General features: G+C 45.0%; 1 protein-coding gene across 3 annotated transcripts; it reads right to left on the reverse strand.

The window, feature by feature from the left end:
• Positions 1 to 8,298: 8,298 nt before the first annotated feature.
• On the reverse strand, positions 8,299 to 102,965 carry ccdc9 (coiled-coil domain containing 9). 3 transcript variants are annotated; one of them, XM_063063583.1, is made up of 15 exons: positions 102,864 to 102,965; positions 94,231 to 94,285; positions 92,344 to 92,454; positions 89,385 to 89,528; positions 85,377 to 85,685; positions 77,918 to 78,001; positions 64,688 to 64,858; positions 60,805 to 60,992; positions 55,543 to 55,589; positions 45,118 to 45,223; positions 40,857 to 40,908; positions 37,261 to 37,753; positions 32,602 to 32,829; positions 21,436 to 21,498; positions 8,299 to 8,695 (listed from the first exon to the last, which is right to left on the reverse strand). In XM_063063583.1, the coding sequence occupies exons 2-15, from the start codon at positions 94,231 to 94,233 to the stop codon at positions 8,691 to 8,693; spliced, it is 2,004 nt and encodes a 667-aa protein (XP_062919653.1). In that variant the 5' UTR covers positions 94,234 to 94,285; positions 102,864 to 102,965; the 3' UTR covers positions 8,299 to 8,690. The 3 variants fall into 3 exon arrangements, with proteins under 3 accessions (XP_062919653.1, XP_062919652.1, XP_062919651.1); XM_063063582.1 differs by lacking the exon at positions 102,864 to 102,965 and adding an exon at positions 102,517 to 102,678 and having other exon boundaries at positions 8,303 to 8,695; positions 32,602 to 32,832; XM_063063581.1 differs by having other exon boundaries at positions 8,305 to 8,695; positions 32,602 to 32,832.
• Positions 102,966 to 144,179: the final 41,214 nt, after the last annotated feature.

The raw sequence follows: 144,179 nt of genomic DNA on the forward strand, positions 1-144,179 counted from the left end.
AATTTCACTTGTCCCATCATTGAAATCTTCACACAATCTATGGACTCACTTTCAAAGACTCTTCATCTGATGTTCGAGGTATTTATTGCTTATTTATTTTCTTATTTTTTTTGTATTTGCAGAGTTTGTTTTTTCCCCACTAGTTATCTGTCTTGTTGTGCTTCTTTGTACTTACTGTGAATGCCCATAAGAAAATGAATCACGGGGTTGTATATGGTGTCAACTATGTACTTTGACAATAAATTTACTTTGAAGGTGACTGGAAGAGACTATAAGTGGATGTCAGAGGTAAGTTTTTAACAGAGAGTGATCGGTGTGAGGCTCTATGACACTCATTTGGGGGACACAGTAGAGTAATGGTTAGCATAATGCTGTTACAGTGCCAGCAATCCTGGTGGCTGCTGATGGAGTAACAGCTCTCTGCTGGTGCTCCTAACTTACTTACTTTTGTCTCCAACCTTTTGAAATACTACTGTTAGACGGGTTATTATATTACTATGACTACCAAAGCAGCTTTGGAAGCTATTCAAAAGCGTACTGAGGAGTTTCAACAGTTCAGAAAAGAAGTGTCGGCTGATTTGCAACAAATCAGCGCTGAAATTAAACAAATAGGTACGAAATTAGACGATATTCAAGCAACTCTAACCGAGCATGATAAGAAGAGAAAGGTACATGAAGATGTTATTACTATACTGGACGAGAGAATGGATGATTTGCAAAAGCTGTATGAAAAACAATCCAAGTCCAATGAAATAATGAGGCAGAAGATGATTGATTTGGAAAACAGAAGTAGGAGAAACAATTTACGAATCTTGGGACTTAAAGAGCAAACGAAAGGAGATAATCCTAAAGAATTCTTTGCAAACCTTTTAATGGAATTATTCCCTGATATTATAAAGTCTCTGCCTTTGATTGATCATGCTCACAGATCGCCTATCTACGGATCGACTTCCAAATCAAAACCAAGATCAGTCATTATATATTTCCATGAATTTCAAATAAAGGACCACCTGATTCATGATGCCCGTGGAAAAGGTATGATTGACTACCAAGATGAAAAGATTTGTGTTGTTGAAGACTTTCCATTAGAAGTTATGGCATAACATGTTAAGTTTAAAAAAACTATGGCGGAGCTATGCAGCCAAAACTTTAAATCCTCTCTTTGCTCTCCGGCTCGACTGAGAATTACAATGGAAGATGGATCATTTAAATGGTTTTATATGAAGGAGCAGGTGCAAGAATTTTTAGACTCAAAAAATGACTGTTCACATATATTGAATAGATTAAAAATCTTGCAAAAACAGAAATACTACATAATAAAAAATGACTGTTTAATATTTTTCAGTATGAATAATTGCTATTTCTGTTCGATAAACCTGTCTAAGCTTGCTTTTCACTGTACATTATTTAGTCTTGGTTGGAACAGTAAATAACCTTGAATTCTTTCGAGCAGTTCCAACAGGATTTCTAAGGGAATGTGTTTAGGGGAGGTAGATAGCGGTTGTTCTTTGACCGAGTTTCTCTCTTTGGGAGGAGAGAGGGGGATGGGGAGTTCTTTTCTTTTAAAGCTGATTTGGGAATCTAGCCAATTCTGTTGCTTAGCTAATATATCTCAAGGTATATTATTTGGGTTTAATATACATTTTTCTGATTGCTACTTTAACCTTATAAATAGTTTTAAAATGTACCAAAGTATTAATGTACTTAGTTTTTACATGAAAGGGCTAAATCACCCCGTGAAAAGCAAAAAGATTTTTGCCTATATTAAAAAACTTAAGGTACCAATTGCTTTTCTTCAAGAAACCCATGTATGTAAGTGTGACAATTCACGTCTTTTTAATCAATGGAGGGAATCTCATTTCCATTCCTTGTTTCAGGCCAAGTTAGAGAGGTTTCAATCCTTATAGATAATAAAGTTCCCTTTGCTCAACATAAAGTAATTTCATAAGCAGTATCCTATAAAACCAGATGCACTGGCAGCTGTCCAGGGTATAGTGGGGGAACTAAAACACTAGGGGATACTCAGAGAGACTAAGGCCACTACTAACTCACCTATATGGCCAGGAAAGAAACCCGACAGGTCATATCGGTTAACAACAGACTATGTCCTGGAGACAGGCCATTCAGGATTGTTGCAGGGCTCACCACGATGGGATGCAATCTGGGCATGGTCTTATTAAGGGCGGTACAGTATAACAGAATGGGCGTTTTGTTATAGTATCAGGGAAACTAAACAACAAATTAATTGTATTTGCCAATGTGTATGCTCTGAATATAGATGACCCAGGTTTCTTTGAGCGTTTTTTTTTCTTCCATTTTTGCCAGATCTAAGTCTGTACTCATTGGTGATGGGTGGAGACTTTAATTGTTGCTTAGATCCAGTTTTAGATCGTTCATCTTCTAAACCAAAGATACCAAATAAATCAACACACACAAAATGCTGGTGGAATGCAGCAGGTCAGGCAGCATCTGTAGGAAGAGGTACAGTTGACGTTTTGGGCCAAGACCCTTTGTCAAAGATTTGTCATAGATGTTGCCTGACTTGCTGCGTTCCACCAGCATTGTGCGTGTGTTGCTTGAATTTCCAGCATCTGCAGATTTCCAAGTGTTTACGTTACCAAATAAATCAGCTGTGTTTATTAATTTTTTTAATGAAATGTGGCATTGTTGATGCTTGGCGTTTTTTCATCCAGTGCATAAGGAATATTCATGTTTCTCTCATGTCCATCATACATATTCCAGGATTGATTGTTTTTTTATTGATAGCCAAATGATTTCATCAGTTTGATCCTGTGAATATAAAGAGATTGCTGTTTCAGATCATGCTCCTGTGTTTCTATCTTTAAATCTCCCTGGTCTTCTTCAAACAAATAGATTTTGGCAATTTAATCTAACTTTGTTATCTGATAAAAAAAAATTTTAAGTTTAATGGAGAGACAAATTACTTTTTTTTTGAAGAGAATAAAGAGGAAACTTCGAGTCTTATCAGATGGGATGCCTTTAAGGCCTAAATTATTTCTTATACTGCAAGTATTAAGAGAAAAGCTAATAAAGAGAGAAGTGATTTAGCCAATCAGCTGGAACAGTTAGACCAAGAGTATGCCTTGGCTCCAGAACCTGCCTTATATAAAAGACATGTTGAAACTAAAACTAAATATGATCTCCTTTTAACCTGTCCAATTGAAACCCAACTCCTAAAAGATAAAAGTCAATTTTATATTCATGGAGATAAAACAGGTAAATTATTGGCTGATCAAATTAAAACCTTTATAGCTAAACAGCAGATTAAAGCAATATGCAAAGCTAATGGTGATAGGATAACTGATTATTTAGAAATAAATGATACTTTTAGAGAATTTTACTCTAAACTCTATAGTTCTGAATCTTCTAAGGATAACATTGTAATGAACAATTTTTTTTAGATCAACTAAACATTCCTACAATTTCTGCCGACAACAGAAAGTTGTTGGACAACCTATTTCTTTTGAGGAAATTGTTGAGGCTATGCGCTCATTATGTTTGAGGAACGCTCCGGGTCCAGACGCAGTTTCTGGAGAATTTTACAAGATCTTTTCCTCACTGCTTATACCTCATTTATGTTCAGTTTTTTTGGATTCATTTAAGTCGGGCAGACTCCTTCTATCTTTTTATGAGGTTTCCATTTCGCATATTCTTGAAAAGAATAAGGATCCAACAGAATGCTCTTCTTATAGACCAATTTCTTTACTTAATGTTGATACTAAGATCCTATCTAAAGTTTTGGCCCATAGGATTGAAAATATTTTACCATCTATCATTTCCAATAACCAAACTGGGTTTATCAAAAATCGATATTCTCACTTTAATAAATGTTATTTATTCTCCTTCTAACATAGTATCGGAATGTATGATATCCCTAGATGCTGAGAAAGTTTTCAACCGAGTCGAATGGAATTATTTATTTAAAACTTTAGAAAAATTCAATTTTGGACCCGTTTTCATTCAGTGGATTAAATTACTTTATTTAGCTCCTTCTGCTAGGGAATTCTCATAATTCCAAACCAGTTAAGCTTCAACGTGGCACTAGTCAAGGCTGCCCGTTCAGCCCTTTGCTTTTTGATCTGGCCTTAGAACCTTTAGCCATTGCCTTTCGAGAATCTAATGATATCACCGGTATTCTAAGGAGAGACACTATTCACAAAGTCTTGCTGTACGCTGATGATCTGCTATTTATTTCCAATGTTGAGATTTTGTTACCCCATGCGCTTTCTTTGCTCTCCTGTTTTAGCCAGTTCTCAGGTTATAAATTAAACCTACATAAAACTGAACTTTTCCCTTTGAATAATTTGATACCAACAAATTCTAACCTTCCTTTTAAAATTGTAAGAAACCAATTTACTTGGGTGTAACAGTTACTGAAAACTATAAGCGTCTATTTAAAGATAATTTTCTTACCCTATTGAATCATGTAAAAAGGATACTATCAAATTGGTCGCCTCTTTCATTATCGCTGATCGGCCGAATTAACTCTATTAAAGTGAATATATTACCTAAATTTATATATCTTTTTCAGGCATTGTCTGTTTCTATTCCTAAATCTTTCTTTGATTCTCTTGACTCTATTATATCTTCTTATATATGGAAGAATAAGCATTCTAGATTAAATAAAATTCATCTTCAGAAAGATAAAAAGAATGGAGGATTAGCCTTACCAAACTTTAGATTTTATTACTGGGCAGTTAATGTAAGAAATCTTACATTTTGGTTATATTACATTTATCATGAGGATTGCCCGATGTGGGTTTTCTTAGAAGCTAATTCTGTTAATAAATTTTCTTTTATTTCTCTTCTTGGATCCTCACTTCCTTTGTCTCTGAGCAAGTTAACTGATAATCTGGTAGTTAAACATACTATGAGGATTTGGATACAATTCTGAAAATACTTTGGCTTATTGAGATTTTCTCTTTCAAGTCCCATTTTTTCTAATTTTTTAAAAAACTCTATGATTGATGTGGCTTTTAAAGAATGGGACAGATTAGGTATTAAATGCTTTCAGGACTTGTTTGTAGATGGAGGCCTCTTTTCGTTTGAACAACTGTCAACTAAATATAGTTCAACCAAAACTCATTTTTTTCTATACCTACAAATAAGAGTTTTTACAGTCTCAAATAGGTACATTTCCTAAAAGTCCTGATAAGAATCTACTAGATGCAATTTTAAATTTGAAACCTCTTTATAATGGATCTATATCTAATATTTATAATATGCTGTTGGGAATGAGAAGTGTTCCTTTAGATAAAATTAAAAATCTTTGGGAACAAGATTTAGAGACTTCAATTTCTGAGGAAACTTGGAACAAATTTTTTAATTGGTTTACACTTCATCATTATGTGCCCGCTACTCTCTCCTACATTTTAAAGTGGTCCATAGGGCCCATATGACCAAGGATAAGTTGTCTCATTTTTATTTAGATATATCTCCATATTGTGATAAATGTAATAATGGAGAAGCTTCACTCATTCATATGTTTTGGACATGTCCGAGTCTTGGAAAATATTGGAAAGAAGTATTTCAAACTTTCTCGATACTTTTCAAAGTAAACTTTAAGCCTAATCCTTTCACTGCTTTATTTGGTATTGTTGGAGGAAAGGATATTATTTTGGAGTTATCTGACTTGCACATTCGCTTTTATTTCTCTTATGGTCAGAAGGACGCTCTTGCTTAAATGGAAAGATGCGGCCCCTCCTATTCATGGTCAATGGTTACGTGATGTGATATCATGTTTAAATTTAGAGAAGATTCAATGTTCAATCTCTGAATCTAGCCAAGACTTTCAAACATTGTGGAGACCTTTTTGAATTATTTTCAAAACTTTTGATTTGCTGGTAAAGCACAGATGACGACTAATATTTTTTTTCCTTTTTTTCTTTACTAATCAGCTTCGGTCTTGGTTTGATTTTTTTATATAATAAAATTACTATATTTCAATGTTATGAATTAATTAATCTGCATGAATATAAGGTAAGGAGTCTTTATATGTGATTTAGTATAATGTATTGAAAGATCTTTTTTCTTGTACTCTGTATTCTTATATGTAAAATTAATAATAAAAATATTGGAAAAGACAATAAATTTACATTGAAGGTGACTGGAAGAAACTATAAGCGGATGTCAGAGGTAAGTTTTTAACAGAGAGTGATCGCTGTGAGGCTCTAGGACACTCATTTGGGGGACACAGTAGAGTAACGGTCTCAGTGCCAGCAATCCAGGTTCAATTCCTGTCGCTGTCTGTAAAGTGTTCATAAGACCATAAAAATATAGTAGCAGAATTACACTCATCGAGTGTACTCCGCCACTTCATCATGTTTGATCCATATTTCCTCTCAGCTCCAATTTCCTGCTTCTCCCCACATCCCTTCATACCTGAGCAATCAAGAATCCATCAATCTCTGCCTTAAACATATGTAAAGACAACCTCCACAGCTGCATCTGGCAATGAATTCTATGATTCACCACCCTCTGGCTAAAGAAATCCCTCATCTCCCTTTTAGAAGGACGCCCCTCTATTCTGAAGTTGTGTTCTCAGGTCTTAAGATTCCATCACCGTAGGAAACATCCTCCCCACATCCACCCTATCGAGCCCTTTCAACATTTGATAGATTTCAATGAGGTCACCTCTAATTCTTCTGAATTCCAGTGAATACAGGCCCAAAGTCTTCAAACACTCATCATATGACAAGTCGTTCAATCCTGGCATCACTTATATCTTCTCCCCGAGGCCGCGTGGGTTTCCTCCCATATTCCAAAAACGCGTGGATTAGTAGATTAGTAGGTCATATTGGTGTAATTGTGCGGTATGGACTCACTGAGCCAGAAGGGCTCATTCTGTGCTGTGTCTTGAAATCAATAAAAGACATTAAAAATAATTACAATACAGAGTAACCTACGGTTTATGAAAAAGTAAGGTATCTCAGAAGTATCTGTATGGAAAATCACATCACTGGTAAGTTGGAGACACAAGAGGTTCTGCAGATGTTAGAAATCTTGAGCACCACACACAAAATGTCGATGAAGGGTTTCAACTCAAAACATTCATTGGTTATCCCTCTTCATTGATCGGGGGTTCCCAACCTGGGCCCACAGATCCCTCGCTTAATGGCATAAACGTGGTTGGGGACCCCTACCATGGATTCTGCTTGACCTGATCTGATCAGTTCCTCCAGTGTAATTGTGTGTGTTGCTTGTTGGTAAAATGGCTCATTATAGTCTCATGTACTGAACTGCTGGGTGGTGGGGTGGAGATAAGTCTCTACCAAAGGAGGTGAAAGGCGCTGCTTCCCTCTGCTAGCCTGCAGGTTACCCTTGGGTAAGGTGTAGCATTGGCTTAGGCCAGCCCCGCCCCCCCCCAATGAAGGTCATGTGAAGTCGTGGGAGCAGGTGGTGGATGGTCGTATGCGCGGCCGGTGCAGATCACAAGTCCTGGTTGTGCGACCACTGACGTCGGGCAGACCATCTCTGAAGAGTATTGATAATGGCTAGGATCACCCATCTTGTAAAGACACTGCCCAGAAGAAGGTAATGCCTAACCACTTCTGTGGAAAAATTTGCCAAGAACAAACACGGTCACAAAAAGACCACGATCACCCATGTCACACGACACGGCACAAAATGATGATGATGATGAATTTCTAACAGTGACTTCCCAGACTAACTCAGTTCTTTCAATGTCAGACACAATAACAATGTTATGACAGAACCACAAATGCGGCTCACTGTTACAGTACTCCGCGACATCTTTGATGAATCTGCTCGTTTCAGTTGAATGAAAGTAATATTTCAGCAAAAGAACGTGAAAATAAATCAGAGGAGTGTGGACGTACTACATTTCAGAGACAGACAGGACAGGGTTACTGAGTGCCAATACCTCAGGGAAAGCTGGCAACGTCTTTGGGGGTATCAAATATTGAAAGGCCTGGATAGAGTGGATGTTTCCTATCGTGTTGGAGTCTAGCTCCAAAGAGCACAGCCTCAGAATAGAAGGATATCCCTTTAGAACAGAGATGAAGAGGAATTTCTTTAGACTGAGGGCAGTGAATCTCTCGAATTCATTGTCACAGTCAGCTGTGGACACCACAAATTCAAGGTTGACTTGATTAGTCAGGGTATCGAAAGTTGTGGCGAGAAGGTAGGGGAACAGGGTTGAGACGGATAATAAATCAGCCATGATGGAATGGTTGTGCAAACTCGATGGGCTGAATGGCCTAATTCTATTCCTATATCTTAGGGTATTACAAAGAAATGTGGTTTAAATCTCCACTAGCGTCTGTTCAACTCCACGTCACCATTTGATTCAAAGTATTTATTGCACCACAGCATTGCCCAGATTAGACACAAAAATATACAATTCTAACAGTTCCCTTCGCCTCACGACAAAGACACGCCTGTTTCTAGTTTGTTAAAACTTCTTGTGCCGGTGGTGAGGACAAAATGCAGAAAGAGGCTGCAGTTTAACTAGCAATTGGAAAAAGTGAAGAGAGCCCTCTGGTGTAAATAAAATAACTTCTGCTGATATTTTAAGAATCTCCGTTCCGAATCCACTAATTTCTCGCCTCAGTCCAACTAGTTTGGAGACATGATATAATACATTTCAACAAATCATTCCGTGCCTTTCCACACAGGGATTGAAGTAGATGTCCTCATCCACAAGTCAGTCAACCTGCAAACAACAACAATAATGTTGTTAGGAGAAAAGGCAAAAAACATAGAAGTTTTCATTCATTGCAAAGTAATCTTCAGTACCAATTGAAACAAGTCTCTATATCAGGGGCTTCCCGCCTTTTTCATGCCACAGACCAATACCATTAAGCAAGGGGTCCGTGGAGCCCAGGTTGGAAACCCCTGCTCTATATCAAATATCTACAGATGTATGGTGGGGCCACTGCAAGGGACTGAAAAAAGCTGCAGAGGGTTGTAAACTGTCAGCTTCATCACAGGCACTAGCCTCCCCACCATTGAAGACACCTTCAAAAGGCAATGGCTCAAGAAGGCAGCACCCATCATTAAGGGCCTCTGCCACCCAGAACATGCCCACTTCTCATTGCTACCATCAGGGAGGAAGTACAGAAGTCTGAAGACACACACTCAATGATTCAGGAACAGCTTTTTCCCCACCGTCATCCGATTTCTGCATGGACACTGAACCCATAAACACAACCTCAATATTTTTGCATTACTTATTTAATCTTCAATTTCTATTTCTTATTGTAAGAAATGTTGTGCCCACCCTTAAACTCTGCATCCCATATAACTCCCCACCTTAAATTCCTCCATATACCTGTCTAGTACATGTATATATATATAGTATATGTGAGTATTGTATAGTACAGGCGCTACAAAACAGATTACACAACGTATGCCTGGAATGTACTGCCTGGTATGTTGGTAGGGGCAAATGCATTAGAGGCTTTTAAAAGAAGTTTGGATAGACACATGGATGTAAGGAAGATGGAGGGATATGGACCTTGTGTAGGTAGAAGAGATTAGTGTTTGTGTGTTTTTGATTTGCTTCTTAGCTGGTTCGGCACAACACTGAGGGCCAAATGGCCTGTTCCTGTGATGTACTCTTCTATGTATGTATGCCTGTGATATTAAATACGATTCTGATTTGATGTCTGATTTCCTCAGCTGCTACCCAAAGCAGAAAAAAAGAATTCAGGAAACGTGAAGCAATCAATACACGAATATAGTCATAAACACAAGAGGTTCTGCAGATGCAGGAAGTTCAAAGTAACACACACAAAATGCTTAAGGAACTCAGCAGGTCAGGCAGCATCTATGGAGGAGAATCAACAGTTGGTGTTTCAGGCTGACACCCTTCTTCAGGACTGGGGGGGGGAGTAGCTCGAATAAGAAAGTGGGGGGAGGGGGAGAGAGAGGACTACAGGCTGACAGGTGATGGGGAAGATGGGTGGATGAAGTAAGAATATGGGAGGTGATAGGTGGAAAAGGTAAAGGGCTGAAGAATAGGGAATCTGATAGGAGGGGACAGTGGACTATGGGAAAAGGGAAGGGGGAGAGGAAACTAGGGGGAAGGTGATAGGGAGATCAGGTGAGGGGAAGGTGGGTGAGGGGGGATGAAGTAAGAAGCTGGCAGGTGATAGGTGAAGCTAGGCTGGTTGAGGAGGGGTAATGAAGTAAGAAGCTGGCAGGTGACAGGTGGAAGAGGTTAGGGGCTGAAGAAGGAGGAATCTGACAGGAGAGGAGAGTGGACTATGGGAGAACGGAAAGGAGAAGGGGCACCATTCTATTATTCTAGTTGCTTTTTTGGTTGGATCAGTTACTTGGGATTTACCTGCATCCACCACACTGTACAAAACTGCCCTCAGATTGGCATCTCTTTTACCATTTTGAAGTCACGTTACCAAGTAATGGGCACGATTTACTGCGTCCAAGTTTCTGGACCATTTTCCAACACACAGCTTGGGGTCACTCAGAACTCACGCACCCATTGGACTCAATAACCACCCCTGCTTGTGTTTTATCTTTTTCAATTCCGGAGCAGAGTTGCAGAGAACATTCTGGGCCACTGCTCAATGCTAGTCTTAATAATCCAGTTATAATCCATGTTCAGTATGGAGCAACATCTCACAAACTGTCCACACAAGACCAGCAGATTCAGGAATGATTTCACTTCTGACACTGGAGAAAATCTCGATTGCAACCCAATTTGGAGTCTACCACATTTGAAAGGGCTTAAACTTTTCATCAATAGCATCCAGCCAATCAGAATCAGGTTTAATATGTCTTGAAATTTGCTGTCTTTGTGGCAGCAGTACATGATAATAGAGAAACATTGTGAATTACAGTAAATATATATATAAATATGTAGTGCAAAAATAGAAATAAAAAAAGTAGTGAGATAGCGTTCATAGATTCAATGTCCATTCAGAAATTGACATTTCTGGCAGAGGGGAAGAAGCTGTTCCTTAATCATTGAGTGTGTGTCTTCAGGCTCCTGTACCTCCTCCCTGATGGTAGCAATAAGAACAAGGCATGACCTTGGTCCAAACTGATGATATGACAGACTTGAGGGGAAAAGTGGCTGCAAATTAAATATTAGCATTCATTTTGAGAGGACTAGAATATTGAAGTAATGATGTAATCATCATCGTCTTTATGTGCTGATGTGAGCGATCATGGTCTTTGATTGTGATTGATCCTGGCAAATTTTTCTACAGAAGTGGTTTGCCATTGCCTTCTTCTAGGCAGTGTCTTTACAAGATGGATGACCCCAGCCATTATTAATATTCTTCAGAGATTGTCTATTTGGAGTCAGTGGTCACATAACCAGGACTTGTGATATGCACTGTCTGCTCCTGTAATGCTGGGGCTTTAATAAGGCATTTGACAGACCACACTTGGAGCATTGTGGGCACCATATCTAAGAAAGGATGTGCTGGCATTGGAGAGGGTCCACAGAAGGTTCACGAGAATAATTTTGGGAATCAAAGGGTTAACATAAGCATTTGATGGCTGTGGGCCTGTACTCGCTTGAGTTTAAAAGAAAGGGTGGGGGAATCTCTTTGAGACCTATCAAATATTGAAAAGCCTAGATACAATGGGGCAGTCTAGGAACAGAGGGCACAGCCTCAGAAAACAATTTAGAAGAGAGATGAGGAGGAATTTCTTTAGGCAGAGGGTGGTGAATCTGTGGAATTCATTGCCACAGATGGCTGTGAAGACTAAAATACTGGGTATATTTAAAGCAGTGGTTGATAGGTTCTTGATTAGTAAAGGTGTCAAAGGTTGAGGAGAGAAGCAGGATAATGGGGTTGAGAGGGGTAATGAATCAGCCAAGATGGAATGGCAATGCAGATTAGATGGGCCGAATGGCCTACTTCTGCTCCTACGTTTTGTGGTATCCTGCTTGTATGATCACTATCCAGCACACTGTGGTCACCTTGTCCAGATGAAAAGCCAGAGACACTTGTCCAGTGACCATATTGACCCTTATATTTTGGGTTGGTGGGGCTACAATTAGAGGTCATGGGTTAAGAGTGAAAGGTGCAAAGTTTAAGGAGAAACATCTTCACTCAAAGGGTGGTGAGAGTGTGATGCATGCCAGCTCGATTTCAACATTTAAGCTAGGTTCAGATAGCTACATGGATGGTAAGGGTATGGAGGGCTATGGTCCTGTTTAGGTCAATGGGAGTAGACAGTTTAAATGGTTCAGCATAGACCAGATGGACCAAAGGGCCTGTTTCTGCACTGTACTTTTCTATGACTATTTGCTTTGCAATAAAAAAAAAGCCATTCAGCCCATCAGTTCTATGCCAGCCATCAGAGCAATTCCATCAGTCCCATTCACCCCACTTGTTTTCCTAAATCTATTCTCTCCCACTTTATACTTATACTTTATGGTCGCCAAACAATTGGTACTAGAACGTACAATCATCACAGTGATATTTGATTCTGCGCTTCCCATTCCCTGAATTACAAATATTAAATATTAAAAATAGTTAAAATTAGTAAATATTAAAAATTTAAATTATAAATCATAAATAGAAAATAGAAAAATGGAAAGTAAGGTAGTGCAAAAAAAAACTGAGAGGCAGGTCTGGATATTTGGAGGGTACGGCCCAAATCCGGGTCAGGATCCGTTCAGCAGTCTTATCACAGTTGGAAAGAAGCTGTTCCCAAATCTGGCCGTATGAGTCTTCAAGCTCCTGAGCCTTTTCCCGGAGAACTGCCCAACTGCCCAGATTCTCCTACCTGGGGTAACATGTCCAGTCAATCCTGTAACCAAGATTAGCTTCACATGTCACATGTCCATCAAAATATACCGTGAAATGTGCCTTTTGCATTCGACATCCAACGTAGTCCGAGCAGGTGCTGGCAGCCTGCCAGTGTTACCACACTTCTGACATAACGTGCCCACAACTCACTAACCTTAACCCATACTTCTTTGGAAAGGTGGAGGCAACTGGGGCACCTGGGGGAGACATACGTGGGCACAGGGAGAAAGTACAAATATCTTACAGACAGTGGCGGGAATTGCTATTTTGCTGCCCCCTAACCTCAACGCTCCTCCAGGAGCAGTGCAACCTTGTCCATAGGGTTTGGAGGCTGGAGAGCTACGGTGGCTGGAGCCAGGGCTTTCTTGGTAGGGTCACCCATGCCAAACAGGTCAAAGGTTAGAAGTCAGACTAAGAGTGGTCCACCGGCCCTTCAGGTTCGGGATTCCGCTCAGGGCAAACTACACTGACTGGTTAAAAAAGGAATACTGTTATGGAAACAGCAGTGAAGATTCCTTCTACATCTGAGTGCGATGGTATGGACAGAGAGAGATGGAGGACCAGCAGCGAACCGGGCAGTAGGTACATAACTTTTGCACTACCATACTATCCCTTTTAATATGGAAGCCCACCCGGTCCCAGAGAATACATGCACAAGGTTAGGACCCTTGAGCTACAAGGCCACAACTCTACCTGTTGTGCTATTGAGCCACCCAGCATTGGCTGAGAGAGTGAAAAAGCCATTTATAGATCCCATAAAGAGAATGAGAGTGCAGATGACATGACTGAAGACTTCTACAAGAAGTCGGAGATTTTTAGAACAAGCATATATTTAATATTCTTGTCCATTTGGTCAGAAAATACAAAAAAGAAAGTTGTGAAAGTGAAACAGATATCAGAAACTGCAGTGGTACAAATCAGTAAGTTTCTGTGACACAATGCAATATAAAGATGCTTGCAATCTGACGTTCCACATTTAACTACTGAGTGCATTAGTATTCAAACAGCAGACAGAGAAAATGCATTTACCATTAAGACAGAACACAGGTTATAGAAAAGCTTTAATAGAAAAAGTAACACACACAAAATGCTGGAGGAACTCAGCAGGCCAGGCAGCATCTATGGAAAAGAGTAAACAGTCGACATTTCTTCAGGACTGGAAAGAAAGAGGAGAAATCAGACTAAGAAGGTGGGAGGGGAGGAACAAGTACAAGGTGGCGGTGATAGGTCAAACCAGGAGAGGGGGAGGGGGGTGAGGTAAAGAGCTGGGAAGTTGATTGGTGGAAGAGATAAAAGGCAGGAGAAAGGGGAATTTGATAGGAGAGGACAGAAGACCATGGAAGAAAGGGAAGGGGGAGGAGCCCAGGGGGAGGTGATGGGCAGGCAAGGAGGTAAAGTGAGAGGGGAAATGGGGATGGAGAATGGTAAAGTAGGTGAGGGCAATTACTGGAAGTTTTTAGAAAAGGTACCTTTAACAAAAGGCCCAGAGTTTCCCTTATGACCTCTGCCACCACTGTGGTCTACGGCAGTGAAGAATTCTTTTAAAAAAAAGTTGCCACACAGATCCTTTGAGCATACAAATAACAGCAATAATAAACCTAGCAACTGGAATGTTTGACAAGGTCTTTTTAACAGTCACAAATACTTATAAAGTTCATGAACCTTGAACATTTTAATTCAAATGTGCATAATAGATTTGACCCAGAGCACCTGATCCCCTCTCCCAATACTGTAATGCATTCTCTGATTAAAAGTTTATCAAAAAACATATCCAAACTCTCATAAACAGGGCATAGATGGATGCTGGTAAGATTATGACAAAGTGCTGATCATACATCAATCACTTTAAGTCTACAAGGTGATTAATAATCCTACAATCTCTGACCCCCTATCATCAGCCAGGAAGGACCATAGCATCAGGACTGTTGGGATGGGAACGAGCTTCGTCCCCAAGCCACAAGACTGACTCCCTGTTACCATCCAGGTCTCATCAGGTATGAAACACCAGTAGAGTTACACTTCTCACTCTTTTAACTTCTGTCATAAATATACCTTATTATTTGTTAATTTATTTGTAGTAATATTACTTTACATGTTGTGTGTCTGAGTTACATGTACTGAGTTATGTGCTTTGGTCCGGACAAACATATGTATTGTACGAATTATATGTACTGTGTTGTGTACTTTCCTCCAAGAGGACCATAACGTTGTTGTAGGGTTTGGGGGTTTGTGTGCCTCAATGACCTGGAGAGCTATGCTGGCTGGAGTCAGGGCTTCATGTTTTGACTCTTGATAGGTCAAAGGGTAGAGGCCAGACTAAGAGTGGTCCATCAGTCCTCCAGGTTCGGGGGTTCAGCTCAGGACTAACAACCCTGACTGGTCAAACAAAACTGTTACGGAAACAGCAATGAAGAATCCTTCTCCATCTGAGTGTGACGGTACAGACAGAGATGGAGGATCTTCATTGCTGCCCTAAACACCACTGGTGCAATGGGTAGTGAGTAATTAAGTTCTGCAGCTAGGTCAGGAGGAGCGTGGCTTTGTTTGACGCTTTACCTGGGTACGGTTGAATGACAATAAAGGTGAACTAGAGCTTGTTTAGTAGCAGTGTTCAGTTTTACAAAGCACTTTTCCATTTAGCAACTGGTGTCAGAAAGAACATGCAACAGAAACTTCTGAGGGAACGGGATACAAGCTGAAAAAGCAAGCACTCGCAGGGTGTTGTCAGTGAGCTGGGAAGTGGGGCTGACACAATGAGTACTTATTACCGGCGAGGTTTCATTTAGAGTATCGTGAGCAGCTATGGGCCCCTTATCTGAGATAGGATGTGCTGACGTTGGACAGGATTCAAAGGAGGTTCACAAAAATGGTTCTGGGATTGAAAGGCCTAGCATATGAGGAACGTTTGATAGCTCTGGGCCTTTACCCACTGGAGTTTAGAAGAATGAGGAGGGATCTCACTGTATGTTGAAAGGCCTCAATAAAGTGGACATGAGGAGGATGTTTCCTATGGTGGGGAGGATTCTAGGACCAGAGGGCACTGCCTCAGAATAGAGGGATGCCCATTTAGAGTGGAGATGAGGAGGAGTTTCTTTCACTAGAATCTGTGGAATTCGTTGTCATAGGTGGCTGTGAAGGCCATGTCATTGGGTATATTTAAGGGGAGGTTGACAGGTCCTTGATTAGTCAGGGTGTGAAGGGTTACAAGGAGAAGGCAGGAAAACGTCTGCAGTTGAGAGGGAAATGGGTCATCTGTGATGAAATGGCAGAGTAGACTCATTGGGCAAATAGCCTAATTCTGCTCCATGGTCTTATTCAAAACTACACCAATCCTCTCTCACTCTACCAGTTCCCACCAGAATCGGTTCTCCAATTCTGTCAGGGTAGTATTTTGGGAACACTATCGAATAAATATGATACAATGATTGAAAAGGAGGAGGACAGGTCCATGATTTGTACTCCAAGCAGAGGGAGAATGTCTAGGCTGGTCAGTTCTGGAAAAAGGAGAGGCGATGTCAGTACCAGTGAGCTTTGAAAATCGTAGAACCCACAGTAACCACATGACCAGAAGACAAAGGAGCAGAATTAGACCATCTGGCCCATTGAATCTCCTCTGCCATTTCATCTTGGCTGATTTATTTTCCATCATCCCCATTCTCCTGCCTTCTCCCTGCTACTTTTGACACCCTTACTAATCAAGAACCTATCAAACCCCGCTTTAAATATACCCAACGACTTGGCCTCCACAGTCATCCATGGCAATGAATTGCACAGATTCACCACCCTCTGGCTACAGAAATTCTTCCTAATCTCTGTTCTAAAGGAACGTCCTTCTAGCCTGAAGTTGTGCCCTCTGGTCTGGGACTCCCCCACCATTGGAATAATCCTTTCCACATCCACTCTATCTAGGCCTTTCAATATTCAACAGTTTCCAATGTGATTTCCCCTCATCCTCCTGAACCCCAGCAAGTACAAACCCAGAGTCAGCAAGCACTACTCATACATTAACCCTTTCATTCCTGGGATCATTCTCCTGAGCCTCCTCTGGACCCTCACCAATGTCAGCACATCTTTTCTTACATAAGAGGCCCAAAACTGCTCAGAATACTCCAAGTGAGGCCTCACTGGTGCTTTCTAAGGCCTCAGCATTACATCCTTGCATTTATATTCTAGTCCTCTCGAAATGAATGTTGACATCACATTTACCTTCCTCACCACAGACTCAACCTGTAAACTAACCTTTCGGAAATCCTGCACGAGGACTCCCAAGTCCCTTTGCACCTCTGAATACTGAATTTTCTCCCTACTTAGAAACAATCTACACTTTTATTTCCTCTACCGAAGCGCATGACATACACTTCCTGACAGCATATTCCATCTGCCATTTCTTTGCCCATTCTCCTAATCTGTCCAATCAGTCAATCCTCTATCCATGCTAGTATCTTTCCTGTAACACCATTGAGCTCTTGTTAATCAGTCTCATGTGCCATACCTTGTCAAAGACCTTCTGAAAATCCAAGTACACAACATCCACCAATTCTCCTTTGTCTATCCTACTTGTTATTTCTTCAAAGAATTCCAACAGATTTGTCAGACAAGATTTTCCCTTAAGGAAACCATGCTGACTTCGGCCTATCTTATCACGTGCCTTCAAGTTTCCCGAAACCGCATCTTTAACAATCCACTCCAATGTTTTCCTAACCACTGAGGTCAGACTAACTGGCCTATAATTACTTTTCTTTTGCCTTTCCCCCCCTCTTGAAGAGTGGAGTGACATTTACAATTTTCCAGTCCTCCGGAACCATGCCAGAATCCAATGATCCTTGAAAGATCATTACTAATGCCTCTGCAATCTCTTCAGCCACCTCTTTCAGAATCCTGGGGTGTACATTATCTGGTGCAGGTGACTTATCTACCTTCAGACCTTTCCATTTCCCAAGCATCTTCTCCTCAGTAATGGCCTCCGACACTCTCGAACTTCCAGCATACTGATAGTGTCTTCCACAGTTTAGATTGATGCAAAATACTTATTCAGTTTGTCTGCCATTCCCTTGTCAACAATTACTATCTGTTCAGTGTAATTTTGCAGTGGTCCAGCATCCACTCTCACCTCTCTTTTACCCTTTATGTATTTGAAAAAACTTTTGGCTTCTTTGATATTATTGGCTAGCTTACCTTCATATTTCATCTTTTTCCTCCTTACCATTTTTTTTGGTGCCTTCTGTTAGTTTTTAAACATTTCCCAATCCTCTAATTTCCCACTAATTTTTGCACTATTATATGCCTTCTCTTTTGCTTTTATGGTGGCTTGGACTTTCCTTGTCTGCCACGGTTGCTTCATCCTCACATTGGATAATATTTTAGATAATATTTGTTCATCAACTAACACCATCTTAAAAACTATCTGCTCCTTTAATTTACTTCTTATTATGTAATCTGGTTTTCCCATTTCAGAAACCACCAGGGCTATGTGGGAGGAAAGGGTTAGATTGATCCTAGAGTAGGTTAAAAGGTCAGCACAACTTTGTGGGCCAAGGACCTGAACTGTACAGTAACATTCTGTTCCAAAAAGCCTGATTATACTTTAGTCAAAAGATTCAAAATTGATTCATTGGTTATGGATGCCTTACGAAAGTTCTATAAAGGATGTGAAAGTCACTAGTGAAATGCAAATGTGGTGTTTCACATTGGAACAAAAAGGGTTCAAGGGAAGTAGTGGTATTTCAGAATTCAAAGGAGTTAGGGCATTCTACAATTCAACGGAATTAGGAGTATTCTAGAATTCAGAGTCACGGGTGTTCTAGGAGTCGACGGAGTTTATGGGCTATCTAGAATTCAATAGGGTCATGTGTATTCTAGAATTCAACAGAGTTGTGGGCATTCTAGCACTCAGCAGGGCCGTGTGCATTCTAGAATTTAACACAGACACGGGTATTCTAGAGTTCAACTGGGTTATGTGTATTTTAGAATTCAACAGAGTTATGGATATTCTAGAACTCCATGGAGGTTGGGGTATTCTAGGATACATCATGGAACAAAAAACAGAGTAGAGTGTTAGGAGTGGAATGCCTCAAGCAGATATCATGTGAGCATTCAAATTCATGAGATTCTGCAGATGCTGGAAATCCAGAGTAAGACGTAAGAAAACACACACACGCACACAATGCTGGAGGAACTCAGCAGGTCAGGTAGCATCTATGGGGGGAAATGAACAGCTGATGTTTCAGACCACGACCCTTCATCAGGTCCCCTTTCCAGATTAGGGATTCCCAATCTGGGAACCACAGACCCCTTGCTTAATGGTATTGGTCCAGGCGTAAAAAAAAGTTGGGAACCCCTGCTTTAGTTGTTGCCTGACCTGCTGAGTTCCTCCAGCATTTTGTGGATAAATTTGGCACTAGTAGTAATGTCTGCACCATCACTGTACATTGAATTGTTCAAGCAGAATACTTAAACCATTGAAAATAGAATGCAAGCCAAAGCCGATAATTTCCTGGACATCCAAGACAATAACTGATTAAATTAAATGGCAAGTTCCAGCAATGCAGCCTCCAAGAGGACCACAATCTTATCCTGGCTTGGAGGCTTGCGTGCCTCAATAACCTGGAGAGCTCTGTTGTCTGGAGTTGGGGCTTTGTGCTTTGGCTCTTGCTAGGGTCAACCCATGCCCAAAAGGTCAAAGGGTAGAGGCTAGACTAAGAGCAGTCCACCTGTCCTCTGGGTTCGGGGGGCTGGGGTTCAGCTCAGGATTGACAACCCTGATTAGTAAAATTGTTATGGAAATACCAATGGAGAATCTTTCTACATCTGACTGTGACGGTATTCCTGAGTCTCCACCCGGGATTTGTACAACTGACAGCAGTGTGAGTTAATGACACAACGAAGTCACCGCCAGAGATTGAGCACCTTCATTGCTGCCCTAAATGGCAGCGGCATAACGGGCAGTAGAAAGACCAGCAATGCAGCAAACCAACAGCACAAGAGAACAAAAAAAAATCCGACATAACCAAGCCCAACCACACAGCGGGTATGAAGACACACCCCATTTATTTACCATCTCAGTTTTCTCTCCAACCTGGGAAATGGACTTATGGCTCTTCCACTTTCAATCCCAATATTCCCTGGGGCTTAGAAGCAAGAGAGGCCACCTCATCAAGACTAACAGGTTCTGAGAAGGACTGACAGCACAGATGATGCTGCCCAAAGTCTAGAACCACTGAGTCTTGGGGTGAAAGGATCATCTTAAAGAGAATTTCACCAAACTGAGAAAGTTACAAGTCTACAACTTTCTCCCTCCAAGGGCTGTGGACGTGGTTTTCCAGAATATTCCCTCTGGGATTGAGCAGGATGATAGAATGGCAAAGTAGACTTGACGGGCTGAATGGCTTTTCTGTCTTATGCTCTCATATTTTAGTTCAAGATTCAGCATGGCAACAGTCCCCGCACCGCCCAATTACACCCGTGATCAATTAACCTACTAATCTGCATATCTTAGGACTGTGGGAGGAAACTGGGGCACCCAGAGGAAACCCACATGGTCACGGGAATAATTACAAACTCCTTATAGAGAGCAGCAGAATTGAACACAGATCACTAGCACTGTATTAGCAATAAACTGACCAGGTTGCCCCGGATGGAATCAATACACTCTTGCACGTCGGTCATCAGGCTAGGATGTAGACACGATGTGGCCTTGAAAGGCCTCGTGCAGCTCCAACCTATTCCATTTTAAACGACTGACTTCAGGGCCCATGTTTGGTGTTTTACAGAATCCCAGACGGTGGCCCCACACACACACACACACACACACACACACACACACACACACACACACACACACACACTCACACTCTCACACAGACTAAGGACATGGAAAGGTAAAGGGAAGTTGGCACCACGGCGTAGCGATTAGTGCCAGTGAACCCAGGTTGCTGCCTGTAAGGAGTTTGTACGTTCTTCCTGCGACCGGGTGGGTTTCCTCCGGGTGCTCCGGTTTCCTCCCACATTCTGAAGATGTCCGGGTTAGTAGGTTAATTGGTCATGTGGATGTAATCGGGTGCTGCAGGCTCATTGGAAGGGCCTGTTACTCTGTTGTATCCCCAAGTAAAAATAAAGCAATGCTTCAAATCCACGTGTGCTTTTCTATGTCAATAACTAAAAGGAATCTACATTGTTGGTCAAATGGTAATGTCTACTTTAAAAAAAGTCAGATATCTGGTGCCCAGATGATATACACAAGATTTTCAGATGGTGTGCTGAGCTTTGAGGGTTTGTGGAGAAATCCTGTGTCTCAGTAGAGTATTCCACTCTCCAGTTAGAGAGAGCAGCAGAAAAGCCAGAAATCTCAGAGCCACGTGCGTTCAGTGAGACAGGGAGAGCAGAGAGACAGAAGAATCAGGAGCAGTTCGGACTAACAGTCATGGATTTTGTCACAGAGTCTTGTGCCTCACGCAGCAGAGACCAACATCGGCAACTTTGCACCAAACAGCCGTTAACGCCTGCTTTTTGTTGGGTTTGATGTTAGACATGCTGCCTTGATTGGTTAAGCAAGGATTTTTTTTTTTTTTTTGGAGTTAGTCAGGCTCAAGAGAGAGAGCTTAGCCCAGAGAGAGGGGAGTCTTACGAAAGCAAACCGTCTCAAAGCTGGTGATGCAAACTGCACCTGAGATAGGCTCATTTCCTTCCACACAGTCCGTCCTCTGCGACGTGTCGCTGGTAGCTTCGCCTTCAGAGAGCGGAAAAGAAAAGTTAGTGTGCACTCTAGAAACATTAGTGTTTAACAAAAGCAGACAACCAATGGCCCAGAAATTATTATACATCCAAAATGTCAACATGCAATTACATTTTCAGCCAAACATCTGTAGTAACACATCTGCTAAAGCAGAGCATAGAAATGATCTTGGATTGATCGTAGAGTAGGTTAAAAAGTCGGCACATCATGGGCCAAAGGTTCTGTACTGTGCTGTTCTATGAATGCTGTGGAAATAAATCTGTAACCCTGAAGTCTTTATGAATTTATAACTTTTGCATGAGGTAATGTGACAAAATGGAACCTGTGTGATTCCAGAGTGCTTTGCTGGTTTGCTGATTTGGGTGGATGGCAAGCTTGCAAGGGTATGTTATTTATAGCAGGGAGTGTTTTGACATTACATGATTGAAAGCAGAGAAAAATATGACACAGCTGTTGGACAGGAGAAGCCTCAAAGACAAATGGGCTCATTAAAGACAAATGTGAGATAAGACAGGAATGCTATTAAGGGATGGAACCACCTCAAAGACATGAAGTTGATGAATTACTGGACTCTGCAAACATATAAAAGTTAACTGTTTTGAGCTGTAAGATTGAAGCTACCTACCGATGACTTAACATACAGAGATAGTCTTCCCTTGCAAGTAATAAACTCGCATATAATTTGAACCACTCTGAGTTTGTTGTAGTCTGTTACTGTATATTCAGAATACCTACCTGAACGGGGAACAACCCCAATGTACAGGAGGAGATTGGGAGAAGAATCAAGCCCTTGGAGACTATATTTATTTATTGCGATACAGTGTGCAATAGACCCATCCGGCCTTCTAGCCGTGTGCCCAGCAATCCCGATTTAACCCTAGCCTAATCACTGAACAATTTTCAATGAACCGATTAATCTACCAACTGGCACATCGTTGGACTGAGAGGGAGAACTGGAGCACCCAGAGTCATGGGGAGAGCATACAAACTTCTTACAGGCAGCATTGCAGAATTGAACTCGAGTCGCTAGTACTGTAAAGTGCTGTGCTAACCACTACGTTACCATGCCAACCAAGAGGGTACCGTGCCTGCGGACAGGGTAGCGGGATAATGAGCAGGGCTCCTCAGTAGACAAAGGAAACTGTTTTAATTTCTATTCAGTGGCCACTTTATTAGGTATACTAACCAGCCAATCATCTGGCAGCAACTCAATGGCTAAAAGTAGGCAAACGTGGTCAAGAGGTTCAGTTGTTGTTCAGACCAAACATCAGAATGGGGAAGAAATGTGATCTCAGTGACTTTGACTGTGGAATGATTGTGGGTGTCAGATGGGGTGGTTTGAGTATCTCAGAAACTGCTAATCTCCTGGGTTTTCCACGCACAACAGTCTCTAGAGTTTACAGAGAATGGTGTGAAAAACAAAAAACACTCAGTGAGCAGCAGCTCAGTGGGTGAAAAAACCTTGCTAATAAGAGAGGTCAGAGGAGAATGGCCAGACTGCTTCAAGCTGACAAGGCAGTGACAGTAACTCAAATAGCTACGTTCTACAACAGTAGTGTGCAGGAGAGCATCTCTAAATGCACACCACATCGAACCTTAAAGTGGATGGACTTTAAGATCATACTGGTTACACTCCTGTACCTAATAAAGTGGCCACTGAGTGTACTTAGGAACTTTAATATATCAAATCGGGTGGAGATACGTCTCTACTAAAAGAGGTGTAAGGTGCTCCTTCCCTCTGCTAGCCTGCAGGTCACCCTTGGGCAAGGAGTAGCACCCGCTTAGCCCTTCCACCCCCCCACCCCTCCAAATCAGGGTCACTTGAAGTCACGGGAGCAGGTGGTGGATGGTTGTATGAGCAGCTGGTGCATATCCATCCAGGTTATGTGACCACTGACGCCAGGCAGACAGTCTCTGAAGAGTATTGATAATGACTGGGGTCACCCGTCTGGTAATGACACTGCCTACAAGAAGGCAATAGCAAACCTCTTCTGTAGAAATATTTGCCAAGAACAATCATTGTCATGGAAAGACCATGATGGCCCACATCATATGACACAGCACATAACAAATAACTATATCAAAAGGAAGGATGGTTCATGGGGGAGGGAGGGGCTGTCAAACACAAATTGCACAAACAGCTGTTAGGACAGGTGACCAACAGCTCAAAGAGGGGTAGATTGTAAGTAGGAGATTAAGCATGGGGAGGGGGGATTCTTGCTGCCAATGGTAAAATAAGATTGAACAAGCAGCCAGATTGGAGGTGGAGATAGAGATGGCAAGAAAAATCTCAGGGAGTTTTTATACAGCTGGTACAACTATGGAAGGATTTGAAAACAAAAGATGTGAATTTTAAAAACGCAGTCATTGTTTAACAGTGCTCAGTAGTGAGGGAAGGAACTGAGCCAAAATTCAAGATTGGTTATTTGTTCTTCAACATTTTTGGGCCGAGACCCTTCTTCAGGACTGGAAAGGAAAGGGGAGGATGCCAGAATAAAAAGTGGGGTTGATGTTCCAAGCCGAGCCAAGACCATGCATCAAGACTGGAAATGAAGGGGGAAAGAATCCATAATAGGGAGGCTGTGAGGGGTGGGGGGAAGGAGAACAAGCTGGCAGGTGATAGGTGAAGACACTTTTCAATGGTGGTCAATTCTGGTCACCCCACTAGAGGAAGGATGTTGAGGCTTTGGAGAGGGTGCAGAAGAGGTTCACCAGGATGCTGCCTGGTTTAGAGGGTGTGTGCTATCATGAGAGGCTGGACAAACTTGGGTTGTTTTCTCTGGAGTGTCAGAGGCTGAGTGAAGATCTGATAGAGGTTTATAAGATTATGAGAGGCACAGATAGAGTAGACAGGGAGTATCTGTTTCCCAGGGTTGAAATGTCTAATAACAGTGGCATGCATTGAAGGTGAAAGGGGGGAAGTTCAAGGAGGATGTGAGGGGTAAGTTTTTTTCACTCAGAGAGTGGTGGATGCCTGGAATGTGCTGCCTGGTATGGAGATAGAGGCAAATACATTAGAGGCTTTTAAAAGATATTTAAATAGGCACAGGAATATGAGGAAGACAGAGGGATATGTACATTTTGAGGAAGAGGGGATTAGTTTTTGTGTTTTCTGATTTACTTTTTAGCTGTTTCGGCACAACACTGTGGGCTGAAGGGCCTTGTTCCTGTGCTGAACTGTTCTATGTTCTGTGTGGTGGGCACTGTTCCCACTCAGCTGCATGGGTGCGCAGCCCCGCAGTACCTGAAGTGCTCCAGTGCATCTAGCCTTTTTGGCCGCGCTGCTGGAGTTGGACACAGCTAGAAAGAGTTTACGAAACATAAAAAGTTTTCTTTGCTGTACTATATTTCATTATAGCCTTCAATTAATAAATAAAACAACAACTGCTCCGCTTAGCTGTGAAAAAAAATTTAGAGCAGGGGTTCCCATGGACCAATACCATTAAGCAAGGGGTCCATGGAGCCCAGGTTGGGAGCCCTGAATTAGAGGGAACGTTGGTGGAAGGAGAATCTATCAAAAAATACGAACATGGGAAACAGATAATTATCTGACAATAAACATGTAATGCAGTTGAATCAGGGAGAGGGGCAGGAATGGGTTAACTGCTTTTCTTCTTTCAGAGAACCAGAACTCTGAAGAGGTGTGATATAAATTCAGTGACGTTCCTTACTGGATGGAGGGGAAGATCACGGGTTATCAAACCCTGAACCTGAAATAATAAATACTTTATTTAGAGAGACAGCACAGTAACATCCCTTCCAGCCCAACGAGCCCGCCCCATCAAATTATACCCAACTAGCTGATCAACCTGCACATCCTCGGACTGTGAGAGGAAACCAGCATATCTGGAGGAAAACCACAGGAGAACACACAAACCCCTTAAAGGCAGCGGCGGGAATTGAAGCCCAGGTCACTGGCACTGTAATAGCGCTGTGCTAACTCCTACACTACAGCAAATATTACCATAATTAAATCACTGCAACGCATACAAAATGCTGGAGGAACTCAGCAGGCCAGGCAGCATCTAGGAAAAGAGTACAGTCGACGTTTCAGGCCGAAACCTTTCGGCAGGACTGAGCTCCTCCAGCACTTTGCGTGTGTTGCTCCGATTTCCAGCATCGGCAGATTTTCTCATTTATAATTAAATCACTGACAGTATTGTGCAAAAGTCTTAGGCACATGTAAAAAAAATTCTGCAAAGCAAAGATGATTTCAAAAATAATGAAATGAAAAATTTCTAAATATCAAAAAATTTACTATATACAGCAGCAAACAGTAAAAAAAAACACAAAATCAAATCAATATTTGTTGCGACCAGCCTTTGCCTTTAAAACTGCATCAATTCTCTTGGGTACATTGCTGTGCAGGTTTGTAAGAAAATCAGCTGGTAGGTTGTTCCAAGCATCTTGGAGAACTGGCCACACACAGTTCTTCTGCAGACTTTAGCTGTCTCCCTTCTGTCTCTCCAGGTAATCCCAGACAGACTCAATCAGGGCCCTGTGAAGCCACACCATCTGTTGCAGAACTCGTTCTTCTTTTCGCTGAAGATAGTTCCTTATGACCTCAGCCATGTGTTTGAGGTCATTGTTCTGCTGCAGAATGAAGTTGGGACTGATCATAGAAACATAGAAACATAGAAAATAGGTGCAGGAGTAGGCCATTCGGCCCTTCGAGCCTGCACCGCCATTTATTATGATCATGGCTGATCATCCAACTCAGAACCCTGCCCCAGCCTTCCCTCCATACCCCCTGACCCCCGTAGCCACAAGGGCCATATCTAACTCCCTCTTAAACATAGCCAATGAACTGGCCTCAACTGTTTCCTGTGGCAGAGAATTCCACAGATTCACCACTCTCTGTGTGAAGAAGTTGTTCCTAATCTCGGTCCTAAAAGGCTTCCCCTCTATCCTCAAACTGTGACCCCTCGTTCTGGACTTCCCCAACATCGGGAACAATCTTCCTGCATCTAGCCTGTCCAATCCCTTTAGGATCTTATACGTTTCAATCAGATCCCCCCTCAATCTTCTAAATTCCAACGAGTACAAACCCAATTCATCCAGTCTTTCTTCATATGAAAGTCCTGCCATCCCAGGAATCAATCTGGTGAACCTTCTTTGTACTCCCTCTATGGCAAAGATGTCTTTCCTCAGATTAGGGGGCCATAACTGCACACAATACTCCAGGTGTGGTCTCACCAAGGCCTTGTACAACTGCAGTAGTACCTCCCTGCTCCTGTACTTGAATCCTCTCGCTATAAATGCCAGCATACCATTCGCCTTTTTCACCGCCTGCTGTACCTGCATGCCCACTTTCAATGACTGGTGTATAATGACACCCAGGTCTCATTGCACCTCCCCTTTTCCTAATCGGCCACCATTCAGATAATAATCTGTTTTCCTATTTTTGCCACCAAAGTGGATAACTTCACATTTATCCACATTAAATTGCATCTGCCATGAGTTTGCCCACTCACCCAACCTATCCAAGTCACCCTGCATCCTCTTAGCATCCTCCTCACTGCTAACACTGCCACCCAGCTTCGTGTCATCCGCAAACTTGGAGATGCTGCATTTAATTCCCTCATCCAAGTCATTAATATATATTGTAAACAACTGGGGTCCCAGCACTGAGCCTTGCGGTACCCCACTAGTCACCGCCTGCCATTCTGAAAAGGTCCCGTTTATTCCCACTCTTTGCTTCCTGTCTGCTAACCAATTCTCCACCCACACCAATACCTTACCCCCAATACCGTGTGCTTTAAGTTTGCACACTAATCTCCTGTGTGGGACCTTGTCAAAAGCCTTTTGAAAATCCAAATATACCACATCCACTGGTTCTCCCCTATCCACTCTACTAGTTACATCCTCAAAAAATTCTATGAGATCCGTCAGACATGATTTTCCTTTCACAAATCCATGCTGACTTTGTCCGATCATTTCTCCGCTTTCCAAATGTGCTGTTATCACATCCTTGATAACTGACTCCAGCGGTTTCCCCACCACTGACGTTAGGCTAACCGGTCTATAATTCCCCGGTTTCTCTCTCCCTCCTTTTTTAAAAATTGGGGTTACATTAGCCACCCTCCAATCCTCAGGAACTAGTCCAGAATCTAACGAGTTTTGAAAAATTATCACTGATGCATCCACTATTTCTTGGGCTACTTCCTTAAGCACTCTAGGATGATCAGACGCCTCCCTGATGGTAATGCGTGATGGATGAGAATTTGCTTGTACTTCTCAGCATTGAGGTTTCCATTAATTCTGACCAAAACATCAACTCCATTTGCAGAAACACAGCCCTAAACCTGCAGGGAACCTCTGCCGCACTCCACTGTTGGCTGCAGACACTTGTCCATGTAGTGCTCTCCAGCTTTTCTACGGACAGACAGCCTCCTGTTTGATCCAAAAATTTCAAATGTGGACTCGTCAGTCCAGAGCACTTGCTACTGTTATTCAGCATCTCAGTCCTTGTGTTTTCGTGCTTAGGCGAGTCTCTTGGCTGTTTCCACTTCAGAGGAACAGCTTTTTGGCAGCAACTCTTCCATGAAGACTACTTCTGACAAAACTTCTCCGGACTCTACTTCGGTTCCAGTGCAAGTTCAAAGCTGATAGCAGTGCTGGACTTTTTCCAATTTAGAAGGGACGTCAATTTGATGCATCTCTCATCTGCTGCACTTGGTTTCTGTGGCTGACCACTGGTTTCCGGTCCTCAACCTTGTCCATTTCTTTGTGCGTTTCAGCAGAACTTGGACAGCTCATCTTGAAACTCCTGTCAGCCACAAAATTTCTGCTTAGGAGACTGATACAGGATGACCACCTCGTGTTCTGTTGCTGTACTCACTCTTACCGTGGTGTAAGAATTGATGATCTGAAGATTAAACTGTCACATCGGCCACACCCTCACCTTTTAGCTTGGTTGTCCTTCGCCTAATTTGTTCCTTGTACACCCGTTTCTGTTTCAGTTAATCAGTTTAGCTCATTCAACTCATTATGTCATTGAACATCAGCATCCTGTTTGTTATCTTTGTTTAATCATGCACTGGGCTAGACACCTACAAAGTAGTCAAGTTTTTATTTGAGAGGTGGTTTGTTGTTTAAAGTTACTTTGCTTAACGAAATACAAACATTTCTGTAATGCTTAATTTTTTTTTGAGAAGTTGGGCTATGCACTTGGCTCTATTTTAAGTTCCTCTCTTCCTTTTGATTTGAAAAACGCCTCAAACTGGTCTCTAACCCGATAGTTAAGTATACCTTGCGTATTTGGTTTCAATTCAGAAAATTTTTTGATCTCAACCAATTTGCTAGCGATTCCTATTTTAGGTAACATATTTTTTCCTCCCTCTTTCACGGATCACGTGTTTCAAATTTGGAAGACTAAGGGTATTTCACGGTTTTTGGATTTATTTTTAGATGGTTCCCTTATGTCTTTTGAACAATTATCTAATAAATATAATTTACCAAGAATACATTTTTTTAGATATCTCCAAGTTAGAAATTTCCTAAGTACTATACTCTCTTCCTTTCCGACGCTACCTCCTACATACATTTTAGATACTATAATTAACCTTAATCCATGTCAGAAAGATGTAACGGCTAATATTTATAATATTATTATGAAACTTAGGAAAGCTCCATTTGATAAGATTAGGTCAGATTGGGAACAAGAATTGGGTTCTATTATTTCCGTGGATGACTGGGGGCAGATTTTACAATTAGTCAATACTTCCTCTATCTGTGCTAAACATTCCCTAATTCAATTTAAAGTTGTTCATAGAGCACATATGTCCAAAGATAAATTAGCTCGTTTCTATTCTCATATCAATCCTTTTTGTGATAGATGTCCGGGGCAGATAGCCTCTTTAACTCATATGTTTTGGTCTTGTCCTACTCTGGAAACTTTTTGGAGAGATATTTTTAATATTATCTCAAAGGTATTGAATATAGATATCTCTCCTCATCCTATTACTGCTATCTTTGGATTACCTAAAATTTCCAGTAATCTTTCCCTTTCAGCCCGTAGAATGATTGCATTTCTTACTTTAATGGCGAAAAGATGTATCTTACAACATTGGAAAGAGCCTAATGCTCCAACTACCTTTTTTTGGTTTTCCCAGACGATATTATGCTTAAATTTGGAGAAAATTAGAAGTAATCTTTGTGATTCCTCACTTAAATTTGAACAGACCTGGAGATCTTTTATTCAATATTTTCATTTAATGTAATTTTTTTTCTCTTTTGTTCCATATTTATATTCCCTTCTTGCCTTTTTTTAAACTGTTTTTAATGGAGGTCGGGTTTGAGGACGTGATTTTTAAGTTCTTTAACTCTACCTGTTTCCAAGTTAGCCCATTGCTTTTAGTTTAGTTGCATGGTGGGTTTTTTTTTGGGGGGGTCTTTTTTTGGGTTTTTTTTTTCCTTTTCTCTATTGATATATATATATAAAAATTAGTATACTATTATTTTACCATATTATTTTATGTTTAAATTGCACTGTTTGTATCAATTTTTTCTTCTGTATTAATATCTCCTGTAATTTCTAACAGTGTATTAGTGCCTTTATGGTTTACCCTTTGTATACTTATTCAATAAAAAGATTTAAAAAGAAAAGAAAGAGAAGTTAATGTCTGGAAATCTTTGGTCTATTGATCTGACACACTAATGCAGAGGACAAAAAAAAACATCTCAAACAAAATTTATATTAAAAAATTTAGGGTGCTCAAGACTGTAAACTTAAACTTAAATAGACTGCACAGTACTGTAAAGAGATGAAATATCATGGTATTGACAATACCTACAAGCAGCGTCTGGAAAAGAATTGGTCATGTTATCAAAGAAAGGCTACCACACAATATTGGAGTGAAGGAGGATGAGAGGTGACTTGATAGAGGTGTAGAAGACAGTAAAAGGCACAGATCTAGTGGACAACCAAAGACTCCTCCCCACCCCAGAGTGAAATTGACTAATATGGGGACATAATTTTAAGGAGATTGGAGGGAAGTATAGGAGGGAGGATGTCAAAGGTAATGTTTTTACACAGAGAGTGGTGGATGTCTGGAACACCCTGCAGGGGTGGTGGCAAAGAGTGATACATTAGAACATTTAAGACTCTTGGCTAAGCACGTGGATGATAGAAAAATGAAGGGCTACATAGGAAGGAAGGGTAAGATTGATCTTACATTAGGTTAAAGGGTTGGCACAACATTATGGGCTAAAGGGCCTGTATTGTGCAGTAATGTTCTGTGTATTAATAAGCAGCGAGTTACTAGTTCCATACAAGATGTGTATGATGTTTCATTACATTTCCAAGCGAATTAAAACCAATGAAATACATTTTGAAATGTGGCCACTCTTATTAGATCGGAAACATGACTAGTAATATGTGGAGAACAAACTCTCACTCCACTCTCCAGGGAGAAGACAGGAAATTATAAGCCAATTAGCCTGATCTGAGTGGTTGGGAGTTGATCATTAAGTATGTGGTTTCGGGGTACTTGGAGGCACATAACAAAATAGGAAATCTTGCCTGACAAATCTGTCGGAATTCTTTGAGGAAGTAACAAGCAGGATAGACAAAGGAAAAAAGGTGAGCTTGTGTACTTGGAACTTCAGAAGACCTTCAACAAGCCCATGCTATTACAGGAAAGATACTAGGCAAAGAGTGGGAATAAAGGGATCTTTTTTCTAGTCGTGATTAGGGTCCTGTGTTGGGACCGCTTCTTTTTACGTTATACATCAATGATTTGGTTGGTGGAACTGATACCTTTGTGGCCAAGTTTGTGAAAGATATGAAGATAGATGGAGGAGCTGGTAGTTTTGAGCAAGTAAAGAGGCTACAGAAGACTTGGACAGATTCGGAGAACAGGCAAAGAAGTGGCAGATGGAATATGGTATTGGGAAATGTACGGTCACACACTTTGGTAGAAGCATTGACTACCTTCTAAATGGAGAGAAAGTTCAAAAGTCTGAGGTGCAAAGGGCTTGGGAGACCTTGTGCAGAATTCCCTAAATGCTAATTTGTAGGTTGAGTCGGTGGTGAGGAAGGCGAATGCAATGTTAGCATTCATTTTGAGAGGATTAGAATATAAAAGCAAGGATGTAATGTTGGGCTTGATAAGGCACTACTGAGGCCTCACTTGGAGTATTGTGAGCAGCCTTGGGCCCCTTAACTAAGAAAAGATGTGCTGACATTTGAGAGGGCTCAATGGAGGTTCACAAAAATGATTCTGGGATTGGAAGACTTATCATATGAGGAGCGTTTGATGGCTCTGGGCCTTTACCTACTGGAGTTCAGAAGAATGAGTTTCTCATTGAAATCCATTGAATGTTGAAAGGCCTCAATGGAGTGGATGTGGAGAGGATGTTTTCTCCGGTGGGGAGTCTAAAACCAGACAACTCAGCCTCAGGATAGAGGGAATTCCTTTAGAACGGCGATGAGGAGGAACTTCTTGAGCCAGAAGGTGGAGAATCTGTGGAATCTGTTGCCAAAGGCAGCTGTGGAGGCCAAGCCACTGGTATATTTAAGGCAGAAGTTGATAGATTCTTGATTAGTCAGGGCATGAAGGGATACAGGGAGAAGGCAGAAGATTGGGACAGGGAAGGAAATAGATCAGCCATGATGAAATGGTGGAGCAAACCCGATGGGCTGAATGGCCTAATTCTGCTCCTATATCTTATAGTTCTATAATATGATAACAATCTAAATATCGGTCCCAGGACACACAGGGGAACTGGTTTGGTCTTTGTCGTGAGCAGAGGGGAGACTTGTTCAACGTCTGATCGAGCTAAAATATTTTCAGTACAGCATGTTCACTCAACGCTCTGAAAGTGAGTCACAACCTTTCCTTGAACTACCTCCCTCCAAACGAGTAATTTTGATGTCATGGTATAAACAAGGAGCTGAGACTGGAGGGACATGATGTGAGAAGTCACGGAGGTATTCTGACTGTTATGGGGAGATTGAATGTCTGGGCATCCCTTTTGTAGAAGAATCCAGGACCTCAGTGTGCTGCAGGAACTAACCCTGAGCTCCGTGTTACTGTGTGGCTGCCGTTTGTAACTTGGATCAGAGGTGTGGCTGTACTTCACAAAAGCACTAACCTGCATGTCCGCTGACCTCCGTCCTTGACCTTGCTTCTCCCTCCACTTCCACTGCTTCTATGGTGGCCGTGTTGTCAGCGGTGCGCTCAGTTTCCTGCTCTGGCCTCGCAGCGGGAAGATCTTGGCCTCCAATCTCACCAGGCTCAGTGGCAGCCATGGACCCCTGCCCAGCGTGTTCTCTGGAGGGGGGAGGATCACAGTCGGTAGGGGCGACCTGAGGCTCCAACTCTGCTGCCAAACAAAAGCATGACCATTAACTCAAGCTGTTGGACCAGAGGCTTCTAGCAGCACAGAACAAGAGGAGATAACACTGAAACATCATTCCTCTGGGACACAGAACAAAGGGAGATAACACTGAAACATCGTTCCTCTGGGATACAGAACAAGTGGAGATAACACTGAAACATCATTCCTCTGGGATACAGAACAAGGGGACAGAAGGCTGAAACATCGTTCCTCTGGGATACAGAACAAGGGGAGACAAGGCTAAAACAGCGTCCTTCTGGGACACAGAGCAAGGGGAGAGGAATGGCCCCAGAGGAATGGTGGTTTCGTTTAGCTGTATACATGTGTATGGTTGAATGGCTGTAGAGGCAGAATTAGGCCATCTTGCCCATCGAGGTGGAGGTGGAGGAACAACAGATTGAGCTTTCGTCTTGTCTCACCCACAGTTGATACAGTTTATTTATTTACTGAGACACGATGTGGAATACGTCCTTCCTTCCCTTCAAGCCAATCCTCCGATTTAACCCTTGCCTAATCATAGGACAATGCACAATTAACCTACCAACTGGTAAGTCTTTGGACTGCGGGAGGAAACCAGGGCACCTGGAGGAAACCCACGCTGTCACAAGGGGAGCGTAAAAAGACGCTGGAGTTTCTGTGAAAAATGAGGGAAGTGCAAGACGGATATATTCCAAATAAGAAGAAATTTTTGAATGGAAGGACACTACCGTGGCTGACAAGTGCAGTCAGAGCCAAAGTAAAATCAAAAGAGAGGGAATACAAGGCAGCCAAAGCTAGTGGGAAGATAGAGGATTGGAAAGCTTTTAAAACTTGCAAAAGGAAACTAAGAAGGTCATTAGGAAGGAAAAGATGAATTATGAAAGGAAGCTGGCGACTAATATCGAAGAAGATACTAGAAGTTTTTTTTAAAGTATATAAAGGGTAAAAGAGAGTTGAGGGTAGATATAGGACCAATAGAAAATGACGCTGGAGATATTGTAATGAGAGATACAGCGATGGCAGAGGAACTGAATGCGTATTTTGCATCAGTCTTCACAGTGGAAGACATCTGCTGTATACTGGACATTCAAGAGTGTCAGGGAACTGAAGTATGTGCAGTGAAAATTACAACTGAGAAGGTATTCAGGAAGCTTAATGGTCTGAGGGTGGATAATTCTCCTGGACCTGATGGAATGCACCCTTGGGTTCTGAAGGAAGTAGCTAGAGAGATTGTAGAGGCATTAACAATAAATTTTCAAGAATCAATAGATTCTGGCATTGTACCGGATGACTGGACAATTGCAGATGTTACTCTGCTATTTAAGAAGGGTGGGAGGCAGCAGAAAGGAACCTATAGACCTGTTAGCCTGACATCAGTAGTTGGGAAGTTTTTGGAATCGATTGTTAGGTATGAGATTACTGAATAGCTGGAGGCACATGACAAGATAGGCCAAAGCCAGCATGGTTTCCTGAAAGGAAAATCCTGCCTGACTAACCTTCTGTAATTTTCTGAGGAAATTACAAGCAGGGTAGACAAAGGAGATGTAGTAGATGTGGTGTACTTGGATTTTCAGAAGGCCTTTGACAAGGTGCTGCACATGAGGCTGCTTAACAAGATTAGAGCCCATGGAATTACAGGGGAGTTACTAGCATGGGTGGAGCATTGGCTGATCGGCAGAAAACAGAGAGTGGGAATAAAGGGATCCTATTCTGGCTGGCTGATGGTTACCAGTGGAGTTCCACAGGGGTTGGTGTTGGGACTGCTGCTTTTTACAATGTATGGCAATGATGTGGTCTATGGGATTAATGGATTTGTGGCTAAATTTGCCAATGATACAAAGATAAGTGGAGCTGCGGGAAGTGTTGAGGAAACAGAGAGGCTGCATAGAGTCTTAAGTAGTTGAGGGGAATGGGTAAAGAAGTGGCAAATGAAATACAATGTTGGAAAGTGTACGGTCATACTTTGGTGGAAGAAATTATTTAGATGGGGAGAGAATTCAAAATGCAGAGAGGCAAAGGGACTTGGAAGTCCTTATGCAGGATACCCTAAAGGTTAACCTCCAGGTTGAGTTGGTGGTGAGGAAGGCGAATGCAATGTTGGCATTCATTTCTAGAGGTTTAGAATATAAGAGCAGGGATGTGATCTTGAGGCTCTATAAGGCACTAGTGAGACCACACTTGAAGTACTGTGTGCAGTTTTGGGCTCCTTATTTTAGAAAGGATATACTGACATTGGAGAGAGTTCGGAGAAAATTCATGAGAATGATTCTAGGAATGAAAGGGTTACCATACGAGGAACATCTGGGAGCTCTTGGGCTGTATTCCCTGGAGTTCAGGAGGATGGGGGGGATATCATTGAAACATTCCGAATGTTGAAAGGCCTGAATGGCAAAGTTATTTCCCATGGTAGGGGAGTCTTGGACAAGCGGGTGCGACTTCAGAATTGAAGGACTTCCATTTAGAACAGAGATGCGGAAAAATTTACTTTAGTCAGAGGGTGGTAAATCTGTGGAAATTGTTGTCATGAGCAGCTGTGGAGGACAAGTCATTGGGTGCATTTAAGGCAGAGATAGATAGGTTCTTGATAGCTAGGGTATCAAAGGGTATGGGGAGAAGGCAGGGGAGTGGGGATGATTGGAAGAGTTAGATCAGCCCATGATTGATTGCAGACTCGATGGGCTGAATGGTCTACTTCTACTCCTATATCTTCTGGTCTTATGCTTTCCAGCAGCAGGGACTGGCAATCTGGTCAGGATTGATAGGAAGATGAATACTACTAAATACACAGAGATCCTGGATAAAAACCTGCTAGCCTCTGCCAAAAAGCTTAAATTGGGGAGGAAATTCATCTTTCAGCAGGACAACAACCTAAAGCACACTGTCAGAGCAACCATGGAGTGGCTTCAAATGAAGAAAACTGATGTCACTGAGTGGCCCAGTCAGAGTCCTGGCCATAACCCAACTGAACATCTCTGACAAGACCTCGAGACTACTGTCCACCACTGCTCCTTTAATAACCTCGCACTGCCTGGACGATTTTGCAAGGATGAATGTGCAAATCTTGTTCTATCATGTTGTGCAAAGCCAATAGAGACTTATCCAGAAAGACTACTGGCTGTATCAGCTGTGAGAGGGAGTTCAACTAAGTACTGAGCAAGAGGGATGAACACTTCTGAATTGCTGACATTTCAGTTTGTGATGGTTTAGTTTTTCAGGCTTCACAATTTTCCCTGTTTTTCGGGTTCTACTGTGAAAAAAGGAGCATGTGATTCACAAGTAAAAATTCTCAGTTAAATTGATCAAAATCCCTGGCTGTAATACTCATTTGTGTGAACAAAGGGCTGGGCGATGAATATTTTCACAAGACTCTGTTCTGAAATTTGTTGTTTTGTGGCAGCAGTACAGTGTAAGCCACAAAATAAACTATAAATGACAAAAAGAAAAAATCATTTATATCGTATTTAATAAATAATAGATATAATATGCACATATAAATGCATGTTATATATAAGCATCATATGTAAACATTTATATATAATTAATAAATAAATAAACAAAGGCATCCGTTAGTCTTGCGAGACCATGGATCTGCGCCTGGAAAGTCTTCACTCTCCAGGTTGCAGGCCTGGGCAAGGTCGTATGGAAGACCGGCAGTTGCCCATGCTGCAAGTCTCCCCTCTCCATGACACCAATGTTGTCCAAAGGAAAGGCATTAGGACCCATACAGCTTGGCACCAGTGTCGTCGCAGAGCAGTGTGTGGTTAAGTGCCTTGCTCAAGGACACAACATGCTGCCTCGGCTGGGGTTCAAACTCACGACCTTCAGATCGCTAGTCCAATGCCTTAACCACTTGGCCACGTGCCCAGACATAATAATAAATATATATATAAATAATATATCCGAGTGGCAGGATGGAGATACATTTGTACCAAAGAAGGTGTAAGGTGCTTCTTCCCTCCGCTAGCCTGCAGGTTACACTTGGGCAGGTGTAGTACCTGCTTAGCCCCCCCCCCCCGACCCCGAGCAGGGTCATGTGAAGCCACGGGAGCCGGTGGTGGATGGTCGTATGAGCAGCTGGTGCAGATCAAAACTCCTGGTTATGTGACCACTGACGCCAGGCAGACAATCTCTGAAGCGTATTGATAATGGCTGGGGTCACCCATCTTGTAAAGTCACTGCCCAGATGAAGGCAATGGCAAATCACTTCTGTGGAAAAATTTCCCAAGAACAATCACGGTCATGGAAAGACCATGATGGCCCATGTCATAGGATGTGTACACATTATGAACGAACATTATATACAAATTGAATAACTAGTGCACAAAAAGAACAAAAATAGTGAGAAAAGTGAATATAAAAAACAGGAATTAATATGAAAACAAATTCAAATGAAATCCACATTCTCTGTGGAAAGTTTCCATTCACTGATCTTACCATTAGCCCTGATGTCATCCTGGGAAGATTTGCCGGTGGAGGCAGACTGGAGGGGATTCTGTAACACATTGGTTCTGGGCGAAGCGATTTCTACTTCCTCTGCCCAGTCTTTGACCGGATGATATCCTTCAAGCGAGAACGGACTGAGGGGTTTGGATTCTGTATCTGCTGGGATCTCGGCATCATCTTTGATGTGTAGTCTGGGTGTCTCCCGGGACTTCCTGACTCGCTGGTCTTTGGCTTCAACCTCTGGACTTTGGTCATTGCTCTGCACCTCCTGCTTCTTTGCTCCTCCACCATCTTTCTTCTTTTCCTCATTCAAATCCTCTGCCTCCTCCTCGCCCTCTGACACATCCTCTCCAACAATCTCCTCTTCACTGTCGCTGGCGTCTTCCCATTGATCATCGTCATCATCAGCATCATCTGCAGGAGACTCATCCACATCGACCTTGCTCTCAGAGTGCTTGGGAGGTGGGGCTTTCAACTCCTTCTCCTGCAAGGACAAGAACATTTAACTGATACAACAATTGGCTGAAGGAACTCCGGGTCGAGCAGCATGTGGGGGAAGGCAAAGGAACTGTTGATGCTTTGGGTTAAAATCCTTGCAACAGGACAACATTAAACTGATGGTGCTTCACAGATGGGCAACCTGGTCACAAGTCCTCCAACTGCTCAGCTGTGTATCTAATGCAGATTAACATGGAGCTCTGAGCTCCAAGATAATCATTCAATGCTTCACTGGACGAAGAGAGCACATATTGATTCAGCCACCAGGGGAACACCGTCCTCAGACAAGAAAGAAAGTGGTCATAGAGTCATAAAACAGGTCTTTCGGCCCATCTAGTTCATGCTAAACTCTTATTCTGCCCAGTCCCATCAACCCACACCTGAGCCATAGGCCATCGCTGTCCATACTCCTCTTGCCTATAAGATCATAAGACACAGAAGCTGAATTAGGCTACTCAGCCCATTGGGTCTGCTCCACCATTTCATCATGACTGATGTATTTCCCTCTCAACCGCATCCTACTCCCTCCTCTTGTAACCTAACTAGTCAAGAACCTATCAACCTCCGCCTTAAATATACCCAATGACCTGTCCTCCATAGCCAAATGTGGCAACACATTCCACAGATTCACAATCCTTGGGCTAAAGAAATTCCTCACCTGTTCTAAATGGATGTCCCTCTATTCTGAGGCTGTGACTTCTGGTCCAAGACTCTCCAACCATACGAAACACCTTCTCCACATCCACTCTATCCAGGCTGATAGGTTTCATTAAGATTCCCCCACCCTCCCCCCCCACCACTCTTCTAAGTTCCAGCAAGTACGGGCCCAGAGCCATCAAATGCCTCTCACATGTTAACCCTTACATTCCCAGAATCATTCTCATGAACTTCCTCTGGACCCTCACCAATGTCAGCACATCCTTTCTTAAATAAGCAGCCCAAAACTGCTCACAATACTCCATGTGGAGCCTCAACAGTGCGTTATAAAGCCTCAATATTACATCCTTGCTTTTATATACTAGTCCTCTTGAAATAAATGCTAACATTGCATTTGTCTTCCTCACCACTGACTCAAGTTAACCTTTAAGGAATCCTACACATCTCCCAAGTCTCTTTGCACGTCAGACTTTTGAATTTTCTCTATATTTAAGAAAATTGTCTACGCTTTTATTTCTTCCACCAAAGTGCATTACCATACTTTCTAACACTGTAATCCATCTGCCATTTCTTCGCCCCTTCTCCCTGCTTCCTCAACACTACCTGCTCCTTCACCTATCTACGTATTGTGTGTTAACATGTACAATGCAATACATGATAAATATAGAAAAAAACTGAATCACAGTAAATATTTATATGTATATTAAATAGTTAAATGTACTGCAAAATAGAAATAAAAAGTAGTGAGGTAGTGTTCGTGGTTTCAATGCCCATTCAGAAATTGGATGACAGAGGGGAAGAAGCTGTTCCTGAATCATTGAGTGTGTGCCTTCAGGCTCCTGTACCTCAATCCCGATGGTAACAATAAGAGGGCATGCCCTGGGTAGGAGGGAAGGGTTTAGATTGAACAGGGTCAGCACAACATCGTTGTCCAAAGGATCAGTTGTATGCTCTACTGTTCCCACCCTACGTCTGTATTGACACCACCACCCCTTATCAAGTCCAAACTAACCTCACAAACTCTGCCTGTGTGTATTCCTGGTCACTTCTTTCCTTCCAATGCATTTCCCTCTCCCATTATGGTTGTTCTTTCCCGTTAATGTATCTCAGGTGTAACATTTACAACATTTACAGACATCTCCCTTTACAGGGGGGAGCACAATACAACCCAAGTGGCTGTTTCCCACCCCTATGTTTGACATGAAGTGGGTGGTGTTGTTGAAGATTGTCATAGGTTACAATGGCATACAGACAGGATGCAAAGCTGGGCTGAGAAGAGGCGGGTGGAGTTCAGTACAGAGAAGTGAGAGGTGATTCACTTTGGGAAGATCGAACTTGAAGGCAAAGTACAAGGTTAGTGGCAGGATACTTCGCAGTGTGGAGGAACAGAGGGATCCTCGGTCTGTGTCCACAGATCTCTCAAAGTTGTCGCACAAGTTGATACGATGGTTAAGAAAGGTTATGGTGTGTTGGCCATCTTTAGTCAGGGGATTGAGTTCAAGAGCCATGAGGTAATGCTGCAGCTCTATGAAACACTATTAGACCACACTCGGAGTACTGTGTTCAGTTCTGGTCACCTCACTATAGGAAGGATGTGGAAGCATTAGACAGGGTGTGGAGGAGATCTACCAGGATGCTGCCTGGATTCAACAGCATGTTTTATGAGGATAGGTTGGCTGAGCTAGCGCTTCGCCCTTTGAAGTGAAGCAGGATGAGAGGTGACTTGATAGAGGTGTACAAGATGGTAAGAGGCATAGATCGAGTGGACAGCCAGAGACCATCCCAGGCGGAGATGGCTAATATGAGGGATCATTTTAAGGTGCTCGGAGGAAAACATAGGGAGAATGTCAGTGGTAGGTATTTTACAGAGAGTGGCGGGTGCCTGAGAGTCAATCAAGAGTGCTGCTAGAACCAGAAATACTGGGGACATACAAGAGGCACGTAGATAGGCACATGGCTAGATTGAAAAGGTTGGGGTGTCGAGACCGGAGGCGAGATATGGGCCACTTCAGCTCGCTGCTCTGTGAGATTTACTCATCCCTGTACTGAACTGAGGCTGTGTCCTGCAACTAACGGGCTCCTGAATTGGCTGCACTGAAGGATTGGCTTCGTGGCTGTGCGTGCACTTCTGTGAACTTTAGTTCTGAATGCTACTTGCTCTTTTTTTAAAAAACACATCGGGCGTTTGACGGTTTTTTAAAAATGGGTTCCACTGGGTTTGTGGCTGCCTGTAAGGAGATGAATCTCAAGGTTGTAAAACATATACTTTGAACTTTAAACATGGATGAAGGAAAAATGAAGAACGATGTGGGAGGAAAAGGTTAAGTTGATCTTAGAGAAGGTTAAAAGGTCGTCACATCATGAGCCGAAAGAGCTGTACAGTGCTGGGCCTCCGGTACACCACTGCACTGAAGATCTGGCTGTTTACTTGCCTGTTTCTCCTCCACTTCAGCTTCAGGTGTTTCCCAGCGATCATCATGCATGCTACAGGAAAAAAAACAAAGTCCATTTCACCAGTGCAACCCTCCACACTCAGTTCCTGGCTATTAGGTCACTGGATAGGATCCAGATTCGGGAATGTTTCAGGACATCAGCACTGAAAAGCCATTTTTCTCCCCGCGCGCACCCCCCCCAAACCCACCCCCTTCTCTCATTCCCAGCCATACAAAAGCCTGAAGTCAAAGCTACTAGGTTCAGAAAAAGTTATTTTGGCAAGGTTCATTTGTTCATTCTGTGCCATATTGTATGACATGGGTGATCATGGTTTTTCCATGATTATTCTTGGCAAATTTCTCTACAGAAGTGTCTTTACAAGACGGGTGATCTCCCCCGCCATTATCAATACTCCTCAGAGATGGTCTGCCTGGCGTCAGCAGGACGTGTGACATGCACTGGCTGTCAGACTGTGGGGACAGTACGGTAGCGTAGCAGTCAGCGTAACACTATTACAGCACCATCTGTGAGGAGCTTGTATGCTTTCACTGTGGCTTTCCTCCGGGTGCTCTGCTTTCCTCCCAGGTTCCAAAGACGCACTGGTTAGGGTTGGTGGGTTAATTGGTCACATGGGTGGGCTTGTAATGCCGGAAAGGGCCTGTTACCATGCTGCATCTCTAAACAATGCCCGGCTTGCCCGTTATGCCACGGGCGTTTAGGGCAGCAACCAAGGTCCTACATCTCTGGCAGCGTTCAGGGCTTCCTTCATCGTGTCAGCGGCTCAGGTTTTCACTCCTGTCAGTCACGCAGGTCCCATGTGGAGACTCAGGGATACCGTCACACTCAGATGTAGAAGGATTCTTCATTGCTGTTTCCATAACAACGTTGTTTGACCAGTCAGGGTTGTCAGCCCTGAGCTGAACCCCAAAACCTGGAGGACTGGTGACCACTCTTAGTCTGGCCTCTACCCTTTGGCCTGTTTTGCATGCATGACCCTACCAACAGCCAAACCACAAAGCCCTGATTCCAGCCAACATACGAGGGGTGATTGATAAGTTTGTGGCCTAAGCTAGAAGGAGTCAATTTTAGAAAACCTAGCACATTTATTTTTCAACATAGTCCCCTCCTACAGGTACACACTTAGTCCAGCGGTCGTGGAGCATACGGATCCCTTCTTTGTAGAAGTGGTCCAAGCAAGGATGATTGATAAGTTCGTGGCCTAAGGTAGAAGGAGATTAGTTATACAGCTCTTGTTACATGCACGTGCAGTTCAACTCTGAGTGAAAATGCAGAAAGTTTGAAGTTAACAACTCAAGTCCTTCTACCTTAGGTCACGAACTTATCAATCACCCCTGCTGTGGACCACTTCTGGAGGTCTAAGATGCCGACTTTTACAAAGAAGGGATCCGTATGTTCCACAATTGCTGGACTAAGTGTGTAAATGTACGAAAAATAAATGTGCTAGGTTTTCTAAACTTGACTCCTTCTACCGTAGGCCACGAACTTATCAGTCGCCCCTCGTAGCTCTCCAGGTCATTGAGGCACACAAGATTCCAAACCTGCACGCCCCTGATCGCTACCCCAGTATAGCAATATTATGACCACTTAGCACTACAATGGACTGTTTGTTTCAATATGACTGTGTTCTTACTTGGATAATTTTGTACAATTCATGTCGTTGGTTTATATTTTTTGTGAACATTGTGTATATGATGCAACGTGACTGCCAGGCCACTGCAGAGGTGAATTTATTGTCGTTTCTACACATGCAATGAAAAACATACTTCCATCAGCCTCACAGGTTCATAGGGCATAGTGGTTAGCACAACACTTTAAAGTGCAGGTGACACGAGTTCAATTCCCTCCTCTGCCTGTAAGGAGTTTGAATGCTCTTCCCATGACAACGTAGATTTCCTTGTAGAACCCACTGGAAGGTTCATTGGTCATTGTAAATTCTCCCGTAATTAGGCCAGGATTCAATCATGTCATCCATGGATGGTGCAGCTCAAAGGGCCAGAAGGGCCTATAGTGTGCTGTATCTCAATAAATAATGCATCAGGTGTGCAGCACTCACGAGAAAAACACAAATTAAATGTAAATTATATAGTTTTTTACATCTGGAACAAGAAAAGACAATGTCGATTTTAGTGCAAAGTAATCACTGCGTTGTTGAACTGTTGGAGAACATAGACTAGTACAGCACAGAAACAGGCCATTCCGCCCACAATGTTGTGCCAAACCAGCTAAAAAGCAACTCAAAAACAACCAAACACTAATCCCTCCTACCTACACCGTTTCCATATCCCTCCATCTTCCTCACATCCACGTGCCTATCCAAACATCTCTTACCAGGCAGCATATTCCAGGCATCCACAACTCTCCCAGTGAAACGCTTACTCCACATCCCCTTTGAACCTCCCCCCTTTCACCTACAATGCATGCCCTCTGGTATTAAGACATTTCTACACCAAGAAACAAATACTCCCTGTCTACACAAACAAGAGGAAATCTGCAGATGCTGGAAACCTGAGCAAAACACACAAAATGCTGGAGAAACTCAGCAGGCCTGGCAGCATCTATGGAAAAGAGTACAGTCAACATTTTGGGCTGAGCCCCTTCATCAGGACATATTCCCCGTCTGCTCTACCCATGTCTCTCATAACCTTATAAACCTCTATCAGATCTCCCCTAAACCCCTACCGCTCCAGAGAAAACTACCCAAGTTTGTCCAGCCTCTCATGATAGGACATGACCACTAAACCAGGCAGCATTCGGATAAACCTCTCCAAAGACTCAACATCCTTCCTAGACAATGGAGCAACCGGAACTGCATGCAATACTCCAGACGTGGCCTTACCACATCAGGGTTTCGCTAGCTGGGTCAAGCCCGAATGAGCTGAGTTGGTGGTGAGGACGGCAAATGCAATGTTAGCATTCATTTCCAGAGGACTAGAATATAAAAGCAAGGATGTAATGTTGAGATTTTATGAAGCACTGGTGAGGCCTCACTTGGGAGTATTGAGAGCAGTTTTGGGCCCCTTATCTAAGAAAGGATGCGCTGACATTGGAGAGGGTTCAGAGGAGGTTCACAAAAATGAAAGGCTTGTCATATGAGAAGCCTTTGATGGCTCTGGGCCTGTGCTCACTGAAAGTCAGAAGAATGGGGGGGGGGGATTTCATTGAAACCTATCAAATGTTGAAAGGCCTCAACAGAGTGGATGTTTCCTATGGTGGGGAGTCTATGACCAGAGGGCACAGCCTCAGAATAGAGGGACAACCATTTAGAACTGAAATGAGGAGGAATTTCTTTAGCCAGAGAGTGGTAAATCTGTGGAATTTGTTTCCACTTGCGGCTGTGGAGGCCAAGTCATTGGGTATACTTAAGGCAGAGGTTGATAGATTCTTGATTGGTCAGGGCATGAAGGGATATGGGGAGAAGGCAGGAGGCTGGGGCTGAGCGGGAAATGGATGCGGCATGATGAAATGGCGGAGCAGACTCAATGGCCTAATTCTTCTCCTACATCTTTTGGAATGGTTGGAGGTTTTCTTTGCTCCTATGTGCGCACGTACACCTGCATTTGAGTACAAACTTGACTTTGAATTTGGGGTTGTTCAGAAGGACAGGGAAGAGAAGTAGCAGAGTTGGCAGCATGGTCGCGTAGCAGTTACAGCGCCAGCCATCCATGTTGGACCCCGCCACTGTCTGTAAGGAGTTTGCACTCTCCCCATGACAGCGTGGATTTCCTCACACATTCCAAAGACGGTTTGGGTTGGAGTCCTGAAGATGGGTCTCAGCCCGAAACGTTGACAGTTAACTCCTTGTCCCACAGATGCTGTCTGACCTGCTGAGTTCCTCCAGCGTTATGTGTGTGTTACTCTGGACTTCCAGTATCTGCAGATTTTCCCGTGTTTGTGGGTTGGAGTTAGCATATTTGGACTATGTTGGTCACTGATACCATCAACACATTTTGCTGTACATTTCAATGCACATGTCACAAATAAAGCTAATCCTTAACTTTAAGATGACTGAACGGCCCCTCTCCACACAGTTTCAGCTACCCACGTTGGCATTTCTCAACACTCTTTGGGTAGGAACAAGGAGGTGGCAGCCTCCCCCTGTATTGTTCATCAGCTCTGCACCCAAAAGTGGCGCCTTAAACACTAACCAAGAGATGCTCTCTCGTGGGTTTTGGAGACCAGACACCAGAGACCAGGCACAAATTGGCAGGGAGGTAGACAAGGCTGAAAGATATTGCCTACCTGTAGTTCTTCTCCCTGCGTTTGACTTTCCCCTTCTTGGAATCCTTACTTTTGGATTGAAAGATAAAGTCAGAAATTGTTGGAGGCTTGGGTGGTCTATGTTCATCTGAAAAAAAAATTGAACAGGTTACCAGCTACAGGACCTGGAGAATTAGCAAGGCCATCCAACTCACCTCCGAGAACAGCTTATTTTAACACAGCCTACAGTACTGTCCAAAAGTCTTAGGCACATATACACAGACAGAGTGACCAAGACTTTTGCACAGTACTGTAGTAGTTCTGCACTGTACTGCTGCCATACAAAAAAACACTACTTTCATGAATGATGATAAACCTGATTCTGATATGGGTCTCTATTGTGGACTGAGAGTGGGAAGGGGGCAGGGAGAGGGGAATCATGGTTGGGAAAAGGGGAAGGGAGAGGGGAGGGAGCAGGAAGCACCAGAGACATTCTGTAATGATCAATAAACCAATTGTTTGGAATGAAAGGACCTTGCCTGGTGTCTCAGGGCTGCGTGCGTCACCCCCACACCCAGGCATTCCTTCTCTGTCACCTGTCCCACATCTCTCCCACGATGCTCCACCTTTGCCATTCTCAACCTCGGTCTGCGCAAACGTCTTAGACATGCTAGCTATATATATGCGCCCCAGGCTTTTGCACAGCACTATAAGCCTACTCCAAAACAAAACAGATCTACATTCCTGCAGCACCTCTCAGACACAGCTCTGCTCTAGGCAGTGCAGTGGTGCAAGTCACAAAGATGTTGCCTTAAGGCCTCTGTTACCCAAGGTTGATCCTGATCCCTGAGGTGGAGTTTTCACTTTCACAGTGACTACACGGGTTTGCCCCTCAGTTAATACCAGGAATCACTTCCCCCCAGGAATGAAAGGGTTAACTTATCAGGAGTGTTTGATGGCTCCAGGTCTGTACTGGCTGGAGTTTATTAAAATGGGTGGGGGAGGCAGGGGGGAATCTCATTGAAGCCTATCAAAAGGCCTAGATAGAGTTCATGGGTTAAGGGTGAAAAGTGAAATGTTTAAGGGGAACCTGGGGGAAACTTCTTCACTCAGAGGGTGCTGAGATTGTGTAACAAGCTGCCAGCGGAGATGGTGGACGTGGGTTTGACGTTAACATGTAAGAGAGGTTTGGATAAGTACATGGATGAGAAGAGCATGGACCAGGTCAACGGGAAACGGCAGAGTAATTATTCGGCACACACTAGATGGGCCAAAGAGCCTGGTTGTATGCTGTTGTACTCTAAAAAAGAACATTGGCCAAGACAGAAGAAACTCCCCCGCTCAGGGTATCACATACATGGGGTAACTAGGAGTCCATGTAATGCCTGATCCATCTCTGCCCAGCCTCCTACACCGCTGCTTCGGGAGTTTATGACAGCATTTCAGTAGCAGGTCTTGGCCCAACAACCTGACTAGGGAGGCAGAGGTGTGTCCCACCAGGCCACCAAGCAAACACACAGCAAAGAGGCACTGGAATTCGCACCCACAAATGGAACACGCAGTGGAGTGAGTCAGTGGTGCCTGGCACTCAAATTTGATTTCTTAAAGCTCTTCGGACCTACGGGCAAACAGTCAGAAATAAGAGACAGAGATAGCAAGGTAAACAGGAAACAGGAAAGTATAAACAGACTGAAGCATTATCAAATCCACCACCATCATCATTATGTTCCGCGGCATATGACGTGAGCGATCAGGGTCTTTGACCAAGGTTGCTCTTGGTAAATGTTTCTACAGAAGTGGTTTGCCATTGCCTTGTTCAAATCCATGCAGTATTGACTGAAAAATTTAATTGATTGAGTTCCAGAGCCACAAGGTAATGTTGTAGCTCCATAAAACTCTGGTTAGACTTGGACTGCACATGGAATACTGCACATGTTCTGGTCACTTCATTACTGGAAGGATATGGAAACCTTTGAGAGCGCAGAGGAGATTCAGCAGGATGTGGCCTGCATTGGAGACCATGTCTTATGAGAACAGGTTGAGTGAGCTCAGGCTTTCTCTTTGGAGGGAAGAGAATGAGAGGCGACTTGATGGAGGTGTACAAGATGATAGGAGACACAGATCGAGTGGACAGCCAGACACTTTTTCCCAGGGCAGAAATGGCTAATACTAGGGAAGCACAATTTTAAGGTGCTGGGAGGAAAATTTTCAGGTGATTGGAGGGAAGTATAGGGGGCGGGGGTGTCAGAGGTAATTTTTTTTAAAATACATAGTGTGGTGAGTGTGTGGAAAGCACTGCCAGGAATGGTGGTGGAGGCAAAGAGGCAAATTCATTAGGGATCTCCAAGTGTGCTTTAGATAGGCACATCCTCCAAGAGGACCACAGCCTTGCCGTAGGGTTTGGAGGCTTGTGAGCCTCAATGAGCTGGAGAGCTAGGTTGGCTGGAGCCAGGGCCTTGTGCTTTGGTTCTTGGCAGGGCCACCCATGCCAAACATGTCAAAGGGTAGAGGCCAGACTAAGGGTGGTCCACTGGACCTCCAGGCTCGGGGGTTCAGCTCAGGGCTAACAACCCTGACTGGTCGAAACACAATCGTTACGGAAACAGCAATGAAGAATCTTTCCACACACTATGGACAGAGAGAGATGGAGGACCTTCATTGCTGCCCTAAACACCAGTGGCGTGACAGGCAGTAAGTAGGCAAATAGGCACATGAATGAAAAAATGGAGGGCTATGTGGGAGTGAAGGGTGAGATTGATCTTGGAGTGGGTTAAGAGGTCAGTACAGTATCATGGGCCGAAGGGTCTGTACTGTTTCTTTGTTCTGGAGTCAACGATCTACTTTCTAATTAGCAGCAAGTTACTTGTCCCATAAAAGATATACGCGATGTTTCATTCTTGTTCTAAGTGCGTTTTAACCAATGAAATGGGAGCATGGATCAGCTCATGGTAAAATGGCGGAGCAGACTCGATAGGCTGAATGGCCAACTTCTGCTCCTTTGTCTTATGGTCTAAATGTGGTCGTTCCTGTTGGTTGGGAAAGATGTGCAGAACAAGCCCTCACATAATGAGCTGAAGGATAAATATTAGTCCCAGGTCATAAGGGAACTGGCGTGATCTTTGATGTGAAAAAGGGGAGACCTGTTCCATGTCTCATCTGAAAGGTGATTCCTCTGACACCCGCTCAGCGCTCCACTGTGTGGGTGTTTACCTGTCACACCCTGTGTGTGATGTAAATAGAATGGTTTGTTTTCTGAACTGTGACTCCGTGGACACCGAAGTAAAAGAAACAGTAGTAAGTAATTCGGAAGATGTGTAGTTTCGGGGGGTGGGGGTTTGATGGTTGGGTTGAGTTGTTCTCTGATCTTAGCAATCTACTTGCAAACAACAAGAGAAGTCGAGTCTATTGTCATTTAACTATATACATGCATACCATCAAATGAAACGATGTTTCTCCAGACCAGGGTGTATAGCACAGTAGTACACATAACACACAGTAACTTAGGAAAGTAAGGATCAAATCTACGGATCGATTACGTATAAATACACATAAAGGGCATAAATGAAACAATATCGTAGGGTACGGAACAGATTAACCAGAGACACTTTGAATGCGATGTGGCAGGGAGCTCAGAAGCCTAACAGCCTAAACAAAGAAGCTGTTTCCCCTCCTGACCGTTCTTGTCTTTATGCATCGGAGTCTCCTGCCTGATGGTAGAAAGTCAAAGAAGATACTGGATGGATGGGTGGGATCCTTGATAATACTAAGGATATGCAGTGCTCCTGATAAATGTCCTCGATAGATGGCAGGGAGAGCCCTATGATCCCCTTGGCTGTTCACCCAGTCCTTTTATGCTGCTCCCGTACCAGATGGAGACGCTCTCAATGGTGCTCCAATGAGATGCAGTTAAGATGGGAGAGGGAACCTCACTTTCCTCAGTCCCCTTTTGTTCCGATGCAAGACGACAACATCAGCGTGCTATCTACACCACAACCAACAACACACTGTCAACGTCTCCTTGTATGGTGACGAAACACTTGCAAGTAAATTGCCTAGACTGGAGAGTAACTCCACACACCAAAAATAGTAGCATAGCGGGTAGTGTAACGCTTTACCATGCCAGCAACCTCTGATGAGGGTTCAATTCCCGCTGCTACTGTCTCTGTACATTCTCTCTGTGACTGTGGGTATCCTCCCACATTCCAAAGACAGATGGGTTAGGGTTAATAAGTTGTGGGTATGCTATGTTGGTACCAGAAATATGGCAACACTTGTGATGTAATTGTTTTAATTATGTAGCCTATTAACTAGTTTATCTCTATCTAAGGAAGTTCCTTCATCTTATCTATAAAAGTGATGGATTTTTCAGAAGTGCCATCATTTATTTCTTTGTCCTAAACCCCTTAGCATTATTCCCCTCTTAACATTGTTTCTCAGCTCTTTATTTAGTTTGCTTCGTATTTGTATGTTTGTTTGTACTCTAAATAAACTGAAATATTGGAATTAGGATTGCTCGTCAGTCTTGACTCCTGGAAGAACACCAAGGATCAGAAATTAAACAGAGATCTAACACAGAAAGAAGATAATCTTTAAATCTATATACTACTAAAACTCTTATGCTCTGTTTGTCTGTTTGTGACCTCCAATTAGCGCAGACAGTGCATTACAGCGGCACTATTTTTGGCTAAATCGACTTAAAATGCGCTAACTTACAGTATGCAGGCAAAGTTCAGGGTTATATATTCTTATAAAGTTGCTCACTCGCTAAAATCAACAGCCCCGCTTTCACCCGAGAGCCGAAGTCAGCCATGATGGAAACCGCGACGCCTCACCATGACCCATGCACATGGCCAACCTCAGAAATGACTCACAATGCTCACAGCAGCAACACCAACAGCAGCAAAAGGGCAGGGCAGCTCTATTTCGAGCGGTCACATTCTGCTAATCACCATCAGCATGTGCAGGATTGGGACAGATCAAACTGAGACCCATCAATAAGAGATAATTAAATCTTATTGTAATGACGTACTTTAAATCTTATTGTAATGACGTACTTTAAATCTTATTGTAATGACGTACTTTGAGACACCCATCAAACCCTTTACTGCAGTCAAAGGACAGAGGTGAGTATATCACGTCCATTTAGGAGAGTGCCAACCACATCATCAAGAATAATCAGCATCCTGGAGGCTTTGGTGTTACTGCTTGTATCTTCTATCCAGCATTAGGGTAAAAAAAAAATATGGTCAGCCTAATTATGCTGTGTGAAAAGAGAAGGGCAACTTTATGGTCAAGAAATGATGCCAAATGTTGTCAGGAAGCGGCAAGGAGAGGGAGAGAACAAGAATCGGATGAGGCCAGGGCTGCATGACTCCAGGATCGAAGAGTCAGGACAAAAAAAAATGAGAGAAAAAGAGACAGAGGAGGAGAGGCATGCACGTCTCCAAAATGACAACAACTGGCATAGAAGGAGAGATGAAGAGACAAAGGAGCTGAGAAATGCAAGTCTCCAGGATCAGAGACAAACAACAAATAGAAGAGATAAAGAGACAGGGGATGAAAGGGCTGCATGTCTCCAGAATGACAAAAACAGGCACAGGAGGAGGAGAGAGGAAGAGACAAAGGAGCAGAGAAATGTACATCTGCAAGATCAGAGACAAAGAATAAACAGCAGAAGAGATGAAGAAATGGTGGATGAAAAGACTGCATGTCTCCAGAATAACGAGAGGCACAAAGCTGGCAGATCAACCAGAAATGATGCCATCAAAAGTGTCCTTCGTTAAACGAGGAGCTATATTTGCCTTGCTACGCGTCGTTCTTCTTCAATAACCTGAGGTTTTCTTCTTCAATTTCCAAAGCAAAGTGATACCAATAGCATTCAGGAAAATTTAATGTTCATTCTGGTCACATCAGACTGCACTTCTCAAAGGGTGCCCCAACGGGTCACCCCGTTGTCTAGTCCTCCTTAATTTTGATTACTTAGTGTAGGAGAGAGAGTGAGGGTAAACTTCTGACTAAACACAGACACTAGTTACAAATGTGAAATAACTTTCTTTGAAGAATAATTAACTTTTCAGGCTGAATATCACTCAGCTTGGAGCTTAGCTTTAACGACACATCATGAAACAGCTTTTCAGCTTACACTCAGTGGCCGCTTTACTTGGTACACTTGTACACCTGCTCGTTAATGCAAATATTTAATCGGACAATCATGTGGCAGCAAATCAATGCATAAAAGCATGCAGGCACAGTCAAGAGGTTCATTTGTTTTTCAGACCAAACTTCATTATGGGGAAGAAATGTGATCTCAGTGACTTTGACTGTACAATGATTGCCGGTGCCAGATGGGGTGGCTTGAGTATCTCAAAGACTGCACAAATCCCAGATTTCCTGGGATTTTCATGCACAACAGGGGTTCCAGAGCAGGGGTTCCCAACCCGTGGCCCAAGAACCCTTCGGTTAATGATAGGGGTCCAAGACATAAAAAAAAGAATGGGAGCCTCTGATCTAGTGTTCACAGAGAATGATGTGAAGAACAAAAAAGCATCCAGTGAACAACAGTTTTGAGGGAGAAAATGCCTTGTTGATGAGAGGTTAGAGAAGAATGGTCAGACTGGTTCAAGCTGACAGGAGGGTGACAGTAACTCAAATAGCCATGCATTACAACAGTAGTGTGCAGAAGAGCATTTCCCCAAGGGAAAACATGTTGAACCTTGAAGTGGATGGGCTACAGCAGCAGAAGACCATGAGCACGCACTCAGTGGCCACTTTATCAGGTACAGGAGGCAGGTGATAAAGTAGCCATTGGGTATATTTCTCAGTTCCAGCTGACATTTTAAGGTCTTTCACACCTTTGTGACCTTCCCAATTCATTGGAAAAGTGTCTCTGGGAGAGTCACAATTCATTTGATAATGGCAGCGGTCTGGGGGGGGGGGCGGGGGGGAGAGAGGAAATGTGGCAGTGGGGGACAGATGGGAATTCCAAAAGTATTAGGCAGGAGCTGGGAAGAGTAGACCGGGAGCTGCTGTTGTTGGGCAAGTCCAGACCTGACATGGGGATTAACAGCTGGCTGGTCAGAATTCTGGATCAACCTGCGCCTGTGGGGAAGCATGAGAAAAAACTGTGGCTACACAAGTTGATAGGGTGGCTCAGAAGGCTTATAGCATGCTTGTTTTCATTAGGAAAGACATTGAGTTCAAAAGTCAGGAAGTTACGTTGCAGCTTTATAAAACTCTGGTTAGGCTGCATCTGGAGTATTGCACATTGTTCTGGTCGCCCCACTATAAGAACTTTGAGGCTTTGGAGAAGGTGCTGAGGAAGTTTACCAGGATACTGCCCGGATTTGAGGGCTTGTGCTATCATGAGAGGCTGGATAAACTTGGGTTGTTTTCTCTGGAGCGGCAGAGACTAAGGGTAAATCTGATAGAGGTTTATAAAATTATGAGAGGCATAGATACATTAGACATTTTTTTTTTGCAAGAGTCAAAATATCTAATGCCAGGAGGCAGAGGTTCCCAACATGGGGTCAACTGACCCCCCTCTACCCCGGTTAAAGGTAGAGGTTCATGACATAAAAAAGTTTGGGAACCTCCAGTTTAAGGTAAGAGGAGGCAATTTCAAAGGAGAGGCGAGGCACATTTTTTAAAAATACAAACACTGAGTGGTGGGTACCTGAATGCACTGCCTGGGGCGGTGGTAGAGACATAAACATTAGAGGCACTTAGATTAGCCAACCATGAATATGAGAAAAATGGAAGGCAGAAGAGATTGGTTTAGTTGGCCATTTGATGACTTTATTTAATTGGTTCAGCAACTGTGTGGGCATAAGGGTCCGTTCCTGTGTTGTACTGTTCCCTGTTCCAACAGGATGGCAAGGATGATAATGAGAGATGTGACAAATTTAGTTAGAGAGAAAGTGTAGGAAGCCGAGATCAGACAGGGTCTTTGAGGAATATAAAGGAAACAGGAAAGAACTTCAACAGCAAATCAAGGCGGCCAAGAAATTTTATTAATTTTATATTTAATTTAGAGGTATAGGTCAGTAACAGGCCCTTCCTGCCCAACCAGCCTGGTCCGCCAATTTACACCCTTGTGAACAATTAACCTACAGATCCAGACACCTTTGGAATGTGGGAGGAAACCGCAGCATTCAGGGGAAACACGTGCGGACACGGTGAGAACATTCAAACTCCTTACAGACAGCAGCGTGAACTGAACCCAGGTCACTGGCACTGTAATAGCATCACACCTACTGCCCCGACACTGTGCTGTTTGTGTTGAGTAGGATTAAAGAGAAATAAGAGGAATTTTACACATACATTTAAAACGAGAGGGTGGGGTCACTCAAGGACAAAGGCGGGGATTTATGCGTGGACCCAGAGGGAAGATATAATGAATGAGCACCTTACATTGGTGTCACCAATGAGAAGGACATGGAGGAAAGTGAGATTGGGGAGCTGACATAAGGAGATGGTGGTGCTGGATTTAAGAACACTAAGGTTAAGGGCCTGATGGGATGGATCTATAGCAGATTACGGAAGAGGCAAGGTCTTCAACAGAATCCAGCGCAGATGAGGTATAAAAAAAATGCCATTCAAATCCCATGGCGGATTTAAGAGCGAGATATTCTTTGGGAGAGATTTGCTGCACAGAATTAATAACCTTCAAACCACAGATCCTAAAATGGTAATGTGGTAACGATCTTCTGTTTAGTTTTATCATTCAGAAGTTACAGACAACAATTATTAACAATCCCAATCTATGTGGCTTAGGAAAACTGGTATGAATCAAGCATTTCTGGATCCATGTACTTGTAACCCACCCCCACCCCCCCCCACACCATCAAACTACATTTTGCCGCAAATATCAGACGTCTCTACTTAGAACATACAAGAGTTCAGCAGTGTACAGCCCTTTGGCCCACAATGTTGTGATGACCCTTTAGCCCACTCTAAAATCAATCTGACCCTTCCCTCCCACATTGCACCCCCCCCCCGTTTTTCTATTACCCATGTGCTGATCTAAGCTTCTCTTAAATGTCCCTCATGTATCTGCCTCTGTGTTTAAACAAATACTTCTGACACCCCGGTAGATTTTCCCCCAATCACCTTAAACTTACACCCCTTTGTAGGTCACTTCAGCCTGTACCTCTCCTCCAGCCTGACACCCCCAAACTTTCAATCGTGTAAGGGTTTTTTTTTAATACATCCTTAATGATCTGCCTCTACCAATACTCTTGGCATCGTGTTTCATGAGCCCATCACTCTCTGTAAAATACCTACCACTGACATTCTCCCCAAGTTTTCCTCCCAACACCTTAAAATGATCCCTCATATTAGCCATCTCCACCCTGGGAAAAAGTCTCTGGCTGTCCACTCAATCTATGCCTCTTATCATCTTGTACACCTCTATCAAGTTACCTCTCATCCTCCATCGCTGTAGAGACAAAAGCCCTAGTTTGCTCAACCTACCCCAAGACACGCTCTCCAAACCAGGCAGCATCCTGGCAAATCTCCTCTTCACCCTCTCTAATGCTTCCACATCCTTCCTATAGTGAGATAGCCAGAACTGAACACAAGAGTGGTCTAACCAGTTTTACAAAACTGCAATATTATTTCATGGCTCTTGAACTCAATCCCCCAGATATGAAGACCAACCTCCTTCTTAACCGCCTCAACTTGCACGGCAACGTTGAGGGATCTATGGACGTGAACCCGAAATATCCCTCTGATCCTCCATTAACCTTGCATTCTGCCTTCAAATTTGACCTGCCCAAGTGTATCACTTCACACTTCTCTGGATTGAACTCCATCTGCCACTTCTCAGCCCAGCTCTGCATCCTATCAATGTCCCACTGTAATCTATGACAACGTTCTACATCATCCAAAACACCACCAACCTTCCCGTCATCTGTAAACTTAGTAATCCATTCTTCCACTTCCCCATCCAAGCCATTTATAAAAGCAAAGAAAGAGCAGGGGTCCCAGGACAAATCCCTGTAGAACATCACTAGTTAAAGACTTCCAGACAGAATACACTCCATCTACTAACACTCTCTGCCTTCTGTTCATTCGTTCATCGTGTGCCGTATCATATGATGGTCTCGACTGTGATTGTTCTCAGCAAATGCTTCTGCAGAAATGATTTGCCACTGCCTTGTTCTGCTCCACAGCTTCACGTGACCCTGACTGGAGGGCTGGGCTAAGCAGGTGCTGCACCTTGCTGGAGAGTGACTTACAGGCTAGCAGAGGGAAAGAGCACGTTACACCTCTTTGGGAGAGACATAGCTCCACCCTGACACCCACTGTCTTTTGTGGGCAAGTCAATCCACATAGCCAATTTTTCCTGGATCCCATTTCTCCTGATATTCTGAATAAACCTACCATGGGAGACCTTACTAAAATTTATGCACACATCAACTGCTATAAATCCACCAAATTAGTTTGTAAATTCATTTCAGTACTCACCTCTAGTACTGCTTTTTTCAACAGGATGTGAACCTTGAACCTTGAACCTGGAGATATGCAAAAACAAAAAAAAATTAGACTAAACTCTCATTAAGGGAAGAATTCATCTTCAGTTGCCGAAGTTAATGAGGCGACACGTTAGCGTGATGGTCAGCACAACGTTTTACAGTACAGATGACCCGAGTTCAATTCTCACCACTACCTACAAGCAGTTGGTACGTTCTCCCCGTAATTACGTGGGTTTCCTCTGGGTGCTCCAGTTTCTTTCCACAGTCCAGACATCTACCAGTTGGTAGGTTAATTGGTTATTGTAAATTATCCCATGATTAGGCTAGGGTTAAATTGTGGGATTGCTGGGTGGCATGACTCAAAGGGCTAATTCTGCTCAATCATCTATCTATCAAACGCCTGTCTTTCCGAATGCCTGTCTATCCATGAAAAAACATCCACCTATCCAGATAACTAAGTAAATAATAAATAACTACAACTACTGGTTAGAGCCACCCCACCCCAATCACAGTTAGTAGGGGTTTCTTCTTACATAAGTTTGGCTCTAAGTGACTAGAGGCAAATTTCTTTCCACACTCCCTGCTCCCAGTCCATCACAGGCAAAGCCCTACCCACCACTAAGCACACATCTACATGCAGCACTGCCACCAGAAAGCAGCATCTATCATCAAGGACCCCGACCTTCCAGTTCATGCTCTCTTCTCACTACCACCATTGGACTGGAGTTACAAGAGTTATTACCCCACAACCATCAGGCTCCTGAACCAGTGTGGATAACTTCACTCCCCACAATGAGCCTCAGGTCCCACACCACCAGGTTCAGGAACAGTTATTACCCCACAACCATCAGGCTCCTGAACCAGTGTGGATAACTTCACTCACCACAATGAGCCTCAGGTCCCACACCACCAGGTTCAGGAACAGTTATTACCCCACAACCATCAGGCTCCTGAACCAGTGTGGATAACTTCACTCACCACAATGAGCCTCAGGTCCCACACCACCAGGTTCAGGAACAGTTATTACCCCTCAACCATCAGACTCCTGAACCAGTGTGGATAACTTCACTCCCCACAATGAGCCTCAGGTCCCACACCACCAGGTTCAGGAACAGTTATTACCCCACAACCATCAGGCTCCTGAACCAGTGTGGATAACTTCACTCACCACAATGAGCCTCAGGTCCCACACCACCAGGTTCAGGAACAGCTATTACCCCACAACCATCAGACTCTTGAACCAGTGTGGATAACTTCACTCACCACAATGAGCCTCAGGTCCCACACCACCAGGTTCAGGAACAGTTATTACCCCACAACCATCAGGCTCCTGAACCAGTGTGGATAACTTCACTCCCCACAATGAGCCTCAGGTCCCACACCACCAGGTTCAGGAACAGTTATTACCCCACAACCATCAGGCTCCTGAACCAGTGTGGATAACTTCACTCACCACAATGAGCCTCAGGTCCCACACCACCAGGTTCAGGAACAGCTATTACCCCACAACCATCAGACTCTTGAACCAGTGTGGATAACTTCACTCACCACAATGAGCCTCAGGTCCCACACCACCAGGTTCAGGAACAGTTATTACCCCACAACCATCAGGCTCCTGAACCAGTGTGGATAACTTCACTCACCACAATGAGCCTCAGGTCCCACACCACCAGGTTCAGGAACAGTTATTACCCCACAACCATCAGGCTCCTGAACCAGTGTGGATAACTTCACTCCCCACAATGAGCCTCAGGTCCCACACCACCAGGTTCAGGAACAGTTATTACCCCACAACCATCAGGCTCCTGAACCAGTGTGGATAACTTCACTCACCACTAATCTGATTCAATAACCTATGGACTCACTTTCAAGAACTCTACAACTTATGGTCTCAGTATTATTTATTTGTTTATAATTTTACTTTTATTTATTGTTACTTTAGTTCACGTTACGATGAGTTCCTGATTGCTCCTTTTTTTTGTTGCTATTTTGGGCGATTCTGAGTTGGGGCGGACTGCAGATAAGGAACACTGAGCTGAACTGAATATGGCTGGACTCCTTTTAATTTTGTGTTTTATATTTTGTGTTTCTGGCTTTTTTTGGGTAGCTGTATGTACAATTTTTTTTGTGCGGGGGGGAGGTTTGATGTTTTCCTTTGAATGTACGCCATGATGTTTCGTTGTTTCGTGGCTGTCTGTGGGGAAGATGAATTTCAGGATTCTATACTGAGCACATACTTTAATAATAAACGTACTTTGAATCTTTTGTCTTTTGTCATTGGTTGTTTGTCAATCTTTGTGAGTAGCTTTACACTGATCCTATTGTACTTTTTGTCCTAGTATGAATGCCTGCAAGAAAATGAACCTCAAGGTAGCATATGGTGAGACATACGGACTTTGATAATAAATTTACTTTGAAGGTGAGAGGGGAGAAATTTAAAGTTCTTTTTCACCCCCACACAGAGGGTGATGAATGTCTGAAACGAGCTGCCTGAGGAGGTGGTAGAGGCAAATTCAATGTTTAAAAGGCTTTAGGATAGGAAATGAGTTGAGGTGTATGGGCTTACTGCGGGCAAATGGGATTCAGGTAATTAGCATTACGGTCAGCAGACAGAGATTACAGGGAACATGAACTTCATGCACAAACTTTAATGTCTACTCAGCACTGCTCCAAAACTAATGTTGACTTTGGTTTGGCCACATCTGTAGTATTGCATACAGTCCTGGTTGCCCCACTATAGGAAGGATGTTGAGGCTTTGGAGAGGGTGCAGGAGAGGTTCACCAGGATGCTGCCTGGTTTAGAGAGCATGTGCCATCATGAGAGGCCGGATAAACTTGGGTTGTTTTCTCTGGAGCACCAGAGACTAAGGGGAGATCCAATAGAGGTTTATACGATTATGAGAAGCATAGACAGAGTGGACAGAGAGTATCCAGAGCGTTGAAATGTCTAATACCAGAGGGCATGCATTGAAGGTGAGGGGGGGAGGTTCAAAGGGGATGTGAGGGGTAAGCGTTTTACTCAGAGAGTGGAATGCCTGGAATGCCCTGCCTGGTATAGTGGTAGAAACAAATACATTAGAGGCTTTTAAGAGACGTTTGGAACATAGATATAAGGAGGATGGAGGGATATGGATATGGTGTATGTAGGAGGGATTAGTGTTTGGGTGCTTTGATTTACTTTTTAGCTAGGTTTGCAAAATGTTGTGGGCTGGCTGTACCGTTCTATGCCCTATGTTAAGCATAATGACAGCCCCTTATAACAGCCAAGTAATTAACCAGACCGCTCACTGGTGCTGAAGGAGAAACGGTCAAACAGCAATAAACTGCACTGTTGATTTTTGGCTGAATCAGTTGGAGAGGAGGAAGTTTGCTGGCAAATAACTGGAGGGCAGGATATTAACCATGGCTTGCTCACACCATATCCACCATCCTGACACTGAGACTTCAGCACCTGGTGTTGGTATCCTCTTCAGCTGAAGAGGATACCAACACCAGGCGCCTCTCATCGGGGCTGCGGGAGCAGTACAAAGCCCTTCCAACTTGCGCACCACCCTGACTTTGCAATGAACATCCACTTCTTCATTATCATTGGGTCTTTAAAAACCTGAGCTCCATCCCCAGCCAAAGCTGAAGACCTAACATTTGGGAATCCACTGCAGCAGGAGGCCAAGGAGACAGCCTGTTCTCGGGCTAGAGGACTGTGTACGTGCACGGGTGGGTGGGAGGGTGGGAGGGAGGGAGGGAGGGAGGGAGGGAGGGAGAACTGGGATTTGTTTTGCTGTTGGAAACCACTGGTTTTCACACTCACTGGCAGAAAACAATATAGAGGCTAAACTAATAGTTTAATCACCTTGCTCACTTAGCTCCACCCCGCCACCTTATCTTGATTAGTCAGGGTGTCAAAAGTTACAAGGAGAATGGGGTTGGGAGGAATAATAAATCAGCCATGATGGAATGGCGGAGCAGACTCAATGGGCCGAATGGCCTAATTCTGCTCCTTTGTCTTACGGTCTAACACAACGCATCCCCACTCCCCCTCCTGCTTAGCATGTACCTGGGTCTTGACAACTGGTGTTAGAATCCTATCTGGTATAAAGCCGAGGAGCTAGAAACTGGGGAAAATAAACTATTCCAAATTTTATTTTATTTTAATATTTGGGGATAGGCAAAATAAAAATGTTTGCAATGCGACAGCCGAGAACTGGAGAGCACGGCAGAGTACAACAGCTGTCGCTCCTGGAAGGTGTGAATAAAATGTCTGAGGGATTAAGATGGTGTGAAAATTCATGCTGGTTTGACACCAAAAAGTTAATACATATTGGCACCCACTCGCACCTCAGACTCAGCTGCTTAGCAGCTTTGTGTCACAAGGAAAATTTTCTCCTCCAAAGTATCCAAGACAGTTTCAAGGAGCGATGCCTCAAAAAGGTGGCGTCTATCATTAAGGACCCCCCCATCACCCAGGACATGCCCTCTTCTCATTGCTACCATCAGGGAGGAGGTACAGGAGCCTGAAGGCACACACTCAACAATATATATATATTTGTTGAGTGTGTGCCTTCAGGCTCCTGTACCTCCTCCCTGATGGTAGCAATGAGAAGAGGGCATGTCATATATATATATATATACATACCAGTGACATTAAACCTGATTTTGATGATTTTGATTCTGATTTCACCCCCGGAACTCCTATTTCTAACCTGCTCTGCCTCACCCAGTAGCATGATTTCTGCACCGAATGTCCTCCCCTTGCTTCTCCAGGAACAGAGGGATTAGCCGAACCTATTCAGGATCATAGGAGCGTAACAGATAGAAGCAGAATTATGGCATTTGTCCCATTGAGTCTGATCCACCATTCAATCGTTCCTGATTGTTTCCCCCACTCAATCCCATTCTCCCCTTAACCAATCCTATTGATCGCCACCTCAGAAACTCCCAATGACTTGGCCTCCACAGGTGTGGTAACAACTTTCACAGATTCATCACCCTCTGTCTAAAAGTTCCTCTTCATCTCTGTTCCCTTTATCCTGAGGCTGTGTTCTCTGGTCCTACACTCTCCCACTACTGGAATCATCCATTCCATATCCACTCTATCTACACCTTTCAATATTTGGTAGGTTTCTATCAGACTCCCTCCTCATTCTTCTAAACTCCACTGCCAGGCCCAGAGTCATGGATCATTCTCATGAATCTCCTCTGGACCCTCGAAAGTATGGGCACTCACCACCCCACCACAAAGCAAAAACAAACATACATAGATTCTGTCTTCTCAGCGTCCCACTCGCGTCTCCACTGCCCCGTAGCGTTGCGATGCCGAGCCAACCTCTCCTGGTCAATCTGTTCTCGTTCCTTCTTCCAGCGCATATACTCCGCTCTCTCCCGTCCGGTCATGGAGAGGGTCATGTCCACCCTGCTATGGTCCTTGGCACCAGAGTGCCTGCCCTGAGAAGGGAACATCACACCACAGTTCAAACCAAAATTAGCTTTCTTTGTCACATGCACAGCATATTGAAACCTCCAGCGAAATGCGTCATTTGTGCCATCACTACATCACGGGTAAAGCCCTCCCAACCACTGAGCACATCTACATGAAACCCTGTCGTAAGAAAGCAGCATCCATCACCAGAGATCCCCACCACCCAGGCCATGCTCTCTTCTCACTGCTGCCATCAGGTAGAAGGTACAAGAGCCTCAGGACTCACACCACCAGGATCAAGAACAGTTACTACCCCTCAAACGTCAGGCTCTTGAATAAAAGGTGATAACTACACTCACTTGCCCCATCATTGAGATATTCCCACAACCAATGATCTCACTTTAAGGATTCTTTATCTCATTATCTCATGTTCTCATTACTTATTGCTATTTATTTATATTTGCATTTGCACAATTTGTTGTCTTCTGCACTCTGCTAGATCTTTCATTCATCCTGTTATAGTTACTATTCTATAGATTTGTTGAGTATGCCTGCAGGAAAATGAATCCCAGGGTTGGATATGGTGATATCCATGAACATTTACAAACGGTTTGTGGAATGAATCTTACTTTGAACTCTGTAGACTACCATTAGAACATAGCAGAATGAGCAGAAATTTGACAGAAGTACACAAAATTATGATGCGTTTCGACAGGTAAATGGAAGGTTCCCCCCCTCCCCACCGCCACACAGAGGTTAGGTGAAACTAGAAATAAAGGTCATGTGTTAAGATGAAATGTGAAACGTTTAAGGGAAACATGAGAGGGGTAATTCTTCACTCCAATGAACAAAGTTCTAAGCTGCCCTACATCTCCCTATAGACTAGACTAGATGGGCCGAAGGACCTGTTTCTGAGCTGGATATTTCTATGACATCTATTGCTTAGGCCTTTAAGCCTGGCTGGTTAGTGGAGTAAACTGTACTTTACTGAACCTTCCTCATAATCAGATCTTTCTTGAGAACGGTGCCTTTTATTGAAAAATTGCTCTTTATGAATCTCAAAGTATTATTATGGAAGTATTTACATATAATATAGACTTGAGATTTGTCTGCTTACAGGCAGCCACAAAACAAGGAAACCCGAAAGAACTCACTCAAAAAAAAACAAGATCCAATGTGCAGAGAAAGAAAAAACACACAAATCATGCAATCAATAAAAGCGAGCAAACAGCCTTCAGAACGAATGCTGGTTGTCCATAAGACACGAAGCCATAATAGGCCCACAGCCTCAGCTCATCTTCTCAGTTCATTTTCTTTGACAAACATACAGCACCCTGATCACAGTGTATTCCAGTACCATCTCCAAGATACCAAACACCTAGTTCACAGTGTACCCCGATACCATCCCAGAAACACCAAACACCCAGATCACAGTGTACCCCAATACATTCCTGGAAACACCATAACACCATACACCTAGATCACAGTGTACCCCGATACTACCCCAGAAATACCGAACATCCAGATCAGTGTACTCCCATACCATCTCCGAAACACCAAACAGAGTTAATTGCACACCAGACAATGCTGATTAACATTCATACTGGGTGTCTGGAATGTGAAAGCATATGTAATTCAAAGGAAGCATTGTAGATACATTGTGACTCTGGAATTGTCCTGCTGTTAGCTTTAATCTAGAGCACATAAAAATGTCATATAATATTGGGTCAGGAGGCCTTTTCTTCCAAGAGTGTCTCAATATGATGCCTGTTGCTCGTTTTTGTTGAATAAAACACTTGTATATCCATTAGCTTCAGTGTCTCTCCAGTGACTTTGTTATAGTGCCGGTAACATACATAAACGTGCACCTCACAATGTATGTCAACCAGTCAGTCTCCAGGCCATACTACTCAGGGGACTTGTGCAAATATTATTTTGTGACTGTCGGAGCCAAGTATCTGTTCTCTCTTTGCATTGCATTCTGTGATGTGCGTTTATTATTGTAAATAGTCACGAGTGGGACTTGGTCATAGCGAAGGGAATAAGTTACGTATTCGTGCTTGGCTTTGTGCAGTTTGCAGCTGGGGACTGACGGATGTTGCATCTTTTGTTGGCCACTCAATTGCACGTAACGTTTACTAATTGCTAATAAAGGATCGAATACATATCTCCGACTTTTAGAACAATCATTACTGGAGTCGAGGGCACGTCTGACAAGTATAAGAAATCTATGGGGGGTCAACAGCATCTCCGGTTGGTTAGAACTGGCTGCTGCAGTGACTATGTGCTAGATCATAACTGTGTGACTTTTACGTGCTGTTCTGCACCTTGGCCCCAATGGAACAATACATGTCAATGGTTTAATGACAATAAACTTGAACTAAAAGTCCCTAATGTATCAGCCTCAAGTTGAAAGACACGCTACTCTAGAAAAGAATCTCATTTGGATTCTGGGCATGGGCGTACAGAAGCAAGATATATCAGCTAGTTGAGTGGTGTCCCAACAACAACCTTGCACTCAATGTCAGTAAGGCTAAAGAACTGATTGTGGACTTCAGAAGGGTAAGATGAGGGAACACTCACAAGTGCTCAGAAGGATCAGAAGTGGAAAGAGTGAGCAATTTCAAGTTCCTGGGTGTCAAGATCTCTGAGGATCAACCTGGACCCAACATACTATGCAGCTACAAAGAAAGCATAACCATGGCTATATTTCATTGGGAGTTCGAGGAGACTTGGTTTGTCACCAAAGACACTCGCAAATTTCTGCAGATGTACCGTGGAGAGCATTCTGACTGACTGCATCACCGTCAGGTATGGGAAGTGGGGCCACTGCACAGGATCGAAGTAAGCTGCAGAGAATTGTGAACTTAGTCATCTCCATCAAGTGCACCAGCCTCCGTGGTATCCAGGTCATCTTTAAGGAGCGATGCCTGAAAAAGGCAGCATCTATCACTAAGGACCTACATCACCCAGGACACAGCCTCTCCGATTGCCACCGTCAGGAAGGAGGTACAGGAGCCTGAAATCACACACGCAACAACTCAGGAACAGCTTCTTCCCCTCTGCTATCTGATTTCTGAATAGATATTGAGCCCATGACACTACCTCACTACTTTTATTTCTATTTTTGCACTACTTATTTAATGTAACTATTCAATGTACAGTAATTCACAGTTTTTTCCTGTTATGTATTGCAATGTACTGCTGCCACAAAGACAACAAATTTCATGATATATGCTGGTGATATTAAACCTGATCCTGATTCTGAAACATAACTATGAAAGCAAACATTCCTTTATTTAATGCTGTGAGATTTTCTACAACAAATGCACTCAGCCAGTGCTCCCAACCTGTGGTCCACAGATCCCTCGGTTGATGGTAAGGCTCCGAGGCATAAAAAAGGTTGGGAACCCCTGCTTCTAGGCCCTATTTCAGAAATCTGTGAATTTTAGTATTTTTTTTTCATTCCAGATCTTAGCATTTCACATCCTCCCGCCTCACAGACCTCTTTAAATCCACCCAGTATATTGAAGGTGCTCTGACTTATCTACAGCAAAAGGGCAGTACTTCTCATGAGGGATGGGACAACACGGAGCTGTGCTCAGAACGGTTCTTCCCACCTGTTGGGCATAACTGGGAACTTATATTCCAAATTTATAAATTCATGCCTGCATTTCAAAGCCACGGACGGTGGACAGGCCAAGTCAACCCCAAGCCTTACCCGTTGGTCCTTGCCACGGTCAAGCCCGGTCTTCACTTTGTCGAAGTCGGGCCCGCCCCAGTTGCGCACGTGTCGGCGGCTGCCGTCCTTCCTGTCGCCGTCGGGAAGGGAGCCCAGACGTCGCGGGTCATCCAGGAAGTTCCGCATGGGGTTTCTCTCCCCAGTGCCATCCTTGAAAACAAGAATTTGGGTCCATTTTTTAGTTCATTGAAATAGAGCCATCCAATAACCTAGAAAATTCAAAACATTAGAAAAAGGTCCTACAATCCAACTCATCCATATCGACTCTAATGCCCAGTGAAGTAATCCTCTCTGCCCATGTTTGGCCCATCCTATCCTATCCCACCCCACTAAGCCTCTCCTGTTCATGTACTTCTCTGAATGGCTTTGAAATAGAGGCATGACTTTATTAATTTGGAATATAAATTTACGATCAGGTAATGGTCAGAAACAGAAGCAGGGTTAGTATTGCTGACCTACAGAGCTGTGCAAAAGTCTTAGGCACATATACCTAGCCCAAGACTTTTGCACAGTACTGTAGCAATTTTAGTTATTGCACTGTACTGCTGCTGCTACAAAAATGGGTCTCTATTGTCGACAGATAGTGGGAAGGGGGCAGGGAGAGGAGAATCACGGTCGAGAAAAGGAGAAGGGATGGGGAGAGAGTGGGAAGCACCAGAGAGATATTCTGTAACGATCAATAAACCAATTATTTGGGATCAAATGACTTTGCGTGGCATCTCAGGGCTGGGTGTGTCTGCACTCGTGCCATCCTCCTCCTCTGCCCCTGCACTATGTTTCATTAGGAGTTTCAGGAGGTTTGATATCTTACCAAAAACACTCGAAAATTTCTAGATGTACCATGGAGAGCGTTCTAACTGGCTGCATCACTGTCTAGTATGGGGATTGGGGATACACAGGATCAAAATAAGCTACAGACAGCTGTAAGCTCAGTCAGCTCCATCGTGGGTACTAGCCTCTGTTGTATCCAATAACATCTTCAAGCAGCGATGCCTCAAAAAGGCGCCATCCATCATTAAGGACCCCCATCACCCAGGACATGCCCTCTTCTCATTGCTACCATCAGGAAGGAAGTACAGAAGCCTGAAGACACACACTCAATGATTCAGGAACAGCTTCTTCCCCTCTGCCAAGCAATTACAGAAACACAAGTTCCTCAACTCTAACCATTAAGAAGATAACTGTATCTCTGATGGGGGAGAACTAGCTCTGGTCTACTGCTGCAAGATTATTTTCTCTTCAGATAATAACAGAAAAAACAAGACAGGAGATAATTAAATCTAAAAAAGGGCCGTTGACAATCTGACAGAAATACTGCACAGCAACGCAGAGTCGGGAACACCTCCACAGCAGGAGGGCTTATTAAACACAGCTGTGTGTCGGTTAATAAAGACACTCACTCTCTCTCTGGAGACACCAATCACAGTCCTTCAGGAAGTGATAGGCAGTATCCGAGCATCCCCATCCCCTGATCACTTCCCAAGTTCCCATGAAAGGGTTAACGAACGGAGAGCATTTGATGGCTCTGAGCCTGTGCCTGCTGGAGGGGAGGGGGAGTGGAGGATCTCACTGGAACCAATCGAATATTGAACGGCTTAGATAGGGTAGATGTGGATAGGATGTTTCCTTTAGTGTGAGAGTCTAGGATCAGAGGGAACTACCTCAAGGTAGAGTGACGTCCATTTCATAGTCATAGTCATACTTTATTAATCCCGGGGGAAATTGGTTTTCGTTACAGTTGCTCCATAAATAATAAATAGTAATAGAACCATAAATAATTAAAATAGCAATATGTAAATTATGCCAGTAAATTATGAAATAAGTCCAGGACCAGCCTATCGGCTCAGGGTGTCTGACCCTCCAAGGGAGGAGTTGTAAGGTTTGATGGCCACAGGCAGGAATGACTTCCCATGACGCTCTGTGTTGCATCTCGATGAAATGAGTCTCTGGCTGAATGTACTCCTGTGCCCACCCAGTACATTATATAGTGGATGGGAGACATTGTCCAAGATGGCATGCAACTTGGACAGCATCCCCTTTTCAGACACCACCGTGAGAGAGTCCAGTTCCATCCCCACAACATCACTGGCCTTACGAATGAGTTTGTTGATTCTGTTGGTGTCTGCTACCCTCAGCCTGCTGCCCCAGCACACAACAGCAAACATGATCGCACTGGCCACCACAGACTCGTAGAACATCCTCAGCATCGTCCAGCAGATGCTAAAGGACCCCATTTGGAACAGGAATGAGGAGGAATTTCTTTAGCCAGAAAGTAGAGATCTACAGAACTCACTGTCACAGATGGTTTTGGAGGCCAAATGATTGGGTATATTTAAAGTGGACATTGTTAGATTCTTGATTAGTCAGGGTGTCAAAGGGAGAAGAATGGAGTTGGGGGGGGGAGGTAATAAAATCAGACGGCCTGCAGATAGTGAACACCAAGCTGAACTGAAATATGTCTTCTGTATTTTATATCCTGATTCAATTCTTCCAGTCATCCCAACTCCCCTGCCTTCCCCCATACCCTTTAATGACCTGGCTAATCAAGAACCTATCTATCTCTGCCTTAAATACACCCAATGACTTGACCTCCACAGCCGCTCATGGTAACAAATTCTACAGATTTACCACCCTCTGACTAAAGTAATTTCTCCGCATCTCAGTTCTAAATGGAAGTCCTTCAATCCTGAAGTCATGCCCTCTTGCCCTAGACTCCCCTATCATGGGAATCAACTTTGCCATATCTAATCTGTTCAGGCCTTTTAACATTCAGAATGTTTCTATGAGATCCCCCCCTCATTCTCCTGAACTCCAGGGAATACAGCCCAAGAGCTGCCAGGCATTCCTCATACGCTAACCCTTTCATTCCTGGAATCATTCTTGTGAATCTTCTCTGAACCCTCTCCAATGTCAGTATATCCTTTCTAAAATAAGGAACCCAAAACTGCACACTATACTCCAACTGTGGTCTCACGAGTGCCTTATAGAGCTTCAACATCGCATCTCTGCTCTTATATTCTATACCTCTAGAACTGAATACCAACATTGCATTCGCCTTCTTTACCACTGACTCAACCTGGAGATTAACCTTTAGGGTATTCTGCATAAGGACTCCCAAGTCCCTTTGCATCCCTGCATTTTGAATCTCAGTTCAAATCTTTGGTCTGCTTTGCTAAGAAATAATATTCTTGGGATATTAGGTTGAAATGTTATGTTGATAAGACATTGGTGAGGTCTAATTTGGAGTATTGTGAGTAGTTTTGTTCACCTACCTACAGGAAAGATGTAAATATGATTGAAAGAGTACAGAGAAAATTCACAAGGATGTTGCCAGGTCTGGAGGATCTGAGCTATAAGGAAAGATTGAATAGATTAAGACTTTATTCCTTGGAATGTAGAAGATGGAAAAGGAGGCTTGATTGAGGTATACAAATTATGAGAGGTATAGACAGGCTAAATGCAAACAGACTTTTTCCACTGTGGTTTGGGTGGGACTACAACCAGAGGTCATAGGTTAAGGATGAAAGGTGAAAAGTTTATGGGAAACATGAGGGGAAACTTCTTCACTCAGAGGGTCATGAGAGTGTGGAACGAGCTGCCAGTGTAAGTGGTACATTCAGTCTCGATTTCAGCGTCCAGCACAAGTTTGGATTGGTATATGGATGGTAGAGATATGGAGAGGTATGGTCCTGGTGTACTTCGATGGGAGTGGGCACTTTAAGTGGCTTGGCACAGACTGGATGGGCCTCCAGGTGTTGCCATAAAGGAACAGAGACGACGGGCTTTCTGTATTAGAGGTTGAGCAGAGCGGGATTTATAATCTTTGGAAGTTAGGAGAGAAATCTGACAAGGAGACCTCACTGAAATCCACAGAATTCTTACAGGATGGACGTAGAAGGGACACTTCCTACGGCTGAGGGGTTTAGGACTAGGAACGGGGCCAGAGCAAGACATTTAGGGCAGAGGTGAGGAAACATCTCTTCGCTCAGATTGGTGAACCTTTGGAGTTTTGACCCCCCCCCCCCCGCCACCAAAAAGGGCTGCAGAGACCCAGTCATGGTTTCCATTATAGGTTCGGAGACTTCAGGACATACCGCGCCCCAACAAATCCCCACCATTCAGAATTGGCTATCAATTTAAAAGTGATAATTGAGTTGGCATGCAAATGGAATTTATTCACCTGAGGGGCAGACTTCAAATGAAGATGGTTTTAAAAAAAAAGATTATATATAAAAAAAACACAAAATGAACTCTGAGCAACGCACACAAAATGCTGGAGCAATTCAGCAGGCCAGGCATCTATGGAAAAGAGTACAGTCGATATTTCGGACTGAGACCTTTCAACACAGTTACGACCCCGGTGACCACAGGTTCAATTCTTGCCACTGTCAGTGAGGAGTTTGTACATTCTCCCTGTGGCCGCATGGATTTCCTCCAGGTGCTCCGGTTTCCTCCCACATTCCAAAGATATACAGGTTAGGAGGATAATTGGTCACATGGGTGTATTTAGGCAGCGCAGGCTTGGGCCAGCAGGGCCTGTTACCATCACCACAAAACAAAGTGAACTGCACGCTCAGCAATGTGGGAAGAGGAATGGTCCGGTTTGACTTCACACGGAGAATGACTGAGCTCAGGAGGAAGTGCAAAACCTTTCTCAAAAAGAGACAGGGTTGAGTTCCAACAGCGTCCCCAAGGGCCCCCTCTCTACCATCCAGAAGAAAAAGGAAGGGGTGCCTCTCCAGGTTACACACCCCAATCTGGGAATATAATTGTCCCTTCCTGCCCAAGGGTGGTAGATGTAGGCTTCATTTTCTACATCTCCTCACTTTCTCCCTCCCTCCATCTTGACTGCATGTTACAGGAGCACCATTCAGAGCGCCCTGACAGGTTGCATCTCCATCTGGTCTGGGAGCAGCAGAACATCAGACCGGAAGTCCCTACAAAGGCCTGTAAGAATGGCCAAGAGGATCATAAGGGTCTCCCTAGTATCCGCTGGGGACATTTATCAGGAGTGCTGTGTACACAGGGCCCTTAGTATTATCAAGGATCCCACCCACCCATCCAGCATTCTCGTTGACTTTCTACCATCAGGCAGGAGACTACGATGCATAAAGACAAGAACAGTTAGGATGGGAAACAGCTTCTTTCCTCAGGTCATTAGGCTTCTGAACTCCCTGCCGCATCGCATTCAAAGTGTCACTGGATAATCTGTTCTGTACCTGACAATATTTAATATTAATGCACTTCAGTTTGTTATTTATGCAGGATTCATTTAAGTAATTGTGTTATGTGTACTACTTTGCTTTACACCCTGGTTTGAAGAAACATTGTCTTGTTTCTACAAACCCCATTTCCAGAAAAGTTGGGATATTTTCCAAAATGCAATAAAAACAAAAACCTGTGATATGTTAATTCACGTGAACCTTTATTTAACTGACAAAAGTACAAAGAAAAGATTTTCAATAGTTTTACTGACCAACTTAATTGTATTTTGTCACAAATTTAGAATTTGATGGTTGCAACACACTCAACAAAAGTTGGGACAGAGTTAAAATAAGATTGAAAAGTGCACAGAATATTCAAGTAACACCGGTCTGGAAGATTCCACATTAAGCAGGCTAATTGGTAGCAGGTGAGGTATCATGACTGGGTATAAAAGTAGCGTCCATCAAAGGCTCAGTCTTTGCAAGCAAGGATGGGTCATGGCTCACCCCTTTGTGCCAAAATTCGTGAGAGAATTGTTAGTCAGTTCAAAAGGAACATTTCTCAATGCAAGATTGCAAAGAATTTAGGTCTTTCAACATCTACAGTACATAATATTGTGAAAAGATTCAGAGAATTCAGAGACATCTCAGTGCGTAAAGGGCAAGGTCGGAAACCACTGTTGAATGTGCGTGATCTTCGAGCCCTCAGGCAGCACTACCTAAGAAACCATCATGCTACTGTGACAACTATAGCCACCTGGGCTCGGGAGTACTTCGGAAAACCATTGTCACTCAACACAGTCCGTCGCTGCATCCAGAAATGCAACTTGAAACTGTATTACGCAAGGAGGAAGCCATACATGAACACTATGCAGAAATGCCGGCGAGTTCTCTGGGCCCGAGCTCATCTCAGATGGACCGAAAGACTGTGGAACCGTGTGCTGTGGTCAGATGAGTCCACATTTCAGCTAGTTTTCGGAAAAAACGGGCGTCGAGTTCTCCATGCCAAAGATGAAAACGACCATCCAGATTGTTATCAGTGAAAGGTGTAAAAGCCAGCATCTGTGATGGTATGGGGGTGCATCAGTGCCCACGGCATGGGTGAGTTTCATGTATGTGAAGGTACCATTGACTCTGAGGCATATATTAGGATTTTAGAGACATATGTTGCCACCAAGGCGACGTCTCTTCCTGGGACGTCCATGCTTATTTCAGCAGGACAATGCCAGACCACATTCTGCAGGGGCTACAACAGCGTGGCTTTGTAGACACAGAGTGCGTGTGCTTGACTGGCCTGCTGCCAGTCCAGATCTATCTCCTATCGAAAATGTATGGCGCATCATGAAGAGGAGAATCAGACAACAGAGACCACGGACTGTTGAGCAGCTGAAGTCTTATATCAAGCAAGAATGAACAAAATTTCTAATTGCAAATCTACTACAACTAGTATCCTCAGTTCCAAAACGATTAAAAAGTGTTATTAAAAGGAAAGGTGATGTAACACAATGGTAAACATGCCTCTGTCCCAACTTTTGTTGAGTGTGTTGCAGCCATCAAATTCTAAATTTGTGTATGTTTACAAAATACAATTAAGTTGGTCAGTAAAACTATAGAAAATCTTTTCTTTGTACTTTTGTCAGTTAAATAAAGGTTCACATGAATTAACATATCACAGATTTTTGTTTTTATTGCATTTTGGAAAATATCCCAACTTTTCTGGAAATGGGGTTTGTATATACATTATATGGTTATATATGTTACATGCATGTATATAGTGAAATGACAATAAACTTGACTTGGCATGACTTGGTTAAGGATGGCTGCTGTGTAAAGTTGGACTGGAGGGCATCCAGGAAGAGCTAGAGCTAATTGGATGTACATTGGCTTGTTGGCAAGAGGCAGAGGCTGATGGAGGAAGCTTGAGTTTTTTTGGATTGGGAAACTGCGATTTGTAGTGTTCCCCAGGAGTTGGCGCCAAGAACATTGCTATGTGTCACCTACGTCAGTGAGAACGTACAAGGCATCGGGGTGGCGGGGTGGAGGTGTGAGGTGCTCCTTCCCTCCGCTAGCCTGCAGGTCACCCTTGGGCAAGGTGTAGCACCTGCTTAGCCCCCTATTCAGGGTAACGTGAACCCATGGGAGCAAGTCGTATGAGCAGCTGGTGCATATCACAACTCCTGGTATGTGAAACCAGGCAGGCAGTCTCTGAAGAATATTGATAAGGCTGCAGTCACCTGCCTTGTAAAGACACTGCCCAGAAGGCGGCAATGGCAAACCACTTCTGTAGAAAAGTTTGCCATGAGCAATCATGGTCATGGAAAGTTGTCACATAACAATAAGGCATGGTCAGTAAATTTGCAGGGGCCATTAAAAGAGATGGTTTCATGGACAGTGAAGGTGGCTATCAGGGATTAATTAGAGGTCTTGATCTGCTGGGAAAGTGGGCCAAAGAATGGGAGATGCAGTTTAATTCAGGTAAGTGTAAGATGCAACTTTGATGTATGTTGCTTGAATTTCCAGCATCTGCAGAATTCCCGTTGTTTGCGTTTAAATTCACTACTGCGAAGCCTCTTCCGGTGATGCCTACACCGAAGAAGTTTAGATCCTCTCTTCGACGGGAGTTCAGTGAAACCATCTCTCACTGCTCCCCATCTCTTTCAAATCCCTTACTCACTCTTCCTTCAGTTAGTCCTGACGAAGGGTCTCGGCCTGAAACGTCGACTGCGCTTCTTCCTATAGATGCTGCCTGGCCTGCTGCATTCACCAGCAACTTTGATGTATGTTGCTTGAATTTCCAGCATCTGCAGAATTCCTGTTGTTAAGTGTAAGATGTTGCATTTTGGGAAGAGAAATCTGGGTAGGATTATCACAATGGGGAGCGTTGCAGAACAGAGAGACCTTGAAATACAAGTACACAGTTCCCTGAACATGATGTCACATGTGGACAGGGTGGTGAAGAACTTTGACCTCTAACCATGATCTTTCAGGACGTTAACCGAGATGTCAGATTGCAGTTGTACACAGTTTCGTTCCACGGTGTTTTTGTTTCGCGGCTGCCTGCAGAAGGCTGAATCAGAGGTGTATTCTGCATACCTGCTTAGATAATAAATGTACTTTGAATCGCTGAAGACGATGGTGAGGCCACGTTTGGGACTCGACATTCAGCTTTAGTCACCCTGCTCAGAGAAAGATGCCGCTCAGCTTGAAAGAGTGTGGAGGAGATTTACGAAGATGTTGCCGGGGCTCGAAAGACTGGATGATGCAGAGAGGTTGGGATTTAATTCATGGGAAGATAGGAAAATGAGGGGAATATTGCATACAGTTCTGGTCGCCTCACTTTAGGAAAGATGTTGGGGCTTTAGAGAGGGTGGAGAAGAGGTTTACCAGGATGCTGCCTAGCTTCGAGGGTATATGCTATAATGAGAGGCTGGAAAAATTTGGGTTGTTTTCTCTGGAGCAGCTGAGACTGAGGGATGATCTGATAGAGGTTTACAAGGTTATGAGAGGCACAGATAGAGCAGATATGGAATATCTTTTTCCCAGAGTAGAAATGTCTAATAGCAGAGGGCACACATTGCAAATGAGAGAGGGTAGGTTCAAAGAGGATGTGAGGGGCAAGTTTTTTCACTCAGAGTGTGGTGGATGCCTGGAATGTGCTGCCTGGGGTGGTGGTAGAGGCAAATTAGAGGTTTTTAAGAGACATTTAGATAGGCACATGGATACAAGGAAGATGGAGGGATACAGACATGGTGTAGGTAGAAGGGATTAGTTTATGGCATCCTAAAAATGTTTAGCTGGTTCAGCACAACATTGTGGGCCGAAGGGACAGTTCCTTTGCTGTTCTCTTCTATGATCCATGTGATATCATGGAGGCATAGGTCAATGGTTAGGAAAAGTTTAGACTCTAAACCTCTAAAGAGGGATCTGGGCCAAACACTGGCAAATGAGACCACAAGACTATAAGATAAAGGAAAGAGTAGATTTAGGCTATTTGACTCTGCCATTTCATCGTGGCTGATCCATTTCCCCCTCTTTGTCCCAATCTCCTGCTTTCTCCCCGTATGCCTTCATGCCCTGACTAACCAAGAATCTATCAACCTTTGCCTTAAATATATCCAATGACTTGGCCAACACAGCCGCCTTTGGCAATGAGTTCCATAGATTCACTGCTCTCCGGCTAAAGAAATTCCTTCTCATCTCCGTTCCAAAAGGACGTCCCTCCATTATGAGGCTGTGGTCCTAGACTACACCACCACAGCAAATATTCTCTCCACATCCACCTTATAGAGGCCTTTCAATATTTGATAGGCTTCATTGAGGTCACCCCTCATTCTTCTGAATTCCAGAGACTAGAGGCCCAGAGCCATCAAACGCTCCTCATAGGACAAGCCTTATTTTCATGAACCTCCTTTGAACCCCATCCCATATCAATCAGCACATCTTTTCTTAGATAAGGGGCTCAAAACTGCTTGCAATACTCCAAGTGAGGCCTCACCAGTGTTTTTATAAAGTCTCAACATTACATCCTTGCTTTTACATTCCAGTCATCTTGAAATGAATGCTAACATGACATTTACCTTTCTCACACTGACTCAACCTGCAAATTAACCTTTAGGGAATCCTGTATGAGGGCTCCCAAGTCCCTCTACACCCCAAGTTTCTGAATTTTCTCCCTATTCCAAAGTGCTTTTATTTCTTCTACCAAAGTGCATGACCACACAATTACTGACGCTGTATTCCATCGTGGGCACGTGGTCAAGTGGTTAAGGCATTCGACTAGCGGTCGACTGAAGGTCGTGAGCTTGAACCCCAGCCGAGGCAGCGTGTTGTGTCCTTGAGCAAGGCACTTAACCACACAGTGCTCTGCGACGACACTGGTGTCAAGCTGTATGGGTCCTAATGCCCTTCCCTTGGACAACATCGGTGTCGTGGAGAGGGGAGACTTGCAACATGGGCAACTGCTGGTCTTCCATACAACCTTGTCCAGGCCTGCGCCCTGGAGAGTGAAGACTTTCCAGGCACAGACCCAAGGTCTCGCAAGACTAACGGATGCCTTTATTGTTCCATCTGCCGGTATGGGACTAGCTTAGATAGGAATCTTGGTCAGCATAGATGAGTTGGGATGAATGGCCTGTTACTGTGCTGTACAACACTAGGTACAAATCTTGGAACTCCCTCCCCAGCAGCAGTTGAGAGTTTTGGACAGCAGCAACCTTCAGCCTTGCCACCCATGCCCAACGTCCAAGTAAAATAGCAGCATCTGCTGTTTATATGCTTTAGACCGCTGCTGATCACGATTTATCTGATGCTAACAGTGGCAGCTTATCTCATCAAGGAAGCTTAAGACCCAAGAGACTCAATGTGTTTGCATGAAGAGTTAATTGCAATCCTGATTTGAAGCCACTTCGGGTGCAGTGAGTCAGAGTGGATGGGGAATCCAGGACCGATCAGAGGCTCCAGGGAGGAAACCTTAATTCACCTACTCACCTCCACAGACAAGCTGCAGCCAGGCCCACGCACCACACCTCTGCTTACCCTTTGACGGGTCGTTCATTTATTTATTGACGTACAGCGTGGAATAGGCTCTTTGAGTCACGTCGCCCAGCAATTCCCCAATTTAATCCTAGCCTAATTGCAGGACAATTTTCAATGGCCAATCAACCTACCGACCGGACTGTGGGAGGAAACCCATGCGGTCACGGGGAGAATGTACACACTCTTCACAGACAGCAGCAGGAATTGAACCCAGGTTGCTGGAACTGTAAAGTATTGTGCCACCCAGTACGTTACTGTGCCACCTGATGCTTACACAGGTTCCTTAATGTTGTTAAAGTCAGGGGTGGTTGTGTGGATAAGCTCCAATGCTCCCAATGGCACGAGTCTCAAGTAGCCTCTGACAGTCAAGTCCAGCTACTGGCCCTCACTTGTGACTACTAAACCTGTTTCTACTGACAGGAGCAGGGACAAAGGCGGGTTACTGGCACCTTAAAACCAGTCGCTTCAGGCGGATGGGGCTTGTCAGCCACGGTTGGCAGATTATTTAGGAGAAAGAATACTCTGACCTCAAACCTCCACTGCCTTGAGGAAGCCTTCGGGTTAAACCCCAAGGAAAAATCTGGAGTTAGGGTCCCCAAGGCAGTCCTATGTCAAGATCAACACTGACAGGCAACTGCTGCGATGCTGCTAGTGCCAGACTGTATCGGTCTCTGCCATTTCTTTGGATTCATTAGCTGCGTGGAGAGGAGGAAACTACATGGGCAACAGCTTCTTCTCCATATTGTAATCCTCTGGCTGTGTATCTAGACTGCTAGGACACAACATCCACGGTCGACGCTGACCAATGGAGGGCCTCATCGTTTACATGGATGAAACTGTTCTGCAGACATTTTACAACTGGGACCTTTCCTTTAAAAGATTCTGCATGGATCTTCCCCCATTCAAATCTCAGCCCTAGCGCGAGTAGTTGGCTCATCACTGAATTTCCACATCCAAGCACAGTCCTCAACACCTCCCCACAGATCCATCACCCTACCCCAACCTCGGATCCTGAAAACTCATCATCCCAAGTGCCTCAAAGTAAGGGTCTGTCTGCTGCCACACCTGATCTCCATAAATCCCCGAGACACCTCCTACCTTTCCAACCAGCTACCTGATCCCCATAAATCCCCGAGACACCTCCTCCTTTCCAACCAGGTACCTGATCCCCATAAATCCCGAGACACCTCCTACCTTTCCAACCAGGTATCTGATCCCCAAAAATCCCCGAGACACCTCCTCCTTTCCAACCAGGTACCTGATCCCCAAAAATCCTGAGACACCTCCTCCTTTCCAACCAGGTACCTGATCCCCATAAATCCCCGAGACACCTCCTCCTTTCCAACCAGGTACCTGATCCCCAAAAATCCTGAGACACCTCCTCCCTTTCCAACCAGGTACCTGATCCCCATAAATCCCCGAGACACCTCCTCCTTTCCAACCAGGTACCTGATCCCCATAAATCCCGAGACACCTCCTACCTTTCCAACCAGGTATCTGATCCCCAAAAATCCTGAGACACCTCCTCCTTTCCAACCAGGTACCTGATCACCAAACTGGTTGGTCTCTCCCCACCCCCCCCCCAAAACCTTGGACTGGCCTCTGACTTCCAATCTCCCACCTAACCCCCTCCCCCAACTTCCTCCAACCAAGGAAACGCTGTGGCTCCAGAAGAGCTTTCCGCTACACATTAGCAACAACGCCGTGACAAAACTGTGCGCCAAGAGGGTGTCAACGCTTCAACTCCAAACAGATAACCTCTGATACATCATTTAACCTCCAAGAGGACCATAACCTTGTCACAGGAATTGGAGGCTTGTGTACCTCAATGACCCAGAGTCAGGGCTTTATGCTTTGGCTCTTGGTTGGGTCACCCATGGCAAACAGGTCAAAGGGTAGAGGCCAGACTAAGAGTGGTTCACCGGTCCTCCAGGTTCGGGGTTTCAGCTCAGGGTTAACAACCCTGACTGGTCAAAGAAAACTTACAGAAACAGGCAATGAAGAATCCTTCTACATCTGAGTGTGACAGCATTCCTGAGTCTCCACCCGGGACTTGTGTGACTGACTGTGAAAGGCTAGGGGAAGCTACAGACACTATGAAAGAAGCCCTGAACACAACAGCTGGAGGTTCTTCCTTGATATCCTAGACACCAGTGGCGGAATGGGCATGAAAAATATCATTTAAGATTTGAGATGTTGAAGAGCATGGACAACTAATAACAAACAAATTGTAGTAATGGGGAAAATTGCCCCTTTACCTCCATCATGTAATGATATGATGGACGTAACTAATCAATGTGGATCAGTAACCCTCCACCTCACTTCCTTCCCATGCAATCGACCCCCATCTCCTCACTTGTGGGAAAAGTCGAGGTTCTCCGCACCAAAGTGACGTTCATTAGAGACGAATGGGCTTTGAAAGTTCACTGGTACCTTGGGGAGAGCAGTGGGATTAGCTGTGTGTCCTCACCATTTGACCCCTCTCGTACTCCGCGATCTTCTCCATCTCTTCGTTCATTTTCTCGATGTTCTGCCGTCGCTTTTCTTCCCACTCCTGTCAGGAGAGATTAATTGGAAAGCTTTTCACTCACTGATCTAAGATCTCAAGCTCAGGACTGTAGGGTTGGAGGCATGACTTTATAAATCTGGAATATAAACTCAAAATCTGTAATGGTTAGAATCAGAATCAGCTTTATTATGTGCCTAAGAGTTTTGCACTGTGCAAAAGTTTATGCACATATATATATATATATATATATATATATATATAAGTAAACTCAGGTGCCCAAGACTTTTGCAGTGCTGTAGTGATTTTATGTATTGCACTGTACTGCTGCCGCAAAAATAAAGCAAATTTCATGACGTATGTGGGGCATGATAAACCTGATTCTGATATGGGCGTCTGTTGTGGACTGAGAGTGGGAAGGGGAAAGGAGAGGGGAGGGAGTGGGAAGAACCAGTAGGCACTCTGAAATGATCAATAAACCAATTGTTCAGAATCAAATGACCTTGCCTGGTGCCTCAGAGCTGGGTATGTCTGCACCCACACCACCCCCCACCCCGGCACTCCTTCTCTGCCACCCGTCCCACACCCCTCCCCTGGTGCTCCACCCTCGCCGTTCCCAACTTTCTTTGCTGCCACCAGATTTACAAACTCGTCCTGCGTTCCACGTTGACAAATACAGCACTGTGCAAAGCTCTCAGGCACCCTAGCCATACATATGCACCTAAGATTTTTGCATAGTACTGTAAGTTGTGAAAAGTGAAATACAAAAAAAAAGACTAAAAGTTACAAGGTCATAAGTTAAGGGTGAAAGGTGAAATGTTTAAGGGGAACTTTGTCACTCAGGGTGGTTGGAGTTCAGGCACGTTGAAATTTAGAGGTAACAGAATGAGACTACTCCAACCAGGAACGCGGAGCTTGTGCAACTGGAGATAATGGGACGGGCAGAAGTACCTTGCGGGCATAAGAGGCCATAAGACACGAGCAGAATTAGGCCATTCGGCCCACTATCATTCCATCATGGCAGATTTACTACCTCTCTGAACCCCGTTCTCCTGTCTTCTCTCTGTAACCTTTGACACCCTGACCAATCAAGAACCCGTGCTTTCCACAGATTCACCACTCTCTGATGAAAGAAATTCCTCCACAGCTCTGTTCTAAATGACTGTCCCTCTGGTGCTAGACTCCCCCACTATTGAAAATATCCTCTCCACATCCACTCTTTCGAGGCCTTTCTGTATTCGATAGGTTTCACTGAGGTCCCTTCCTCATCCTTCAAATTCCAGTGAGTACAGCTCCAGAGCCTTTAATCGCTGCTCCTATGAAACTTTCAACCCCAAAATCATTCTCGTGAACCTCCTCTGCACCCTTTCCAATGCCTGCACATCCTTTCTTAAAAAGAGGCCCAAAACTGCTCATAGTACTCCAAAAGCAGTCTATCCAGGCCTTTCAATATTCAATAGGTTACAATGAGATCCCTCCTTCGATCTTCTAATCCCCCCTCATTCTAATCCTCACTCTGACCCAGTGCATCCTCGGACTGCGTTGGCGTTGGTGCAGACAGTGCATTTCACTGTATGTTTCGACGTACATGTGACGAACAAAGCCAATCATCCATCTGTTCGTCACTAGTACAGATATGGCGGGACCTCATCTTGGCTGAAATGCCACTAAAGCCAGTGTCCAGAGAGATTCTGGCCAGAGGGGTGGTCAGAGGCTGGGACAACAATAGAGGCTAAAGATGATGGTTTTGGTAATCCTGATGTTTATACAGAAAACTGCTTTGCTCGTGTGGTGCTGAGCTTGAAGTATCAGCCAACTTCAAATGACATTTGGTGATAGAAATTTCGCTTTCCAGAGGCAACACACCCAATGGGAATTAACCTACAACCGGCACATCTTTGGACTGTGGGAGGAAACCGGAGCACCCGGAGGAAACCCACGCAGTCATGGGGTAGAACGTACAAACTCCTTACAGGCAGTGGCAGGAATTGGACCCTGGTCACCTGCACTGTAAAGTGTGGTTCTACCAATACGCCACCAAGTTAAAAGCAAGTTAACATCTTGCTTTTAGTATTCAACACACTGATGGCCTTATGCAAATGAGAACTTTGAGAGGCAGCAGTGGATCCCAAGGTTCTGGCTGCCGAGTCATGGAACTCTCCCCTGGGCCCAATCACTAAAGCACGCAGTCATTCCTCATCAGGAAGCTGCTCTTCGCCCAGCGTGACTAAGCCTTCAGGAACTCCCCGATAACACAAAGGAAGAGAAGTTAATCGATGGCCAAGAGGAAATATTTCAAGCACTGGCTTGCAGCAAATCTCTGCAACTGATCCCAACCTAGAAACTCAGATGTCATTACCAAGACCACAGGATGCAAAATTTTCCATTGGGCCTCAGGACCAAAAGAATGCAGGTGAGCCAACTGGAAGAAGACTCCGAGGATTAAGGTCACCTGCAGCCTTCATCCTCCAAAAGGACAGTGTGGCAGTTTTCAGAGAACCTTTCCATAGGATAGAGGAGCAGAATTAGGCCACTCAACCCATCAAGTCTGCTCCCCTATCGGATCATACTGATTTATTTTCCCTCACAGCCCCATTCTCCTGCCTTCTTTCTGTAACTTTTGATTAATCTTGCTTTTGTTGTTTCGTTGAAGCAGTTGATTGAAAAGGTCAGGGTGGCAGGGCTGGAGGTGAGGCACAGGCCAGTTCAGATCACTGCTCCATGAGGTTTGCTCGTCTCTGTCAATCGGCTGTGGACTCACTTTTGTGTACTTCAGTACAGAAAGTTATTTGTTTACTTTTATTGTTTGCACCATTTGTTTTTTTCTCTCTGCACATTGAGTGTTTGACAGTAAGCAGGCTGGATGCTGTTTTCCTGCGACAGCATTTCATGTAGATATGCTCAATGGTGGAGAGGGCTTTACCACTATGTATCTGGGAGAAGCTACAAAAACTACACTGACAGCATCGAAAGTTGGCACTGAACCCAGTTCTCTTGAGCTGCACTCTCCGAGGTTGGGATGTTTTGAAATCTTGGGTTAACAGGAAGAGACAACTCCAGTCAGGAACATGGAGTTTTGCAACCGGAGATAATGATATGTTTGTGTTAACACCCAATGCAATCTAAGGTTAGCCCACATGGGTTGCCACATAGCTGCCTGTGAAAAAGAATTCCACAGATTCACCTCTCTCTGGTTAAAGAAATTCCTCCTCATCTCTGTCCCACTATTCTGAGGCTGTATCCTCTTGTCTTAGACTCTCCCAGCATAGGAAACATCCTCTCGAATATATTTCTACAACAGCGATGAGAAGAGAGCACGTCCTGGTTGGTGGGCCATATGTCATCAATTGTGAGGGGTGGAGGTGGTCTTCTCCTTGCAAATAATAAACACACTCTTGAACAGATCCACTCTGCCTTTGGTTCTTTGTAATCAGATCAAGCGAAAGGTATATGACACCGCCATCAGGAGGAAGGTACAGGAGCCTCAGGATTCACACCACCAGCTTCAGAAACAGTGACAACCCCTCGAGCATCAGGCTCTTGAACTAGAGGGGATAATTACACTCAACTTCACTTGCCCCATCAGCGAGGTGCTTACACAGCCAATGGACTCATTTTCAAAGACTCATCTCACATTCTCAATATTTATTGCTTATTAATTTACCACTTTCTTTTTGTGCTTGCTCAGTTTGGTGTTTTCTGCACTCTGGTCAAACGCCCAGTTGGGTGTCCTTTCATTGATTCTATTATGGGGTTATTACTCTATTATGGATTTATTGAGAATGTCTACAAGAAAGTGAATCTTGGGGTTGTATATTGCGAGATATGTACTTTGATAATATATGTACTTGGAACTTTTGAACTTAGTACTTTCCCTATGTTTTGATGTATACATGACAAATAAATGAATATAAATCAGAATTTGATGTCCTCGATGGTGGAGAGCAATGGAACCAAAGAGTTGTGAGTTTTTTTTTTGTTTTACACTTAAATCTGTTTCACACATTTGACATTTTCTTTCTTCACAGTCTTATATAACACTGGACAATGAAGATTTTGCTTCCTGAATACATTTGTGTGTATCTTATGGATTTTGGGCTGTTGAACATTAAAATCACCATGGAATTTCCCGATCACACACTACGTTTTTGAAATTGCCTATATTTGTTATTTCAAAGGGCTGGCTCAGCATCGTGGGCTGAAGGGCCAGCACTGTGCTCTAATGTTCTGTGTTCTATAACATTTGATGGTTTGATTCTGGTGAAGGTTATTGAAACTGAAAAGTTTTATCTGTTTCTTTTCCCACAGATGTTGCTGGGATTTGAGGACTTTAGTTATCAGGAAAGATTGAATAGGTTAGGACTTTATTCCTTGGAACGTAGAAGACTGAGAGGAGATTTGATAGAGGTATACAAAATTATGAAGGTTCATGCAAACAAGCTTTTTCCACTGAGGTTGGGTGAGACTAGAAGTAGACATCGGGAGTTAAGGGTGAAAGGTGAAATGTTTAAGGGGAACTTCTTCACTCAGAGGGTCGTGGGAGTATGGGATGAGATGCCAGCAGAAGTGGTAGAAGTTGGTTCAATTGTAACATTTAAGAGAGGGTTGGATAGGTATGTGGATGAGAGGGATATGGTCCAGGACGAGGCAGAAGACCAGGTCGGCATGGACTAGATGGGCCAAAGGACCTGTTTCTGTGCTGTAGTGCTCTATGACTCTCTGCTGCCCCCTGATGGTCACCTCCGGCATTTTCTCTTTTTGTTTGAGATTCCCAGCAACTACAGTTCTTGTTTCACTCTTTGGTTTCATCTGTGGAATCCACTGTCACGGACTTTTGTGGAGGCCAAGTCATTGGGTAGGTTTAAAGGGGAGGTTGAAAGGTTTTTGATTAGTCAGGGTGAGAAAGGTTATGGGGAGAGGGGAGGAGAAAGGGGTGGAGAGGGAAAATACATCAGCCACAATGGAATGGCGGTACAGACTCGATGGCCAAATTCTTCTCCTGTGTATTGTGGTCCGTGGTCTCATTACCAAAGCTGTTCCTGGCAATGCTGACAGGCTGTCACTGCTGGGACAACTTGGTTGAATTTACCTCCCTCCACCCCGAGTGCCCTGAATTTCACAACCGTGGAGTCTGGGCTCTCTTACAGGCGGGCAGCTGAGAGACAGCGATCAAACATGTGAGAATGCACACAATCCGGCTGAAGAGAGCTTCCTTGTAATTATTTTTAACTCCCTTCCTTTTGGTTCCGTCTTGTGAAGTCTTGATGGAAGCACAGCAGCAACAATGCTCCCTGCTTACCTTAGTCCATGCTCCGGGAATGAAAAATATTGATTTAGATAGACGCTGTGTTATTATTTGGTTCTAGGATACTGCTCTTGATTTGCAGTGTTGGCATTAGTTTTTAGTTAGTTTAGTTAGCAACTTAATTGACCTGGAGTCACTGGACAAAGATTTACTTCCTGAATACCTTTGGGTGTATCTTATTGATTTTGGGCTGCTGATCATGAAAATCGCCATGAATTTTCCCTATCATGTACCAGTTTTAAAATCGCCTATATTTGTTATTTCAATTCTTAATTCAAGTCAGAGTATTTGATGCCATGTTTAAGGAAGGCATTTTTGTTGGTCCACAAATCAAACAGGTCTTCAAAGACAGGCAATTCGAAGAACTTCTACTGGGACCAGAGAAAAATCGCATGGAAGGCATTCAAAGATTTTGCTGAAAAATTTCTTAGCAATTGCAGAGCATCAAGCTACATGCAGCTGGTTAACAACAAGCTTCAAGCATACAAAACCATCAAGTGCAACATGTCACTAAACAGTCATTTTCTGCATTCCTGTTTAGACTTCTTCCCTGCAAATCTTAGCGCTGTCAGTAATGAGCATGGTGAAAGGTTTCACCAAGACATTGCGGTCATAGAGAAACGGTATCAGGGCAACTGGACTCCATCAGTGCTGGCTGATTATTGTTAGGGATTTAAGCCCAAACTCTCAGACACTGAGTACAAATGAACATAGTCAACAAAACATTTTTAGCTTAGTTGAACTATTGCAAAGGGTCAGCACCGTTATGTAATTAAACATACTATATTCAGTAAGTTAATTTCTTGTCTCGCCAAATTCCTGCATGAAACTATAAACAAGAAAAAGATCTGTAGATGCCGGAAATTAAAGTAATACACAGGAAATGCCGGAGGTACTCAGCAGGCCAGGCAGCATCTATGGAAAAGAGTAATAGTTGACATTTTGGGCCGAGGGCCCCATCGGGAATGGAAAAAGGAGTTAGACTAAGGTGGTGAGGGGAGGGGAGAAAATAGTACATGGTAGTGAGTGATAGGTGGAACTGGGGAAGGGGGGAAGGGAGGAGGGGGGAAGAGCTGGGAAGTCAACTGGTGAAAATCCTCCTCCTTCCCTTTCTTCCATGGTCTTCCGTCCTTTCCTTTCAAATTCCCCCTTCTCCAGCCCTGTACCTCTTCCACCAGTCGATTTCCCAACTCTTTACTTCACCCCTCCCCCTCTCCTGGTTTCACCGATCACCTACTACCTTGTACTTCTTCCTCGCCTCCCCTCAACTTCTTCTCTTTTTATCTGGTCCTGATGAAGGGTCTCTGCCCGAAATGTCGACTGTTTACTCTTTTCCATAGATGCTGCCCAGCCTGCCGAGTTCCTCCAGTATCTTGTGCGTCCTAAGTCTGAAATTATATTTGTGCTCAGCTTTAAGCGGTCTATCATAAACACAACAAAAATTCTGAGGAAGCAACACATTGGAAAAAATGTTTTGCCCAGTATAATCTATATCCTGCATGTTGTCTGTACCATCATGCCATGATGCTGGTGTTCACGTACCTGTACCTCACTAACCATCAGTGTTGAGTGTTCGCTCAGTGGAAGAGACAAGCTGACAACTGTGGCTGCACAAGTGCATGATGAAGAACTCCTGTGAACACAGCTCTAGTACAATCATCAATCTACAGCAGGGGTTCACAACCTGGAGTCGATGGACCCATCCTGTAGTGGTAAAACATGTTGGAATCCCTGACCTATAGGACATGACACTCAGGCGCTTGGGCTATGTTATTTTTTAAAAATATAACTGTATGCTCTACTGCAATTGTAATTAAGTGTGCTTTATGTGCTTTGTTCTGTGTGTAACCTTTTGTACTATGTTTTGTACCTTGGTCCCAGAGGAATTCCGTTTTGTTTGGCTATATACATGCATATGGTTGAATGAGAAGTTTAGATAGGTACATGGATGGCAGTGGTATGGAGGGCTATAGGCCCAGTGCTGGTGAATAAGCAGTTTAAATGGTTCGGCACAGACTAGATGGGCCAAAGGGCCTGTTTCTGTGCGTACTTTCCAAGACTCTACGACAATTGAACTTGAATTTGTACTGATGCACAGAACGATGCACCCCACCTTACCTTTACTCTTCTGTCCTGCAGTGAAACTCCAGTGGGAACTCCTCCGTCCATCCCACCCCCTCCTCGGCCTCCACGGCCCCTCCTGCCTCGACCTCTCCGCTCCCCCTCGGGGCCGGCGAAACCTCGCGAGTTCGGCGTGGAACGGTCAGTGCGCAGCGTCCTGTCAGGCCGGCCGCTGGGAGAGCTGTAGTGGGCGGTCTGGTCTACTGAGGGTCTGGGGCCGGGGGACGTGGGGCTCCCCACCCAACCCCCTCGGCCGGGTGAACCCAGACTGCTGCGAGCTTTCCTGTCATTCGTCATCCACTTCTCCTGTGGTGAATAAACAGGAATGTTTCAAACACAAAGTGGCAAAGAACCCTCAAAGGCAGCCTCCACTGTAAGACACACAATGACACAGGAGCAAAATTATACCATTCCACCATTCCATCATGGCTGATTTATTTCCCCTCTCAACCCCATTCTCCTGTCTTCTCCCCATAACCTTTGACACCCTGATTAACCAAGAACCCATTAGCACGATGAGGCCACTCTCAGGTTGGAGGAGCAACACCTCATATTCCATCTGGGTAGCCTCCAACCTGATGGCATGAACATTGATTTCTCCAACTTTCAGTAATTCCTCCACCCCCCCCGCCTTTTTTCATTTCCCATTCTGGCTCCCCTCTTACCCTTTCTCTTCTCATTATCTTTCTATCACCACCCTCTGATGCCCCTCCTCCTTCCCTTTCTCCCACTCACCTCTCCGATCAGAAAACACCTTCTTCAGCCTTTTACCTCAAACCCATCACCTTCCAGCTTCTTACTTCAGCCCCCACCCAGCTTCACTTATCACCTGCCAGCTTGTACTCCTTCCCCTCCCTCCCTTATTCTGGCTTCCCCTCCCTTCATTCCCAATGAAAAATCTCGTCCCGAAATGTCAATTGTTTATTCCCCTCCAACGATGCTGCCTGACCTGCTGAGTTCCTCCAGCATTTTGTGTATGTTATTCCGGATACCTAGATTCTGCAGAATTCCTTGAGTTTAAGAATTATCAACCTCTGCTTTAAATGTACCCAATGACCTGGCCTCCACAGCCCTCTGTGGTGATGAGTTCCAGAGATTTGCCAGCCTCTGACTAAAGGAATCCCTCCTCTTCTCTGTTCTAAAAGGACCTTTCTCCTACTCTGAGGTTGTGTCCTCTGGTCCTGGACTTCCCTACTAGGAACCATCCTCTCCACATCTACTCTATCGAAGCCTTTCGATATTCAACAGGTTTCTGAGAGATTACCCCCTCAATCTTCTAAACTCCAGTGAGTACAGGCCCAAAGCCATTAAATGCTCCTCATATGATAATCCTTTCATTCCTGGGATCTTTCTAGAAACCTTCTCTGGACCCTCTCCACCACCAGCACGTTCCTTCTTAGATAAGAGGCCCAAAACTACTCACAATAGTCCAAATGTGTCTGACCAATGCCTTACAAAACCTCAACATTACATCCTTGTTCTTATATTCCAGTCTTGTTGAAATGAATGCTAACATTGCATCTGCCTTCCCCACTAATGATTCAAGCTGCAAATTAACCTTTACACCTCCAGTTTCTGAATTTGCTCCCCAGCTATGCCTTTATTCCTTCTACCAAAGTGCATGGCCACACACATCTGTACTCTACGTTCCATCGGGCAAGATGTGTGCCCAGGATGGTGGAATGTATAGCCACAACCCGCTGGAGGAACTCAGCCAGTGGAGACGTCTCAGTGGAGGGAAGAGGCCAGCAGACATTTCGTGTTGAGACCTTTCCTGTAGGCTGAAATATAGAGGGGATAGAGCACTACTTGTTCAGAGGGAGGCAGGAACTGTGACGTCCCTGGAATGTAAGAGAACAAGGGAAGATTTGATAGAGGAAGCCAAAATCATGAGGGGTCTATGTAGACAGGATAAATACAAGCAGGCTTTTCTCCCCTCTGAGGTTGGGTGAGACTCGAGCTAGAGGTCATAGGTCAAGGGTGAAAGGTGAAGTTTTAAGGGGAACCCGAGGGGAGTTTCTTCGCTCAGAGGGTGGTGAGAGTGTGGAACGAGCTGTCAGAGAGAAAGTGATTCAATTCCAACGTTTAAGAGCTATTAGGACAAGTACATGGATGGGAGGAATATTGAGAACTCTGGCTCAACCGTTTGTTTATTGAGATACAGCATGGATACACCCCTTCCAGCCCTTTGAGCCACACCGTCTAGTAATCCCCGATTTCATCCCTGCCTAGTCACGGGACAACTTACAACAACCAATTGACCTACCAACCGGTACGCCTTTGAATGGTGAGAGGAAACCTGGGCACCCAGGGAAAACCCACGCGGACATGAGGAGAACGTACAGGCAGCAGCAGGGATTGAACCCGGGTCTCCTGTACTGTAAAGTGTCATGCTAACCACTACGCTACCATGCAGATCAACAGGACTAGGCAGAATAATGGGGTCAGCACAGACTCGATGGTCCAAAGTGCCTCTTCCTGTGCTCTAAGGCCCTATGACCCTACGAGCTGCTCACCTCACTAGGGAAGAGCACGACCTAAAACACCTCCTTCCAGATCAGCACGAGGCCGTGGCCTGCTGCCCAACGAGGAACCTTTCCATTGGACACAGAGTGCTGGAGGAACTCGGCAGGTCAGACAGCATTTCCAATTGAGATTCTAGAAGTTCCTCTCCATTTTTATAGTCATAGAAAACAACAGCACAGAAACAGGCCATTCAGCCCATCTAGTCAGTGCTGAACCATTTAAACTGCCTACTTCCATTGACCAGTGCCCACCATGCCCCTCCCATCCATGTATCTATCCAAACTTGTCTTAAACGTTGATATTGAATTCGCACCCATCACTTGATAAAAAAAATTAACATTTCAAGATAGTTTAACGTCACTTCCAGTACACAAGTAGAAGGGAGAAAGAAATAACCATCATTCTGGATCTGATGCAGCACAAGTAAAAACACAGCAAGATAAAGAACACAATAATTTTTTTAAAACTTATATAAATACATGAGATAGCTGGAAACGGAACAGAAGGTTGGCAGTTCAGGTTGGCTGCATGTTTGTGGAATTATTTGCTGAGACTGGAGGTCAGGTCACAAACATTTCACCACCATTCGAGGTGACATCATCAGCGCGCAATTGAGTGTTGTTTCTGCCGAGTGCTTGAGTTTATATTGGTCCGACTCGTTCTTCTGATTGGTAGGCTGTCACACTGGTCACTGGCCTCCGCCGGGATAGCTGAGTGACCTCTGCTGGCCCGTATCCCTGGTTATCGCTCGATATGAGCGCTGGTTCCGCGGGTGTCCGCAGCTCATCCCTCAGTCCCGATCCTGCAGACACAGCCGTTCATAAATTGCATCCAGGTCAATATGTTTGTTAATAGAATCTTCTGTTGAGAACCAAGCTCCTAAGAATTCTCTTGATTTCCTGTTTTGTGCTTCAGCCAGGATTTTCGTAGTTTCCCTAGATGAACTTGTGTCCTTCTTGCGCTTCCTGAGTGACAAGAGGTCTACAAAACGACAAAAATCCTGACCGAAGCACAAAACATGAAAACAAGAGAATTTTTTTTTTTTTTTCTTTTAAAAAAAGCTTGGTTCTTAACAGAAGACTCTATTAACAAGCATATTGAACTGGACACAATTCACGAACCGATGCGTCTGCTGGGATCAGGGCAGAGGGGTGAGCCGTGGGCACCCGTGGAACCAATGCTCACAACGAGCGATAACCAGGGGTACGGGGCCAGCAGAGACAACTTAGCTATCTGGTTGGCCAGGACCCAGCAGAGACTAGCAGCCAGCACAACAGCTAACAAACCAGAACAAAAAGTCTGAACGATATAAGCTCGAGCACTTGGCAGAAACAACATTCAACTGGGCACTGATAATGTCACTCTGACTGGTTACAAAACGTTTGGGACATGACCTTCAGGCTCAGTGAGCAAACATAAGGTAGTTTATAAACATAGAATTATTGATCTGCAACAGAGAGCAAGGAGACGTTTACTCACAGGGAGGGGTCGACTGAGATCACCAGCCACCACCGGGACTCCTTTCCCATTCTGCCTACGGTCATACTCCGCCTCATATTTGGGTCTCCGGGTGGTCACAGAGATGCCGTCTTCTTCTGCCTTCTTCCGGTCTTCTTCAATTTCCTATCGCAACAACGGTAGCATTGTGGTTAGCACGACACTATACAGCTCGGGGCATTCGAGTCCGGGGTTCCTATCTGACATCGTTCCATAGGGAGTCTCTGTTCGTCCTCCCCGTGGAACGTGTGGGGTTACCTCCCACAGTCCAAAGATATACCAGGTAAGTTAACTGTCATTGTAAACTGCCCCCTGATTAGGTTAGGGTTAATTGGGGTTGCTGGGGGAGCATGAATCTAAGGGCCAGAAGGGCCTACTCCAGATGAATCACTAAATAATAGAAATATAGTATGCTTGGGTGGTGGAGTGGAGATTGGTGGGCCGAGTGGAGATATGTCTCTACCAAAGGAGGTGTAAGGTGCTCTTTCCTTTGGCTAGTCTGCAGGTCATCCTTGGGCAAGGTGTAGCACCTGCTTAGCACCCCCTCCCCACCACCACTATCGGGATCATGTGAAGCCACTGTTGTAGGTGGTGGATGGTCGTATGAGCAGTTGGTGCATATCACAAGCCCTGGTTATGTGACCACTGAGGCCAGGCAGATAATCGCTGAAGAGTATTGATCATGGCTGGGGATCACCTGTCTTGTAGAGACACTGCCCAGAAGAAGGCAATGGCAAACCACTGCTACAGAAATATTTGCCAAGAACAACCATGGTCATGGAAAGACCATGACGCGGCACATAATGACGATGTCATACGACACTGCGCACAATGATGACCATGATAGCATGCCATATCAGGGATTAACTCCACCATGGACATTCCTAAGCCTGACCGAGAAAGGAGAAGGGTTGGGCATAGGCTAGCAAAGCCATCCCGTAAAAAACCCAGAGCCACAGGAATGGCAACAGAAACTCCCAAGGTCTCATTCCTGGCAGAGGAAGGATCTTCACCAAGAAGAAATATGATGGGCTACACCTGAGGGCAACATGTAAGACTGGATGAAGACAGAAGACCCTGGGTGAGCTGCCGTCGGCAACCTATGCCCCAGTAGGAGTGCTGGGCGTAAGTAGTATCATAGGTCAACTTAATTTCCCATATGCAAAGGTTCATTTCAAAGTTTCAAAGGTTAACTTTATTGTAAAAGTATGCATGTACAATAGAACTCTGATATTTGTCTTCTCCAGGTAGCCAAGACATACAAAAACTATGGGAGTTGTTGAAAAGCCATCACTACACCCCCTACAAACTCACATACCCCAAAACACCCCACCCCCTCTCTCACACTAAAAACTAAACAGATTGCCCACACCCCACCCCAAAAACCCGGCCCCCTCCCTCACAACAAAAAACAGCGATGATAACGTTTACATCTTTTAGGAATTAGCTGCGGTGTGTTGGACATGCAATAAAAAACAACATTCGACAAATATAACAAACAACGAAATAAATTAAAATAGCCAAGAGGTTAAAGTACGAATATGGAATAAAATGTATGTAAATACCAGCCTGAAGAAATTCAATATTACATTTAAAAACTGGGAAGGAAGTGCGCTCAGTAGATACACCTGGAGGAAATCTGTTCCAGAGGGAGCTGTGTTACATGAGAGCGACCTCCACTGTACCGCAGAGGACAAGCGGCAGCTGTGAAGTGAACAACCAAAAGCCCCAACCGCTGACTGAAGCCACCACTTACTCTTGCCTACACTGCACCAGAATGTGTAGATCCCAGATCAACCTCCACAGCCACCTGAGGACCCACCAATAGACAACCCCTTGGTCCCAAGATTGTTCTCCTAAGCCTTAGGAGATCATACTCGACTCAGGTGATCGCACTACTAATAATAAGTAGAAGCTTTGGCAAAGAAGAGCAGGCTGGTTCTCAAACACAAAAGACCTTGCAGATGCTGGAAACCCAGAGTAACACACACACAAAAATGTTGGAGGAACTCAGCAGGTCAGGCTGCATCTATGGAGGGGACTAAAGAGCCAACTTTTCAGGCCGAGACCCAAGTCCTGATAGAGGGTCTCGACCCGAAACATAGGCTCCTTACTCCTCTCCTGGATGCTGCCTGACCTGTGGAATTCCCCCAATATTTGTTATGCAGGTGTGTGTTATCCAAGCAGGTTTTCTCTCCGGAGTGGGGGGGGGAGGTGTGGGCCCCACTCAAATGAAATTAGGTTAAAAGATAGATAATTTGATTTGCATATTAGTATTAATGGCAGCTTGCACGCAGAGTGCCTGCTACATTTTCAACACTACCCGTCAGCTGCCAGATGTGCTGGGATATCCGGGAGCTTGCGCCGGCTTCCCTTCCCACTGCCGGCGCACAACAGCAAGCACCACAGTTGCTTCATCACCAAGTAAGCACTCTGGGTGGAGCCCTGCTCCCGGGGTTAGGTGACGAGCCAGGCACAACTCGGCCCTCGTCCCACTCACCCTTGTTGGACGTTAAGATCTTAATTCCAAGCTTTTAGTTTATTTTAGAACACAAACATACAAATACTAAGCAAACTAAATAGAGGGCTGAGAACCAACACTAAGGGGTGTATGGCTGCAAAGGCAAAGGAATAAAGAAGCCAAGATGGTACCCCTGAAAAATCCATCACTTTTATAGGTAAGGGAAATTCCTTAGATAGGAATAAACTCGTTAATAAGTTACATAATTACAAGAAATGGGTAATGTGCTGATACTTAACCAATGAAAAATGAGAAAGGTGATAAACCGTTAGTTTAGCTGCTATACCGCTTTCTGACAGTGAGTGTGAAAAATACACGAGTTTGTTAAAAAGTACAAATCTTATAAAATGTATTATTTTAAAAAAACAGTGGTTGCCTACACTGCTGAGGGCTGTAAGACGGCTGCCAGCTCTGCCTCACCTGATGTCTCCTCATCAGGGCCTCGTTCTTCTTCCTCAGAGCTTCAATCCTCCGGTCCAGCTCTGCATCCTGCTCCTCGCGGCTCTTTAGGTTGGGGTCCACAGCGGCCGACTGAGGGGAGGAAGGGGAAAAGTATCAAGGATCGTGTGAGAGCGTGGAGCAGGGAATTGGGACTCAGGAACATGATACAGATATGATCAAAGTTCAAACTAAATTTTATTATCAAAGTACTTACCCTAATGCCACCATATACAACCCTGAGATTCAATTTCGTGTGGGCATACTCAATAAATCTATAGAAAAATAACCATAACAGACTGCCCAACTAGGGCATTCAACTATGTGCAGTGTGATGGAATTAAAGGTAGTTTTCTTCGCGAAAAAAAAACAACAAACAATTACACATCCCTCCAGAAGTTCCAGGAGTCACCCTCATACCCAACTTTATCATGCACAGAAGTACAACATCCCTCATTGTTGGAAACTTAGATTAAGTTACCCCAAGGCCTACTTTGGAGTATTGTGTGCAGTTCTGGCCACCTATCTGCAGGAAAGATACCAATAAGATTGAAAAAGCACAAGAGAATAAACTATAATGATGTAGCTAACATGTGAGGACCTAAGCTATAGGGAAAAGTTGAACAGGTTTGGACTGGAGCGTAGGAGAACGAGGGGAGATTTGATGATCTCACTTTAAGGACTCTTTATCTCATTACCTCATGTACTCATTATTTATTGCTATTTACTTATTCACACAGTTTGTTGTCTTCTGCACTCTGGTTGATCTTTCATTGATCCTGCTATAGTTACTATTCTATAGATTTACTGAGTATGCCCACAGAAAAATGAATCTCAGGGTTGTATATGGTGACATCTGTGTACTTTGATAATAAATTTGCTTTGAACTTTTTGAAGGTTAATGTTTGACTACCATATCAAATTGAAAGGCACTGACTAGAAGTGAACTTCAATTGATGCAAAAAAAGAAAAACTTAAAACATTACATAGCATAATGATGAGTTGCAGTACAGGAAGCAGACAAAGAATTTAGTGACATGGTGTCCTGACAACAACCTTTCTCTCAATGCCAACGAAACCAATGATCTGGTCATTGAGTTCGGAAAGGGAGGTGGTGCACATGCTCCTGTCTACATCGGTGGTGCTGAGGTCGAGAGCTTCAAGTAGCCAGCATTACCAACAGCCCGTCCTGGTCCAACCACCCTGATATCAAAGCAAGAAAACTCAAACACCTCTACTTCCTCAAGAGGCTAAAGAAATTTGGCAAGACCTCGTCGACCTTTACTGATTCTTATCACTATGCCATAGAAAGCATTCTGGCTAGATGCGTAATGGCTTGGTATAGCAACTTCCTCCATTCGTGACTACAAGACACTGCAGAGTTGTGAACACAGCTCAGTAGCCTCGTCTCCATGGACTCTGTCCACGCTTAACCAGCCTCTCGTCCATGGACTCTGTCTGTACTTCTTGCTGCCTCAGTAAAGCAGCCAGCATAAAGACCCCAGCCACCCCAGACTTTCTCTCTTCTCCCTTCTGCCATCTGTCAGAAGTACAAAATCCTGAAAACACAGTCCACCAGGATCAAGGACAGCTCCTACCCCCCGTTATCAGGATGCGGAAAGGACCTCTTGGATAAGATGGACCCTTGGCCTCACAATCTACCTCATTATGATCTTGCATTTTACCGATTACCTGCACTGCACTTTCTTTGTAGCTTTTACTTTATATTGCTTTATCTTGTTCTACCTCAATGCACTGTGTAATGATCTGGTCTGTGTTAACAGTGTGCAAGACAAGCTTTTCACTGTATCTTGGTAGGTGTATTAACGATAAGCCATACTCAATACAAAAGAGTTTTTGTGCACTTACCATCCTGGTCAGCTGGGCAAGATCAACTTACAGCGAGCTATCTTCTCTGTAACTCCTGCAGGAAAGGTGAAGCACAACATGGTCACACAAGCTAGATCTGCACTGTTGAGGAAGACAGATTGCCAAGCACCGTGTGGCATGGCTACTCCTGGCTGAGAAGGTTATTAAAGAGTCCACCTTCCTCACCTCAACTGGAGAGCAAGGGCTGTCATCTTAACGTGTCACCGCATCCCTTCCCCCTTCAACATCAACCCCCCACCCACCAATATCCTGTGCCTCTCCTGGGTCTACCCAGTCACTGGTATAAGCAGAACAAGCAGCAAGTCCAGCTTGGATCTCCTGCATTAGCTGAGAGGAGCATTCAGAACCAACGTCTGATGGGAGCGCGCCTGCATATGGGATGTCATATTGAAGTATGTATGGGACATTGGTGAGGTCTAATTTGGAGCATTGTGCACAGTTTTGGTCACCTACCTACAGGAAAGACGTAAATAAAGTTGAAAGAGTACAGAGAAATTTTATAAGGATGTTACTAGGTCTGGAGGATCTGAGTTGTATGGACAGATAGAATAGACTGGAATTTTATTCCTTGGAACGTAGAAGATTGAGAGGAGATTTGATAGAGGCATTCAAAATTATGAGGGTATAGGTAGGGTAAACACAAGCAGGCTTTTTCCACTGAGGGTGGGTGACACTACAACCAGAGTTAAGGTTGAAAGGTGAAAGGGGAAACTCCTTCACACAGAGGGTGGTGAGAGTGCTGAACGAGCTGTCAGCACAAGTGGTGTATGCAAGCCCGATCCCAACATTTAAGCAAAGTTTGGATAGGTACATAGATAGTCGGAGTAGGGAGGGCTATGGTCCCAGTGCAGGTTGATGGGAGAAGGCGGCTTAAATGGGTTTGAAATTGACTAGATGGGTCGAAGGGCCTGTTTCTGTGCTGTACTTTTCTATGACTCTATATGGTCTAGACAGATGTTAACTGAAACACTCCAGGCAAATATGGCATCTACATCAAAAAATTCTCTCTGGAGGAGTTGGAACTCGTAGAACTCTACCCACACCAGGGAACACCCCTGAGAAATGCCTCCAGAATCTCAGCCCAATGGTCTGAGGGCAATTTGGAATTCGACCCCCAGAAACTCAACCCTCGCCCATCACTCATTATAAGCTCAAAAGGGAATCTGCCAAGCACCCAACAACTCAGTGAGGAACTAGTAGTCTTGAGAAAGAATCATAGAGATGAGTGGTTCCTTAAGTTTGTTATAGTAATGGTAATGGGGACAAGCTCCCACTACCTATTAAATGCTCCCAATGGTGTGTCTCTCAAAAAGCCTCTGACAACCAAGTCCAGCTCCTGACCTTCACGTCTGGCTTAGCTACTAAACCCGGCTGAACCACTTCTACTGACAGGAGAAGCGGCAAAGATGGGTTACTGTTATCTTAAAACCAGTCGCTTTGGGCAGATAAGGCTCATCAGCTGTGACCGGCAGCTCATCTAGGAGAAGAAAAACTTTTATCTCAAGCCTCAGCTGCCTTGCAGCTATATCCACTCATGGCGAAGGGTTCAGAAATTAACTCTGAGGGAAAAATCTGGAGCTCGAGTCCCTAAAGTAGTCCTACATTGAGTTCAACGCTGACCAGCAACTCTTGTGACGCCACTCGTGCCAAACTGTATCAGTCTCTACCATTCCTTTGGATTCATCAGCTGTGTGGAGACGGGTAGCTTGCTACATGGGCAACAGCTTGCTCTTCATATTGTACTGCACTGGCTTGCACATCACGTAGACAACTGGGATGCAACATCCATGGTTGACCCAACCAATGGAGGGTCTCAACAGATAGGGGTGAGTGGCCCTTGCTGGGCTGTCTGTGTGTTACACTCAGCCATGGAATGTCATTAAACAATTACAGGTGAAACCGTCGTCATGGCTACCCCTCGAGGTCGAGGATGATGGTCTTCGTTCTGTTGATCTACTTATGGGCTCTCAAGTGGCTTATGAGTCCAACCTTGGCTTTGAAAGTTCTTCCGCATTCAGGACAGATAGCTCCAGATGGCAGATCGGGCTTCTGCCTCTCTTTCCATTTTCTTCTCTTTTCTTCTAATTCTGCACATCTGTTGGCTTCGAAAGTTGCTGTTCCTTCTCGGATGATGGCTTGCCAGAGTTTCCTGTCCTTGGCATTGGTTTCCCAATTGCTGATGTTGATGTTACATTTCTTCATGTTGGCTTTTAAGACGTCTTTGAATCTCTTCTGTTGTCCACCTCTTTTACATTTGCCTTCTTTAAGCTGGGAGTAGAAGATTTGTCTCGGCAGACATTCGTCTTTCATCCAAACAACATGACCGCTCCATCTTAGTTGGTTCTTGATGACGTAGGCTTCAATGCTTGTCGTTTTTGCTTCATTTAGTAGACTGACATTGGTTCTTCTATCTTCTCAGCTGATACTTAAGATGTTTCGAAGACAACATTGATGGAACTTTGCAAGTGCCTTCAGATGTCGTCAGTATGTTGTCCAGGTTTCTGATTCATACAGGAGCGCTGGGATTACCACTGCTTCGTACACTAACATTTTGGCGTCTGTTCAGGTGTCATGATCATGAAAGACCTTTGTTCGGAGACATCCAAAAGCTGTTCTAGCACATTTAAGACGATGTGAAACCACAGAATATAAAAACATAAAACCGAGAGTCCAATCCATAAACTAAAGGCCCAGAACTTTGGTACCATCCCAAATCTCATAGAGGCAGTCATGTACACGCACACACAAGCCGTGATGTTACCAAAGACCCTCGGACCCCGGACTCCATTCCATGGAAGAAACCAGCTTGACAGAATTCAGCTTCTTTGAGACCATGCACCAAGGAAAGGCCAGGCATTTGAGGAGATGAATGAATTCACACAAGGCTCAGAATAGAGGGATTAGAGCTGAGTGTTTTTTTTAAAAAGGAGATATAGTGCGGTAACAGAACCTTCCAGCCCAAACAAACTCGCGTCACCCAATTTATTTTAGAGATACAGCATGGAACAGACTCTTCTGCTGCACCGAACCGCAACACCCAGCAACCCACCGGTTTAATCACGGGACAATTTACAAAACCAATGCCTTTGGACTGTACAAGGAAACTGGAGCACCCAGAGGAAACTCACGCAGTCACAGACAGAACGTACAAACTCCTTACAGGCAGCAGAGGGAACTGAACCCGGGTCACTAGACACATGAGAGAGAATATTTTACAAGGGAAATAATGGGATTTCCCTGAAAATGGATGGGCCAAAATAGTCTCAGTTGCGGCAAGAAATACAGGGGCAAGAACAGCAACCAACAGATTTTATGTCATTAAAATGTCACTTCTGCTTTCTGTATATCTGGATTCAATTTGATCAAAGGATGCTGTTGGAGTATTTTCAGCCAAGAACTGAGAAAGGGTCAAAGCTTGTTTTGATTTGAATTGAATGGAATGGAATGGAATGGAAAGATCTTTATCGTCATTATACATAGGTAAAATGAAACTCTGTTTGGCTTCCTCTCAGGCAATTAAATAAAGCGGTAGATAAAAACAAGACAGTAATAGAAAATCAGTATTAAATAGATAAGTAACAGAAAATAAGTTGCAGAAATGCACAAAGTGCCGTTAGTGCAAATATTTGAGTCCTTGTGCACATGTGTGCTCACAGTTTCAGTCATTGTTCTGTGGGAGTGGTGTGATGGAGGCCACAGCTCTGGGATAGAAGCGGTTCCTCAGTCTATTTGTTCTGGCTTTTAGTGTCCTGAACCTTTTGCTGGACGGCAGCGGGTCAAACAGGGAGTGGCCGGGGTGTGTGGTGTCTCTGGTTATGCTGATTGCTTTCCTCCTGAGTCTGCTGGAATAGATGGTGTCCAGTCCTGGGAGCTCCATCCTGACAATTCGCTGGGCCGCCTTCACCACGCGATGCAGGTCGTGTCGCTCAGCAGCCGTGCAGCTGGCATACCACACTGTGGCACTGTTGGTCAGGAAGGTTTCAATTGTGCTTCTGTAGAAGTTAAGCAACAGCTTTTGTGGAAGTTTGGCCTGTTTCAGCTTTCTGAGAAAGATGAGTCTTTGTTGTGCCTTTTTTACAAGCAGCGAGGAGTTAGTGATCCAAGAACAGAGAGGAGGAAGATTTTCTTTAGTCAGAAGGAGGCAGATCTGTGGAATTCACTGCCAGATGCTTGCAGAGGTCAAGTCATTGGGTATACTTAAAGTGGAGGTTGTTAGGGTCTTGATTAGCAAGGGGTGGAGATATGTCTCTACTAAAGGAGGTGCAAGGACCTCCTTCCCTCTGCTAGCCTGTAGGTCACCCTTGGGCAAGGTGTAGCACCTGCCTAGACCCACAATCAGGGTTGCATGAACCCATGGGAGCAGGCGGTGGATGGTCGTATGAGCAGCTGGTGCACATCACAAGATCTGGTTATGAGACCACGAATGTCAGGCAGTCAATCTGTGAAGAGTACTGATAATGGTTGGGATCATCCGTCTTGTAAAGGCACTGCCCAGAAGATGGCAATGGCAAACCACTTCCATAGGAAAATTTGCCAAGAACAATCATGGTCACGATCGCCCACGTCATATGACATGGCATATAACAAATGGACGAAAAGGAGGGGACCTAGAAGGAAAAGTTAACCTGAATGTTTCCTCAGCAACACAATCCCATCTCAGGAGATTAGCTGCTTGGCCTGACAGAGTGCAGCAGACAGCGGAAACACTAAACCTAGGCAGGATTATCCAGTCAGCAGATCCTCGGCTACGTGACCTCCAACACTTACAGATACCTTCAAATAAATCGACTCAGCTCATGCGGTGTCCGAAGGTACTGATGAGTTATTTTATTTTATTCGAGCCACACTGCCCAGCAACCTCCTGACAAACCTAATCATGGGACAATTTGCAATGACGTATTAACCAGTCCCTGGACATCAGGAAGAAATCACAGGCACTGGGGAAAACCCATGCATTCCACAGGCAGGGCACACAGACTCCTTACACAACTGCACCAGAATTAAACTCCAAATTCCAGAATGCCCTGAGCTAACCACTACGCTACCGTGGTGTCTAGGATTCTAATCAGGGCTGGCTTCTCTGTTCATGGGATTCACAGCGGAACAGAGGCCATTCAGCCCATCTGATCTCTCAGGTGGACTTGGAAGATCCCGCAAGTGGAATCCAGTATCTGGGGCCTTGTGGTCATCCCCCAGTTTATAGTCACGTGTTAGTGGACTCTTGCTGTGCTCAGGTCAGTAGCTGCCTTGTATGAGACCAAGAGACAGCAGATGCTGGAATATAAAACACAGTACAGGCTCTTCAATCTATGATGTTGTGCCGACTTTCATCAGCCATGAAGGGATCAGACTCGAGGGTCAACTGGCCTCATTAGCTCCTATGTCTTATAGTCTTGTGGAGCACTCCAAGATCAATCTAATCCCTTCCCTCCTACATAGCCCTCCATTTTTCTATCATCCACATGCCTGTCAAAGAGTTTCTTAAATGTCCCGAATGTATCTGCCTCTACCACACCCCTGACAAGTTCCACGCACTCACCACTGTGTGGGAAAAAAAAAATACAATTTGCCTCTGAATCCCCCATATACTTTCCAACAATCACCTTAAAATTACACTCCTCATATTAGCCATTTCCATGCTGGGAAAATGTCTCTGGCCAGTTACTTGATCTAGCTCTCCTATAATCTTGTACACCTCTATTAAATCAATTCTCATCTCCCTTCACTCCAAACAGAAAAGCCCTTGCCTATCCTCATAAGATATGCTCACTAATCCAAGCAGCATCTCCTCTGTATCCTCTCCAAAACTTCTACGTCCTTCCTATAATGAGGTGACCAGAACAGAACACAATATTGTAAGGGTGGTCTAACCAGGGTTTTATAAGGTTGCAACATTACCTCACGGCTCCTGAACTTAATGAAGGACAACACACCATACACAGCTGTAGGAAGACATCTGTTGTCCTGATGGCCCATAATATTGACTATTTCTTTCCTCCCACTGATTGTGTGTTTCTGCAGATTCCAGGATCTGTAGTATCTTGTCTTTTCCTTGCAGGAAACTATTTCTTACTTCTCTCTCTTCTCCTTTATAACCCTTCTCAGCTCTTCCCTTCACCCCCTTCTTCTGCAAGGAGAAGAAACTTCTCCCAAATCCCTGACTAGATTTATGCGTGACTGCCTATCACCTGCGTTTGTCTGTGTTCCATTCAGAGCGGTTGTGCTGGGAAGGCCAGCATTTATCACACATCCTTAAATGCCCACTCCCTGGGGAACTCGGGAGGCTTGGTTTTCCAGCTGCTCCGTTTTCACCCACATCCAAAAGATGTCCAGTGAGTTGTGGGCACGCTGTGTTGGTACTGGAACCAGGGTGACACTTGGCAGTGTCCCAGCTCCTCAGACTGTGTTGGTCATTGACGCAAACGACGTACTTCACTGTACGTTTCCAAGCACATGTGACAAATAAAGCTCATCTTGGTCAGTGAATCCAGAGATGCCAAAGTCCAAGCCATTGTGAGAGGTGGAAACAGGCAAGGACAGCGAACAGGGCTGTGGTGAAGCCATATCAGCCGATACCCTGCATAGTGCATTACAGAAACATTGATGAATTCCAACCATACCATTGACTTTGGACAATGGAGACGGGAGATCGTTAGTGGCCCCTGCTCCAGCAGGAGCTAAGGACCCCAAGAAATTTAACATCAAAATGCACTCAGTCAAACACCTAACTCTCCCCCATTGACAATAAATTGGACTGGTCAAAGAACACTGAGGCTGTCTACAAGAAGGGTCGGAGCCGTCTCTATTTCCTGAGGAGACTGAGGTCCTTTAACATCTGCCAGACGATGCCGAGGATGTTCTACGAGTCTGTGGTGGCCAGTGCTATCATGTTTGCTGTTCTGTGCTGGGGCAGCAGGCTGAGGGTGGCAGACACCAACAGAATCAACAAACTCATTTGTAAGGCCAGTGATGCTGTGGGGATGGAACTGGACAATCTCACGGTGGTGTCTGAAAAGGGGATGCTGTCTAAGTTGCATGCCATCTTGGTCAATGCCTCCCATCCACTACATAATGTACTGGGTGGGCACAGGAGTACATTCAGCCAGAGACTCATTCCACCGAGATGCAACACTGAGCGTCATAGGAAGTCATTCCTGCCTGTGGCCATCAAACTTTACAACTCCTCCCTTGGAGGGTCAGACACCCTGAGCCAATAGGCTGGTCCTGGACTTATTTCATAATTTACTGGCATAATTTACATATTACTATTTAACTATTTATGGTTTTATTACTATTACTATTTATTATTTATGGTGCAACTGTAACAAAAACCAATTTCCCCCGGGATCAATAAAGTATGACTATGACTAAACCCACAAGCACCAGTTACACATACAGAGGCTCCAGCTTCTAAGGGTCTCCAACCCACCTCGCTCCCTAGCAGACACCCACCACAACAACTCAACCTGCATATTGTCCCCCACCCCACCAGCCCTAGTTCCTCAGAGCCTGGACTCCAAGCGTGTCGCTGAACCCAAGCTGAACAGAAGACAAGAGTTCAACCTTCTCAAGGGTCTGGACAGACCATGCACTCCCGGCCGGGCTCAGACCACAGGGCATCAAACAAGAAAGGTGGGAGAACCCAGCAAATCAGGCAGCATCTGTGGAAAAGGGTAAACTGTTCAAGCCGAGACCCTTCTTCAGGACTGGAAAGAAAGGGGGAAGAAGGCAGAGTAAGGAGGTAGGGGGAGGGGAGGAAGACATACAAGGTGATAGGTGAAATCAGGAAGGGGGAGAGGGGGTGAAGTAAAATCTGGGAAGTAGATTGGTGTAAGAGATAAAGGGCTGGAGAAGGAGGAATCTGATAGAACAGGACAGGAGGCAATGGAAGAAAGGGAAGGGGGGGCACAAGAGGGAGGTGATGGGCAGGTAAGAAGGTAAAGTGAGAGAGGGAAACAGGCGAAAGAGGGGGGAGGCATGACCGGGTGAAAGTTAAGAGGGGAGATCAAGGAATCTCGGCCTGAAATGCCAACTGTCCACTTCCCTTCCCAGACGCTGCTCGACCTGCTGAGTTCTTCCAGCAGATTGTGATACTCCGGATTCCAGAACTACACTCTCCGATGTGGTCCCAGCCTTGCCTTACCTAATTCCCCTTCCTATACTCCCGCGGACCACAAGGAGCAGAGTCAAGGCTTTAAACAGGTTCTGGGTGGGAGTTATCAGAGGCAGGGATACTCCAGTCTCGTCTCCCCTCTCCTGCCTTACCCCGGGCCCCGGCCTTCTCCAGTCACCAGCCCCGGCGCGGTGGCTTCCCAGGTCGGACTCACGGCGGCAGCACTGCCCTCACGTCGCCGGCTCGGCGAGCCGCCCTCCGGCCGCTGCCTCCCTCTGCCCCCCACTGCCCGGGGGTCTCGCCGCCCGCACATTCCCCGCCCGTGCCCCCACCACCACCACCCTGCCAAATCCCGCTCCGCACACGCTGGCTTCCTGCGGGGCGACGGCGCACGTCTCCCACCGAAAGCCCTCCCCGAGCCCTGCGCTTCCCCCTGACCCGACCCACGCCACGGCAGCTAAAGAGCCCCTCCGCAGAGGGGAAGAGAGGCCCCGCTCACCCTGGGACGCCGGGCCGGCCCATTCACCCTCGGCGCGGCCGACACCGATTCGGCAGCGTTCGCAAGCAGCGTTAAAGGGAAAACTCCCTTAAAGGCAATGCACTTGTGATGAATTTGTGTCTGCACATAGAATAATGATGAGGAAGTCAACTTGGGGCTCCCTTGGGCCATACTTGGTTATAATGTCTATCACCTCATTCCAGAAAAGGTTAATAATCCGATTCAGGTTTATTATCACTGACGTACGTCGTGAAATTTATTGTTTTGTGGAAGCTGTACAGTGCAATGCATGAAATGCTTATAACTTTGTATATCAGAATCGAGTCTAATATAACCGGCATGCATCGTGGGATTTGCTAACTTTACGGCAGCAGTACAATGCAATACATAATAATAGAGAAAAAACTGTGAATTACAGCAAGTATATATACTTAATGTAAAATAAATAAGTAATGCGAAAAATAGAAATTTTTTTTAAAAAGTATTGAGGTAGTGTTCATGGGTTCAAAGTCCATTCAGAAATCAGATGGCAGAGGGGAAGATGCTGTTCCCGAATCTTTGAGTGTGTGTCTTCAGGCTTCTGTACCTCCTTCCTAATGGTAGCAATGAGAAGAGGGCATGTCCTGGGTGGTGTGGATCCTTAATGCCTTTTTGAGGCATCTCTGCTTGGAGATATCCTGGCGGCTATGAAGTTAGTGCCCATGATGGAGCTGACTGCGTTTACAACTCTCTGCAGCTTACTTTGATACTGTGTAGTAGACTGCCCTGCCATACCGGACTGATTACTGACAGATGTCACGAAAATTGTTATTTTGTGGCAGCAGTACAACACAATACAAAATTATATATAGTTTTTACGTATTAAGAACTAAACTAAAATTAATACTAAATAAAATCATATTGCAATAGAAATTATAGAAACAATTAAAAGGTTGCTGAAGGTTGTTATAGCCAGAGGTGGTAATGGGGCAAGTTCCCACTGGTACGGTAGCATAGTGGTTAGAACAACACTATACAGTACAGGCAATCCAGATTCAATTCCTGCCACTGCCTGTAAGGAATTTATATGTTCTCCCTGTGACCAAGTAGGTTTCCTTGCACAATCCAAAGATGTACCAGTCAGTAGGTTAATTGGTCATTATAAATTGTTTTGTGATTAGGCTTAGATTAAATCGGGGGGTTGCTGGGTGGCGTGGGTTGTAGGCCCGATTCCGGTGCTGTATCTCAATAAATAAATGAATAAATACCAATTAAATGCTCCCAATGGCGTGCACTTCATATAGCCTCTGACAACCAAGTGCAGCTCCTGGCCTTCACATCTGGCTTAGCTACTAAGCCCAGCGAAACTGTTTCTACTGATAGAAGAAGGGGTAAAGGTGGGCTACTGGTGACTTAAAACCAGTCGCTTTGGACAGAAGGGGCTCACCAGCCATGGTTGGCAGCTCATCTAGGAGAAGAAAAGTTCTTGATTTCAAACCTCCACTGCCTTGCGGCTATACCCACTCGTAGGGAAGGCTTCGGGAGTAAATCCCAAGGGAAAAATCTGGAGCTGGAGTCCCTAAGGCAGTCCTACAATGAGTTCAACACTGACTGGCAACTCCTGCTGGTGCCAAACTGTATCGGTCTCTGCTGTTCCTTTGGGTTCATCAGCTGCTCGGGCAGACATCCCACCCTGCAAAAACTCATTTCAGGGAGGTAGCACCATCAATCTGCAGGAGACTTCCGGGAGAGTTGGGATGTCTGCAATAGAGTAGCTCCTTAGCAGCTAGCCAGCTAGTTTAAATAACGTTAGCTATGCTAATGAACGAATGGCACCTGTTAAACTCACCTCAACATGTCTTTTACAGTCTTTACCCACCATGGGCAACAGAAAAGTCACTGTTGCAAACAGTGCAGCGAGCAACACTGTCATTATTTTTGACCCCTATTAGGCAGGGGTACAGTTTAGTGTCGTCTGGGGTGAGGTACATTTTATATTTTTTTTGGATCACTCTGCCATGGCGTGCTCTCTCTCTCTCTCTCGTGGTCGTTTGCGCGCTCTAAAGCGCTCTCACTTGCTTTCCCTCTCGCTCGCTTGCTTGCTCTCTCTCTCTCTCGTGGTCGCTCTTGCGTTTTCTCTTGCTTTCTCTCGCTCGCTCTCAAAAAAATCAATTTCCGAGACATTGTATGTAATTTGCGGGCATCAGGGAGCCACTATTAATATGCGGGAGACTCCCGGAACTTCCGGGAGAGGTGGGATGTCTGCCTGGGGAGGGGGAGCCTGCTTGCTCTCCACATCGTACTGATCATGTTCAGTGCCTGTTCCTGGGCTGTGCAGTTTGGCGGCTGTAACGCTAATTCTTGAAAATATTGGTACTGTGAAGATGGGCTGAATGCAAGTGAATGATGTGGTGTCACGGTATAGCATAGAGGTTAACGCAACGCTTTACAGTACAGGTGACCCGGGTTCATTTTCAAATCTTTTTATAATCAATCCAAAATTAACAAGAGTATATCAAAGTAAACATCACTTACAATGCCTCAAAGAGAAGAGGAAAAACAAGACATTCATATTAAAAGATTGAAAACTTTTTTTGTGAAAAAAAGAAAAAACCCTACTAAAGGAAAAAATGTGAGAAAAAGAAACCATTTGGTGTTCAACCCCAGAGCCATGTGTCATACAAAAAGCTTCTAAAAAAAAAGATAAACATCAAACCGCCAGCAAAAAAAAATTTACAATTAGATCGTGAAGGAAATCTATCAATTAACTCAAAAAATAACAGCAAGCAAATGAACCCCATCTTTTCTTGAAATCAGGTGACCCGGGTTCAATTCCCACCCTTCTGTAAGGAGTGTGTATGTTCTCCCCGGTGACCATGTAGGTTTCCTCCGGGTGCTCTGGTTTCTTCCCACAGTCCAAAGACCTTCCAGTTGGCAGGTTAATTGGTCATTGTAAATAATCCTGTGATTAGGCTAGGGTTAAATCGGGGGATCGCTGGCTGGCACGGCTGTATCTCAATAGAATTAAAAAGTGAACCTGTGACCAAGTGGGCAGTGTTTACTGCTCTCTGCAGGATCTGACGGTCCAGAGCAGAGCAGATGTTATACCAGGGCTGAGGTACAACCCGTCAGGACGCTTACCATGGCGTTCTGCAGAAGTTCGAGAGAATCCTCGAGGGGCAAGCCCAATCTTCTCCAAAGCCTGACAAAGTAAATGTGCACCACGTCAGTGTTAAGGGACCAGGATGGGTTGCCGGTGATGTGGCTACCAAGGATCTTGAAGCTGTCGACCTTTCCCTCAGCAGGGTCAATGAAAGAGTCATGCTGACATTAAGGACTAACCATTTAAGCTCTGCCTATTGGATCCGGTGTAAAAATCCAGAATTGTTATCATTGCCTGTATACTGCTGGTGTCAGTAATGCAAGTCCAGGTGGAGACTCAGGAATACCATCGCACTCAGATATAGAAGGATTCTTCATTGCTGTTTCCATAACAGTTTTGTTTGACCAGTCAGGGTTGTTAGCCCTGAGCTGAACCCCCGAACCTGGAGGACCGGTGGACCACTCTTAGTCTGACCTCTACCCTTTGACCTGTTTGGCATGGGTGACCCTACCAAGAGCCAAAGCATAAAGCCCTGACTCCAGACAACATAGATCTCCGGGTCATTGACACTCGCAAATCTCCAAACCCTACGACAAGGTAGTTGTCCTCTTGGAGGAGGCAGCATCTATCGAAAGGAATAAACTGTCGATGATTCATGCTGAGACCCTTCATCAGGACTGAGAGAGAAAAAGCCGGAATAAGAAGGTGGAGGAAGGGGGAGGAGTAGAAGCTGGCAGGTGATAGGTGAGACCAGGTGAGGGGGAAGGTGGGTGGGGGAGGGGAGATGAAGTAAGAAGCTGGAAGGTGATAGGTGGAAGAGGTAATGGGCTGAAGAAGAAGGAATTTGATAGGAGAGGAGAGTGGACCATGGGAGAAAGGGAAGGAAGAGGGATACCAAAGGGAGGTGATGGGCAGGTGAGGAGAAGAGAAGGGAACCAGAATGTAGTCATCTCTTTGCTGTTCTCCACGGTGGCCAGCGAGCCACTCGGTTCAAGTGCAGCCAAGCGTCAGTGTCACCTGGAACGAATAGGACCAGTCAGCTGCCTAACGGTTTGCATGTGGAGCGAATTGGCAGGTGAGTTTAGCTCAGGATCTACTCACCATCTCGAGAAGGATGTGCAGAAGCTGGTGGAAAAGATAACACTGGACAACAATTTTTTTTCAGAAGTGTTACTTGCTCAGAATTTTGTTTATGATAGACTGCTTCAATCTGATTGTAGACTTTAGGAGAGGAAAACCAGATGTCCATGAGCCAGTAATCATTGGAGGATCAGAGGTGAAGAGGGTCAGTAATTTTAAATTCCTAGGTGTCACTATCTTAGAGGACCCGTCCTGGACACTTCATATAAATATAATTGCAAAGAAAGTATGACAGTGCCTCTACTTCCTCAGGAATCTGTGGAGGTTTGGCATGTCATCAAAATCTTTGGCTAACTTCTATAGATGTGTGGTGGAAAGTGTGGTGACTAGCTGCATTACGGCCTGGTATGGGAACACCAAAGCCTTAGAGCAGAAAATCCTGTAGAAGGTGGTGGGTTCGGCCCAGTAGATTGTGGGTAAAACTCTCCCAACCATTGAGCACGTTGCTGTAGAAAAGTGGCATCCATCATCAGAGACCCTCACCACCCAGGCCGTTCTGTCTTTTCGCTGCTGCTATCAGGTAGAAGGTACAAGAGCCTCAGGACTCGCACCTCCAGGTTCCAGAACAGTTACTACCCCTCAACCAGCAGGCTCTTGAACAAAAGAGGATAATTACACTCATTCTATTTCTGGTGTTCCCACAACAGATAGTCTCACTTTGAGGACCCTTTATCCTGTTATTTCATACCCATTATTTGTTGTTATTTATTTATATTTGCATTTGCACTGTTTGATGTCCGTTGATCCTGTTTACAGTTACTGTTCTATAGATTTGCTAAGTATGCCTGCAGAAAAAGAATCTCAGGGTTGTACGTGGTGGCATGTATGTACTCTGATAATAAATTTTACTTCGAACTTTGAACAAATATAATTTCAGACTACTTGTATCACGTAGAAATTTGGAGAAACAAGAAATCAGCTTTTATTGAATATAATACATTTAATTGTATAACAGTGCTGATGCTTTGCAATATTTCAACTAAGCTAAAAATGTTTTCTTGATGATTTTCATTTGCTCTCAGTGTCTGAGGCTTCTCACTTAAGTGTCCAACAATAATCAGCCAGCATTGACGGATTCCAGTTGCCCTGATACCGTTTCTCCATGACCACAATGTCCTGGTGAAACCTTTCACCATGCTCATCACTGACAGCACCAATATTTGCAGGGAAGAAGTCTAAATGGGAATGCAGAAAATGAATCTTTAGTGACATGTTGCACTTCATGGTTTTGTATGCCTGAAGCTTGCTGTCAACCAGCTGCACATAGTTTGGTGTCTGTAGTTGCCAAGAAAATTTTCAACAACAACCTTGAATGCCTTCAATGCAATTTTCTCCGGTCCCACTAGAAGTTCTTCGAATTGCCTGACAATGATGACGTGTTTGGCTTGTGGACCAACAAAAAATGCCTTTCTTAATCTTGGTATCAGTTATTCTGACATGAGTTATGAATTGAAATAAGAAATCCGGGCGATTTAAAAGAAAAAATGGTGCATAATAGGGTAATTTCTTGCTGATTTTCATGATCAGCAGCCCAGAATCCATCAGATACACTCAAAAGTATTCAGGAAGCAAAATCTTTGTTGTCCAAGTGTAGTCCGTACAGGTGGAGCAGGTCTCTGTTTCGGCATGGGTAGAAGTAATGCACACAGTTCAGTATCCCCTCAGCTTCGTGTGGGGAGAGTGGGCACAGCAGGATACCATTCAGTAACAGCGTAGCGAGGAGTGGGTGAGGTGCGAGGAACCTTTAAGGGTTGTATAGAGCAGGGGTCTCCAACCTTCTTTGCACTGCTGACTGGTTTAATATTGACAGTATTCTTGCAGACTAGCCAACGCGGGGGGGAGTTCGACTTCAGCAGGGAGTGACAGGGAATGAGGAAAGGTGCAGCTGACTCATATCGTTTCATATCGCCAAACCGTACCGTTTCCTCGTGGCCCGGTAGCACATGCTTTGACGCCCGGTGGTTGGGGACCACTGGTATAGAGGGATCTTTGATACTTTATTAGAACGTGGTAGCAGACCCTCCTGGCCCAACGACTCCATGCTGCCCAATTAACCCCCTGAACCATACATCTTCGGAATGTGGGAGGAATCGGGGCACCTAGAGGAAACCCACACGGTCACGGGGAGAACGTACAAGCTTTCTTACAGACAGCGGCGGGAATTGAACCTGGGTCCCTGGCACTGTAATAGTGTTACTCCAATCGCTACACAGATGTGCTGTCTCTGACGTACAGAGAAATCTTTGATATACAGAGGGATCTTGAGGTCTGAGTTCACAGCTCCCTGAAAGTGGCCACACTGATTGACAGGGTGTTTAAGAAGGCATGTGGCATGCTTGCCTTTAATAGTCAAGGCACTGAGTTCAAAGGTCAGGGGGTTATGTTGCAACTTTATAAAACTCTAATTAGGCCACCTCTGGAGTATTGCATACAGTTCTGGTTGGAAGGACGTTGAGGCTTCAGTGAGGGTACAAAAGCGGTTTACCAGGATGCTGTCTGGTTTAGAGGACATGTGCTATCACGAGAGGCTGGATAAACTTGGGTTGTTTTGTCTGGAGCAGCGGAGGCTGAGGAGAGATCTGATAGAGGCTTGTAAGATTATGAGAGTCACAGACAGAATAGACAGACTGTATCTTTTTCCCAAGGTTGAAATATCTACGTGATACCAGAGGGCATGCACTTAAGGTGAGGGGGCAAGTTTTTTTACACAGAGAGTAGTGGGTGCCTGGTGTGTTGGTAGAGGCAGAAATATTCGGGACATATAAGAGACATTTAGATAGGCACATATATGGATCTGGGCATTGTGTTGGCAGAGAGATCAGTTTGGGTTAGATGAGGAGAGATTGGACAGCGAGATTTGTTTTGTCTGGATTGGTGGAAAGTGATAGGAATTCCGAGAGGCAGATGGAGTGTGAGCATTATTAAAAGTAATTTAATACTGATTAGGATTATGGGGGGGGTTTTACTTCTGTTCTTTTACTTCCAGTGTGTTTTGTATATAGTGTCCCTGCCATGCTGTACGGGTTGTAAAAAGCCTCTGTATATACATAACGGTTTTGAGGTTCGAGATAAAGTTGTTTCTTCGGCATGAAGTTGTCGAGTGTGCCTTTTTCAAAGTGGAAGTTACTACAGAGTGGGCAGTTGGTATCCTCGGGTCAATGTGCCAAAGGCATCTTGTTTTAAGGTGGGGGTTAAAGTTCGAAGGGGAAGTGTTTTTACACACAGAGTGGTTGGTGCCTGGAACACCCTGCCTGGGGCGCTGGCGGAGGCAGGTACGACAGGATCACACAAACAGCAAAAAAAAACAAGAAAAACACAGAATATAAGAGTGCCTCAGGCAGACACCTTCTCCGGCAGCAGTGAGCAAGAGGCTGTAGACAGTGCTGAACACCAGCTTGCCTCGAAGATTTCAGTCTTCCTTGATGCATTAATCGGTGAGATCGAGAAGAGATGGTTACAGGGGTGAGGTGGGCACATGAATATGCAGAGAAAGGAGGGGTACGGTCTACATACAGGCAGAAAAGGTTAGTTCAATGAGATATTACCTTAATTAGTTTGGTGCAATTCTGTGGGCCGGAAGTTCTGTTCTTGTGCAGTCCCGTTCTATGTTCTTAGGTGAGGTAGAAGGGGACGAGATCAGATTATTCCAACATTGTTACAAGTGTTAATGTAACAAATTTTCCCAAGGTTTTGCCACTGAGGTAAAACCCATTGGATCCTCCGTTTCCTGGCTTGCAGATCCCAGTCCGTTCAGATTGGCGACAACATCTCCTCCACAACCTCAATCAGTACAGGTGACCACAGGGCTGTGTGCTTAACCCCCCGCTCTACTCGCTTTACACTTATGAATGCTCTGGCACAGGCTGCGGTGGAGGCCAAGTCCATGGGTATATTTAAAGTGGGTATATCTATAGTTTCCTGATCGGTCAGGGCATCAAAGGAGATGGCGAGAAGGCAGGTGTGTGGGGTTGAGTGGCTCCATGGTGGAATGGCAGAGCAGACTCGATGGGCTGAATGGCTTAATTCCGCTCCTATGTCTAATGATTGTGTAGAATACAGTATGTGGCTAAGCACAGTTCCAACACCATGTTAAAGTTTGCTGATGTCACCAAAGATGGCGATGAGTCAGCATATAGGAGGGAGATTGAAAATCTGGCTGCGTGGAGCCATAACAACAACCTGTCAACCTGTCACTCAGTGTCAGCAAGCTGAAGGAGCTGATTATAGACCGGGAGAAGGAAACCAGAGGTCCCCGAGCCAGTCCTCATCAGAGGATCAGAGGTAGAAAAGGTCAGCAACTTTAAATTCCTCGTTATTATTACTTCGGAGGACCTGTCCTGGGTCCAACACATAATTGCAATGTCAAAGAAAGCAAGGCAGCACTTCGACTTCCTTAGGAGTTTGTGAAAATTCGGCGTAATATCTAAAACCTCTATAGATGTGTGGTGGAGAGTATATAGACTGGCTGTATCACAGCCTGGTGTGGAAAGACAATGCCCTTGAACAGGAAATCCAACAAAAAGTAGTGGATATGCCCCAGTCCATGACGGGTAAAGCCCTCCCCACCATTGAGCACATCTACACTGTGCAGAACAGGTCCTTCCAGAACTTCAATCCACGCCACCTAGCAACCCCCAATTTTACCCTAGCCCAATCACAGGAAAATCTACACTTACCAATTAACTAATCAACCAGCACACATCAAATTTGCTGGTGAACGCAGCAGGCCAGGCAGCATCTCTAGGAAGAGGTACAGTCGACATTTCAGGCCGAGACCCTTCGCAGTCCTGAGAAAGGGTCTTGGCCTGAAACGTCGACTGTACCTCTTCCTAGAGATGCTGCCTGGCCTGCTGCGTTCACCAGCAAATTTGATGTGTGTTGCTTGAATTTCCAGCATCTGCAGAATTCCTCGTGTTAACCAATCAACCAGTATGTCTTTGGACTGTGGGAGGAAACCAGAGCACCCAGAGGAAACCGCCACAGTTACAGGGAGAATTTACAGACTCCTTATAAGAGGTGGCAGGAATTGAACCTGACCCGCTGGTACTGTAAAGCGTTGTGTTAACCAGCAGACTGCCATACCATCCTTAATAACAACTGTCCATAACAAAGGAAAATAACACTGGACAACAAATTTTTTCGGAAGTGTTGCTTCCTCAGATTTTTTTTTTGTAATGATAGACCACTGGAAGCTGACTACGGATATAATTTCAGTCTACTCGTATCACCAAGGAATTTGGAGAAAGAGGAAATTAACTTCTTTGAATATAATGTGTTTAATGGTGCTGATGCTTTGCAATAGCTCAACTAAGCTAAAAATGTTTTGTCGATTTTTTTTGTACTCTGACACAGTGGTGTCAAGAAAACAACCTCTCCCTCAATGTCGCAAAAACAAATGAGCTGGTTGTGGACTACAGGAGGAATGGAGATGGGCTAGCCCCTATTGACATCAATGGATCTGGGGTTGAGAGGGTGAACAGCTTTAAGTTCCTAGGCATAAACATCACTGAGGACCTCACGTGGTCTGTACACACCAGCTGTGTGGTGAAAAAGGCACAACAGCGCCTCTTTCACCTCAGAGGTTGAGGAAGTTTGGTATGGGCCCCCAAATCCTAACAACTTTCTATAGGGGCATAATTGAGAGCGTCCTGACTGGCTGCATCACTGTCTGGTATGGGAACTGTACTTCCCTCAATCTCAGGACTCTGCAGAGAGTGGTGCAGACAGCCCAGCACATCTGTAGTTGTGAACTTCCCATGATTCAGGACATTCACAAAGACAGGTGTGAGAAAAGGGCCTGAAGGTTCATTGGGGACCCAAGTCACCCCAACCACAAACTGTTCCAGCACCTACCATCCGGGAAATGATACTGCAGCATAAAAGCCAGGAACAACAGGCTGTGGAACATCTTCTTCCACCAGGCCATCAGAGTGATTAATTCACGCTGATACAATTGTATTTCTATGTTATATTGACTGTCGTGTTGTACAGAGACATAACATAAAGATTTTTACTCTTCATGTCTATGAAGGATGTAAGTACTGTAATAAAGTCAATTCAATTCAATACTCAGTGTCTGAGGCTTCTCACTTTAAGTGTCCAACAATTATCAGCCAGCACTGATGGATTCCAGTTGCCCTGACACCGTTTCTCCATGACCGCAATGTCCTGGTGAAACCTTTCACCATGTTCGTTACTGACAGCGCCAAGATTTGCAGGGAGGGAGTCTAAATGGGAATGCAGAAAACTAATGTTTAGTGACATGTTTTTTTATGCTTGAAACATGTTGTCAACCAGCTGCATGTAGTTTGATGCTCTGTAGTTGCCAAGAAAATTTTCAACAAAATCCTTCAATGCCTTCCATGTGATTTTCTCTGGCCCCACTAGAAGTTCTTCGAATTGCCTGTCATTGATGACCTGTTTGGTTAGTGGACCAACAAAAAATGCCTTCCTTAATCTTGGCATCAGTTATTCTGACTTGAATTATGAATTGAAAGAACTAATATAGGCAGTTTTAAAAACTGGTGCATGATAGTGAAAATTCATGGTGATTTTCATGATCAGCGGCCCAAAATCCATAAGATACACCCAAAAGTATTCAGGAAGTAATTCTTTGTTTCCAGTGTAATAAACTCCAGGTCAATAAAGTTGCTAACTAAACTAACTAAAAACTAATGCCAACACTGCAAATCAAGAGCAGTATCCTAGAACCAAATAATAACACAGCGTCTATCTAAATCAATATTTTTCATTCCCGGAGCATGGACTAAGGTAAGCAGGGAGCATTGTTGCTGCTGTGCTTCCATCAAGACTTCACAAGACGGAACCAAAAGGAAGGGAGTTAAAAATAATTACAAGGAAGCTCTCTTCAGCCGGATTGTGTGCATTCTCACCTGTTTGATCGCTGTCTCTCAGCTGCCCGCCTGTAAGAGAGCCCAGACTCCACGGTTGTGAAATTCAGGGCACTCGGGGTGGAGGGAGGTAAATTCAACCAAGTTGTCCCAGCAGTGACAGCCTGTCAGCATTGCCAGGAACAGCTTTGGTAATGAGACCACGGACCACAATACACAGGAGAAGAATTTGGCCATCGAGTCTGTACCGCCATTCCATTGTGGCTGATGTATTTTCCCTCTCCACCCCTTTCTCCTCCCCTCTCCCCATCACCTTTCTCACCCTGACTAATCAAAAACCTTTCAACCTCCCCTTTAAACCTACCCATTGACTTGGCCTCCACAAAAGTCCGTGACAGTGGATTCCACAGATGAAACCAAAGAGTGAAACAAGAACTGTAGTTGCTGGGAATAGTCATAGTCACAGTCATACATTTTTGATACCAGGGGAAAGTGGTTTTCATTACAGTTGCACCATAAATAATTAAATAGTAATAAAACCATAAATAGTTAAATAGTAATATGTAAATTATGCCAGGAAATAAGTCCAGGACCAGCCTATTGGCTCAGGGTGTCTGACCCTCCAAGAGAGGAGTTGTAAAGTTTGATGGCCACAGGCAGGAATGACTTCCTATGACGCTCTGTGTTGCATCTCAGTGGAATGAGTCTGGCTGAATGTACTCCTGTGCCCAACCAGTACATTATGTAGTGGATGGGAGACATTGTCCAAGATGGCATGCAACTTGGACAGCATCCTCTTTTCAGACACCACCATCAGAGAGTCCAGTTCCATCCCCACAACATCACTGGCCTTACGGATGAGTTTGTTGATTCTATTGGTGTCTGCTACCCTCAGCCTGCTGCCCCAGCACACAACAGCAAACATGATAGCACTGGCCACCACAGACTCATAGAACATCCTCAGCATCGTCCAGCAGATGTTAAAGGACCTCAGTCTCCTCAGGAAATAGAGACGGCTCTGACCCTTCTTGTAGACAGCCTCAGTGTTCCTTGACCAGTCCACTTTATTGTCAATTCATATCCCCAGGTATTTGTAATCCTCCACCATGTCCACACTGACCCCCTGGATGGAAACAGGGGTCACTGGTACCTTAGCTCTCCTCAGGTTTACCACCAGCTCCTTAGTCTTTTTCACATTAAGCTAAAGATAATTCTGCTCACACCATGTGACAAAGTTTCCTACCGTAGCCCTGTACTCAGCCTCATCTCCCTTGCTGATGCATCCAACTATGGCAGAGTCATCCGAAAACTTCTGAAGAGGACAAGACTCTGTGCAGTAGTTGAAGCCCGAGGTGTAAATGGTGAAGAGAAAGGGAGACAAGACAGTCCCCTGTGGAGCCCCAGTGCTGCTGATCACTCTGTCGGACACACAGTGTTGCAAGCACACGTACTGTGGTCTGCCAGTCAGGTAATCAAGAATCCATGATACCAGGGAAGCATCCACCTGCATCGCTGTCAGCTTCTCCCCCTGTAGAGCAGGGCGGATGGTGTTGAACGCACTGGAGAAGTCAAAAAACATGACCCTCACAGTGCTCGCTGGCTTGTCCAGGTGGGCGTAGACACGGTTTAGCAGGTAGACGATGGCATCCTCAACTCCTAGTCGGGGCTGGTAGGCGAACTGGAGGCGATCTAAGTGTGGCCTGACCATAGGCTGGAGCAGCTCTAGAATAAGTCTTTCCAGGGTCTTCATGATGTGGGAGGTCAATGCCACCGGTCTGAAACTAAAAGAGAAATTGCCAGACACAAGGAATTCTGCAGATGCTGGAATTTCAAGCAACACACATAAAAGTTGCTGGTGAATGCAGCAGGCCAGGCAGCATCTCTAGGAAGAGGTACAGTCGATGTTCAGGCCGAGACCCTTCGTCAGGACTAACTGAAAGAAGAGTGAGTAAGAGCTTTGAAAGTGGGAGGGGAAGGGGGAAATCCGAAATGATAGAAGACAGGAGGGGGAGGGATGGAGCCAAGAGCTGGACAGGTGATTGGCAAAAGGGATATGAGAGGATCATGGGACAGGAGGCCCAGGGAGAAAGAAAAGGCGGGGGGGGGGAACCTAGAGGATGGGCAAGGGGTGTAGTGAGAGAGACAGGAGAGAAAGGAGAGAGAGAAAAAGGATGTGTGTAGATAAATAAATAAATAACAGATGGGGTATGAGGGGGAGGTGGGGCATTAGCAGAAGTTTGAGAAGTCAATGCCATCGGGTTGGAGGCTACCCAGACAGAATATAAGGTGTTGTTCCTCTAACCTGAGAGTGGCTTCATCTTAACAGTAGAGGAGGCCGTGGACAGACATGTCAGAATGGGAATGGGACATGGAATTAAAATGTGTGGCCACTGGGAGATCCTGCTTTCTCTGGCGGACAGAGCGTAGGTGTTCAGCGAAACGATCTCCTAATCTGTGTTGGGTCTCGCAAATATATAGAAGTCCGCATCGGGAGCACCGGACGCAGTATATCACCCCAGTCGACTCACAGGTGAAGTACTGCCTCACCTGTCTGAGGCCCTGAATGGTGGTGAGGGAGGAAGTGTAAGGGCATGTGTAGCACTTGTTCCGCTTACACGGATAAGTGCCAGGAGGGAGATTGGTGGGGGGGAACGAATGGACAAGGGAGTCGCGTAGGGAGCGATCCCTGCGGAAAGCGAGGGGGGAGGGAAAGATGTGCTTAGTGGTGGGATCCCGTTGGAGATGACAGAAGTTACGGAGAAGTATATGTTGGACCCGGAGGCTGGTGGGGTGGTAGGTGAGGACAAGGGAAATCCTATTCCTAGTGGGGTGGCGGGAGGATGGAGTGAGAGCAGATGTACGTGAAATGGGGGAGATGCGTTTGAGAGCAGAGTTGATGGTGGAGGAAGGGAAGCCCCTTTCTTTAAAAAAGGAGGACATCTCCCTCGTCCTGGAATGAAAAGCCTCATCCTGACAGCAGATGCGGCGGAGACGGAGGAATTGCGAGAAGGGGATGGCGTTTTTGCAAGAGACAGGGTGAGAAGAGGAATAGTCCAGATAGCTGTGAGAGTCAGTAGGCTTATAGTAGACATCAGTGGATAAGCAGTCTCCAGAGACAGAGACAGAAAGATCTAGAAAGGGGAGGGAGGTGTCGGAAATGGACCAGGTAAACTTGAGGGCAGGATGAAAGTTGGAGGCAAAGTTAATGAAGTCAACGAGCTCAGTATGCGTGCAGGAAACAGCGCCAATGCAGTCGTCGATGTAGCGAAGGAAAAGTGGGGGACAGATACCAGAATAGGTTTGGAACGTAGATTGTTCCACAAAACCAACAAAAGGGCAGGCATAGCTGGGACCCATACGGGTGCCCATGGCTACAACTTTAGTTTGGAGGGAGTGGGAGGAGCCAAAGGAGAAATTATTAAGAGTAAGGACTAATTCCGCTAGATGGAGCAGAGTGGTGGTAGAGGGGAACTGATTAGGTCTGGAATCCAAAAAGAAGCGGAGAGCTTTGAGACCTTCCTGATGGGGGATGGAAGTATATAGGGACTGGACATCCATGGTGAAAATAAAGCGGTGGGGGCCAGGGAACTTAAAATCATCGAAAAGTTTAAGAGCGTGAGAAGTGTCACGAACATAGGTAGGAAGGGATTGAACAAGGGGAGATAAAACCGTGTTGAGGTATGCAGGAACGAGTTCGGTGAGGCAGGAGCAAGCTGAGACAATGGGTCTACCTGGACAGGCAGGTTTGTGGATCTTGGGTAGGAAGTAGAAACGGGAAGTGCGGGGTGTAGGAACTATGAGATTGGTAGCAGTGGATGGGAGATCCCCTGAGCGGATAAAGTCGGTGATGGTGTGGGAGACAATGGCCTGGTGCTCCTTAGTGGGGTCACGATCGAGGGGTAAATAAGAGGAGGTATCCGCGAGTTGTCGCTGTGCCTTGGCAAGGTAGAGGTCAGTACGCCAGACTACAATAGCACCCCTTTATCAGCGGGTTTAATAATAAGGTTAGGATTAGTGCGGAGGGAGTGGAGAGCAGAGCGTTCCGAAGGAGTGAGGTTGGAATGGGGACAAGGTGCGGTGAAGTCGAGACGGTTGATGTCCTATCGGCAGTTAGCAATGAAGAGATCCAGAGCAGGCAGAAGACCAGAGCGGGGTGTCCATGAAGAGGAGGAGGGTTGGAGACGGGAGAAGTGGTCATCGGTGGGGGTGGGAGAGTCCTTGCTGAAGAAGTAGGCTCGAGGACAGAGCCGGCGGAAGAAGAGTTCCGCGAAGAAGAAGAAAATGCCAGAGGTGACCATCAGGGGGCAGCAGAGAGTCATAGAGCACTACAGCACAGACATCGAAGTTGCTGGTGAACGCAGCAGGCCAGGCAGCATCTCTAGGAAGAGGCGCAGTCAACGTTTCAGGCCGAGACCCTTCGTCAGCACAGAAACAGGTCCTTTGGACCATCTAGTCTCTGCCGACCTGGTCTTCTGCCTTGTCCTGGACCATCCACATACCTATCCAACCTTCTCTTAAATGTTACAATTGAACCAGCTTCTACCACTTCTGCTGGCATCTCATCCCACACTCCCACGACCCTCTGAGTGAAGAAGTTCCCCTTAAACACTTCACCTTTCACCCTTAACTCCCGATGTCTACTTCTAGTCTCACCCAACCTCAATAGAAAAAGCTTGTTTGCATGAACCCTCATAATTTTGTATACCTCTATCAAATCTCCTCTCAGTCTTCAATGTTCCAAGGAATAAAGTCCTAACCTATTCAATCTTTCCTGATAACTAAAGTCCTCAAATCCCAGCAACATCTGTGGAAAGTTGAAACAGATAAAACTTTTCAGTTTCAATAACCTTCACCAGAATCAAACCATCAACTGTTATAGAACACAGAACATTAGAGCACAGTGCTGGCCCTTCAGCCCACGATACTGAGCCAACCCTTTACCCATCTCTAAGATGAGATCAATCTAACCCTTCTCTCCTATGTAGCCCTCTATTTTTGTATCATCCATGTGCCTAAGAGTCTTTTACATATCCTTACTGTATCTGCCTCTACCATCACCCTGGCAGGGCCTTCCACACACCCACCACCTTCTGTGTGTAAAAAAAAATTACCTCTGACACCCCCACCATGCTTTCATCCAGTCCTCTTAAAATTAAGTCCCAAGTATTAGCCATTTCTCCCATGGAGGGAAAAGTCTCTGGCTGTCCACTCGATCTCTGCCTCTTATCATCTTGTACACCTCCATCAAATCACCTCTCGTCCTCCTTCGCTCCAAAGAGGAGAGCCCTAGCTTGCTCAGTCTACTCTATTAATGCATGCTCTCTAATCCTGGTATCTTGGCGAGGGTGCTGCCACCATTTATAGTTTTCAAAGTTCAAAGTAAATTTATTATCAAAGTATCTATATGTCGCCACAAACAACCCTGAGGCAAACTCAATAAATAGAATCGATGAAAGACCGCAACAACTTGGGCATTCAAACAGTGTGCAAAAGATAACAGACTGTGCAAATATAAAAAGAGAGAAATCATAATAATAAATAAATAAGCAAAAAGTATCAAGAGCATGAGATGAAGAGTCCTTGAAAGTGAATCTATTGGTTGTGGGAACACGTCAATGTTGGGGCAAGTGATGTTATCCCCTCTGGTTCAAGAGCCTGATGGTTGAGGGGTAGTAACTGTTCCTGAACCTGGTGGTGCGAGTCCTGAGGTTCCTGTACCTTTTTCCTGATGGCAGCGGCAAGGAGAGAGCATGTCCTGGGTGGTGGGGGTCTCTGATGATGGATGCTGCTTTCCTGCAACAACATTTCATGTAGGTGTGCTCAACGATGGGGAGGGGTTTAGCCATGATGGCAAAGCCCTCCCCACCATTGACTGGAGATGAACCGGGTCGAATCCATTCATTTTTGTTGGATTTTCCATTCAAGGGCATTGGTGTTTCCATAACTGGCCATGATGCAACCAGTCAATACACTCTCCACTACACACCTATAAAAGTTCATCAAAGTTTTCGATGTCATGCTGAATCTTTGCAATCTAAGGAAGTAGAGGTGCTGCTGTGCTTTCTTCATTGTTGCATTTTCATGCTGGGTCCTTCAAAATAATAACACTGAGGAATTTAAAGTTGCTGGCCCTCTCCACCTCTGATGAAGACTGGCTCATGGACCGCCAATTTCCTCCTCCTAAAGTCAATATTCAGCTGCTTTGGCTTGCTGGCACTGAGTGAGAGGTTGTTGCTATGGCACCACTCTGCCAGATTTTCAATCTCCCTCTTTTAGCTGGCAACAAGGGTGACCACATGACCACTCTGTCTGTTTGTTTAGAGAGTTTGCGGATGACACGAAGCTGGGTGGCAGTGTTAGCTGTGAGGAGGATGCTAAGAGGATGCAGGGTGACTTGGATAGGTTGGGTGAGTGGGCAAATTCATGGCAGATGCAATTTAATGTGGATAAATGTGAAGTTATCCACTTTGGTGGCAAAAATAGGAAAACAGATTATTATCTGAATGGTGGCCGATTAGGAAAAGGGGAGGTGCAATGAGACCTGGGTGTCATTATACACCAGTCATTGAAAGTGGGCATGCAGGTACAGCAGGCAGTGAAAAAGGCGAATGGTATGCTGGCATTTATAGCAAGAGGATTCGAGTACAGGAGCAGGGAGGTACTACTGCAGTTGTACAAGGCCTTGGTGAGACCACACCTGGAGTATTGTGTGCAGTTTTGGTCCCCTAATCTGAGGAAAGACATCCTTGCCATAGAGGGAGTACAAAGAAGGTTCACCAGATTGATTCCTGGGATGGCAGACTTTCATATGAAGAAAGACTGGATGAACTGGGCTTGTACTCGTTGGAATTTAGAAGATTGAGGGGGGATCTGATTGAAACATATAAAATCCTAAAGGGATTGGACAGGCTAGATGCAGGAAGATTGTTCCCGATGTTGGGGAAGTCCAGAATGAGGGGTCACAGTTTGAGGATAAAGGGGAAGCCTTTTAGGACTGAGATTAGGAAAAACTTCTTCACACAGAGAGTGGTGAATCTGTGGAATTCTCTGCCACAGCAAACTGTTGAGGCCAGTTCATTGGCTATGTTTAAGAGGGAGTTAGATGTGGCCCTTGTGGCTACAGGGGTCAGGGGGTATGGAGGGAAGGCTGGGGCGGGGTTCTGAGTTGGATGATCAGCCATGATCATAATAAATGGCGGTGCAGGCTCGAAGGGCCGAATGGCATACTCCTGCACCTATTTTCTATGTTTCTATGTTTCTATGTACCCTTTTCAAAACTTGACTGCAGGAGGACCAAGCTGTCCTTAATGGGAACGCTCCTGAAAAGGGACACCACATTGAAACTGGCCATTATGTCCAGCTGGACGTTGGTTATCATTTTAACAAAGTCGGTCGAATTTGTGATGTGATGCTCACAGCTCCCAACAAAGGGAGACAGCATGGTCGTTAAATGCTTAGCAAGGCATTAAGTCAGAGAATCTGTCCCACTGACGACAGGCCTGGGGGGGGGGGGGGGCGCTCCTTGTGTATCTTAGGGAGCTCACGAAGTCCTGGTGGTACCAGTACCTGAGGCAGAAGTGTCTTGCAGATGTCTGCTGGCAGTCCAGACTTGTTCAGTAAAGCAGAGGTCATCCTGACAGTCGCATCTGTGGGATCCCGTTGTAGACCTCTGTGGGTGGGATCATCCAGAACCTGCTGGACTTCCCTGTGGTACTCCTTGGAGAACATTGGGACTGTTGCATTCCCTTTGCCCACTGGTAAAATCACTATGTCTGTGTGCCTGGAGGGCCAGACGCTCTCCATTTGTGATGCAGACACGAGGAAATCTGCAGACGCTGGAAATTCGAGCAACACACACAACAAATGCTGGTGAGCGCAGCAGGCCAGGCAGCATCTCTAGGAAGAGGTACAGTCAATGTTTCGGGGCAGGACTGACAAAGGGTCTCGGCCTGAAACGTCAACTGTACCTCTTCCTGTAGATGCTGCCTGGCCTGCTGCGTTCACCAGCATTTCGCGTGTGCGTTGCTCCATTTGTGACGTCTGGTTTCAGCAAAATGGCCCTTTTGAGGGCCATGCAGACCTCTACCCTTACCCCCTCCGTGGTGTCTGGTGGCAGTTTACGGATTGCTTGCTCTACTCCGCCAGTGTAGTCCCAAAAAGGTAGAGAGAACCGGAGCAAAGTTTACCCCTTTGGCAAGGACCGATCTAGTCACCTCGTCAGTGCTTTACCCGGTTTGACTGATGACCAAAGAAAACAGGAAGCCTAACACCGAGGAGGAACCCGTTACTACCACCTGTCTTCCCTAGATTTCCACAGTTTCTGGAACGATCGCCAGTATCCTGAATAAATACCGGATTAATACCATCCACAGATCCGTAAGGAAGCTCGAGTCATGGCTTATGCAGGTCAAAGGTGACTTGGGACTCAGGACGGCTAGCGGTTATGGGATTCCCTGTGAATGTGCAGCGGTGTATATCGACCAGACAGGATGCACCATGGAAACCCACATCAAGAAGCACAGGAGGTGTATCCCTTTGGGTTACCCGGGGAAACCAGCGGTAGCAGAACATTGCATTGGCAGTGGCAGTAGGATTGACTTCAACGGCAGAAAGCTACTGGGCCGTGCCTGTGGCTTTTGGGACCGTCTGGTGAAGGAAGCCATTGAAATAAAACTGGAGGAAAAGAATTTTAACAAAGACAAAGGTCTTGCTCTAAGTAAGAACCAGAATTCAAGGTGGGAAAGCAGAAACCTGATTGGATGAGGACTAACCAATCAGGAGGGATGGAATACGGGGGTATAAATACCACCTGACTAGACACGACCAGGCATCGTCCCTGATAAAGATGGTGGAGTTGTCAGTGAAACGTTGGTTATAATCGATACCTGTACCCAGCTGGAAGCCCGAGAAGAGTTTATTCATGAATGAAGCTCCTCCCTCAAACTTTTCATCTTTCACCCTCAACCTATGTCCTCCAGTTGTAGTTCCACCCAACCTCAGTGGAAAAAGTTTGCTTGCATTTATGCTATCAACATCTCCCCTCATAATTTTGTATACTTCTATCAAATCTCCCCTCATTCTCCTACATTCTAGAGAATAAAGTGCAAATCTCTGCAATCTTTCCTTATAACTCAGGCTCTCCAGTCCCTACAACATCCTTGTAAGTTTTCTCTGTGCTCTTTTGCGTTCCGTGGAATAAAGTCCTAACTTATTCAACTTTTCTCTATAACTCAGGTCCTTGCTTAGTTTTGGAGTTTTCAATATTAAGCAGTGTGAACTTAATGTGATCGACTTCCCTACGAATCTTGCCACTGTCATTAACAAGCACGGCGAAAGGTTTCACCAGGACATTGCGGTTATGGAGAAACGGTATCAGGGCAACTGGAATCCATCAATGCTGGCTGATTATTGTTGGACACTTAAGTGAGAAGCCTCAGGCACTGAGTACAAATGAAAATTATCAACAAAACACTTTTAGTTTAGCTGAACTATTGCAGAGTCAACTCCGTTTAAGAAACTAAATGCATTGCATTCAATTAAAGTTAATTTTTTATTTCTCCAAATTCCTATGTGATACAAGTCATCTGAAATTATATTTGTTTTCAGCTTCAAGCAGTCTATCATAAACAAAAAGAACTTTCTGGAGAAGCAACAGATCTGAAAAAAGTTGCTGTCCAGTGATAGTGGTTTGCTGATGAGAACGAAGCCGATAAGGAAAGGCAGAAAGTTACCTCAGGACCGTACGGCATCCGGGAGATCAGCTCTGGCGCCATCCAGTAAGGTGTGCCCACCAGTGACTTGCGCCTTGGCACGTCCTTTGACACCTGGGCACAGAACCCAAAGTCCGAAAGCTTCACCTTAAAGACAAGTAGAGAGTGTGTAAACTGGTTTGTAGGGGTAACAACCTGTAACCCTTCATAGTAGCTTATTTTCAAATCCAGTCGAGATGTAGTGATAGTGATATGGGTGTGGGAGGGGAATTAGTGTTGAGTTAATGGAAGTTCTTACAAAAAGCTTTTTCTTCCTCAGCCAGCATAAGACAGACTTTATTGAACATAGCACAGTACTGGTGAAAAAATATAGACAAGGGCCTGAGAAACAATTTGCCAAGAGGTGTAGATTACGGGTACACAGTACATTTCACTTCATACTGAAGACTGGAATTCCACAACTAAACCAGGAGCAAAGAACAGTACAGGCCCTTCGGTCCACGATGTTGTGCTGACCATTTAACACAGTGCTAAATCAGTCCAACCCTTCCCTCTCAAATATCCCTCTTCCTAAGATTGTCTTTAATGCCCCGAAGCCACCTGCCTCTACCATCACCCCTGCAGATATTCCAAGCAGCCACCGCTCTCGGTGTACATAACTTAACTCTGGGACACCCCCTATACTTTCCTCACAATACCTTCAAATTACGCCCCACGTCTTAGCCACTTCCACCCTGCTGCCCACTTGATCGATGCCTCTTATCATCTTGTACATTTCATTCTTTAAATTTAGCTTTTGAGATGTCTTTAATTCCTTTGATCTTTCGTCCTCCTGCTGGTCGCTGTTCTTAGGTCCATATGGTTCAATGCCTTTATCACGTTAGGCAGAAGGAACACTGTAGAAACCCGGATCCCAATACTGCACAGCTAATTTGCCAGCTGTTTCTTTTTCATTTGTAATTAATTCAAAACAAATGCATGTTCCAACACGTTGGAAGACAGTTGGTGATCACAGAAACCAACAGACCACTGGAAGAATGTGTTTTTGATTATGAAACAATTTAAATGTCAACAAAAATAAAGAAACACTGAAGGAACTCAGCAGGTCAGGCAGCATCTATGGAAAAGAATAAACAATCGACGTTTCGGGCTGAGACCCTTCCTTTCCAGTCCTGAACAAGGGTTTCGGCCGGAAATGTAGACTGCTTATTCATTTCTACAGGTGCTGTCTGGCCTGCTGAGTTCCTCCAAGCATTTTGTGTGTGTTTCTTTGAATTTCCAGCATGTGCAGAATCTCTCATGTTTTTGAAAGAAACTCTGACTCCATTTAATTCCAGCCCTCCTGCAGATGAGAAATTTCACACACAGTACCTCACATGGCCACATAGGGGCATTCACATCCAACTAAAGCAAGCTGTGGCCAGAATTAAGTGCTCTATAATTTTATAGTTCAGTTATTTAGTGCCCCGAAACAGAATCATCCTTTTAATAACTAAAATCAAAGGTAATAACTGCCACATCAGGGGAATAATTCTTGTCCATGTGGCCAATGCAACTCCCTCAGACTTACAGAAATCTTCAAAGGCAGCATGACATAGTCACTGAACAATTAGCTGAACCCTGCTGTGTATCTTCCATACTGCTGTGCGCACAGCAAATGGAACAGAAAACGTGCTTACTGACAAATCACAGCCCAAGATACATGAGGAGGGCTGTACGCTTCGATGTACATGCAATAAATAAATGAATCTAAATCTGAGCAGGCGGGGGGGAGGAGATTGCTAGTGTGTGAGAGGAGGGGAGCTGAAACATGCAGAGGGATAGAGTGCACATGTACACCAAAATGTGAGAGCCAGTGTAGAAACGAGAAGAGCATGGTGTACTAGAGAAGAGGATACATTGGAGGGGGTGACGCACAACTGTGAGGGGCAGTGGGGAGGAGAGGGCATACTGCCTCCCAAAAGCATCCGCCACCCCCCCCCCCGTCCACTTGGCAATGGAAACCAAGACATTGGGTGTATATAATTAAAATGGAGGCTGATAGGCTCTTGATTAGGAAAGGGGTCAAAAGTCACAGGGAGAAACCAGGAAAATCAAGCAGCAAACTCAATGGGCTGAATGGCCTAATTCTGCTCCTATGTCTTATGGTCTTTCCAAAGTAGTCAAAATAATTAAAGATTCTAATAGGTCTGACATTCTATCTAACATCTCCCAGACCCAGGGACAGCATCTATCCTGCTGCTATAAGACTATTGACTACTCTAGAAGAAGAAGAAGAAAGCCCTTAACTCTGAGTAGAATCATTGGGATGCCATCATGATGGCATTTTTTTTAAAGCAGGCATTCTTATTTTTACGAGGCTGAGTTGTGAGTTTGACGCTCAACCCAGCATGGATGGAAAGTGTGCAAGGAAGCCGGCTGGATTCGGACTCAGGAGCCTTCGCTGATGCCACTATGTCACCAGCCGGCTATTGACTACTCTAGTATGTTCAAGATGAACTCGCTGATTGGAGGGTCTGATGGCAAACTGAATCAGCAAGTTTGCAGATGACACCATGATCGCTGGCGTAGAGGACACCAGTGGACTCCATGTCCTGTTTCTCTAAAACCTGTTCTGCCGTACAGCATTCATCCTGCCCAGGCACACCTGACAAGATAGAAAACTTCCTAGCGTACACTGTAGGCAACGTTTTAATTGGCTCGAATTATGAATTGAAATAAGCACAGGTGATTTTTTTAAAATGGTGTGTGATATTCGTGATCAACAAACAGCCCATGATGGTGTAGTGGTTAACACAACAATTTACAGCACCAGTGACACAGGTTCAATTCCCGCTGCTGCCTGTGAAGAGTTTATACGATCTCTCCGTGACCGCGTGGGTTTCCTCCGGGTGCTCTGGTTTCCTCCCACAGTTCAAAAACGTAGTGATTAGTAGGTTCATTGTAAATAATCCCGTGATTAGGCTGGGATTAAATCGGGGGTTGCTGGGTGGCATCACTGGAGGGGATGGATACAATACTCTGTGTTGTATCTCAATAAGTAAATAAATAGAAATAAATAAGATAAACCCAAAAGAATTCAGAAAGCAAAATCTTTGTTGTCCAGTGCTATCAAAGCTTGCAGCGGGTTCTGGACCAGCTGGGGAAATGGCAGACAGAAATCAATGCAGACAAGGTAGGTGTTGCACTTTGGGAGGACAAACCAGGGTAGGACTTACACAGTGAACAGTGTGGCACTGAGGACTGCGGTAGAAGAGGGAGCTGGGAATGTAGATCCATAATTCCAAGAAAGTGGCAGCACAGGCAGATAAAGAGTTGTAAAGAAAGCTTTCGGCACATTGGCCTCCAGAAATCAAAGTATTGAGTACAGGAGATGGGATGTTATGTTGAAGCTGTATAAGACGTGGTGAGACATAGTTTGGAGTACTGTGTGCAGTTCTGGTTACCTACCTACAGGAAAGATGTAAATAAGCTTGAAAGAGAACAGAGAAAATTTACAAGGATATTGGCCAGGACTTGAGTTATCAGGAAATGTTGAACAGATTAGGATTTATTCCCTGGAGCGTAGGAGAATGAGGGGAGATTTGATAAAGGTATACAAAATTTAGGGTGGCGAGGTGGACATACAGCTCTACCAAAGGAGTTTTAAGGCACTCTTTCCCTCTGCTAGCCTACAGGTCACCCTTGGGCAAGGTGTAGCACCTGCCTAGACCCTCACGTGAAGCCAGGGGAGCAGGTGGTGGATGGTCGTACGAGCAGCTGGTGCATATCACACGTCCTGGTTATGTGACCACTAACGCCAGGCAGACAATCTCCAAAGAGTATTGATCAGGGGTGGGGTAACGCGCCATGTAAAGACATTGCCCAGAAGGCAATGGCAAACCACATTTGCCAAGAACAATCGCAGTTATAGACTATTATCACCCACGTCATACGAAACAGCACATGATGTGATGATGAATCATTAAATCACATTACCTTGTGTAGGATAAAGATGATTTACAGAGACTGTCACTAACATAACAAAAGGAGGAGCATCATAATTTCAAAAACAACCCACACAAAATGCTGGAGGGTCTCAGCAGGTCCAGCGTTTTGTGTGTATGTTGCTATGGATTTCCAGCATCTGCAGATTTCCTGTTTATAATTTCAAAAAGCCTGCAATGGCATGCAACATACACCTACCCTTCCATCATGGGTTAGGAGAATGGAATCGCTCTTGATGTCTCGGTGAATCACCCCTTGTGCGTGGAGGACGGCCAAACCCTTTAGCACAGACAAGCAGACTGTCGCTATCTGTTCTTCATTTATCCTGTGACACAGAAATTAAGCCACTATCGTCAGGTAGCTGATATTTTTAACCTCTTTATCATTTAAAACAGCCGGAAAGATTCCTTTCCTTCAAAGTTCAAAGTAGATTTTATTTTCAAAGTACATATATGTATGTCACCACAATCAACCCTGAGGTTCATTTTCCAATGGGCAAACTCAGCAAATCTACAGAAAGCAGCTATAACAGGATCAATGAAAGATCAACCAGAGTGCAGAAGACAACAGACTGTGCAAATGCAAATACAAATAAATAGCAATAAATAACAAGAACGTGAGATAATGAGATAAAGAATCCTTAAAGTGAGATCATTGGTTGTAGGAACATCTCAATGAGATGAGTGAATGTAGTTATCCCCTTTTGTTCAAGAACCTGAATGTTGAGGGGTAGTAACTGTTCTTGAACCTGGTGGTGTGAGTCCTAATTCTCTTGTACCTTCTACCTGATGAGTAGCAGTGAGATGAGAGAACAGCCTGGGTGGTGGGGGTCTCTGATGATGGATGCTGCTTTCCTATGATAGCATTTCATGTAGACCTGCTCAATGGTTGGGAGGGTTTTACCCCTGATGGACTGGCCTTTTGTAGGATTATTAACAAAATAATTCTATAAAAAATAATCATATTACAAAAAATTTTTTAAGTTAGACTACAAAATGTAGTTTTAATAAAATGGGAATGGAAAGTGGATCCTGAACACCCAGGCCATACTCTTTTCTCGCTGCTGCCATCAGGTAGAAGGTACAAGAGCCTCGGGACTCACATCAGCAGGTTCAGGAAGTTACTACCCAGGGTCTTGAATTTGAATTTTATTCACTGGTTTTAATTCTGTAGATTTGCTGAGTTTGCCCACAGGAAAATGAATCTCAGGGTTGTATATGGAGGCATATATGTAGTTTGACGATAAAATTTACTTTGACCTTTGTACTTTTATACAATCCACCTATATATATGTAATTGTCGTGGGTCTTTCAGTGGATAGAGTTGTGTCTGGTTTGAAGGCCGGTGTCACGCTACCTGAGTCTGGCTATTCAATTGGTTAACAATATCAATGAAATTTACTGTTCGCAATGGTCTGGCACAAGAAGACCATGACACCTTTGTTCTTTCTCTTTTTGTCACACTTTCGTTGTTCTCTCTCACCACTTCTTTCTTCCCCCCCTTTGTTCAAAGATTCAAAGTACGCTAATTATAGAACATAGAATAGTACAGCACAGTACAGGCCCTTCGGCCCACAATGTTGTGCCGACCCTCAAACCCTGCCTCCCATATAAGCCCCCACCTTAAATTCCTCCATATACCTGTCTAAGGTATCAAAGTATGTGTGCAGTGTACAAACCTGACATTCGTCTTCCTACAGACAGACATGAAACAAAGAAACATTATGGAACCCGTTCAAACAAAAATATCTCTCACACACACATAGTGGTTAGCTCACTTTACAGTACAGACAATCCGGGTTCGATTCCTCTGTTTTCTGTAAGGAGTTTGTACGTTCTCCCTGTGGAATGCTCGCTCAACCCTTCCTCGTAAGACAGCATCGTCATTGTTATGTGCTGTGTCGTGTGACATGGCTGATCATGGTCTTCCATCTGTGTTTAATTTGATATGTCCTAATCCTTTTTTTACTGTCCTTATTCTTTTCTCTTTCCATAACCATGATTGTCCTTGGCAAATTTTCCTACAGAATTGGTTTGCCATTGCTTTCTTCTGGTCAGTATCTTTACAAGACGGGTGACCCCAGCCATTATTAATACTTTTCAGAGATTGTCTGCCTGACATCAGTAGTCACGTAACCAGGACTTGTGATCTCCACCGGCTGCTCCCATGGCTTCACATGACCCTGACTGGGGTGGGGGGAGTTGTTAAGCAGGTGCTACATCTTGCCCATGGGTGATCTGGAGGCGAGCAGAGGGAAGGATCGCCTTACACCTCCTTTGGTAGAGACGTATCTCCACCCCACCACCCATACATGTACCTATCCAAGTTTCTCTTTAATGTTGAAATCAAACCACATCCACCACTTTCACTGACAGCTCGTTCCACACTCTCCGAATGAAGAATTTCCCCCTCGTGGTCCCCTTAAACATTTCACCTTTCACCCTTAACCCATGACCTCTAGTTGCAGTCTCACCCAACCCCAGTGGAAAAAACCCGCTTGCATTCACCTGATATATAACCATTATAATGCTGTAGCTCTTCGCAGTGTCTCCCATCATTTCCCAGGTCACCAGTGTCCGCCTGATACTGCAGGCTGTTTACTCTGTGCTTCCCTTCTCGTCGAACCCCCACCCCCACCAACACCGAGCAGGTGAGGGCAGCACACTGACACGACCGAGAGGCAGGTTGAGGGGAGGTGTCAGTGTCTATTACAGAGAGAGCAACATGTTTCAACTTCGACAGCAAACAAGAGGAATTCTGCAGATGCTGGAAATTCAAGCAACACACATCAAAGTTGCTGGTGAACGCAGCAGGCCAGGCAGCATCTTTAGGAAGAGTTACAGTCGACGTTTCAGGCCGAGACCCTTCGTCAGGGCTAACTGAAGCAAGAGTGAGTAAGGGATTTGAAAGTTGGAGGGGGAGGGGGAGATCCAAAATGATAGGAGAAGACAGGAGGGGGAGGGATGGAGCCAAGAGCTGGACAGGTGATTGGCAAAAGGGGATACGAGAGGATCATGGGACAGGAGGCCTAGGGAGAAAGACAAGTGGGGGGGGGGAAGCCCAGAGGATGGGCAAGGGGTATAGTAAGGGGGACAGAGGGAGAAAAAGGAGAGTGAGAAAAAGAATGTGTGTATAAAAATAAATAATGGATGGGGTACGAGGGGGAGGTGGGGCATTAGCGAAAGTTAGAGAAGTCAATGTTCATGCCATCAGGTTGGAGGCTATCCAGACGGAATATAAGGTGTTGTTCCTCCAACCTGAGTGTGGCTTCATCTTTACAGTAGAGGAGGCCGTGGATAGACATGTCAGAATGGGAATGGGATGTGGAATTAAAATGTGGAATTAAATGTGGAATTAAACCTACACTCTGTCCGCCGGAGAAAGCAGGATCTCCCAGTGGCCACACATTTTAATTCCACATCCCATTCCCATTTTGGCATGTCTATCCACGGCCTCCTCTACTGTCAAGATGAAGCCACACTCAGGTTGGAGGAACAACACCTTATATTCCGTCTGGGTAGCCTCCAACCTGATGGCATGAACATTGACTTCTCTAACTTCTGCTAATGCCCCACCTCCCCCTCGTACCCCATCCGTTATTTATTTATATACACACATTCTTTCTCTCACTCTCCTTTTTCTCCCTCTGTCCCTCTGACTATACCCCTTGCCCATCCTCTGGGTTCCCCCCCGCCTTTTCCTTCTCCCTGGGCCTCGTGTCCCATGATCCTCTCATATCCCATTTGCCAATCACCTGTCCAGCTCTTGGCTCCATCCCTCCCCCTCCTGTCTTCTCCTATCATTTTGGATCTCCCCCTCCCCCTCCCACTTTCAAATCTCTTACTAACTCTTCCTTCAGTTAGTCCTGACGAAGGGTCTCGGCCTGAAACGACAACTGTACCGCTTCCTAGGGATGCTGCCTGGCCTGCTGTGTTCACCAGCAACTCTAATGTGTGTTGCTTCAACTTTGACAGTTCCATTTTGATAATTAGCTTCATCTCCATTGCCTGGCAAGAAGACTGATTGTCAGAGAGCGCGTGGGGAACCAGTCCGTTTATGCAAGGGACGACAGGATAACGGTCTCCGTGGATGTTTTGTCAAGTGTCTCGACAACACTGATAGTAAAATTCAGCTCTAAATTCAATCAGGGTAGGTTTGCTCAGACACTGTCCTGCTCACAGACTGTTTGTCCTACTCCCATCAGGGAGGAGGCTACGTAGCATTCATACCAGGACCACCAGACTCAAAAACAGTTTCTTTCCCCAAGCAGTAAGGCTGATCAACACCTCCGCCCACTAACCCACCCCTCCACACCTCCAACCACCACTACTTTATCATTTCCTGTCAGTCACCTTTATGTACAGACACTCCTGTGCCTAGCGTCACTTTATGGACACACAATCTTTGTACGTAAGCTATCTTATGTATTTCTTGAGATACAGTGTGGAATAGAATCTTCTAGCCCTTCGAGCCACACCGCCCAGCAAAGCTCCAATTTAACCTCAGCCTAATTGTAGGACAATTTACAATGTCCAAATAACCTACCATCCAGGCTCCAGTACCTCCTCCCGGATGCTAACAATGAGAAGAGGGTATGCTCTGGGTGATGGGGGTCCTAATGGTAGATGCTACCTTTTTCAGGCATCGCTCCTTGAAGATGTCCTGGATACTACGGAGGCTAGTGCCTGTGATGGAGCTGACTGAGTTTACAACCCTCTGCAGCTTATTTCGATCCTGAGCAGTAACTGCACCCCCAACCCCATACCAGAAGTTGTTGCACACCAGTGGAATACTCTCCAAGGTACATCTGTAGAAATTTGCAGGGGTCTTTGATCAAATTTCCTCAAACTCCTATTGAAATGTAGCTGCTGTTGTGTCTTCTTTGTAGCTGCATCAATATGTTGGGCCCAGGATAGATCCTCAGCGATGTTGACACCTAGGAACTTGAAATTGTTCACCCTTTCCACTTCTGATCCCTCTATGAGGACTGGTGTGTGTTCCCTCACCTTACCCTTCCTGATATCCACAATCAGTTCTCTGGTCTTACTGACACTATCCTCAAGTATGGACCATGTGTCAATGGTTACAATTACTCAACTAAAAGAGACCTTGTTCTTCTAGTCCTGATGAAAGGTCTCGACCCAAAATGTCGACTGTTTTTTTTTCTATTTCCAGGCTGCCTGGCCTGCTGAGTTCCTCCAGTATCTTGTGTGTGTTGTTCTTCAGGTTTGTGTTTGGCCTTTCGATAGTGCAGTGGTGGAGAGGCGAGGACAGGCAGTTTTCGCTTTCGCTGTTAATTTTGTTTTGTAATTTATAGTAATTTTATATCTTTGCACTGTACTGCTACTGCAAAACGACAAATTTCATGTCATATACAGTACTGTGCAAAAACAAGAGTCATGGTTAGGCAGATATATATTCAGGGTGCCTGAGACTTGCACAGTACTCCATGTGCCTACGTGGAGAAGAGGGTGAGTGAAAATCTGGCAGCAGCAGAGGGTGTTGGGAGTGGCGAGGGTGGAGCGCCAGCTGGACGGGTGTGGGACAGGTGGCAGAGAGGGAGTGCCAGGGGCAGGGCATGGCATGAGTGCAAACCCACTCAGCACTGAGACACCAGGCAAGGTCATTTGATTTCAAACAAATGGTTTATTGATCATCACAGAATGTCTCTCTGGTGCTTCCCACTCCCTCCCCTCTCCCTTCCCCTTTTCCCAGCCATGATTCCCCTTTCCCTGTCCCCTTCCCACTCTCAGTCCACAATAGAGACCCAGATCAGAATCAGGTTTATCGTCACTCACATACGTCATGAAACTTGTTTTTATTGTGTGGTGGCAGTACAGCACAATACATAAAATTACTACAGTACTGTGCAAATGATTTAGGCACCTTAGCAATATATATTTGCACAATTTATCTTCCTTGCACATTGGTTGTTTGTCAGCCTTTATTTATGTATAGTGGGCACATGGCCAAGTGGTTAAGGCATTGGACTAGCGACCTGAAGGTCGTGAGTTCGAGCCCCAGCCGAGGCAACATGTTGTGTCCTTGAGCAAGGCACTTGATCACATACTGCTCTGCAACGACACTGGTGCTGAGCTGTATGGGTCCTAATGCCCTTCCCTTGGACAACATTGGTGTTGTGGAGAGGGGAGACTTGCAGCATGGGCAACTGCCGATCTTCCATACAACCTTGCCCAGGCCTGCACCCTGGAGAGTGAAGACTTTCCAGGCGCAGATCCATGGTCTCGCAAGACTAACGGATGCCTTTACTTTATTTACGTATAGTTTTTAACAAGTTCCACTGTATTTCCTGTAAATGCCTGGAGAAAACAAATCTCAAGGTGGTATATGCTGGCATACTGTATCGGTACTTTGATAATCAATGTGCTTTGATGTGATGTGAGGTTTGAGGGCAGCCATTCCCCATGACCACCAGGTGGCGACAGTTACTGCGTTTGACATTGAGTGCGGCCCAGGGGAACACTCTGCTGGACAGCTCAAACTGCATGGCCACGCTAAACCAAACCAGACAAGTGCAGCTGCCAGTCTAACCCAGCAGTATTCTATAAACAGCAAGCCGATAGCGACACCATAGAACCACAGGTGAGAGCCTGCTTTGAATCAAAGTAAATTTTATTATCAGAGTGCACATATACAGCCCAGAGGTTCACTTTCCTCTGGGCAAACTCAGCAAATCTATGGAATAGTAACTACAACAGGATCAATGAAAGATCTAGCAGAGTGCAGAAGACAGCAAACTGTGCAAATGCAAATATAAATAAATAGCAATAAATAACAAGAGCATGAGATAATGAGATAAAGAGTCCTTAAAGTGAGATCATTGGTTGTAGGAACATTTCAATGATGGGGAAAGTGAGTGTAGTTATTGCCTTTTATTCAAAGCCTGAAGGTTGAGGGGTAGTAACTGTACCTGAACCTGGTGATGCGAGTCCTAAGACTTTTGTACTTTCTTCCTGATGGCAGCATGGCCTGGGTGGTGGGGATCTCTGATGATGGATGCTGCCTTCCTACGACAGCGTTTCATGTGGACGTGCTCAGTTGCTGAGAGGGCTTTACCTGTGATGGACCGGACCGACCGAATACCCTACCTTTCGTAGGATTTCCCATTGCCGGGCTTTGGTGTTCCAATCCCAGACCGTGATGCAACCAGTCAGTACACTCTCCACCACACACCTATAGAAATTTGTCAGAGTTTTAGCTGTCATGCTGAATATTCACAAACTCCTGAGGAAGTAGAGGTGCTGCTGTGATTGCACTTCCGTGCTGGGTGCAGGACTGATCCTCTGAAATAGTAAGACCTAGGAATTTAAAGTTGCTGGCCCTTCCCCACCATTTGGAAAATGTCTCCCCTTTTTTGATAAGGATCCTGTGGAACCTGGATTCACTGTTCCCTCAGATCACAGCATCTCACTAGATGGAAACCAATTTTGCAATTACCACCTAGAAGGAAACCACTTTTTCCCCATTTTCACTGTGACCCCACAACGTACTCTCTCTTACCTACTAAACGTCTCCCTTTTAATTGTTTTCCCACTTATGACACCGGGTGAGCGGGGGAGGCAATTTACAGTGGCCAGTCTTGGGATGTGGGATGTATCCTGGAGGGATCCCACGTAGACACAGGGAGAATCCAAATGCAAAGGGGTTTGGATTCCTTGCAGGTAACTTGCAGGTTGAGTTGGTGGTGAGGAAGGCAAATTCGATGTTAGCATTCATTTTGAGAGAACTGGAATATAAAAGCAAGGATGTAATGTTGAGGTACTGGCGGGGCCTCACTTGGAGTATTGTGAGCAGTTTTGTGCCCCTTATCTAAGAAAAGATGTCCTGACATTGGAGAGGGTCCAAAGGAAGATCACAAGAATGATCCCAGAAATGAAAGGGTTCATGTATGAGGAGCATTTGATGGCTCTGGGCCTGGACTCACTGGAGTTTGGAAGAATTTGCGGGGGGGTGGAGGGAAGGACCTCTTTGAAACATATTGCACGTTGAAAGCCCTCAATAGAGTGGATGTGGGGAGGATGTTTCCAAGGGTGGGAGAGTCTAAGACTAGAGGGCACAGCCTCAGAATAGAGGGACATTGCTTTAGAACAGAGATGAGGAGGAACTTCCTTAGCGAGAAGGTGGTGAATCTGTGGAATTCATTGCCGCAGGCGGCTATGGAGGTCAAGTCTTCGGGTATATTTAGGGCAGCGGTTGATAGATTCTTGATTAGTCAGGGCATGAAGGGATACGCGGAGAAGGCTGGAGATTAGGGCCGAAATGGATCAGCCATGATGAAATAACGGAGCAGACATGATGGGTTGAATGGCCTAATTCTGCTCCAATATTCTTATGGTCTTATAATTGAAGTGGAGGTTGATAGGTTCTTGATTAGTCAGGATGCCAAAGGTGGCAGGGAGAAGGAAGGGAAATGGGGTTGAGAGGGATAATAAATTAGCCATGATAGAATAGTGGAACAGATTTGATGGGCAGAATGGCCTCATTAGTTCCTGTGTCTTATGGTCTTCTGGGAGGCAGGAGGTTACTCACCAAGTTCCATCAGGCTGCCTGATGATCATGGACACAGGACCCAACGTTCAGAACATTTCTGCCCAGAGCAGGAGCAACAAGTGGTGAGGGGGTGAAGAGAGGGAGAAGCTTCCTGAGGCCTAGTGCTTCGCGCAACGCTTTCCAGCCCCAGCGACCTGGGTCCTATTCCCGCTGATGTCTGTGGGGGGTCTGTACGCTCTCCTCGTGACCGCCTGGGTGTCGTCCAGGCGCTCCAGTTTCCAAAGGCGTACGGGTTAGTGGGTCAGCTGATCAGCGCTGGCTCGTTGGGCTAGATGGACATGTTACCACAGAAACCATAGAAACCATAGAAAAACTACAGCACAGAAACAGGCCTTTTGGCCCTTGGCTGTGCCGAACCATTTTCTGCCTAGTCCCACTGACCTGCACATGGACCATATCCCTCCATACACCTCCCATCCATGTATCTGTCCAATTTATTCTTAAATGTTAAAAAAGAACCCGCATTTACCACCTCGTCTGGCAGCTCATTCCATACTCCCACCACTCTCTGTGTGAAGAAGCCCCCCCTAATGTTCCCTTTAAACTTTTCCCCCCTCACCCTTAACCCATGTCCTCTGGTTTTTTTCTCCCCTTGCCTCAGTGGAAAAAGCCTGCTTGCATTCACTCTATCTATACCCATCATAATTTTATATACCTCTATCAAATCTCCCCTTATTCTTCTACGCTCCAGGGAATAAAGTCCTAACCTATTCAACCTTTCTCTGTAACTGAGTTTCTCAAGTCCCGGCAATATCCTTGTAAACCTTCTCTGCACTCTTTCAACCTTATTTATATCCTTCCTGTAATTTGGTGACCAAAACTGAACACAATACTCCAGATTCGGCCTCACCAATGCCTTATACAACCTCATCATAACATTCCAGCTCTTAAACTCAATACTTCGATTAATTAAGGCCAATGTACCAAAAGCTCTCTTTACGACCCTATCTACCTGTGATGCCACTGTTAGGGAATTTTGTATCTGTATTCCCAGATCCCTCTGTTCCACTGCACTCCTCAGTGCCTTACCATTAACCCTGTATGACCCTGCCGTATCTCTACATCAAATCTTCCAACCGTGGAGGCAGGGCAGGGTTCCCAACCTTTATTATGCCATGGACCAATAGCACGAAGCAAGGGGTCCGTGAGCCCCAGGTGAGGAACCCCTGCTGCAAGGGAAAACTGAAGCAAGAATGGGTGCATCTGTAGGTCAGGCAGCATCCGTGGAGAGAGAAAGAGTCAGTGGTTCAGTCTGTTTCTGCACAGTAATGTTGACTCACTGTCTGTCTCTCTTGACCTGCTGAGCATTTCCTGTTTTCTAGCATTGGTTGTTTTTCGGAGTGCCTGGCATGGTTTCGTTGCCCTCCCTCCAAAACAACATTTGCACTTTCACATTGCTAATTGTTCTGCGGTGAGGTCACCGAGAACCAGTTCTTCTGCATTTTTGACCATAAGAGATAGGAGCAGAATTAGGCCATTCAGCCCATTGAATATGCTCCATATTCTACCATGGCTGGTTTATTATCTCTCTTAACCCCATTCTTCTGCCTTCTCACCACAACGTTTGACATCCTGACTAAACAAGAACCTATCAACCTCCGCTTTAAATATACCCAATGACTTGACCTCCACAGTCATCTGTGGCAACAAATTCCACGGATTCACCACCCTCTGGCTAAAGAAATTCCTCCTTATCTCTGTTCTAAAAGGACGTCCTTCTAATCTGAGGCTGTGCCCTCTGCTCCTAGACTCCCTCATTATAGGAAACATCCTCTCCACATTCACTCTACCAAGGCCTCTCAGTATTCAATAGGTTTTAATGAGATCCCCCCCGTCATTCTTCTAAACTTTAGTGAGTACAGGCCCAGAGCCATCAAACACTCCTCGTGTGTTAACTCGTTCATTACCAGAATCATTTTGTACACCTCCCCTGAACCTTGTCCGATGCCAGCATGTACTTTTTTTTCGGTAAGGATTCAGATATCTGGCATCTACTGTGGTGAACACAAGTGAGTTTTTCACCATCTCAGAACATTCCTGAATTTACCTCTGGTCTGCCCTGGCCCTCTCGATCTGCACCAACCAGGCCAGCTGCCCAAGACCTCATGTCCAGCACGTCAACAACCCTGCTCTGTGTACCTAACCTTGGCCCTCCAGTGTGGAATGTTTACCTGAAAATCCAACAACAGACTTCTATCGATGCACAGTGGAGAGTATCCTGACTGGCTGCATCACAGCCTGGTATGCAAACACCAATGCCCAAGAATGGAAAAGTCTACAGAAAGACGGCAGACAGACGTAACCCAGTCCATCACAGGCAAAGCCCGCTCCATCATTTCGTACATCTACAACGAGCACTGTTGCTGGAAAGCAGCATCCATCATCAAGGACCCCACCACCCAGGCCATGCTCTCTTCTTGCTGTTTCCAACAGGCAGGAGGTACAGAAGCCTCAGGTACCACACCACCAGATTCAGGAACAGTTATTACCCCACAACCATCAGGCTCCTGAACCAGTGTGGATAACTTCACTCACCACAATGAGCCTCAGGTCCCACACCACCAGGTTCAGGAACAGTTATTACCCCACAACCATCAGGCTCCTGAACCAGTGTGGATAACTTCACTCACCACAATGAGCCTCAGGTCCCACACCACCAGGTTCAGGAACAGTTATTACCCCACAACCATCAGGCTCCTGAACCAGTGTGGATAACTTCACTCACCACAATGAGCCTCAGGTCCCACACCACCAGGTTCAGGAACAGTTATTACCCTACAACCATCAGGCTCCTGAACCAGTGTGGATAACTTCACTCACCACAATGAGCCTCAGGTCCCACACCACCAGGTTCAGGAACAGTTATTACCCCACAACCATCAGGCTCCTGAACCAGTGTGGATAACTTCACTCACCACAATGAGCCTCAGGTCCCACACCACCAGGTTCAGGAGCAGTTATTACCCCACAACCATCAGACTCCTGAACCAGTGTGGATAACTTCACTCACCACAATGAGCCTCAGGTCCCACACCACCAGGTTCAGGAACAGTTATCACCCCACAACCATCAGGCTCCTGAACCAGTGTGGATAACTTCACTCACCACAACACTGAACCGATTCCACAACCTACAGACTCACTTTCAAAGACTCTACAACTCATGTTCTCATATTATTTATTTTATTTGCACTGTTAGTTTTGTTTTGCACATTGATTGTTTGTCAGTCTTTGTTCATGTATAGTTTCTTGTAAAACTCTATGGTATTTATTTCTTTCCTGTAAGTGCCTGCAAGGAACTCGATCTTGGGGCTGTGTATGGTACCGTAAATGTACATACTTCGATAATAAATTTACTTTGATCTTTGAGCTTTAGTGCCACATGACTGAAAACTAACTTTCAGGCCAGTTAGCAGCTTCTGGTCAGAGAAACCGACTCATCAGCCGTACAAAACCAAAACAACTTTTCAGAATTGCTTGCATCATACACCGGGGTGCTCTCTTCAGTTACCTAATGAGGTAAGCGTAGTCTTTGGCCAGGGGCAGATGTCGTCAGGTGGTGCCCAGCCTTCATAGAGTGTTTCGACCCTTAACCACTACACTGTCCGGTTGGCGGATCGGCAGTGGTGCCAAGTCACTGCCCATCTGCCCAACTCCCCTCGCCGGCTCCATATCCAGCAGGAGGATCTTTCTGCTTCCTCCCCCATCCTGTGAGCTGCTTGGTTCTTGGTCTTTTCATCAAAGCCCAGCGCAGACAGCAACCTCTATGCTGACCTTACCGGAAACCCTCTACGGCCGATCTCCACCGGGAATAGCCACGTCTGCCGTCCTTTGTCCCTGCACTCCTGGACTAAGGACTGGTACTTCAGGGCATTCCTCGCATGAGCCTCCTTGCCGTTCCTCCCATGGCACTGTGAGCTCCATTGGGATTATTTCCTTGTTTTCAGAGGATCACAGTACGATGTCTGGTCAAAGTGTGGCTTATACCACCTGGGGAATCTGAAGCTTCCTCCTCACATTGACCCTCATCTCCCATGATCTGGCAGTTTGCAGCAGGTTGGATTTAGGCACCTTGATCTGACTGGCCTGGCCCTCTCCTGCTCCAGTGTGTCAGCAAGGGACAGCAGGACCATGTCGTGGCACCACCTATACCATCCTTGTGTCAAAGCTGCTTTGCATCCTGACAGTAACCTCGCTGACCACAAGGCTTGCAGTTAGAGTCCTGTGTGTGCAGCTGTGATGGCACAGGGAGAGTGTCAAACACGGACAGCAGGAGGAAAGAAATGCGGAAGGGCTTCAAAGCCCTGCCCAAGTGATCTTACACTGGGGAAGATCCCATTTCGTCCAGGCACCCTGTGACCCCCAACTCCACTGCCCTCGGTAACCACCTTTCGTTCTTGTGGTTCCGTACTTCTGCCTGGACCATTTACGCCTCTCCCTCGCACTTGCACTCCCCCATCGTTGGAAGTGTGCAGAGCTGAGGCCTTGCCGTCCCAGGCATGGGTTGCCAATGATGTCTCTCAATTGCAGGGAGCTCACCGCCTGGTCTGTGGCCGAGCTAGTGGCCCAGTCTTCTTGTGACCCCTGCTTGGTTTATTAGCTTGTCATCGAGCCCCTCAGTGTCAACACAACTCTACACTTTGCCACCTTGAACTCCTCCACTACCGATGACAACGGGAGCTGTATCTGGCCTGATCTTACGTAGGGCCCCACTGAAGAAAACTTGGTGTTGGGGGGCAGATCCCCAGCCATCTCCCCAGCTGCTTGTTGACTTTCCTCTCAATCCCTCTGCAGTGGCCATGGGGAGCTCATACACCATGAAAGCCAAAGTAGCCTTGGTAGAAGCCCATCTTAGTACAATCATGTCTTAAGTTTACCAGGAAGTCCAGTTTTGTCAATCTTCTTCAGCCACTCTTCAGTCTGATTTACAGTGTTGGTGATGTTAGTGGTGTCTGTTATTGCTGCTTTCAAACATTTTCCAAGACAATTTAATGGGTTGTCCTCTATGGCTGGAATGACTTTTCCCTGTACTTGAAGACTGAATTTACTGCTAACCTTGCCCTTTTTGATCACCATGCATCTGGACTTCCTGGTCTTGAAGGTCATCCTAGCCCAGGTAGCTACGTTGTCCAGGGTTTCCAATACCCATCTTGCTTGGACATGAGTTACAGTGGTTACTGTGATGTCATCCACGAACCCCTGAGTTGCAGGTTGTCGGATGCCGGGGTCCATCGCTGGGTCTCAGGTTACGTCTGCTGCCGCTGATATGAGGAGGTCCATACCCATGACGACCAAGATGGGGGAGATGGTACAGCTGGTTGGAATCCCTTTTTGGAGGTTTTGCCACCCAGTTGTAAAGTGGGCTGAAGTGAAGTGTGGCTTGAATCCTCCCAGGTAGCTGGTGACACACACATAATGCTGGAGGAACTCAGCAGGCCAGGCAGCATCCATGGAAGAGTCAACATTTTGGGCCGAGACCCTTCAGTAGGCCTGGAGAAATAAAAGATGAGGAGTCAGTTAGGAGGTAGGGGGAGGAGAGGAGAAACACAAGGATGGGCGAAACTGGGGGAGGGGTGAAGTAAAGAGCTGGGAAGCTGATTGGTGAAAGAGGTACAGGGCTGGAGGTGGAAGAATCTAATAAGTGAGGATAGGAGGCCATGGAAGAAACAAAAGGGGGAAGGAGCACCAGAAATAGGCAGGCAAGGAGATAAGGTGAGAGAGGGAAAAGGGGATAGGGAATGGTGAAGGGGGAGGGCATTACTGGAAGTTCGAGAAATCGATGTTCATGCCATCAGGTTGGAGACTACCAGATGGAATATAAGGTGTTGTTCCTCCAACCTGAGTGTGGACTCATCATGACAGTGGAGGAGACCATGGATAGATATATTGGAAAGGGAATGGGAAGTGGAATTGAAATGGGTGGCCACTGGGAGATCCCGTTTGTTCTGGCAGACGGAGCACAGGTGCTCAGTGAAGCGGTCTCCCAATCTACGTCAGGGCTCACCGATATGCAGGAGGTCACACCGAACACAGAAAATGACCCCAACAGACTCACAGGCGAGGTGTCGCCTCACCTGGAAGGACTTTTTGGGGCCCTGAATGGTAGTGAGGGAGCAGGTGTAGCACTTGTTCTGCTTGCCAGGATAAGTGCCAGGAGGATGAATGGACAAAGGAGTCACATAGGGAGCGATCCCTGCGGATAGCAGAAAGTTGGGGGGGGGGAGGTGTGCTCAATGATGGGATTCCGCTGGAGATGGTGGAAGTTGCAGAGAAAATTATGTGCTGGATGCAGAAGCATGGTGATCAAGAGGAAGATTTGGACTAAAGGCTCTATCCCACCAAGCTGGAAAATGGCTGAAGGATGCTTTGTTGCTAAGGAAGAAGATTCCTCCACAATCACCCAGATTAGGACCATCTCCCTCCTTAGCATGGGTTGCAAGATATTCTTCTCGGTGCTTGCGAGAAGGCTGGTCTCTGACTTAATGAAGAATCACTATATCAACACATATGCTGGGTTTTTCTTGCTGATTATGTCTCATGTTACTGGTGGGATATGGTAATGTGCAGGCCAGCCTGGATAAGGACATGTGGAATTGACCCGTAGGTGTTGGCTAGGTCTACTCAGACGACTGTCAGGTCGCCTTTCTACTGCCTGGCCTCGCTGATTATTGAGGTGTGTTCAGGGCACCCAGAGAAACCTGGGGTGTCACCTTTCTGGAGGGATGTGTTGATATAGTGGTTCTCCATTAAGTCAGAGACCGGCCTTCTCACAAGCACCGAGAAGGATATCTTGCACTCCCTGCTAAGGAGGGAGATTGTCCTAAACTGGGTGATTGTGAAGGAATCTTCTTCCTTGGGAACAAAGAATCCTTCAGTTATTTTCCAGCTTGATGGGATAAAGCCTTTGGTCCAACTCTTCCTCATTATCTTCCACAACCTCCAGAGGAGTTTTGGACATTTCTTAGGTATTCCACTTGCTCCTGGGGTGACAGGTGACTTTGCTGTCTTCTGCCACGTTCAGCTCAGTTGCTGGAATTCTTGGTTGGGGGACTTTCGGATTGAACTGTAGTTTCTGATTCCTACGGGGATCTCCGTGTGATTTCTGCAGAAATTCTTCCACCTCCTGCTTTGAGCTGGTTAGGGTGCCAGGTTTTTGATGGCTGAGAAGAGCCTAGGTGAACCTGAGCGGGTTTTTAACAAACTGCACTCTCCTTCTCTCTTTCTCCCTTCTTCACCTTCACAGCTGCTCCACCCTCCTGAACTTGCACAGCTGTTCCTGCAGTTTGCCGGTTCGATCCTTGACAACCTTTATCGCCAGGTGAACTGTTTTTGAATTGTTTGTTCAGGGTCTTTGTCTCACTTCTCAGGTGGCGAATCTCCTATTTCCTCCTGGTTGGTTGCTGTGATGGTTTAAGATCCCCTTTCTTCTTCACTGGGCTGAATCAATCTTTTGGCAAAGTTGAACACAATGGCTGTGAGGAAGTCAGTTTTCATGTAGACAGGCCCTGCCAATGTAACTTCCAAGCTGCAATCCAGGTTGTCATCAACCTGTTTCCATGATACATTGTCTGACGATCTTGGCCATCTGATCCTCTCTTTCTTTGATGAATGGATTAGGTGTCAGAAGGGGCACTCACTTGGTCTCTCTGGCACTGGGACAGCTCAGGTGTAGAGAGATCTTCAGCTCTGTGGGGTGCTTCCTGGCTGGAGTTCTGCATCATCTCAGCGGACGTTGAGTCTGTGCATTGCCCTTTGAGTCACTTTCATTCCACAGCTGGACCTGCTTTGATGTTTTTGCAGATTTTGCCACGATAGTACTTTGCAATGAATGCCTCCCTGGTCAGTGTCGTTCGCTTGAGCCTTCTCATTATCATATTTCCAGTCCTGGCTGTTGTCATTATGTCTGTCCCATAGCCTCTCATTCTTCCCCCCACCCCCACCACCCGGGAGACTCTGGGGGGTATTGTGTATTTAGA

This window comes from Mobula hypostoma, chromosome 12 (genome assembly GCF_963921235.1).
Source record: "Mobula hypostoma chromosome 12, sMobHyp1.1, whole genome shotgun sequence".
Lineage (NCBI taxonomy): Eukaryota > Metazoa > Chordata > Chondrichthyes > Myliobatiformes > Myliobatidae > Mobula > Mobula hypostoma.

Excerpts from the sequence above, each read along its gene's own strand:
- ccdc9 (XM_063063582.1), bottom strand. Across the intron at positions 78,002-85,376 it reads TGCAGGACAGAAGAGTAAAG|GAGTGGGAAGAAAAGCGACG; the intron begins GTAAGGTGGGGT and ends CTCTCCTGACAG. Across the intron at positions 60,993-64,687 it reads ACCGTGGCAAGGACCAACGG|GGCAGGCACTCTGGTGCCAA; the intron begins GTAAGGCTTGGG and ends TTCCCTTCTCAG.